The sequence below is a fragment of the Coffea eugenioides genome, chromosome 1 (assembly GCF_003713205.1).
Source record: "Coffea eugenioides isolate CCC68of chromosome 1, Ceug_1.0, whole genome shotgun sequence".
NCBI classification, from domain to species: domain Eukaryota; kingdom Viridiplantae; phylum Streptophyta; class Magnoliopsida; order Gentianales; family Rubiaceae; genus Coffea; species Coffea eugenioides.
Genome location: NC_040035.1, coordinates 42,078,532 through 42,212,550, shown reverse-complemented (window position 1 = coordinate 42,212,550; position 134,019 = coordinate 42,078,532). Strand labels below are relative to the sequence as shown.

General features: G+C 36.0%; 10 protein-coding genes, 1 non-coding gene and 2 pseudogenes across 13 annotated transcripts; 5 read left to right on the top strand and 8 right to left on the bottom strand.

Annotated features, from left to right (window-relative positions):
* The first annotated feature begins 1,453 nt into the window (after positions 1-1,453).
* Positions 1,454-4,620, top strand: LOC113773012 (annotated as a pseudogene).
* Positions 4,621-29,887: 25,267 nt separating this feature from the next.
* LOC113761458 (proteinaceous RNase P 2-like) lies at positions 29,888-34,502 on the top strand. 2 transcript variants are annotated; one of them, XM_027304574.1, is made up of 7 exons: positions 29,888-30,470; positions 31,288-31,680; positions 32,322-32,423; positions 32,529-32,701; positions 32,829-32,949; positions 33,523-33,591; positions 33,827-34,502. In XM_027304574.1, exons 1-7 carry the CDS (start codon positions 29,937-29,939, stop codon positions 34,082-34,084), a joined length of 1,650 nt encoding a protein of 549 aa, XP_027160375.1. In that variant the 5' UTR covers positions 29,888-29,936; the 3' UTR covers positions 34,085-34,502. The 2 variants fall into 2 exon arrangements, with proteins under 2 accessions (XP_027160375.1, XP_027160298.1); XM_027304497.1 differs by having other exon boundaries at positions 32,526-32,701.
* Positions 34,503-34,788: 286 nt separating this feature from the next.
* Positions 34,789-41,418, bottom strand: LOC113749417 (alcohol-forming fatty acyl-CoA reductase-like). The gene is made up of 10 exons (XM_027293153.1): positions 41,340-41,418; positions 41,100-41,203; positions 40,061-40,263; positions 39,883-39,983; positions 38,332-38,524; positions 37,012-37,173; positions 36,783-36,864; positions 35,364-35,633; positions 35,129-35,256; positions 34,789-35,026 (listed from the first exon to the last, which is right to left on the bottom strand). Exons 1-10 carry the CDS (start codon positions 41,416-41,418, stop codon positions 34,876-34,878), a joined length of 1,473 nt encoding a protein of 490 aa, XP_027148954.1. The 3' UTR covers positions 34,789-34,875.
* Positions 41,419-47,576: 6,158 nt separating this feature from the next.
* Positions 47,577-55,530, bottom strand: LOC113761169 (protein HIRA). 2 transcript variants are annotated; one of them, XM_027304039.1, is made up of 11 exons: positions 55,202-55,530; positions 54,867-55,107; positions 53,787-54,062; positions 53,272-53,523; positions 52,775-53,172; positions 51,628-52,633; positions 50,856-51,066; positions 50,462-50,702; positions 49,960-50,082; positions 49,178-49,292; positions 47,577-48,507 (listed from the first exon to the last, which is right to left on the bottom strand). In XM_027304039.1, exons 2-11 carry the CDS (start codon positions 54,972-54,974, stop codon positions 48,052-48,054), a joined length of 3,186 nt encoding a protein of 1,061 aa, XP_027159840.1. In that variant the 5' UTR covers positions 54,975-55,107; positions 55,202-55,530; the 3' UTR covers positions 47,577-48,051. The 2 variants fall into 2 exon arrangements, with proteins under 2 accessions (XP_027159840.1, XP_027159847.1); XM_027304046.1 differs by lacking the exons at positions 54,867-55,107; positions 55,202-55,530 and having other exon boundaries at positions 53,272-53,526; positions 53,787-53,871.
* Positions 55,531-59,080: 3,550 nt separating this feature from the next.
* On the top strand, positions 59,081-64,138 carry LOC113773000 (pentatricopeptide repeat-containing protein At2g27610). The gene is made up of 3 exons (XM_027317520.1): positions 59,081-62,161; positions 62,272-62,432; positions 63,704-64,138. Exon 1 carries the CDS (start codon positions 59,081-59,083, stop codon positions 61,694-61,696), a length of 2,616 nt encoding a protein of 871 aa, XP_027173321.1. The 3' UTR covers positions 61,697-62,161; positions 62,272-62,432; positions 63,704-64,138.
* LOC113772993 lies at positions 63,164-99,903 on the bottom strand (annotated as a pseudogene).
* Positions 70,005-70,077, bottom strand: TRNAK-CUU. Its single transcript has one exon. It is a non-coding gene; the product is annotated as a tRNA-Lys (tRNA).
* On the bottom strand, positions 70,830-73,636 carry LOC113755153 (methylsterol monooxygenase 1-1-like). Its single transcript, XM_027299245.1, has 5 exons — positions 73,203-73,636; positions 72,241-72,563; positions 71,975-72,122; positions 71,774-71,806; positions 70,830-71,181 (listed from the first exon to the last, which is right to left on the bottom strand). The coding sequence occupies exons 1-5, from the start codon at positions 73,530-73,532 to the stop codon at positions 71,137-71,139; spliced, it is 879 nt and encodes a 292-aa protein (XP_027155046.1). The 5' UTR covers positions 73,533-73,636; the 3' UTR covers positions 70,830-71,136.
* Positions 86,562-87,258, bottom strand: LOC113755244 (splicing factor U2af small subunit B-like). The gene has a single exon (XM_027299313.1). The coding sequence runs from the start codon at positions 87,213-87,215 to the stop codon at positions 86,562-86,564; it is 654 nt and encodes a 217-aa protein (XP_027155114.1). The 5' UTR covers positions 87,216-87,258.
* Positions 99,904-105,629: 5,726 nt separating the features above from the next.
* Positions 105,630-111,535, bottom strand: LOC113760876 (protein SUPPRESSOR OF K(+) TRANSPORT GROWTH DEFECT 1). Its single transcript, XM_027303619.1, has 8 exons — positions 110,720-111,535; positions 109,251-109,356; positions 108,115-108,313; positions 107,173-107,241; positions 106,888-106,962; positions 106,682-106,780; positions 106,374-106,529; positions 105,630-106,030 (listed from the first exon to the last, which is right to left on the bottom strand). Exons 1-8 carry the CDS (start codon positions 111,198-111,200, stop codon positions 105,905-105,907), a joined length of 1,311 nt encoding a protein of 436 aa, XP_027159420.1. The 5' UTR covers positions 111,201-111,535; the 3' UTR covers positions 105,630-105,904.
* A 4,581-nt stretch (positions 111,536-116,116) lies between these two features.
* On the top strand, positions 116,117-120,479 carry LOC113779759. The gene is made up of 5 exons (XM_027325474.1): positions 116,117-116,410; positions 116,566-116,672; positions 117,713-118,214; positions 119,189-119,307; positions 120,030-120,479. Exons 1-5 carry the CDS (start codon positions 116,159-116,161, stop codon positions 120,226-120,228), a joined length of 1,179 nt encoding a protein of 392 aa, XP_027181275.1. The 5' UTR covers positions 116,117-116,158; the 3' UTR covers positions 120,229-120,479.
* Positions 120,480-124,439: 3,960 nt separating this feature from the next.
* On the top strand, positions 124,440-126,310 carry LOC113749695 (beta-1,6-galactosyltransferase GALT29A-like). The gene has a single exon (XM_027293524.1). It carries the CDS (start codon positions 124,940-124,942, stop codon positions 126,101-126,103), a length of 1,164 nt encoding a protein of 387 aa, XP_027149325.1. The 5' UTR covers positions 124,440-124,939; the 3' UTR covers positions 126,104-126,310.
* Positions 126,311-128,272: 1,962 nt separating this feature from the next.
* Positions 128,273-130,981, bottom strand: LOC113772977 (putative poly [ADP-ribose] polymerase 3). The gene is made up of 12 exons (XM_027317489.1): positions 130,958-130,981; positions 130,625-130,755; positions 130,307-130,544; positions 130,073-130,200; positions 129,919-129,995; positions 129,653-129,813; positions 129,352-129,561; positions 129,135-129,237; positions 128,942-129,024; positions 128,723-128,866; positions 128,451-128,633; positions 128,273-128,341 (listed from the first exon to the last, which is right to left on the bottom strand). Exons 1-12 carry the CDS (start codon positions 130,979-130,981, stop codon positions 128,273-128,275), a joined length of 1,551 nt encoding a protein of 516 aa, XP_027173290.1.
* Positions 130,982-134,019: the final 3,038 nt, after the last annotated feature.

Here is a 134,019-nt window from a genome sequence, read left to right as displayed (position 1 = left end):
TGATTTTTATCCCATTCACTATTTTAGTATTGGATTGCGAGACATCTGCCATCATTGAGGTTTAAATAAGCAAAAGAGGTACAAAATTACATTTTTTTAATGAAACTAAATATTTATATATGTTATGGTTGTTTTCTTTTTAAAAACTAATCCTAGTTGTCATTGTAATTGGTACAATTTTTTCAAGAAATGGAGAAAAGGTAAAGGCAAATAAATGAAATATTGATGTGGATACAGTTGAATCTTTAAAAATATATAAAAGTAGTCAATAATAATTCTTTCTTTGAGTTCAAAATATTGCATTTAATTTGTTGAATGTTAATTTTATTATTTGAAAACAAAAATTGGATGATATTTCTATTATTTATGAACTCTATATATTTTTAATACATTTTTACTTTAGTATTTTCAAAAAATACCCATGGATGCTCATTGGATACCTAGATCCATAAAGATTTGAATATGGATTTACTTTTTCAAACCCAAAAGGGTTTGGATCTGGGTCTGGATCTAATTAAATTAAATGGGTCTGGATCTGGATCAAAGGGATCCAATCCAGACCCTACCATTGACATGCCTAATGGTGAACAATGAAGTTGGGTCAATATTTTTAAACTCAGCTTTTGATTCGATTCAACTATTCAAACATTCGAATGAAAGAATTGACTCTTCTATTTATTTTAGAATTAAAAAATGAAATTATAGAAAAATAATAATTTAATGGCAAACTCTGTCAATGACCCGAGTTTTCTAATTTTGACTTGTTTAACCGATTTTAATCTATTTTAGCCCCTTTCAACTAGACTGGTCCCACACTTGCTCATATTTCAATCGGTTGAACCAACCTGTGCAGTCCAATTTGTCAAAAACTAAGTACGGTCGAGATACTTAAGATTTGTGGGTCCAAAGTAGGAAATGGGGCAGGGACGGTCATCAGAAGAATCGTTCCTGAGCAGTTCACGGTCAAGATTTGGTCAAAAAAAATTTTACGGTCCAAATTTCATCTTGTAGTTAGATTTTAACAATATGTGTGGAATCCACAAAATTTTGTTTTAAAGTTACACGTTGTTCAAAGTAAGTTACATCATGTGCAAACAAAGTTACGCGCTGTGCAAAATACATATAACTTCTAGCAACCGTTCCTACTCGTCGTCCGTCCAAAGTACCGGTAAGGTAGATGAAATCGTACTCTTAATCTTAATCCTCTTCAATCATAGATAAAGTTGAAATCTACATGATAGTACATACAAAAAAAAATGTAAATCAATTCCATTTTACAGTATACAATAAAGATGAAGGTAAAACACAATTTAGTAATTTTGAGGGAAAAGTCTCATTGCCTCTTGAACTTTTAGTCGCGTAAAATTTTAGTCCTTCAACAATTATGAAGAAACTTTGATCCCTGATACCGAGAATGCAAATTATTGATCTTTTTCTCAATTTCAACTGAGTAATGGAGTACTGCATCACGTGCAATGCACGAGGGAATAACAAGATTTCCTATCTTCAATCCCAGTTGCAGAGGCAGAGGAGGAAGAAAGTTGTCTTGTAACATGGAACAATAACCTTTTCAAATCCAACACAAGATTGGGTGCCAAAGTCCCTGCCTTGGGCTCATAAAAAAAAAAAGTCAGTTCTCGTGGTTAGGCAATGAAGCTTCTATGTTTCATGGGGCCTGATGTGCTATAGGTGGATAGAGATTAACGGCAAGAAGCATCCTCATCAAAGTGGAGAAAAGCTCACAGATACAACATTGGCACAAATTCATAGGAATCTGCATAAGAAGTTTATCAAAAGTAGAGGATTTTCTTCTTCGGGCCACCAATCTTTTCTCCGATGTGCATCATTACAATTCCAACAAGTGTAAGATGAATGAAGCGCTTGCTCTAATGCCAGTAGAAAGTTCTTGGATCCTGATATAGAATTGTTGATTCTTTCGTTAGTCTTAAAAGAATTATGAACATTAACCCTAGTCCCTTCCAGTCGGCACCTTGAGTAGCTGCTCACTTGTGCAAGTACGCACTCATTTGCTGTGCTGATGGGATATCATGCGCCGCGTTTTAAATGTTGTTGGACCCCTTGGACCATTTCTGCATCCTTTTTCTTTCCACATTTCCCTCTTGTGGCCTATTACGTTGTACCCTTATCGTGCTGCTCTTGGCAACGTATGGTGGAGCTGGATTTTGTGTCTCCTGGCCTGCTATCAGTCCTTTTCCACCCCTCACTTCCTTCTTTCCTTCTCCGGTCCTCCTCTTCCCCTAAGCTAGATTTCTCTTCGCTCCTTCAATCAAAGTTACAATGATGGTTTAGATGTGGTTTGTACGGCGATAAAGCTCCATCGGCCTCTCACTGATCTAGTCCACAACTTCCTGAAAGCGGATTTTTTTTTTCCTTCCTGTATCACTCATTTTTCAAACTTGTGTCAATTTTTGACTGATTCAATTTTGTTTGAACTTTTTCTCTTTTTCTCATCACAATTATAAACAACCATTTCTGCGATTGATAAGAAAGATAGGATTGTCCGAATAAAGTTCTTGAATCCAATTTGTAAATTGGTATGTCCCTCCTTGACCAAGCCTATTTACCGTTTGACACGAAGTTGGTGGGAGACTAAATAAAGCTTATGCTTTGCAAGGCTAATTAATTGTGGATAAGTTTTCTGCCAATTTTTATCCTAGGAAATGCTGATTGGAAATACTTCCAATTTTCAGTGATGCAAAGTTGGTGGTTTTTTTTTTTTTAATAACGTAAGTGGAACGGCTTGAACCAAGAATCATGTACTTAAATTAAACATGACAATTTACCGTGTTTTTGTCTTGGGTGAAAAAATGTTGCCTGGTTCATCACTTGTGACTTTTAAGTGAATTGTAAACGAGCCACGTTGAGCACTCTAGGTCCCTACATTTGGCAAAACAGAAAGCTCTATATTAATTAGCAGAACGATGTTTACCACCCGATAATGTACTAACATCAATTAAAATCACCAAATAATTCGGTGAGCTACTCTAGTAAATAAGGAATGACCTACTGCTATTATCTATATTATCTATACGATAGATGTTGACTCTGTCTTTGTATTCCACATTGGGGAAAAGAGTCCCAATGACCCTTCAACTCTTTCCCACGTAAAGTTTTAGCCCTCCAATAATTAATAATAAAGGCTTGGCCCTCGATCTAATAAAATAGCATATTTATGACCCTTCTGTTAAATCCAGCAGTTAAAATTGACGGGAAGCATTATCTCATGCGACGCGCGACCAAATATCAAGGGCATTATGGTCTCTTTCCTAGGGAACAAGTTCAAGATGCCGCTGGGTCTTCCGGTGGCGGCAATGGTCAACTGCGCCGATAACAATGGGGCAAAGAACCTCTACATCATTTCGGTGAAGGAAAAGCAAGAGTACTGGGCTGCCTCGGAAACGATTTTATCGTGCTTTGGCACATCGCAATCCATTGAGTGATTCCTATTTCCCTGTTCCTGTTGCCCATCCTCAATTTGATTATTCTAGTCTTTATCCTCAGATATCTAATGATTCCAAAAAGATTGAGTTTGCGGACATAGATTGTGGTTTTGGAGGGCTTTTAATTAGCCTTTCGACGCTTTTTCCTGAAACCCTTATGATTGGAATGGAACTCAGGGATAAGGTGACAGAGTACGTAAAGGAAAGGATTTTAGCACTAAGGACTAGTAATCCTGGGTAGTATCAGAATATTTCAGTGGTTCGCACTAATTCGATGAAGTACATTCCCAATTACTTTGAGAAGGGGCAGCTTAAAAAGATGTTTTTTCTTTTCCCAGACCCTCACTTTAAAGAAAAAAATCATCGCCGTCGTGTTAGTAGTCCTTACTTGCTGGATGAGTATGCTTATGCTCTTGCAGTTGGTGGAATTATTTACACCATTGCTGATGTGGAAGAACTGGGGGAGTGGATGAAATCTTGTTTGGAGAGGCACCCATTGTTCGAACCCCTTACCGTGCAAGAGCAGGAAGATGATCCAGTTGTTAAGCTTTTGAGTACTGCTACTGAGGAAGGACAAAAGGTTGCACGAAATGGTGGACAAACATACCAAGCAGTATATAGATGCAGAACTGGTCCTATTGAATGATCAATCAGGCTTATCGTGAGGAGAAGCAAGAGCAACGGCAGCAGTGGTGGTGACACAGGTGTTGGGGTGGTGGAGGGGTCAGTGGGGCGGAGGTGCTTGGTAAATCATTTAGAGACTATAATACCCTTAATATTTCTTCACGCGTCTCACAAAATAATGCTTCCTGTTAATTTTAACTGCTGGATTTGACAGAAGGGTCACGAATATGCTATTTTATTAGATCGAGGACCAAACCTTTATTGTTAATTATTAGAGGGCTAAAACTTTACCTGGAAAAGAGTTGGAGGGGCATTGGGACTCTTTTCCCAAGTTGAGCACTCTAGGTCCCTACATTTGGCAAAACAGAAAGCTCTATATTAATTAGCAGAACGATGTTTACCACCCGATAATGTACTAACATCAATTAAAATCACCAAATAATTCGGTGAGCTACTCTAGTAAATAAGGAATGACCTACTGCTATTATCTATATTATCTATACGATAGATGTTGACTTTGTCTTTGTATTCCACATTGACACCTTATAATGAAACTAGTGAGACGGCCTGCGCGTTGCGCAGGTGAGCTAATATTTCCCGTGTTAACTGTTTTTTATTACGTGGGTTTATTAGTTTATATCTATGTTATTATCTAATTCATGCAGATCATTAGAGAATTATCGTTTTTATTAAAGGTTGACAATTATGAAATATATAGAATACATGAGAACAATAATATATAGAATGCATGAGGGCGCTTATATAGAATGCATGAGCGTAAATTAAAAAATTGTATAAGGTTATTTTGCATTTGAGTTAAGATAATTAGAAAATTATAAAGTGAATCATTCCCAAAAAGTATTAATCATTGTTGACATAAAAAAGAGGGAACTGGCAAGTCAATTAAGCACTTAAACCATAGAACTTGGCATTGTTAAAATTAATCACCACATGTCACAGTAATAAAACCCATTTTTTAAAGTTACTAAAGCCAACAATGGTTTATTAATTGTCTCCTCAATAATTGTGCATTTACAAAACACTTAACAATTTTATTTCATGTCAAGCCAACAATAATTTATTAATTGTTTCCTCAATAATTGTGCATTTACAGAACATTTAACAATTTTATTTCATGTTACAGTAATAAAGGCCATTTTTAAAGTCACTAAAGCTAGCAATAATTTATCAATTCTTTCCTAGGTAATTTTGCATTTACAAGACACTTTAAAAGCAAATAATTAACCACAACAAATCAACTTTCAAAAGTTTCACTTTTTACACCCCCAATTACCAATTTGATCAATATGTCCTGTAAATGCACCAAAACTATACCTGCTTTAAACAAACAGAATAGACAATTTGACGAAAACAGTTTCGACATCCAATAACAATTGCAGGATAACCACTTGACAAAAAAACATTACTCATAGGGTAACTCTTCCTTTTGTATTGTTAGATAATTGCAGGATAACCACTTGACCAAAAATACCATTCATATGGCAACTCTCCCTTTTGTATTATATATATAATTATATTATATATTTTTTGAAATTTAGAGTACTTTAGTTTTTTAATGTAAGAAACAATCTAATTAATGTTACATGTTTGACTAAAATAATAAAAAAAATAGCACACCATATTGCTTTTCAGTTTAGAGCCATTAGGAAAAATGAATGAGTTAAAAAAATTTATAATAATTATATATATTAAATACGAATATGTTAGTAAAATAAGAAATTAATTCTTTTAAAAAGGAAATAAGTTAACAATCTAACTCACATACAAGGCGGAAATAACTTTATGTTTATAGAATGGAAAAATAACACTAAAGATAAAGGTATCAAAAAATTTGTAATAATTATATACATTTAATATGGATATATAGACTAATATTTTTTTTAAAATTGTGCGTCTTAAATAGTAGAAGGATTATAAACCATTTTTAGTTCCAAATCTTGACACGTTAGCCAATTTTCGTTACCTGTGATGACAATGTTGGACTTCTATTTTTTTTTCGGTTCAATTTTTGGGAATCATGCAATTAGAAGCTTCTTGTCAACATGGTAGACAACTACTCCACCCAATGCAATGAGTAATAAATTGCATAGAAAGAGAGGCACACACAGAGCTTTTATTTACCGTCTCACAAAGTAAACCATCAACGGGAAATAACCAAAATAGTCAATTGATAAAAATAGCCTCCACATTCAACAATAATTACAGCATAATCGCTTGACCAAAAAGCACTATTCATAACCCAACTCTCCCCTTTTATATTGTTAGATATTATCTTTTATAAAGAGAAAATAAGCTCATAAATTAGCACACACATATAAATAGAATGAAAACTATAATAATAAAAATAAGAGCACTAAAAATGGCTTAGCACACACATATAAATAGAATGACAACTATAATAATAAAAATAAGGGCACTAAAAATTTTCTAATAAAGAAAAGATTAAAAGCAAGAATCCGTGTATGCTTAATCCAGTTAAAGAAGATAAAAGGCCGAAGCAACTCGATGCCTTGTTTGGATAGAGTATTATTTGAAATATTATTTGGAATAATTACTGTAGTACTTTTTGTGATGTGATGTATGTGAGATAAAAAGGTAATTGGAAATATAAAAAGGTGAGTTGGAAAATGTGTTTATGATGCAAGCGAAATATTATTTGAGATATTTGTGCTATTCTGTTTAGGAGTTTCAAGTAGGAACATATGTGACTTAGGAGGAAAAGTAGGAGATTTGTGCGGCTCACTTGGAGAAACCAAACACACGCCTGAAGCACAAATACAAAAGCCAACAAAGTTGTCCATAATTACCGAATAACCGCTTGAACAAAGGTCAATTTCCAACAGAGCCATTGCCATCCAATTCCAAAAGACCAAAACGCCTCTCGAAGTCACAAAAATAACGGCATAACTGCTTGACCAAAATAGCACTATTCATTTGCCAACTCTCTCTTTTATTAGATAAGATATCGCCTTTTGGTGATTATAAATATAATAGATTTAAATGAATTTAAATATGTTAAAAACACCAATCCAACTGTCGTTTGCACTAGTCCAAAAGAGTTTTAGGAGGCCTATGTTTTAGTCTAACAGATTTTAGTCAGACATCAAACCAATAGACCATTAAGTATTTTATACTATTTAAACTCTTTTGTGTTTTCAATCTTAGATGTGTTTTAGATCTTGAAATTATTTCATAAATTTTGTACTCTCTCTTTTGTACTCTACTTATGTTATAGTAAATTTGTTACCCTTTCGTTCATGAATGTAGGTCAATTGGACTGCATCATGTAAAATTTTTGTGTTTCTCTGTTTGATTTATTTTCTTTGTTATTGTTTTTATTGAATTGTCTAGAACCCTATTATTCTTGTTAGTCAATTTTCTAGGATCAGATCTAACAAATTGTATCAGAGTTTCATGTTTTGAACTTCAGGTTTTGGGTCAGGTTTTGATTTCTTAATGATAATAACAAACTATCACTATTAATTCTAGAACATTGATTTAGCGCTATAGAGAGTGAAGAAAAATTTTCTGTTGGAGTTCGGAGTTTAGTTGAGTTTTGAAGAAGAATTATTTGACTTGTTGGAACTTATTAAGGGTTTTGGGAAGAAGATGAAACATGATAACTATATCGTATTTTTTATCCCATTAGAATATGTTGAATCTTCTGTGAGTTTTGGCCTGTTAGTACCCATTGAACCTTTTGCATCTTGGTTGGTTGGTGGGTTGTTGGGGTCTGTTGGGACTTTTGTGATTCATTTGGATCCATTGAAATTTTTATGGAGAAAGTGAAACTTATTTGCTATTTGTTTGCTATTTATGGATACATGCCAAAGTGGAGATTTGTTGAATTTTGATAGGCTGCAATTTTATCATTAATTTTATGATTATTTTTCTCTTTTATTTTACCAAACATTGCGTTAATTGGTGAATTCTATTTATTTTTGATAATTATCATTGGTTACAGGGAATTGGATAAAAAGAAATTAAAAGGCATGATTTCTTCACTAAACTTGCTGTTCGGCGTGGTCGCGGCAAAGTTAGAACTCTACATGTCCTGGGAAGTTCGGAGTTGGCTCGTGAGTTCCAACCGAGAGTTGAAATCACAAGAGTTGCATTTTGCATCAGATGGATAATATCTCATTTCTACTGGGATGCCACTTTATTTTACAAAAGCCTTTCTTTTCTTGTTCGGATAGGATTTGGTTTGTTGAGATAATTTGACTTTAGTTAGTAATAGTAGTTTAGTAAAAAGCACTCTTATCATTTTCTTATCTCTTCATTTTTGGAGGGGGAATGTTACTAGTCAATTAGGTAGTTTTCTTTCTTTTCGACTGACGAGTCTAGCCAGTTGTAATTAGATTTTTTTTTATCTTTTCTTGTTCGGCTGTAGGAGAGAAGAAGACATCTTTTCTTTTCTTTTTTAACTTTTCATCAGATATTTCATCTCAATTTTAGAAGAATGTTTTCAGCAATTGATTCTACAATTTTGCGAGGGATTTCTTCAACGGAAATGAACTAAATTTCTATTTCTAGCCAAGAAATAACGGAGGACTCGGTTCATCTGAAATTGTGAGATCGAATTGATTTTATTTATTCCTTTAATTTTCTGGTATCCGTATATTCTCTATTTTACTTTTTTATAATTGTTGTGTTATTCGAATATCCAGGATCCGAAATTTAGATTAATTCAATAACCTAAAATCAATTAAGACAATTGAATACTTTATTGTTTGATTATTCTAAATTAGTGGTAACTAGTATAATTGGATTTATGTCAGACGAATATATGAACTAATTTAAAATAACTCTCGTAACATGTTATTTGATTAGAATAGAATTTCTCTAACTCTTAAGGCAATTAAAAAATTGAACTCTATGGTCGTACCTAAAATTATTTCTTAATTAGGGTAATGGTTAACGGTCGTATCTTGATCACCAATATAATAAGGAAAAGTTGATTGTCATTATGTGTTTGGCAGTTATAGCTTGTTTGTTAGTTAATAAGTGAAATTACTATTGCATCAATGATCAATTAAGTGAACCATTTTTGAAATTATTTCTTGGCTAGAGTTATTTATTATTGATTCCATTTTAATAACTTGTCATTTAGTTTTTATTCACTTATTTTAATTTATTCGATAGTTTAATTATTTTCATTTTTATAAAAATCCTCCAAATACTCTGAACTTTCGAAGAGACGGATTTTTTTCTGTCCCTGAAGATTCGACCCTACTCACTATATATAAAAAAACTATTTTTTTCGAGTAGGTATTTATTATTGTACAAATTCGATAGCTGTCAATTTGTTGTGCCGTTACCGAGGACTGGCATTAGTTAATTTGTCTCTTTTTGAATTCATTTTATTTTTAATTTTCTGGTACTTTTCTAGTTTATGCATCGTTCTTCTCGTATAGACGAATTAATTTTTGATCATAAAGTAGAGAAGACTGCATGTATAGTGAGGAAGGAGACCGAACAACATAGAGAAGAGTAGTCCATTACTACATCCCAGAGGCTCGATTCAGAGGCTAAATCGATAAATTCTTTTTGTGTCGCCTCAAGTGATTCTGAAAAAGAAGTAGCCATAGCTAATACTCGGATCCTAAGGGAGTTAGTTGCTCCTAATTTAAATCAGCAGCCATTATGCATTACCTTTCCAAATTTAGATGATAATATCCGTTTTCGAATTAAAATTTGGTCTAATTCACATTTTACCTTCTTTTCATGGTCTTCTAGGTGAATAACCCCACAAGTACTTGCAAGAATTCGATATCATATGCACAAGTATGAAACCTCCTGAGATTACTGGAGAGCAGATAAAAATGAAAGTACTTCCCTTTTTCCTCAAGAATTCAATAAAAAAAATTGGTTGTATTATCTGTTAACAGGTAGTATCACAACTTGGTCACAACTAAAGAAGAAGTTTTTGAAAAAATATTTTTCTGCATCCAGAGCTGCCATTCTGAGAAAGAAAATATATGGTATTAAACAGCATCCTGGGGAGTCTCTCTATGATTATTGGGAGAAAATCAAGAAACTATGTACTAGATGCCCTCAACACTAGATAAATGAATAATTACCGATTCAGCATTTCTATAAGGGTTTATTCTTTAGAGATATGAGTATAATTGATGCTACAAGTGGGAGAGCATTAGTAAACAAAACTCCGAGAGAGACATGGGAGTTGATTGAAGGGATGACCGAAAACTCATAACAATTTGGTACACGAAAAGATGTTTCAACACGTAGAGTGGATGAGATAGAAACTTCATCTATTCAACAGCAATTGTTTGAATTAATCTCTTTTGTTAGGCAATTGATTGTAGGAAAATCACCACAAATGAAGACGTGTGGGATTTATACCAGTGTAGGGCACTCCATAAATATGTGCACAATGCTTCAAGGGAAAAATGTTGAACAGGTAAATATGGTTAGTCATGTGCCCGCACCAAGAAAGTAATATGAACCATACTCTAACACCTATAACCCAAGTTGGAAGGATCATCTGAACCCTAACTATGGAGAAATCAGAAAAAAGAATTTCATACTGAGTAGACAGCAAGGGTATCAATAGCAATACCAATCCCGCCCACAACCCTCCTCTTCCAATTCAAGTCCGTCTTTAGAATACATGATGAAAACATTAACTGCTAACACTTTACAGTATTAGCAAAGATGGACTCTGACATGCAGGATATACGGAATCAAATTAGTCAGATGGCAATATCAATCAACCATTTGAAATCCTAAATTCAAGAAAAATTGTCATCTCAACCGGAAGTGAACCCTAAGAATATAAGTGTTATGACTTTAAGAAGTGGGAAGGAAGTTGAGGGACCCGAACTCGTGACTCCAATAGATAAGAATAAGGAGCGAATCGAAAAAGAGTTTTGAGAAGAAAAGCATATGGAGTGCGAAACCAGAGGTAATCCTTGATTTTATAATTAAAGTTAGAACTAACCCACCACCTTTTTCTAACAGGTTGGAGAAATTGAAGAAGCCAAATAAGGAAAAAAAGGATTCTAGAGATATTTCGTAAGATGGAGATCAATATTTTCTTGTTGGACACAATCAAACAAGTATCGAGGTATGCAAAGTTCTTGAAGGATTTATACATCTATAGAAGGAGATTGAAGGGTGATAAGAGAATTGTTGTGAGGGACAACGTGTTGGTAGTTCTATAAAGAAAGCTCCCATCTAAATGTTGGGATCCAGATATGTTTACTATCTCTTGCAAAATAGGAATCACCTTGATTTAAAATGTCATGCTAGATTTAAGAGCATTGATTAATATAATGCTAAAGTCGATTTGCACTTCTTTGAATCTAGAACCGTTAAAAGAAATTGAAATTATAATTCAATTAGCCAATAGAACTAATGCATATCCTGATGGGCTAATTAAACATATTTTAGTCAAGGTTACTGAATTAACATTTTCAACTGATTTTTATGTCATTGATATGAAAAATGACCATTTTCCAGACCCATGCCCTGTGCTATTAGGTAGATCCTTTTTTAATATGGTTCAAACAAAAATTGATGTCAATAAGGGTAGTTTATCTATGAAATTTGACGAAAAAATTCTTCGCTTTAATATATTTGAGGCCATGAAGTATCCTTCTAGTTTTAACTCTATTCATGCTATAAGTGTCATTAATACTATTGTACAGAATGTTTTCAAAATTGATGGCAGGGATAAATTAGAGGTTATTTTAAGCAAACATCTTGAGTTGGACACAACTCATGATATGGAGTTAAGTGATGATCTCAAGCTCATGGTTGGAGTACTATCATTTTTAGCAACTACGACAATAAGATATGAACTTGCACCCATTTTTATGCCAAAATCTCATCAAAAGTTATTACCATCTCTTGTGCAGGTACCTATTGTAGAGTTGAAATTCTTATCAGACCACTTGAATTATACGTATCTAGATAACAAAGAGACTCTTCCTGTGATCATCTCTTCAAAATTAGCACCAACCCAAGAAACCAAGTTAATTCGGATTCTTAGAGAGCGCAAATAGGTGATAGATTGTACCATAACTGATATCAAAGGGATCAGCCTTTCTGTGCATATGCATAAAATTAGATTCGAAAAATGTACCAAACCCATAAAACAAGTTTAAAGGAGGTTGAACTCCTTGATAATGGAGGTAGTACAAAAGAAGATACTCAAATTGTTAGATGTGTGGATTATATATGCAATATCAGATAACCCGTAGGTTAGTCCAGTGTCAATAATTTCAAAGAAAGCGAGAGTAACGGTAGAAACTAACCAAGAAGATGAGCTAGTTCCAGTCCAAAAATTTGTCGAATAGCACCAATACATTGACTATCGGAAACTAAATGCTGTCACAAAAAATTATCATTTCTCTCTCATTTTTATTGATCAAATGATTGAAAGGTTAACGTGTCTAGTTTACTATTATTTTTTGAATGATTTTTTAGGTTACTTTTAGATTGCAATTACACTAGAAGATCAGAAGAAAATCACCTTCACATGTCCGTTTAAAACTTTTACTTACAGAAGAATGTCTTTCGGATTATGTAATGCCCCTGTTATTTTTCAGAGGTGTATGGTAAGTATTTTTTCGAAATATGTGAAGAAAATTATAGAGGTATTCATGGATGATTTCAGCGTATATGGGGATAGTTTTGATGATTATTTTGATAATTTGAAATTAATTTTGACAAGATGTATAGAAAATAATTTAATGCTCAATTGAAAAAAATATCATTTTATAATTGATTACGAGATAGTTCTAGATCATGTAGTGTTATTCAAAAGTATCAAAATTGATAAATCCCAGATAGATATTGTGTATGCTTTACCTTACGCCATAAGTATGCGGGAAGTACACTCTTTTCTTAGACATACAAACCTCTATCACATGTTTATCAAAGATTTTTTTAAAGATTAGAACACCTTTATTTAAGTTTTTGTAAAAGGATGTGGCCTTTGAGTTTAATGCCAAGTGTAAAATGGCATTTGACAAGTTGAAAGAATTCCTGACTTCACCACCGATCATCCAACCCCCTAATTAGAGTCTCCCATTTGAAATCATATACGACGCCAACGACTATATAATGAGAGTAATGTTGGATCAGAGAGTGAAAAAAGCTACTCACATCATTTACTACATATCAAAGGCCTTGAATGGAGATCAGTTTAATTACTCTGCCACCGAAAAGGAGTTCCTAACTGTTATTTTTGTTTTAGAAAAATTTAGGTCAAATTTATTAGGTGTTAAAGTTATCGTATATTCTGATCATGCAACTCTGTGGTATTTAATGGCAAAAAAAGATGCAAAACCAAGGTTGGTTAGGTGGATACGGCTTTTACAAGAGGAATTTAGTAACTGATCATAACCGTCATGGAAGAGAAATTCCATTAAGAGAAAGTTTTCCTGACGAGCAATTATTCTTCATTAATTATTTGTTACCTTGGTATGCTGATATTATTAATTATTTAGTGGTTGAGAAATTACCTGCAGGGTGGCCCAAGACGAAAAAGGATAAATTGAAAAATAACGCTAAATATTTTATATGGGACGACCCTTACCTATGGAAGTGGTGTATGGATCAAGTCATGAGAAGATGTATAAGTGAAAATGAATTACAATCTATCCTGACATTTTGTCACACTTTTGCATGTAGAGGTCATTTTGGACCGAAAAAGACGGTTCACAAGATATTAGAAAATGAGCTTTACTGGTCTTTCCTGTTCAATAATGCATACTTATTTTATAAGTCTTGTAACAGATGTCAAAAGGTAGGCAATATCTCATGTAAGGATCAAATGCCGCAAACTCTCACTACAACAAAAATGGTCTTTTCTGACACATCTATAAGAACACTTGCTGGTTTATGTCATTATAGTACTTCTATCATGACACTTGTTATCAACTCAATAATATATACTTTAATTTTTTTATTTTATCTGATATAAAAATAATAATGTGTTTTTAGATTTCCTATCATGACACTTGAAAAAATGTAAGATACACCAAAAAAATTAAAACATAAAACGATGTCGTTTGATTTTGGCGGAAGATTTCTTTGCCAAAACACTTAGTGAAATCTCAAAACTTTCATTTTGCCGGCCAACGAAATTTTGGTTCTTCTCATCTCTTTCACAAAGCCTCTCTCTCGGCAAACTATCTCTCAAAACTCTGGGCCAAAATTGTCCTCTCCCCACAAAGTTTTTTCTGCTGAATCTCTCCACAATCAAACTACCCTTGCTTTCCTATTGAAGGTATGTAATTGCATGGTAACTTTTTGCCCTAAATTGATTCCTCTCGGTTGTCTATTTGAATCTGATATAATGTTTTTGCGAAATCTGATATAATATTTTTTGCTAAATCTTCATGTTCAGCTTTAAGGATTTGTTGTCCATAACCTGTTTGATAAAATGTCAACCTTCTTTCCTTTGGTACTGATATTAATTTACTCAATAATATATACACTAATAAAAATTTAGTGCAAAGAAACTCATTTTCTAATATTGATACTACACTAATTTGTAACTTTGACAATAATACAGGAAGGTAAATCCCTATTTAGAAGCTAATATTCTCATTCCACTGGCTACTTGATGACGATGCTATTTTTGGCATGGAGATCATTTTGATTTTGTGCAACAAAGAATGTTTACTGCTATGTTCTACTGCAGCTTGAAATAACTCATATAGTCGTCAATTGAATCAATCTAGGGTGGGTAAACGAATTGTGTCAATATAAATACTCACATAAGATTCTGTTGCTGATTAGTGTATGGTTCCTTGTTAACTCGAAGATGATAAGTTGATCTGAACTTGTAATTTTTTTTAATGTGCAAGTATTATGATCATTGCTTTATAAGTTGGTAGATACGCATGTTCCGTTGTTTTTTACTGTATTTCAAATTTTGTTATCTTCTAATTAATCTATGAAAAAATGCAATCTCCCTGTTGGAATATGATTCTGGTTATGTTGTTGGTTTAGTGACAGAACAAGTGGAAGACTCAGATTAAGTTGTTCTGTCCTAGAAATATCTCATCTTAGTTTCTTGAACATTTTGGGTTTAACTATTTTGTCTTTACATCAAAACAGAAAGCTGTAATTCTGTTTGGATACCTTAGTTAAAGAGACAGAAGAAGTGCACTCTCTCCAAAATGAAATATCTTTTCTGATATTTTATTAGTATGAATTCCTTGCAAGTAGTGCCTAATCAGTCTAACCTATATCCAATTTTTCTAAGTCAATCCTTGAAACCTGACTAGTTTGACTTTTACCAAATTAGCATTTTGAATTTTATGATATGACTACTGTGAATCTCATTCTGTCTTTTATTAATTCACTCCAATTTGTGTTGAAAGAGAAATTTTGTGTGTTTATACATGAGGTAGCAGGTCCATTGAATACAACTTGGGATTCCAGAACTTAAGAAGACATGGAAGATGTGTGGATTCATCCAAGTGTTAATAAGGAATGAATGAAGTCAGGAGAGAAAAAAGGAAAAGTTCGATTTTCTCATGACACAGAGAAGAGGCCTTATCTTTCCCGTGTGGAACTAAGGGTAAGATATTGTTTATACAATACGTATTTAATGACTGACTATTGAATGTTAGCCTTTTTCTTTAATTTGACCACTCATTGGTACGCATTGTGCAATTTTCTTTTTCATTGTGCTCTAAGTTTGTTATCTGCATACCTGTGTAGTTTTACTCCATGGTAATTCGTCTTTAATGCCAATTAATTGTTTGTGCTCACAAGTAGACACGTCATGGGCTTTTCTTAGACAAAAATGTTGCAGGCTTATGGGAGTTTTTAATTTCTTATAATAGTTGGGTTGATTAACGTAATGAGTTTTGTTTGAACCTATATTCTTTCAATTGCTATGATTTAATCATAGGATGCCTTAAAGGAGACAAAACAAATACTCAAGCAAATATCTTAATGTTATTAATTAGTTCTATAATTCGGAAATCACTCCCTTATCCTTGTTTATTAGTATTTGATATGTTTACTTACTATATAGTCTAGAAGTGCTAATTGTGACAATCCAGTGAACAAGTAATCATTCCAACTTCTTCATTGAGCACTTGGGTTCGTTCATTTGTGATGTTAGTGTTTCATGAAATTTTGTTCAAGATATCTCTGCTGTTTGACCTTTCCAGTGAGATAAGAGAAAGTATTTTCTCATCTTACAAGCCTCAAGAATTGTTCAGGTTTCTGTATAGCACTTACTGTACTATTCAAACTCAAAAACTGTGCCAGATTTATGTTGCTGCTACTTCTATAGGCTGTTTCGGAAATCATTCTTTCAAAGCATATCAGCATAAGACGAGTAGAACCTGTAAGTACTTGATTATTGTCCATTCAATTAGAAAAAAAAAAGAGAGGGTTTCTTAGAGAAAACCCATTCTGCAGCCCTTTTAAGATGCATTATTTTGCCTAACATGACTCTTCTTATTGGACTCTTTTAGTGTGGTACATCGTCCTCCTTGATGGGAATTGACTGTTTTGTGTATTTGAGGGAAGGAGATAATGTATTTTGTCATTTATAAGCTCATTCTTGTGCAGACTGTTTTGTGTGCTATTGCGGAGATTGTTAGCATGCGCTTTGTGAATGGAGTTGGACAACATACTGGTTTGATGGGAATTGACTAGCCGATAGCACGAAGGCTTTACAAGTATGTGATTTATTCGAAATCTACCATTTCTTATCTGAGGATGGGTGCTCATTTTATTGCTTCCTAGACTTTTGGCATGACTTTGATTCTTGTACTTGTTGGATCTTTACTAGATAGGGAATACAGATACAAGTTGCAATGAGTCCAAGTGAGCAATTGATTAAATCGTATGATTTACAATAAACAATTCAAGATGCACTGGGTGCACCAATTGCTTAGTCTTGTCATTTGGTAATATATGCACTTACTTATATTGTGGCTTTTCTGGAATTTTATTGCTAGTTATGATGATCTAATGATCCCAACAAACTTTGTGCACGGGTGGAACCAGATGAAGATTGATGGGGTATTCGGTGGTTATGACTGAAAGCTCTCATTTCATTGGAAAGTTTGGAAGCTATTGCAAGTTCTTTCTATTTGTTATGGATGAAAATCTTTTAGTTTGTGCATAAGAGAATCTTTCAAATTTGTGCACATGAGAATCTTTTAGTTTATGCACAAGAGAATCTTTTAAGTTTGTACTTGTTAGGGATTTGCTATGTTAGTACTTCTTACTGACTCTTAGTTCAATAAATTATATTTGAGCATTGACTTTTCTTTTTAGATTACTATATGCATTCTGTTCTTTGGAATAATTTTACAAGTCCTTTGGGTTTCTGATTGGCGGAATGTATAGCAGGGAGTACTACAGGTAGGTTGCTTCTATATCAAAGAAAAAAGAAAAAAAACTTTTGGTAATTAAAAGTGTTAGCATAACTGAGTTAAAAAAACTCCTACTTGTTACTGACTATAGCTATCCTGACACTTTCGATTATCAAGAAAAGGATTTTTTGTTGACAGATGGGATGTTATAACAACATAATTTTTCTGACACATTTGAATGCTACGAGCCTATCCCCACATTGGAAGGGATGACACTCGTCCGAGGTGTGAGAAAAGGTAAAGTGTCAAATTATATTATCTATATTGACACCTTTAAATACCGTTAAACGTTATTTTTGTTGTAGTATCTCATGTTTTTCGTTGAAATTTTTGACGTTTGGGGTATCAATTTTATGAGTCCTTTTCCTATATCATTTGATTTTCTCTATATTATTTTTGCAGTTGATTTTGTTTCTAAATGGGTGAAAATTAAAATCACCCGGACTAACGATTTGAAAGTGATTTCAGATTTTATTAAGTCAAACATTTTTGTACGTTTTAGAATACTAAGAACCATTGTCAATGACAGGGGGATGCATTTTTTTAATTAGATGATAGCTACACTTTTTAAGAAGTATCGTGTCCTTCATATGATGCTGACATCTTTTCACCTCGAGACAAATGGCTAGGTGGAGATCTCGAATAAGAAAATCAAGTCTGTTTTAGAGAAGATAGCGTGTCTTGATAGGAAAGATTGGAACTAAAGATTAGAAGACACATTTTGGGCATATCAGACCGCGTATAAGACACCTATAGGGATGTCTTCCTATAGCTTGGTATATGGAAAGTCATGCCATCTTTCAGTGAAATTCGATCACAGGGCATTTTGAGCAGTGAAGCATTGCAATATGAATTTAGAGGAGGTCGGGGTTCATCAGAAGTTAGAATTGTAAAAATTAGAGGAAATTCAGAACGAAACCTAGGAGAATGCCGTGATTTATAAAAAGAGGATTAGAGCTTTTCATGACCAAGAAATTTTAAGAAAAACCTTTCCAATTGACCAAAAAATTCTTCTCTATCAGTCGAAACTTAAATTATTTTCAGGTAAATTATGTTCTCGTTGGATTAGTCTTTTTGTAGTTACCCATGTTTTTCACTATGGTGCAGTGAAATTTCAAAATTTAAAAACGGATAAAAAGTTGTGGTGAATGGATAGCATCTCAAGTCTTATTATGAAGGTTTTCCAATTGAAGAGGTGGAGATATTGCAATTTAAAGATCCAACTTATACAAACTAAGGATATTTAGCCGTGTCTAACCAAAGACGTTAAGGAAAGACGCTTGTTGGGAGGTAACCCAACTCTGTTGATGTTATTTAATTATGTTTTCCTTGTTTTTATATTTGTGTTTCGTTTTGCTCATTTAATATTTGTGTTTGGTAGTTGAACGAAGGCACATCCGCGCTTAACTTACGGATCCGTCATTTTCACAAGTGCAGAATTTTAAGAATGACACATCTGCGTCTTCTAATCATGTGCTAGAAAGAAAATTTTCAAAATCATGCTCAAAAAACTCTTCAATTTATAACGTGTCGCGCCTTGTTCTAGTGAGTAGAAAAAAAAAGAGTGAAAACAAAAAATGCATTATCACATGTTTTTGGGCAAATTTTGGCATTTGGTGATCAATGACGGAGCCCGAGAGCATGCTTTCAAGTACTGAGTTATTGAAATTTGCAAGAAAAGATTTGATCATGTGGACTGCTGTGAAATTGATGTTTGATTTTATGCAGTAACTTTCTGACATCTTCTTTGATGTTTACAGCTCTTAATTCATTCTTTCTATCCTACCCTCGGCCCAGGCCCCATAACAACCCTAATTAAGTCCCTTGGATTCTGGTATTAGATTCACTGTTAGTGGTAGAGATGTGATACACGAGGAAACTTATGATAAAGTCATTCCATAGTGTTGATTTGAACGTATATTATGCCTATACACTTTTGTGAATGACAAGTGCTTTTGTTAAAAATTCTTGGGAGAATTGTTAAAATTCAATGTATTTTGACTTTGAAAAACTTGTTGGGATAATAAGGTGTCTGTGCTAATATGATTTGCTGCAGAATCTTGCTATCTTGACTATGCTTCTGAGCTCCGATATGCTTGAAGACAAGTATAATTTAAGTGTGGGAAAAGTTGATAGGTAGCAATTTTGTCATTAATTTTACGATTATTTTTCTCTTTTATTTTACCAAAATATTGCGTTAATTGGTAAATTCTACTTATTTTTAGTAATTATCATTGGTTATAGCAAATTGGATAAAAAGAAACTAAAAGGCGTGATTTCTTCATCAAACTTGATGTTCGGCGTGATTGCAGCAAAGTTAGAACTCTGCACGTCTTGGGAAGTTCGGAGTTGGCTCGTGAGTTCCAACTGAGAGTTGAAGTCACAAGAATTGGATTTTGCATCCGATGGATAATATCTCCTTTCTAGTAGGATGCCATTTTATTTTACAAAGACTTTTCGTTTCTTGTTCGGATAGGATTTGGTTTGTTGAGACATTTGACTTTAGTTAGTAATAGTAGTTTAGTAGTAGTATGAAACAAGAAGAACGAAAAAGCACTTCTAGCACTCTTATCGTTTCCTTATGTCTTCATTCTTGGAGGGGGACGTTACTAGTCAATTAGGTAGTTTTCTTTCTTTTCAACGGAAGAGACTAGTCAGTTGTAATTAGGTTTTTTTTAATCTTTTCTTGGTCGGCTGTAGGAGACAAGAAGACATCTTTTCTTTTCTTTTTTTTTCCATTTCAGCGGATATTTCATCTCAATTTTAGAAGAATGTTTTCAGCAATTGATTTTAAAATTTTGCGAGGGATTTCTTCAACGAAGGTGAACTAAATTTCTATTTCTAGTCAAGAAATAACGGAGGATTTGGTTCATTTGAAATTGTGAGATCAAATTGGTTTTATTTATGTCTTTAATTTTCTGGTATTCGTATATTCTTTGCTTTACTTTCTTATAGTTATTGTGTTATTTGAATATCCAGGGTCCGGAATTTAGATTAATTCATAACCTAAAATCAATTAGGACAAATGAATTCGTAATTATTTAATTGTTCTAAATTGGTGGTAACTAACATGATTGGGTTTGTGTCAAGAGAATATATATGGATTAATTTAAAATAACTCTTGTAGCGTGTTATTTGGTTAGAACATAACTTCTCTAACTTTTAAGGCAATTGAAAAATTGAACTTTATGATTATACTTAGGGTTATTTCTTAATTAGGGTACTGGTTAACGGTCGTATCTTAATCATCAATACAGTAAGTAGAAATTGACTGTCATCGCGTATTTGACGATTATAACTTGTTTGTTAGTTAACAAGTGGAATTACTATTGCATCAATGATCAATTAATGAATCATTTTTGAAGTTATTTCTTGGTTAGAGTTATTTATTTTTTATTCCATTTTAATAAATTGTTATTTAGTTTTTATTCGCTTATTTTAGTTTATTCGATTGTTTAATTGTTTCCATTTTTATAAAAATCCCCCAAATATTCTAAACTTTTGAAGAGACGAATTTCTTTCAATTCCTAAAGATTCGACCCTACTCATCTTATATACAAAAGGTATATTTTTTCTCAAGTAGGTATTTATTATTGTACGGCTCACACCTGTCAATTTTATCTTTGTATCCCACATCGGCACTTTTATAAAGAAATCTCTTCTTTTGATGGTAATAAATATGGTGGATTTAAGTGACTTTAAGTGTGCTAACAGTACTAACCTAAGTACCATTTTCACCAGTTCATCAAAGTTTTAGGGGCTCCATGTCCTAGTGTAAGAGAAATTTTGGTCAGGCATCAAACCAAAAGAGCAAGTTATGAGTCTTTGGGTCATTAAGTATTTTGTGCTATTTAGACTCTTTTGTGTTTTCAGTTTTAGGTAATTTTTGGGTCTTGAAATTATTTCCTAGGTTTTATAGTTTCTCTTTTATACTCTCTCTGTTTCTGTAATAGTAAATTTGTTACCCCTTCACTCGTGGACGTAAAATTTCTGTGTTTGTTATTGTCTTTATTGAGTTGCTTTGAACCCATTGTTCTTGTTGGTCAATTTTTTGGGACCAAACTTAACAATAGATAATAGGTATTAATACATCACGTGGTGCATCCAATATTTTTACACAAGAATCAGATCAAATTTGGTCTTGAGTTGGGGATCCAAAATAACGAAACTGAAAAAGCAATTGAAGCTTCAATCTCATAGCCTTCTTCAATAATTGACACACCTCATTGTGTGTTACAGGAACCAAGAAGCCAAAGCTTTAGGAACTGTGAGAAAAAATTGATAAAAGTGGAAGACAAAGAGGCCATGAAGATGAAGAAGATGGAAAGAGAGAGATAGGGATAAGTGGGAGAAATAGTCAAAGTGGTGGAAGAAAATTTTTGGGTATAAGTTACAGAGAAGAAGAGTGACAGCAACAAATGGGACGAAATGAGATATAAAAGGACAACCACGAGGAACTTTGAAAGCATTAAAAGCTGGTACTTTTTGTAAATGATTAAGGGCCCGAGACAGCACCTCTACCTCAATCAAAAAAAGCAGCAGTGGCTAGTCGTAGTAGCATAGCCATAGGTAGGCAATGCGATAGTCAAGGAGTTCAGGGTAAGCTCATCTTCGAAAAGTGAAACGAAGGAAAAGCCTTGCCTTATAGGTCATCTTATTTTTGTGTATGGTCAAGATCCTGCCTTTTGCAGCTACAAGTAACTCAAGGTAGATATGAAATATCGAACTTCTTAGAAGAAAAAAAAAGTATAGATTACAAAATAATAGATGTAATCTATTATGAGTAGTCTAATTCAAAATTGCGTGTACGCGCGATAGTACACGTACACATATACACGCAGCGGCAGATGGCAGAAAAATGGGCTTTTAGTTTTTCTAGAGTGGTGTACATATTAGGAGTATTTTTATAAAAATAATATATATATATTTGTGTGCATGCACCTTGGAATTTTTCCTAGCAAACACCTCAGGATAATGCATGTTTATTGCCTGAAGGGGTTGGACACATGCAGACCATGTCACTAGTAAACAATTACTAGGCTAGCTATGCAACTACAAATTGCTACCTTTATTTTAATTAGGTTAAAGCCGCAAGCTAGCTGCTCATTACTTTTCTTTTCTGTTATTGAAGAAAAAAATAGGTTTTTCCTGTGAACTTCTAAGCCAGCTAATAATTATTACCAAATAAGAAATTATATGACCGTTTCTCAGTCATGACTACTAAATAATAGAAATATAAGCTATTGTACTAAAAGGGCTTATCATCATGTTATGATGCCTTGATCACTTGAAGACACCAAAATATTGTCCATACTTCATAAGATATAGTTTTAGAATAATGCAAATGACATACATGGTGAAGGGTAATAGAAGTGCTAATTGATCAAATTAATCGGAAAACAAGCGCCAAAATATATTATTGACAAAATTCTAATAAGATTGCCAGCTTTGAAAAATTGCATTGCTTTTTTTTTTAATTTTTTTAAGTGTAAGTAGGAGGATTCAAATCCAAAACCTTTCACTTACATTCCCTTCCCCCAAATCAGTCAACTTATCCTTCCCTCTCTGCAAAATTGCATTGCAGGATTTGTGGTGTTTCCATCTAGTTTCCATTTTCATTCAAGAATACTTATGTTGCAGCATGTTTACGATAACCTATACCTTCTCTAGAAATTATCATGCATGGCTAAGAAATACACAAGACAGAGAATCTACTTAATCCACAAATTTATAGCATTAGCTAAAAATCTTTTTAATAATTGCACTACTAGTAGATAAGAAAATATCATGCATTTTCAATAATGTTGAGGTTTGGTAGTAGCATGCATCATGGTTTTCCTAACGTGTAGGCTATTTTTTATGCATGTTCCGCTCACATATTCTAATCTAAAATTGTTTTGTAGGTTTTATTCTTTTTGATGAATAACCTTTATTAAGATCATAAGTTTTAAAATTTTAAAAACTATAGATTCTAAATGTTTTAGGATACTTACATCTAAGGTGTAAAACTTTAGCCTTGATTTACTCAAAATTTACTCAAACCTGAGCATAATTGGGCATAACTGAATAGAATTGAGCATCATTCTAGTTATCAACATCGACCGAGGGTTGTGTAGTGAACCTCTCCTAGTTTTAGTAAGGGATAATTTTGAAAATTTCTTTTGAGGTTTCTAATGGTAGAAGCCTTCTTTTACATTTTAAATATTACACTTACATCCCTTCTGATGTAAATTTACATAAATAACCCTCACATACTAGTTAGACTCATTTGTAGAACAAAAAATTTCAAATTGAGATAGAACATCAACCTCAACCACTAGTCTTTCTTTCCTACTCCTTTTAACTCTCAATTTGAGAGTTTAGAATATAAAAGAAAAAAAGAGAAGGGATAAGTTAGAAAAGAAAAGAAAGGATCAAAATTTCTATCTAAATTGTTTGGGAGTTTTAAGAAAGAAAGAAAGTAAGTATTTTTCTTTTGTTTGAGAGTTGAATACAAATGAAAGGAAAAGATACTCAAACAAATTACTTTACAAATATGCCCTTTCTATAAGCAAATGTGAATTAAACAAATTAATGTAGATTTGGTCATTTGCTGCAATCTAATGAAAATTATAGAGTAAAAGATGTAAATTACTTATGTCAAGAACTTTAGATCACGTAGGTCCAATTGATACAAGTTAACAATTACTACAACCACACAACAAAATATTAACATTCATATGGTTCCATTTCATCATTACAATTGATAAGGCCAATAGAGTTATGTTTACAACTTCCATATCAATACATCCTAATACAAAAAGGCAGAATCCAAGTTCCATATCCCAAAGGCAAAAATAAAGGGATCTACATAATTACAAAAGATATTTTGCATACTTTTACATCTTAATACCAAAAACTAAAAAGGCTTTTCTGCATGCCTTAACATCCTGATGCAAAAAATATAGCTAAAGCATGTTCTATTTTCAAAAGACCAAAACAGAGAGGATGTACATGTATCAACACAGCTAATTTTATATGTTCAAATGTGTTCCTATTTTCATCCAAATGGATTGAATGATGAAGACCATCCATCATTTTCCCAATATGCTGTTGCATCATTTTTCCCAATATACTCTTGCGCCTTTCTGCTAGACAACCAAAAAATGCTATTGATTTAGCTTGGTTTTGAGTCAAAAAGAGATAGTAGTGACCAATAGAGTCTGCTTCAACTCCAATACTAGTTAGCTCCTTGTAAATCTCGTTTTCAGTATACAAGCATTTTCTAGAATATTGAAAAATAAAATTTCCCTCCCTTATTGCATTAGCCACATTATCAAGTGCACCTTTTATAATTTCAAGTTCTTCATCAACAACAGACAACTTTCTTTTTTTCCCTTGAGCAGATGACGTACCTTATACTGATTTTTTGTTGCAAGCTTTGGAAACTTTCATACCGGTATCTTTAGTTGTGTTGTCAAAACTCTCTATAGTAATCTTATTTAGAGAGAGAAGATGGTTGACGTCAATAAAATTTTCCAATTCAGTACCATTTGGTTTATTGGCCCATCTATTGCGTGTTTCTTTTGCTGTTTCAACATCTTGTCCCGTAGCTCAATCCTTAGCAAATAACTCTTCTAATTTGTCATAGTTATGGATTTGTTTTGTCCTCCATTTTTCAGCATCAGATTTTTCCTAAATAAATAGGAGTATTGTCACAATAGGAATTGAAAATGAGCAAAAAAAAAAAGTAACTAAATTTAACGACCGCATACCTTTAAAAGTTGCTCCCAAACTTCAGGTTTAGCATTCCAAGTTTTTGTCACAGGGCTCCAAGAAAAGCCACTAAATTTTCCATTTCTAAACAAGTCATAACACTCATTGAAATGCAATTTAAGTGTCTTCATTCGATTCATCAAATGACCTTTGGTGAAATCCTTGCCAAGTTTATCCTTCAATTCCTTGACAATGTTGTTATATGCCGTTGTTGTGAAAGTTCCATCAAGTCGATACCCTTCATAGTGCTGATTCAATAATGTTTGGATATAAGCATCATCCATAGTTTGTGTCCATTTCAAGTGCTCTTTCTTAGCTTCCTGATCTTTCTTCAAATTTTCACCCATTTCAAATGCTAAATGGTAATGATAAGATAGTAAGCACAATTAGCAACAAATAAATATTTTAAACAATTGCAACATCTTGATAACATTGTGCATGCACCAAACCAAGACCAAAACATACCATTTAGTTCATGTTAGGAAGTTTACAGCTAAAAAATATTCAAAAGTTTACAGCACCAAATTCAAGAATTTTAAACTACATAATCATTCCACATTAGCATGGCTATTTGGTTTCTCAAAGATTCGCCTTGTGATGAATCTTCTTCAGTACTAGTAGATGCAATACTTTCATCCTCGACAGGAGATTGGTGTGCCAATTATGCATCTACTTCATCAATATATTCCAAATCTGGATCTACTTCCATCAAAAAGTTGTGCAAAATATAACAAGCAAAAACAATTTTTGACTGCGTATTGACATCATATGTTGACTAGTTATCACCTATGATTGGGAAGTGTTTTTTCAAGATTCCAAATGCTCTCTCGATTGCATTACGCAATGATGCATGTCGAAAATTGAAAAGTTCTCGATAATCTCCTGGCCCTCGATTTGAGTACTCTTTTAAATGGTACGCAACCCCTCTATAAGGCATAAGTAGTCCACTTTTTAACATGAATCCACCATCAACAAGGCAAAATTTACCTATAAAGACTTTAGCAAGTTACTAATATATGCAATTATACATATAAAAAATTTAAAATTACCATTAGGAATAATTAATTTGTCTTCTCTGTTAAATGTATTTTTTATGATTCTCGAGTCTGATGCAGTCCCTTCCTATCCACATAGAACATATGTGAATTTTAAATCAAAAGAGCATGCAGCCAACACATTTTGTGTTAGATGCTCTGTCCTGCCACAATACCTTGCTGCCTCAGTATTAGACACTTTGACACGAATATGAGTTTCATCAATTGCACCCACGCAATCCTACATATATTTTAGTAAATTAATTTTTAATAAGAATTCATATGTGAAGTTAAAAATTCAACCTATATAGAAAATAAAATCATCTTGAAATATGGATAAAACCTCTCACTATTAAGGATTTCTGGTGGTATTTTTTCTCCCATAGGCTGTCGTAAAAATTGTTCTTCTAAAAATATAACTGCTTTAAGTACTTTATGAAAATGGCGGCTAATAGTTTCAGTCGAGCGACGATAAAAGAATGAAATTGTCCCATTCGCTGCTGGAAGTGATAAAATGTGAAGAAACTTAGCAATTTGCTCTTGTATGGTTGCTCTTTGGGTGGGTCATAAACCCCCATCTGTTTGTAACAACTCACACAAATGTGTAAAAGTCTTAGGCTCCATTCGGATAACTTTATTCACGTTACCATTTGTCCTAAGTTGCATCAATATTTCCTCTTGTACATTCTGGCTTTCTACAGACCGGTAGCCAATAGGCTGATCTACATAATTTCTACTACGAACCCTCCGAGACATAATCAATTTTGTCACTCGACAAATAACTTCAGCAACAGCTAATTGTCGACTTCTTTGTTGAATATGAAACTCGTTTAGAACATCAATTGCTTCCTTATCCATCTAAAAGTACTAATGTTAGTTGATTTATTCTATAATATTAAAAAAGTCACTGTCATCCATAATTCCACACTGAGACATACCTCATCATTTGCATATGACTTGTGCAAAAGCTTTACTCAAAAGTATGAAAGCAATGTAAAATATTTATATCCCCTAATAAGGACTCATGGTCAATTACAAAAATTAAAGATAACACTCCCCAACTATCTGTGTGTACTATTTCCGAATACATTATACTCTCACATTCACATTAAAATGTATTATTCCTCATTTTCTAATTATGTTTTCACTCAATTTATGTAATCAATATCCTATTTTGATAAAAAAAAATCAATATCCTATTGGATTTTTTGATTAGTTATTATTAACTTTCTATCAGATGATGTATATGGCCTTTCTTAAATAATATATTAATCAAAGTTTCTATTCTTTGATACATTACTTTTTTTCATTGATTTTAGGACACAAGAATACTTTGCAAAAATACCTATATTTTATCAAAGGTATATCAATTCACAATTTTGTGTGACCCTAAAATAAAAAAAGTAGAAGAACTCATGGAATTTCAATGCAGCCATAGAAACCCAGAAGATATAGCAAATTATTATATAAACAAAGTCACTTTCTAGATATATAATTAATTTGTCTTCCCCATCAATATGCAACATCTCAACAAAAAATAGCTAAAGAAAATAAAATGAAATAGAGATCTATCCGATTAGAAGCCCATCGAAGATGCAGAAGGATGCAAATGGCCACCTATTTCTCAGAGGAAGAAGACGATGGCTAGATAAAGTGAGAGGAGATATTTTGTCGTGGGTTTTGTAGTGGAGGAATTCATCAGGTATTAAAATGTTTTGTATCAAGATTTTAAGGGTAATTTTGTCATATTTAAAATTTTACTTAAACTTCCGCACGTTCCTTGCCTTTCCGCCTTATTTTGGGCGAAGAGTTTTCCAAAATATGGAGGGAGGTGAAATCTTTCCAATTCTTTTCTTTTCTTTCTCATTTTTGCTCCCAAACAATGGAAAAACTTTCTTATCCTTCCAAAACTTTTCTTTTCTTTTCTTTTCATTTCCATCCTCCCAAACTAGCTATTTTCATTTCCATCCTCCCAAACTATCTATAAAAGACTTCCTTTTTTTTGGATGCAAAATGGACTTCATTGATCATTCAAATTCTTTTTTTTCCATTCCCACTCCTATCCTAAAAGACTTCAATTTCATTCCAATTTATACAACTTTTACCGTCATTCACCAATTGCAACTTCATAATCTTTTTTTTCTTCTTGGATGAATTCTAAATCTCTACCTTGTTCTTATGTCTTAACAAAGTAGCTTCCTATACTATCTAATTCATATCCCAACTCCTCCTGTTCCCTTTTCATTGAAAGAGAAAAAAAAAATTCAAAGGCAAAAATTGCATTACAGCCGTGGAAAAAATAAGGAAAGAAATGATTATACATATCAAACACTTCACCCATATCAATTTAATAATAAGACCATTGATCACATAAATAAAGTTGCCTAGCATGAAACCTATATTTGGCAGCTTAAGAACTTTTAGAGCAACACACTTTTTTTTGTTTTTTAAGATTAAGAGAAGGGTATTATAAGATCTCCAAAGGCATCAATTGTTTGGTTCAGGATTTCTCTTGGCATCCCTTAGCCAACATTCTTGTCCAAGATTTCCTGAAAATTTCACTAATGGGTGCAAAGAGACTCATCTGATTTAGTAGCAGTTCAATTAGGGGTGGCAATGAGGTGGGAGTGGGGCGGGGGGCACCTCTCCCAATCCCCGTCCCCGTTGCATTTTAATTTCCCCCGCTCCTGCCCCACCTCGCTTCCCCCGCGGGGGCACCTGTGGGATTAAAAAAATTTTATTATATAATTTCATTATAATTAAATTTGAGCAAATAATCAAGTATTAAAATATCAACACATCAACAAATTATTATTCATTGTAACTTCACAATTGAAACTCATAAAAATAATTAAACAAAGGTTATTTGAATACAATCTAATATGATAAAACAAATATAATTAAAATAATCAAGTTTTCACTTTTGATACAAACACAATCACTAAATTATTATTGTATTTTTTTTAGAAAAAAGTGTTATTATATTAAGTGTAGTTAGGAATTTAACATAAATGTATTAATAAATTTAGTATAAATAATTAATAATTTTTATTAATAGACATGTATAATTAATAGTATAATTGATAATATCATTATATATATAATTATGTACATATATATATTTTCAAACGAGTGGCGGGGCGGGCTTCCCGCCCCGTTTCTAAACGGAGGGAAAAAATTCCCCCCCTCCCGCGCCAATGACCCCCCACGGGGTGGATGCCCGCCCCCGTTGCCATCCCTAAGTTCAATCCCCTTCAGGTTCCCTATTGACTCCCTTGGATCCACCCACCCCTTTTCCTTAGTTCAGTAGCGGTTCAGTCCCTTCCGGATTTTTCATTAACTCTCTTGGATCCACCCCTTCCCCTTAGTGTAGAGTAGGAGCAGATGTAGAATAGAATTTATCATATCCGAAAAAAAAAATTAACTGTTTGGCCTATTTTGTTACCTTAAATCATTTAAAGAGGGAAGGCTTGTGTAATTTTCAAAACCTTAGGAGAGATCCGGCGACTGTCACTGGAGGTTTCTGCAGTTATTCATTCATTAAAAATAGCCCGATAGAATGTTGGGAGTGTTTACAATTGACTGCAAGGTAATACTACTATTACTTTGACATTTAAGTCAACAAATTCATATTTCTGGGCAAAACCGCTACCGCAGTCGCCATGAACACCAGCAACACCGCCACCAACGTGAGGAACAAAAAGAGGAAAAACCTTACCCCAGAAATCCAATTCCGGCTAAACCTTGACCATTGTTCCAAAAGCAAGGACCTCTCCACCGCCATCTCCCTCTTCGACTCCGTCCCCACCACCGGTTCAGAAATCCACCTGACCCACCACCACTACAATTCACTTCTCTATATCTGCTCAAACTCAGTAAACTCCGACCATCCATCAACGAAATCCTCCGCAATCGAATTTGGGTTCCGGGTTTACCATCATATGATTGCCAATCACGTTAGCCCCAGTGAGGCCACCGTCACCGCCGTGGCCAGGCTGGCAGCTGCCAAAGCTGATGGTGATGCGGCTTTCGAGCTCGCCAGAAGTGTGGGAAATCAGGGGAAGTTGAGGACTTATGCGCCTGCTTTGTTGTGTTTTTGCAGAAATGGGATGGCTGATAAGGCTTCTGAAGTTGAGGAGCACATGGGCTCTCTGGGATTGCGCCTCGAAGAACCCGAGCTCTCTGCATTGTTAAAGGTAGTATCTTTTGGGGTGCTTGATACTTACATTGTCTTAATTGAGCTTATTCTTTGTGAGGGGGCATTTACATTATTGTTGGTATTGATCAGGTTAATGTTCTGTAGTTATTGGATCGACAACTTTTGAGGTAGTTCATGTTTTTAGTTCCAAAAATGGTCTGGTTTCAGAAGATAGTTGTACTGAAGTTTTCAGTTTTGGATAGTGTTTTCGTAGATATTAGTCATCATACATAAAATAAAGAATGTCGGCTTTATTTGATCAAAAAGCTCTTATTCTTCTTAATAACTTGGATGCGGTGGATTTTGCCATATTGTTGAACGTAATATATTATTGCTTGTACATTCATCTGCCACTAGAAACCATGAAGTATCCTAAGTATGATTCTAGCTAGTAATTTTGGATTGGAGGGACTGGAAAGGTCATTGATTTAAGTTATATATGGTGCCTTTCAACTTTGATATCATCACTCTGATTTTGTAACCATGAAGAAAGCTTTATAAGCAGTAACACTTCGAAAAAATTCTTGTACCATTTTGTTTGATCTGCAACTTGTTACTAATCAGAGCTTCTAGCATCTAAATTGTTGTAAAATTGAGGGACATCAAATTTTACACAATGTGATGGCATAGCACTGAACTTTGAATTATTTATCACCAGCTGAGATATAAAGATGTTTCTAGCATCCATTTTTTTTTAATCTTTTACATTGGCTTGCCTTATTTGTTCCACGGAAGTTGCTAGTAGAAGGCCATTGCTAGTATCTTTTGAACAAAGAGAATTACTCTTTCTTATATGTTACTGCTTTTGCCTGAAGGTAAATGTTGAGAAGGGGAAAGGAGATAAAGTTTACGAGTACTTGCATAAGCTAAGAGCATCAGTTAGAGAAGTCAATGAGTCAACTGCGAATATTTTAGAGAGTTGGTTTTGTGGGGAAGTTGCATCTGACGTGGGTTTGGAAATCCAGAATGTGGATCACGTGAATCAAGTGAAGTTGAGGAATGGAGATGGGTGGCATGGACTTGGATGGCTCGGGAAGGGAAAGTGGGTTGTGCATAGATCCAATGTTGCTTCAGATGGGAGGTGTTGCACTTGTGGGGAGCAGTTAACTTGTGTTGATATTGATACAACAGAGACTGAGCGTTTTGCACAGTCAGTGGCTTCGTTGGCAATGGAAAGGGAAGTTCAGTCCAATTTCAAGGAATTTCAGGTGAGCAAGGTGCAAGTAGTTGTTCTATCAATTAAGTATTTGCTTTGAACACTTGAAATTGATAATTGAGACTTGAGGTCTTATATCTTTTTTCCGAAAATTCTTCATATTGGAAATTTATACAAGAGGAGAAGTTGATATAGTGGCACACCACTCTGGTTTTTGTTTACTTGTTTATTTATATGATGATTTGAAAAGCAAATCACAGAGATAACAACAAAAGGAAATTTGGCTTTATTTATTCTTTCCTGTAGCTAAAAGTTTTGACTGTAAAATATTTATTTTGCTAGTGGGAAAATTTAAATCCTTCTCTTTGTGCTCTAAAATGGATAGGAATGACTTTAATCATTTGCACAATTCCTAAAATGATATATGTTCACTGGGTAACCAGCAAGAGAACATGGGTGAATGCCGTAGTGTTAAAATTGGTTTTGTTCTTCAGCTATCTGTAAATTTGTAATAAGATGTGTGTGTGTTTGTGTGTTTATATGTATCTATTTGCATATCTATATGTGTGTGTGTGTAGATATATATCAATATCTGTGTGCATATCTATATGTTTCTGTGTGTTTGTGTGCGGTTTCTGCATTTGATACTTCTCCAAGTCTTATTGACTCCTTTCTGCTTCTGAAATGATAAAGGACTGGATAGAAGAATGCTCTGATTATGAAGCTATAGTGGATGGAGCAAATGTGGGGCTTTATCAACAGAATTTTGCAGAGGGTGGATTCAGTATTCCCCAGGTTGTAAAACTTTGATAATTTTTGCCTTCTTAATCATCTTTGGTTTTGCGTGCCCGATATTCCATGTCTAATTTTTGTATTGTCTATGAAATTGCAATAGAGCAGCTTGATGCTGTTGTTAGGGAACTGTATAGCAGGAGCAAGAAATGGCCGCTCATTATCTTGCACAAGAAACGCATTAGGCAACTCTTGGAGAAAGCTTCCAATAGAGACTTGCTGCAGGATTGGATTGATCAGGGGCTGCTTTATGGAACGCCATATGGATCAAATGATGATTGGTTGGTGATATGTACTTAAAAATTTAATAATTCTGTTGTTAGTGGCACCATATTTAGATCATCTGAAGCAGGCAGGAATCTTCATGCATGACATTCATTTGGTAGTTCTTCTTTATTGGTATTATAGGTATTGGCTATATGCTGCTGTGAAGCTTAAGTGTCTGCTTGTTACAAATGATGAAATGAGAGATCACACATTTGAGCTTCTAGGCAACAGCTTTTTCCTTAGATGGAAAGAAAGACATCAGGTAGACATGTTTGGTTCCTCTATTTTATCCCTTCCTTGTATCTTCATATTTCATTTGAAAGTCCACGGCAAGCTTGGGTATGATCATTAAGGAGTAGCAAGTTTTTCGTGAAAGCCAAAACTTTTCTTGACAGTTAATTGCATTTGTTGAATCTCTAAAGTTGAGGAAGTTAGAATATCTCTTTCTACAATTATGTTCTACCACGAACCCCAACTCCCTGTGTTGCGTGCATGTGAAATCAAATGAAAAGTAAAAAAGAACAGTGGAAAAGGAAAAGGTCTTTGACTCGAAAAGCATGCATTTTGTGTTCAAGATTTTATGCAGGAGATTAAGAAGTTGAGACCGTATCTTTCCCCTACCTCGGGTAGTTCAAGCTGCTAAATTTTCCTTGAAGCAAAAAATGTTTTCCTTTAATGATGAAAGTGAATTAATGCAATTGTGCAACAAACTTATTAGCTTTAGTGCAGATTTCATAATCTTTGAGTTAAATAAAATCAGAGCTAGTCTGGTGCTTGTGATTATACCTTTCCTCTTGGTTTTCGCAATTGATCTGTTGCACTACCCATATTGCAGGTCAAGTATACATTTGTGAAAGGAAATCTAAAGCTTCTGATGCCGCCAACATATTCCCTTGTCATCCAGGTAGTTCTAGCTTTATAATTGGCTTTCGTTTCATATTTTCTCTTTCCAAGAAATGGATATTTTTATTTGCACTTTGTTCTGCAAGGAGCCGCCTCTCTCATCCTTTTGTTCTACTTCGCACTTTGTTTACTTTCTAACTTTGCCATGGGTAATTCATTGTTGCTTTACGTAAAAGTTTATGGTAGTCTTTGTGTGTTGTTGTTTGGGATATTCATCAGAAAAATATATGTTTCAGGAGTCAGAGAAAGGATCATGGCATGTGCCCGTGGCTGGTGAAACTATTGATGAATCTTTGAGAACTTGGCTTTGCATCACGAGATCAGGCTCCTGTGATGCCTTGGCCAGTAGTTTGAATGATGATAATCAACTGTCAAACTCAAACAAATTGGAAACACTGGCTAACAGAAATAACTCTGTTGGACATTCTGATGACAAATTGACATCTATAACTGGTAAAAGGAAAGAGAGGTCTTCATCCAGCCCTGAAGTTTGAATTGCGTTTGGTTCTACCAGATGATCCCTTCAGGCTCCTGAATATTACAAGGGCAGCAAGTCTCATGAAAATAACCATACTTTAAAGGAAGAGCCTTGCGCATTTCAATCTAATTATTTTATCGTAACCTTGGTCCATGGTTATAGCCGTTCATCAAGCAGAGCAAGATACAATTTAGCGCTCTTGTTTTATGAATTTTTCTACGAGTTTATATTAGAGAAATGGGAGATTCAGCTTCCATTTGCCCTTACATCTATAGCTTGAAACTGCATGGTTTTGGTAATAGGAAGTTTGCTGAACTGTCCAGCTTGCTTCCAATTTTGCCTCCCATTTGTTCAGTGGTTGGGCTGCTTTGTGCTTGTGATGGTCATCTTTCTGCCTCATTTCATAAAATGTTGCAGTAGCCGGGAAAGAATCATGATCACAGAGTTGGCTTACTGTTTGCTTATTGTGGAATTGGTTTAGAATGTCTAAATTCGTTGGCTTTTTTTGTTTTTTTCCCCGGAAAATCTGTTGGGACATGTTAAGTGTTAACAAGCATCTGTTGGGATTTTGACTCATAATCTCTGTAGTATGTATAAACTAAGTGTTCAGGTAAATCTAAAACTGATTGAGAACAAAGAAAACATATTACATACGTCTACATAAGTGGCCGGAATACATGGATTTCAACAAATATACCAATCTTAAACAATGCCTTTATGCGTTATCCAGAAGGATAAAAATATAAAACACTTTTGATTCTTGAATGTGAAGCTGCCTTCAACAAATAATAATCAAATGGAACTTGATCACTTGAATACGTATTTCACCACTCCAGGAATGTGGGTGTTCATGAAATAATCTTCCCAGTTAATACTTTTGGGATCAAAGTAGAACAAATTCTCAGGATCGCACTCTCTTGCAGCACGACGCAGTTTTTCTGTGTTCAAGTCATCATAACTGTGCACAAAGGAAGAACGCGTAAAGATGGATGCATGCATATTTTTTGATATATCCACTCTTGCAAAGGACCTCAAATTGATCAAATACTCTCATACTTACATTCCCTTAAAGAACAGGTAAGGTCCATAGAGTTCAATCATACGGTTTACGAACTTGATTTTTCGATGAAGATCATGGTACAAGCCTCCAAAATATTGGCAAAGTGCAACATTCACGATTTGTAATCCCTGAATTAATTGTATGGTTTATCATAATTCAAAAGTTTTCCCAAAACAAAAAAAAAACTATGATTTGAAATGGGGAAAAAGAAGACTTGGAGAAAGAATAGACCAACCTTTAGGGGAAGCAAATAACGAATTGCCAAGTATCTGCGGAAGCTTGACATGGTTCTGAGAACTGTGATTTTCCCAACTTTTACGGGGTTCCCGGCTTTGTCAATCCATGGATGCTTGGAGAAGTAATTGAGGCCATAGTTTTGAAGACTGGAGTAGTGAAGAGGGTTTGATAAAGAAGATCCTACTTGATAAATGGTCATTTCACTGGGTTGATTTGCATGAGCCATCATAGCCACCATCATAGCATTCACCACCATGTCAGCTGGGATCTGCACATTAATGCCATCTTTTCACATAGAAATTGTGTATTCGTGCTCAAGTACAAACGTAAATCTCATTTACTTGCCCACAAATGATGTATACAATTCTCATTTACTTGCCCACAAACGCAACTCCACTTTGCGATCATTAAAATTGTATTCCTCACTTTTTCACTTTTCACTGTATACTTCAATTTTGGACACTTTATACTCTAAACTCTTAATTTTGGATATTTTGTACCCTAAACTCTTAAATTTGTCCTACTTAAGTTCAATCAACGATTATATTAGTAAAAATAACGAGAAAAAGGGTGATAAAAATTAATGACAATATACTGTTTTCTTCTAACTAGCGAATGCTTAGATTTATTGACAATTTTTAGCACATTATCATTAATTTATATGGTCGCAATTACTAGTATTGGTAGGAAAATGTGAACGAGATAAAAGATGTTCCAAATTAATGATAATGCATTGTTCTATTTTTACTATGATGTATTGGTACCTTTTGATTACTTTTGGCACATTATCATTGAATTTTCGGGTTCTCTATCCCATTAATTTTGCAAAAGTTGTCATTCATTAGATTTAAATGGGACAAATTTGAAAGTTTAGGGTCTAAAATATTCAAAATTGAGAGTTTAGCATCTAAAGTGTCCAAAATTAAAATTTAGGAAGCTAAGCAAAAAAATTGATAGAAATTCGGGGGCACAAACTAGAGTTTGTCCTTTTAAAAAGGATAATAGGAATGGTACATAACTTGAAAGTCATTTTATTTCTTTATTCTTATATTTTAAATATTTTTACTCTGTAACTTGTAAACAATCTTAACCAATTTGTGAAAGACCAAAACGATTCAAAACAACCATTGCATGAATTTCGTATATGTCTATAACTTTTACAAAGTGAGTGTTTATCAAAGATCAGGTCAATTTCTAAGTTCCACCCCTAGTAGCACTGATGAATTGCAAAAATATTTGAGCTGTGATAAGAGACTCTTAACTCTTGCCCTTGTGCTTTCATGCAAGAGCTAAAGATATTTTTATTTTTGAACAACCAAGTGTTGATCACTTAGACAAAACTTTCAAGATTTCTGCCTGAATATCCAAAGGAAGCTGATAAGAGTCTCTAATCATGGAATCAGAAATGAGGACTTACCGCGTCTACTATGGTCCTGGGGTCGCCTAGGAAGCAAGTTATTCTCCCTTTAGCATATCCAACAGTGAGGCTATCAATTGTCCTGAAGTTGCAATAATTCGTTACACAAATATATTGATGAACTACCAAAGATTCAAAAAAAAAAAAAGTAAGAAATTGTTCTAGTCAAACTGTGGGAAATTTTTAAAAAAAAATTGAAGAAGAAACGGACGTAGTTAAAAAATATTACCTTACACCTTCAACCCAACCAGGGAAAGGCTCTTTGAAAGTACTGGTAATGATTGTAGGTCGAACAATGACAAGAGGGGTATTTCCTTTCAGATGGCCAAGTAGCATCTCTCCCATTGCCTTGGTAAATACGTAGGTGTTTGGCCATCCAAATTTTCTTGCTCTATAAAATTTTTTAGACAAGAAAATTATGAGAAATCAAGTTGAAATTAAAATGCATGCAGAATGATGATTCTTTTTTTTGGGGGGGGGGGGGTTCCAATAGATAATGGCAATTTTGCGGACAAAGGTAAAAAACTTGATTAGTAGTTTCCAAATGAGGCAAGTATAGCACATGAACTTTTCTTGGATTTGGAATATTTCTAAGAGATGAAAATCTTGAAAATGAAGTTTTGGTAATCATGTTTAACAATATTTTGGTGACATGAATTGCTATTTTGGAAGTTAGATTTGCTGTCTAAGTGTTCAAAATCAGTTGTTTGATATGACAAGGTGGTTTATGTATGTATGATTAGCAGATTATTGCACAGGATGGGATTTACCCAGTTCGCACCTCAAGTAACGATTGCGGGTTTTCTTGTCAAACCAAAAATAAAAAATAAAAAAGGAGTTGGTTGTGGCGGGTCAGTGGCTGCTAACTCTTGTGCCTATAACAAAGGTGCTCGTTGAACTAATATCTGCTGCTCCGCAAAGTCATGTTTCTAGTTGCGTTAGTATGAAAAGGATTATATGTTCTTAATTATCATATCAGGGATCTAAAAAAATAGTATTACCTTAGAACCTGCAATAAGGAAAACGAAAGAAAGAAAAAATAACAAATCGAAAATTAAGCACGAAATTCTCAGCTAGGTGATTTTCTTATACACAAACTTATCCACTAGAAAAAAAAAATAAAGTAAAATGTATACCAACAGTTAATATGATTCTCCAATGGTCAAATCCAATCATCTACATGGTGCATGAGGTAGATAAAAGAGAACTCAATATCAAGCTATCTTCAATAATGTGCCTAACTAACATAGATGTGAAACTACTCTAAATCAATTACACCAGAACATAATACCAGACAATTCTTGAGCATTGAATTACTAAACAGATAATGCTTAAGATATGTTGATGGTCATATAGATAATAATTAATATGCAATTATCAAAAAAAATAATTAATATACAGTAATTGCTAAACAGAAAGAAAATACATTTTCGTACAGATAATAATTACTGAACAGCAAGAAAATACAGTTTCGTTCATAAGATATGTCGATGGTCACTTAGAATTGTATCAGCTACTCAAAAGGGAAAAATGGAGAGAATAAACAAACCTTTGAATTCCAAGATCCTTCATGGCTAATGTAATAGATTGTTCAGAATTGTTCTCAGCTCGGAGCTCTTTCAACTTTTCTTCCAAAAATTTCTTCTCTACTTCAACGTCTAGCCCAGATGTCCCGTTCAGGGTCTCTCCCATGTTATAGGGGGTCTCCAACATCAGTCCCTCTTTTTCACCAGATACATAAGCTGAAAAGGGCAGTCATAATTTGACTTCATTACGAACATGTTACTTAAGAAACTAGTAACTAGATTCTTCATCCATGCAATTTGATTTTTGTTTGGTCCAATATATTTTTCTTCCTTCATAGTGAGGTAACAAAAATAAATACGAAGACAAAAATTGTCCCTGATTTTGATTTGGGTTGCTCTGATGATCTAAGATCGTTGATAATTGAAGTTGATGGAGAGAAGTCAATATAAAAGAAGAAGTCGATATATGAACTTCAAGAAGGGACATATAGTATTGGGTACTCGCACGATGAATACTATGCAGATTTTGGGAGATTCTCCTGAGTATTAAGTACATTTTAACGCATTTGAAATTATACGTGCTAATGTAGTAGAGTATGTGTTTATTTCCTTAGTACCTACTTTTGGGAGTTAGATTTTTTATTCACACCAAAACCAAGGGGTTGAGAGAGAGAGAGAGAGAGAGAGTTATGTAGGATGAAAAAAGGAGGCATCCATTTCCTATTGATTTGAAAGGGTTAATTTCACTTTGTATCTTTCAACAATGTTTGAATTTTTAATTTGGTTTCAAAACTTCAAGTTGAAACTCTTTAATTTCTAAAGTATAAAATTTATTTCATTTAAATAAAATCGTTGATAAAAGCGAGATAGATTTTATATTTAAGTTAGACCGATTTTATACCTAAGGATTACAGTGGAACAGATTTTATATCATAAGGACTAAAATGAAACAATTTATACTTAAGTGGGATAGTTTTTATACTATAAGGACTAAAGTGGGATATGTTTTTACTTAGATAGGACATATTCATATTTTAGGAATTCAGTGTCTCACTTTAAAATTTAGGGACCAAAATAAAATTTTCAAAGATATAATTGAAGGGTGCAAAGTGGAATCAACCCTCTATTATTTGTCCATTGCCTTTTCATAAAAGCTCCAATTAATAGTCCACTTTGTAAATAGAATTGTACCTTCTGGGCATGACACAAGTCTTGTTTGGTTTCTGATTTCAGTCAAAATTCCTTGGGAATCGAAGTACATTTATTTATTTATTTATTTTTTGGTCAAAAGTCAACTTCTATATATATGAAGTACATTTATTGATGGACTCTACTTTTAGGGATGGATAAAGACCTTTGCCACTTAGAATAGCTAAAAATAAATAAACAAAAATCCTGCCTCAGAAAAGGTTGTCTCATACTCAAATGTGATGATTAACTAAGGAAAGCTTTTATTTTATTTTATTTTATTTTTTATGGTACTAAAGATCGAATGTAATGTAGGTGAACGGTTAGCTATATATTAAAATTAATCTGGTCAATGCTATATAATTAACAAACTAATCACTTCTTACCAGTTGATACATGGAGAAGAACCTTCAATTTGGCACATTTCTTTGCAAAGTTCAATACATGCTTAGCTCCCATTGTATTAATTCCCAGGGATACATCATATCTACCAAAGAACTTAAAGAATTGATCAGTATACTTATTAAACTTATATTTATGGCAAGAATTACTGGTAGAATTTACCTTTCATCAAAGTTGGTTGTTGCAGCTAGGTTAACAACAACATCTACTTCTCTCCACATCTCTTCAACCAAATTCAAGTCCTTTACTCCCAAGTTATCACAGGTGATATCACCAGCCACAACTGTAATCTTTTGTGCAATAAGGGTATTCAGATCTGTACCACATTTCTCCTTCAGAACCCTGAACAAGTCCTTTGCTATTATCTAAACAAAAGCAGACAAAAGCCAGAAGTTTCTGAAATTAGCTAAAAAAAAATAGAGCAATACCCTAATTTAGACACAAATTTGAGATGGTCAAGAAGAAAAGTACTCTTTGCAGTTCATATATATAGTCGCTATATTCTCACTCTCATGCATCTTGGATGCCAATCATTATAGCATTACTTACGAGATATTTTGGAGCATTTCTTTCTACATTTGTACCACTTTATCTTACATGTTCATTATGATACATTTAAGTGTATAGTATAGCGATTAAAACTAGAGTAAAAATCCTAGGTTGTATTGATACTAGTGGTCTCAGCATAGTCGTCTCAGCAATAATATATACCATCTCACAGCTGGAAAAGAACATTTGCTGCATTTTAAACTAACTCCAATCAAGATTAACTCAAAAAAGAATGTAAATTTTCTGCTTAAGCTAATAGATAGAGTAAAACTGAAAATAATGTTATCACCTAATCTTTCAGCAAGAAAACAAAAAAAAAAATGCTGTATCAAACAGAAAAGTATGTTTTCTAGGTAAGATACTAACATCAATTAGCAAACATAGACTGGATACACGGATCAGTTGCTTTCCATAATAAATTTTTTTAGTAAAAGAAATAGTGCAATATGCAACTCGAAGAGAAGATATGAAATCCCTTTATCAGCATTTAGGAGCTCATCTATGGTTCAGTACCATAAAAAAGACAAGGCATTCAAATGCCTAATGCGGGTGTTCATCAGCTTTAAGAGCAATAAATTTTTTTGTTTTTTGCATCATTCAAGAAAAACAAAACCAAAGTGGGACACTGATTAGGAAGTTTTTTTTTGTGTACCTCACTGTTGAAACGCTGCAAGGCCGATTTGCTGTCTGCAGCTCTTAGAAGAAGATAGAGCTTCCTCACATTTGGTTGAACTCTGAGTATTTTCTCAGTGAAAACTGCGTCCAAAATGAAACAACATCAATCTCAATGTCCAAAAGATCGCCATTCCCCACCCCCTATCCCCTACACGCATACACACAGACACACGCTCTAAAGCATACACAAACCAGAGAGGATTAGAGAAACATTTACTTTTTGCAAGGAAACCGGTTGCACCAGTCACAAGAATGGCCCTGTTCTCAAGAAACTGCACAATGTTGCCCAACTCCATAGCAAATTCGTAAATGTAAGGAAGTCTAAGGAAGACTGAATAGACTTAAATAACAGAAGAGTTCAAGTGGAACTAGCTAGCTGGGGAAATTTTTTTTCCCTAAGACAATCAAAGGATTGAAAGCGTCTGATATAGCTGTGGAATGAGGACTAGGGTCCTCAAAATGGTACAATCGATTGAGTGCACGCAAACTGTCGGAGGATTTCTTTCGGTAGATTGCCACATGAAAGTACAGTTGATAATTTGGTCTGATAGTTTACAGTTTACTACCATTATAAAATGTATTAAAAAAAAACATATGGTAACCTAATTGTCTTGCGCTTTTGCTTGGTGTGAGGTCACCTAAAAATGCTACATTTTGTAGGTCATATTACATATGTGTCAAAATAGTATACTTTGGAGGTATGGTTAGCTAAAAAATGTTTGGTTGAGTGGGTGTAACCTAATTCCTACAAACATAGCAACATGAAATCGCAAATTAGTATAATATCAAATTCATGGCTTTCTATTTTAAGTCATCATTTTAGTGAAGCAGACTATTTCTTGGGGCAAGTGCTGTATGTATATTTGCATGCATTGACCTACATGAGTTGTAGGACATATCTAATATTGGCCCTAAAACTCATGTAGGATGTCAATGTACAATGGATGTCAGTGTACAATGGACTTGCCTTTGCATCACCAATTTAACCTTGTTCAATCCTATTATGACCATGTTCTCCTCACACATTTGTGGGATTTACTATTTATCATACAGTAATATAATTTTTGTAGGTCAATTTGGTTTATGTAGGTAAACGGTTCGAGGACATGGTTGGCAAGTAAAATTAAATAGGCGGTTAATTTTTCTTTTTGGTGAGCTTATAAGAATTAAACCCATAATAGTGGGAGTATTAAGATCAACAAATCACTGTTTCAAAAAAAAATCAAAAAATCACTAACCCACAAATAGTGAGAATTGTAATTGTCACAAACCTGCACTTCACATTAATCCGACCAATGTTCTGTGTCGCACAATTCATTGAATGGTCTCCTTTAACTTGGTTTTCCACTCCTCTTGCTATTTGAACATGTGCAATATGCATTATTTTTGAACAGTTATGTGGATGAAATAGCAGGGATCCTATTTTAGCACTAGTTCTTGGTCCAGTAACTAAATAGTGATGAGTGGCTTAATGTAACATTTTTATTTTCCATTAATTTTTCCTATTTGTCCCTTTTTTAAATGTTTACTAACAAAAAAAAAATAGTTGAAATTAATCATGCCTAATCAAACAAAAATTAGAAAGGATGCCATTAACCTGACCTTTTTCTTGACTAAAATCAAAATGCTCTATCAAACGCCAAGAATCTGACCCCAAGGCAAAAACAAGTTAGCAATTGAGAGAAAGAAAAGATCTGTAAGCTGGTTTTCTAACTATTTCTTTTTTCTTTCTATATATGTTTAGTGATTTACCCATTGCTTTCTTTTTTTTTTTTTCGCTCTTGGAGAAGCCAGCTACATTAATCGACTGGCCAAGACTGTAATGAATGGAATTACGAGACCCATACAATATCTTTCTTTGTAGCACCACATTACCAAAGAACATCAATTCTAAAATAGACAAGCTCTATTTCTTGCGTACAGGCAATGTCTAGAATAAATTTGCAAGATCAGTTTGATTCTAAATTCGACTACAATAAGGATTGCCATAATATTCGTCTGAACCCTGTTTTGTAGCTTTACGGATTAGCGACTACCAAACCGCGATAAATTCCTGGAGTTTTTGATTCCTCTGCTGCCACCACAGATGAATGCCTGAAGTTCTAATACGTAGGCATGTACGTGGTTGATCTTTAATGACAGCTCAAAGGAGGGAAAAAAAAGACAATATAAAGAAGCTCATACATTTCAACTTTCTCACCGCCAAAATTTTTTTTTTAAAAAAAGGCCTATAGGTGGTTGAATCTAAATGGTTTATTGCACTGCAAGTAGTGCAGATATGGCACCTAAACCAACTTTCCTCCATGAACTTTCAACCTACTTCGAAGACTATACAGTGAATTTGAAGCTAAATTAAAGTTTTGTTATGCCAAAAGAGGAAGCTTCGATCGACCATCATTTAATTTCTTACGTTCAATAATTACTTTACTCGTTCAGAGTAGTCATGATTAAGCTATATGCATGAACCATATCAACTAATATCTGAACCAATAGAATATGCAAATGATACATTGTGAAAAAAAAAAGCCAAGAAGATTTCATGGCTTCTCAAATCCTTTAAAAGAAACTCCTAAGAGTGTTACCTAAGGAATCAAATCCTGTTATCAGTATTAAATACAAGGATTTCCTCGCTTCTCATATTTAGAGGTACTTTAATCTCTTTTGAGTTCCCAATGATTTCATTGGATCTGCTCCTTAACCATGATATGCGAGTAGGTGTAGGTAGGATTTTCTTGCTTCTCCTTCCATCGTAATATAAGAGTAGGTGCAGATGTAAAATGTTGAATCTGTTCCTTTCCTCATAGTATAGGAGGAGTAAGTGTAGGCGTAGAATATTAAAATTTAACCCAAAACAAAGAATATGGAAAAGATACATCATGAACCTTCTACTTTGAAATTCCGGCGTTAAAGTAACATTTTTTCCTTATAAACTTTCTTAATTACCAAATTTGGTGCTGCTGGAGCTAGCATCAGGATTCATGAATGCTGTTGATCCAAAAGGTGCTTTTATTCCCACCATTTGTGGTATCCATTGGAGCTTTATGCATGTCCTTGATGCAGAAAGGCATCGTACATTTTTTCTAGTTCTGATTTGCCTCAATAGAGATACCATCCCACTTCACAACATCATAATTAAACGACAATTGATTGAGAAGTTACCATAATGGTGTATAACTTGTAGTTTTTTAATTTGACCTGCATGTGTCTAATTTAATATGATCTAATTAATACACTCGATCCATAGTTATGGTGTGAAAATTGAGAGTTCCACATTTGACTAAATTTGTGGGTTTTGTGTTATGTTTCTCAACAACTCAAACCAGTATTAATTCAACTCGTACACCCATCGGATAATGAACTATTATCAACTACTCAATCTACAAAGACATATACAACTATTACTAGTGGTAGCTCAACACTTTCTTTTCTTCTACAAACCTCTGCACTTTCAGGTCAGAGTTCTTTTCTTTTCTTTTCTTTTTTTTGGTCAAAAAATCTTTCTTGCATTGATGCTTAGATAATCTTGACAGTAAAGAAGCTTAATATTTTAATTGCAGTGGATTAAATGTTATATAGCTTACTACCTAGAGTGCATGCATAGGGTCATTACTCACATCATCATGACAATTAGAAGAAAATTTGAGTCAAAAAAAATTTTGTATAATCCCCTGAAGCCTGAACATAGGGTTGGCATTATTAAAGAAAAAACTAGTGTCATGACCAACCAGACAAAGACTATTAATATCTAAATTTTCATAGCTTTATTCAATCAAATTGAGCTGAGCATCAACCAGGCTCAATTATAACAGACCAAGCTTTCCAAAACTGGAAAATGATTCTTTGGCCATTCTTTTTTTTTTTTTTTTTTGGCTTTCTGAAGCTAACTGTCTGTCCCAAAAAGAAAAAAAAAAAAGAAAAACATTGTAGCATTGGGCAGATATAAACGTATAGTACAAACCTGATTTCTATCTTCTTACTTTTCTCACTTCCTCTTCCTAACCATGCTTCATTTTCACTTGCAAACCATGTTCTTAGAAGTGGGTTAATTATCAGTCATGTCCAACAGAAGTAAGTAGTAAAGTTTCATATCATTGCACTTACTTTAGTACAACTAAATTCCTCCACTTTCGAATCTATGTTATACTAGATTTTGGCAACAATTGTATAGGATACGTTGAAAGAGTAGATAAAATTTATGATCGAGCAATGAGATGTCCAAAACTTGCAATCAAATCAGCATCATCACCATAAGGTTTCACCAAATGGTTTACTCTTTTGCAAGTGAGTGCATGTGGAGTTTAGTACTGCTAACACCGACAAGCCCTAGTAATCACATTATTGTTTGGAAGACAAGTTTTTTACCAAGTTTATCTGCTACAAGTTTTTAAAAAACTTTAGCTACAGTAACCTCAAAAAACTTTTCAAAGTTTTTAAACTATACACTTCAAAATATTTAAAAAAAACACACTTCAAAATTTTTTAAAAAAAAACTTCTACAGTAAAGTTTTAGACAAACATCCAAAAAACTCACTTGCCAAACGGGCTAACCTCCAAAAGGGAGGCCAAAAAAAAAAAAGAAAGAAGTTTCAATTTCTTTTCCACAAGCCATGGCATTGATATGATTATCATCTAAACAATGTGGAGAAGATTTGTGGAGAAGATTTGCATTCTTAGAATTTGGAGTATAAGTTTTGATTTCAGTGATACAAATCTTTAATGCATCAAAGAGAGTGCAACTTTGAAGTGTATGATAATCGATTTAATCCTTCACAGCAGGAGCAAATAAGACAACCTCTAGATATATAAAACTTATCAGAGTGACTAAAAATGACTAGGACCACCTTTTCAAAGGGCACAGAATATAGGCAAAGGATTTGCTTTATAAAAGACAAGACAAGACAAAAGCAGAATCGACATCAATCCTCTTGCCTTGGATTTCAGTAACATTTCCTATAGCTTAGGCAATATGAAGTTTTGGGCAAAGTTAAAATACAATATCTTCAATGTCTAGAAGTGAAAGGAGATGATGCATTGTAATTATGCAATATTGTATAGCAGAAAGTTTTACACTAGGAGATATTGAAGTGTAACTTATAGCAGATGTTAACTTACAAAGTCTGCCAGATTGAGTTAGAAGTTAGACAGTTTCGTAAAAAAATCGAGTGTAAATATCATAAAGAAAACTCTGACAAGATTTCTAACAAACTAATAGATGAATATGTCAAATTACTAGTACAATAATATGGTATGGTTGTATCAAAGCAATGATATGGTATCCCAACGCTATGGTGTTCATGCAGATTATGTACATCAATAGATACAACTTTATACCTAATATATAGGTGGCAGGAAAACAGATCTTATGGAAAAAGACATATTCTTATGATTAAAGTCAAGTTAATCAATTGAAAAGAGCCAAAATCACGTTCAGTTGTAATCAAGAAGCATGACAGAATATTGTGAAAGGAACTTAGATACTTTTATTTTGTTTCGTGGCATTCAATAGGTGATTTGTCAATTCTTCTTGTGCTAAAAGCTGTACCTTTGGCCTCACAAATGGAGATCTTTCATATTCAAGAAGGCAAGCAACAGAGAAAATGAACAAAAGTCCAAATGGAGGATGAAAACGATACAAAGGCAAGTAAAAGAGTAAAGTTGAAAAGTTGGTTCCAAATGCTTCTTCACCTTCTCACCTTCATGAAGAAGCAAAAGAAGGGGGGAGGTAAAGTGGATGATAACAAATATCTGCAGGCCCTCGTGTTGGTCCCTCTCTGAAATTGCAGGTTAAGATGGTGAAAGCGACCAAAATTTAATTCATAAATCGCAGAGACAAAAAAAAAAAATGTAAGGTTTCAATATTAACCTGTAGCTTCAATATATAATTGGCATTCCTCAAAATAGCCTTCCACCTTTTAGCTCCTATGCCTTTGCTTTTTGTGGTTGGGCGGTGTACGGGGCGGGAGGTGGGAACTAGTTATTATTGTAGAGTTCTGAAACCTAATCTGAGGCAGCATTGGCCCCCTATTCACGAAACAGAATTTAGGGAGGTGATTGTTCTTTTCAAACATTTCGGCTGTGGCAAAAAAACTTCTAGGTGAAACCCAATGACCATTAATGAGAGTTGGGAGGTACGTAAAAGCTTTTTCCAAAAGCTTCTACCAGTCTGAACAAGATTTGTTACCAAGAAACCAACCACATGATGGAATGGGAATTCTCAAATTGAAAAGAAAACCAGCAAGATATAAATTACACATCAGAGATGGGGAAAAGGAGATTCTGATAGGAGGAAGGAAGCAAGGATCGACCATATCAAGTTCAAGTTAGACTTGAAAATGTCTACCATGCCAATTAATTAGCGTTGCTAAACTGAAAGCCACAAGTTCAGGTTTCTAACATTATCTCATTTTCTAACATTGATCAAAAAGGAAGAGAGAGAGAGAGAGAGAGAGAGAGAGGGAACAACCAAAACTAAGAAGCTATCTCCCATGCAAATGCCCACAAATACAAAAATTACAGGATTAATTATGTATCCTATAAGAGAACAAAAACTACAGCAAGCGTCACTATGGACTTTCTTCTTAGCAGGCATATCTACTATACATACATTACTAAGGCAGAAGAAATCAATCAAAAGAGATTTGGTACATGTGCTAGATTTCCTTCAAACACAGCTTTAAATGGAAAAGCTGGTGAGCAGAGATCCAATCACCACTTGGAGGTTGTTATGACTAAAAGCTGTAGCTACCTAACGCACATATTCTTTACAGGCAAGAAGAATGCCTGTTGGGGATCAGGCAAGATGCTGAGGGCATAATCATGTGTCAAGCAAGAAGCTGAGCAGGGCCTTTTGAGTGAGCAAAGGCAGATAACTTCTCTAACCAGCAAAACTAAAGTCAGCATTAGAAATAATTAGCATCATGAAGGCAGCTTCAAGAACCCTCTTCTTTTGCTGGCGAAGCTGGAGCAGGACTTTCTAACACAGCAGCATCAAGGTTCATTTGATCCGTCGCTGGCAGTAAAGGTTCAGCTATATCTGTTGATTGTGAGTCCACGTCCATAACATCTCTAACTTGGGATAAAGAATCAGTTTGTTCTGCTGTTTGCAAGGCAGAATCATTCTGAACAGAAACTGGGAAAGAAGAGGTAGTTGGAGTAGCTACAGGTTGAGCACAGTCATTTTGCTCAGTTATAGGCATGTCAGAGTTCACTTTATCTGTTGCTGGCTGGGACGTTGATGGTGCAGCGTTTTTCTCTTCCAAGTTTGTTTCACTTATCTCATACTCAGATAAAAGATCCATGAACTCATTGAGCAACCGCTGAACCTTTCTATTGGATGCCATGGCAGGAAGAATATCTTCTCTAAGGAGCTTGTGCTTTTTCATTCCCTGTAACAATCCAGGTAACTTTCAGATCAAAGCCTTAAAAGACAAATTCTTAGGAATATGATGAGAAAAATTACAATGCGGAGAAACAAAGATAGTGTTACTGTCAATAAAATTTGTCAAATTCACCTTTTACATTAATTTGTGTACACAAGGATAATAATATACTATCCATGAGTAAATGTATATTATAGCAAACCATAATTTCTGTGATGAATTTTACAAAAGCAAATTAACTTAAATATCCCTATTGATACAGGCAGAAACATCATGTCAAAGGGCATTACCTTTAATTTGAACATCTTACGCTCAATGTGAATGCAGTAAAATAATGTTTATTCAGTATGAATATCAATCTCGAAACAAGGGAAAATGTTCAGACCATGTTATATTCTTGAAATAATAGTGAACTGATACACCATTGACTTGAACAACACTAATGTCAAGAAAGTCAACATAACATGTATTCTGCAAGAAGTAAATGTTGCAGTACAACCTCCTTGTGGACAAAGGAAGTAGGAATACCATTCAAATGCTGACATGCATAGGAACGTTGAAATACCCATGCATATGTCCACATAGACACGCATACCACTCTCCTGCAATGCCCATGCTTGTTGTTGGGTAAGCAACACATACAGGTATTAGAAGATACATTTAAAGAGAAGCTTACAAGTATACAAGGGTCCCACAAAGGTTTCACGTCAGGGGATTTAGCTTCGTCCATTCCGATCGGTGGTCCAAGAAAGCTCTCACAAACCTCACGTAAACGGGATTCATCAGCTTCTCTGCATTTTAAACAACATAATGAGCGGATTCTCCCCCGAAAACATTGGAATAACCAACCCAAATAAAATCAATAACATAACAAAATTGAAGTTTAAACAAAAGAACTCGATCATAAAAAAGGATAAGAGAGATTTCAGTTTCCACCACCAAGGCAGCATCAAGCTTAGTAGCATATCTCATAGAGAAGCAACTTTACTGGGATTGAACATCCTCTTAAGCCATGCAGGAGACTCCCCTAAAGAGAATAGCTCAATCATTTAAATGCTACATTTCACTTCAATTTAAGTTGACCTGTGGATCAGTCTCTTCACAAAAACTACTGCCAACCCTATGTAACCAGTAACGCCTGAGCAGCAAAGAGGTTGTAGCTAAAAGAACTAGATAACATACCATGAGCAGAACTTATCTTACATCCAACTACCATAGTCAGATGCAACTGCATGAGAATAACTTTATCTAATTGACTAATCTTTGAAAATAATTTTTTCTCATGTCCAACTACCATATTCTACCTGATTTAAAATGCAAGATAAATCACTATCAAATTCATTTGACAAGGCACATAATCAGCTCAGTGCTGCAGTGAGAGGATCACCTAGCTTTACATAACAAGAAGTTGACTAATCTTTGACCCATAAAATATACAAGCAATTGACGACAACAGACCTTGCTAGGAACCGGATGTAGGACAAAAGACATTGGCGATACTCATTTGAGGACTTCAATGATAGTGCTGAAGCCAGTTGAGTTTCCAGATGAGCACGTGTCTGCACTCCGTCATCGGTCACTCTGTACCAGCATAGCAACAGCAAAAGTTAAACCAGATATGGAAATTTTGAAGAAAAAGCCATGGATCAGTTTACCTTGCATGACTGTGTCAGGCGCATCAGAGGCAACTGCTATAGATATAGTGGTATTTGAGTCATTCATTTTGTCTAGCTAGATATCAGAAGCTAGGTATAAATTAGTACTAAATGTAAAAAATCAGCAGACAATAAACCTTTTGTCCATGATTGGGAGCAGAAATGACACAACATACATGATTATTATGACAAATGGCCATTGACATAACTGGCCATGCCATGACAATCAATTTGAAGATAAGTAGAATTACACATACATCTAAGGCTCCTTTTGCAAAATTCGTAATCAAAGAAATGCATAATACCTGCTCCATCCTGGCTTTCTAGCCAGAAACTTCCTAACATCAACCTGCAAGGCAGCCAGCTCGCCACCATGAACAGAACCTAAATTCCAGGAGCTTGCAAAGTTTGATGCAGGAAAACAATCATCAGCAACTCTCAACCAACACATTAGACTAGTATCAAAAAGATAAGCATGGCGAGTAGCCAGAACAACGAGGGGAAAACCAGATTTTGACAATTTAGCAGATATCACTTTTATTGTTCCTGGAACCAAATTGAAAGGGAAAACTGCATTAGTCATACATACATATGTATCAAGATTAGACACCAAAGTAGTAGTATAATAGTATGAAACATTATTAAATACATCATCAAAATTTCAATAGGCAATCTAGTATGCAATAATTTGCCTCTCACCTGCATCTCTATTATTGGACTTCGGATCTGAAGCAATTAGTGAGGCCAAAGAATCGTTAAGGAGACATTTCCTATTGAACAGATCCCAAACATACAAGGATCCCTTCCTTGTGACGAGCAACAATTTCCAAGCCTCATCACAATCAATAAATATTGCAGCAGACCCCATCATCATTGTTGGCATGGCCCGTCTCCCACACTTTGTGTATATCTTCTCATGGGTGCAACGTTAAAGAATAAGAATTAAAAAGTTTAGGGCTTTCCCAAAAAGGAAAAAATATAAAAACATAAAGGAACCAGAAAAAAACCTTATATGCTTATGCCTGAGATAGCTTAAATTAAACGCAGGCTTTTATATGGTAAGCTTATTCCAAATTCTTGTAGTTGCGACCATTGACTTGTCCGAGACAAATATTGCTAAATATCAAAAAACACTGGCACAAAACATCACAACTAACAGGCATGGCTAGCCTCACCACGGAGTGAACTTTTTATCATTTAGAAGTGAAAATAAGGGGAACATGCAGCTAATCGGTTAAAAACCACAGAAAGAGTGGCCAAAATATTCCTTCAAGAACAAATCTGGAAGAAAGCAACTACTTTACATGAACACAACCAAAACTAAAACCAAAGAGCAGAGCAAAATAGCAAGAGAAAGAAAATAGTTTGCATAGAACCCTAAATATCAAATAACATTTTGCATTCTCAAAGACATTTTAGTTCATCAAAACTGAGACAAAAAACAAAAAATCGGATAAAGTTTTTAACTCACCTGCAGAGATCCATCTTCACAACCCACAGCCCAAAAATTGGCATTTCCAGCTAAAACAGTCACTTTTCCAGAAATCCTATCAGACCAGAGAGTTTGAGCTCCCCTTGTGCAAACAATTTCTGTGTCTTTCATAACTGTTGTAGTTCCTGTTCCTAGGATATCATTTATAGCATGTTCCCTTGGATGGGCCTCCAAGCAAACTGGTAGTGTATCTTCCCCTGCTTTCTTATCGAACACCCTGATTGATAGATTGTTTCCGGAAGTCGCTGAATCTTGATGCTTGACAAGTCCCGTCTGCTCGATACTAATGCTTCCATCTTTACCTGCAGACACTGGAAACTTTTCAATGACCAGGCTTTCACTAATAGCAGCTCTAGCATTGACACCGGATCGCTCCTTGATATCAGAGCTCCCACCCACTGTTTTCCTCACAGATGCTTCTCTGATGCCGGAATCTGCATGTAATATACCGTTTTCATCCTTCCTTGGACCTGATGATGTAGCGAGCTCAAGGGGTTGGGAGTGAGTGCTACCAGATATAGTCTCCTGCTGAACAGGAACTCCAACTGCTTCAGGAATTATCCTCTTTCGACCATCAGGGCGCCTGTACTCTCTTTGCTTTACAGGACTTGATATCCGGGAGGCAGACTTGTTTAATCCATCACCTGTAGCTCCCTCAATTTTCTGCCCATCTTCGTTTTGAGATTTAACAACTTTTGTTGCAATCCCTAAATCAGTAGAAGGTTTCATGGAAGTCTGCTTCTGTGACCCATCCAAGGTCACCTTTTTGCTTGAGTTTTGCTTTGCAGCAGCTGCTTCGAGCTGTAGCTGAGCAGGACTTTCTGCTAAGTTTGCCTGTCGACCTTGGACATCACCATAACGGTTCCTCTTTAACTCATCCAGTTCAGCATCACTAAGCCTGTGCCCAAGTTCATTCGGGTCAAAGTGAAAAGTAGCCACTGTTCCATCCAATGAACAAGCAAACAGAGAATATCCATCAGGACTCCTGCATCCAGAAGGAAAGTTAAAACCTGGAAAGCAACCAGTTGGCAGAACTAAGGAGGACAAAAAATTCAAGCAGTTGGAATCAACAAAACCAATGGTATTTATAGGACAAAGACTCATTGCCCGAAGAAACTTAACATACCATGACAAATCTACAACACTTTGAGAAAAGAAATGCTTTGCCACAAAGAGAGGACGAGGACTTGCTGTTGTCCACACAGTTATGGTGCGGTCTTGACTTCCTATTGCAATAACGTTGTAAGGCTGAGAATCTTTTCCTCCAGTCTTGGCAGAACCATTTGTCCAACCGAGAGATCCAGATTTCAAATCCTGACCATTTGATGAGTTCCTTTTGAACATTGAATGATTAAATTTTACCACAATGACTGGAGCATTGTGACCTAAGAAGTCAAAAGTAGCAGACCATTCCCCTCTCTCTAAAACGGGTGCAGAATGTCTTGGCTTTTGGAAACCGTGAGTGGTGGTAATAAAGTGGCCACACGGTGACCACCCAAGCCTCCTAAAAAAAGTGGATCCAAGCTGAAAGGAACAAGAAAGGAAAAGAATGCCATTTAAATATGCACAATCAAATACACACACACACAGAGTATAAATCAGTCATAGATCATTTAAACATACAGATTTGGCCCAATGACCATCAGTTCTATGAGCAAGGCTCCAGTCGCTTGTTCGCCATATAATGACCGTTTTATCATCAGATTGACTTGCTATAAAGGAACCAATGGGATCCCAAGCAACTCCTTTAACCAGACTAGAGTGACCCCTAAGAACAGCAGTACAGATGCCATTACTCATATCCCAAATATGAATAGTGTTATCCAGACTCCCACTAGCCAACGTCGAGTCATCTGGAGACCAATTAAGATCTACCTACTTCAAGCAGGGAACAAAAGCAAGTCATTGGTTAGAGAGTACGGGGGAACAATGGCAAGTACAGATGTCATGTTCAAAATCAGACATGATTGAAAATATTCATTAAGCTGAGGCATCTTATTAACCTCCAAAAATGTACTATTCTTTCGCTCATTCAACCAAAGCAGTTAAGGTAAGTCAATATGTCAGAACTGGTGCCTAGAATACATAAAAGTTGTCAATGCAAAAAAATAACTCTAATAAATCTATCTCCCTCTTACCACATCTGCTGTGTGTCCCCTCAAAGTGATGGCAACTTTCCAGTTCTCGATGTCTGGTGGTTCTCCACTACCAAATTCAGTAGTTCCTGAACCAGGTTTCCGCTCATGAATTAGTATCACCTGGTCATCAGAACCTGATGCAACATATCGACCATGCTTTGCCCACCTGACACAGTTAACTGACCCAAAATGATCACGAATAGTTGCAAGCAATTTTGGTATTGATGCATCAGTATCCAAGTCCCTTCCAACCGATTTCATGTTCCAAATACGAACCTGCAAGCATATTCCGGACTATTAGCTCCACAAAAGTAGATGAAGGAGTACAACAGCAATGGAATAACATAAATGTGTTAACACCTGGGCACACAGATGATGCCTCTTATTCCTATTTTATATTTTATTATCTTATATATATATATAATATACAATCTACTGAACCTATTTTAAATTTAGACATATTACGGTTCACGTAATTGCAAAGTGAACCTAAAGGAGAGATCCAAATTGGAAGAATATCATCTTACAACCTACAAAAGGGAAAAGAGGAGCATCTACCATGACACAGAAACAAGAAAGCAAACCACTTTCTCTGTAATGTTTGTTGTATCAGGAAATATATATTTTGGTAAACAGTGAAGCCAATTTGACAGCAAAACAATACAGTTATATATCAAAATTGAAGCCACTTGTATCACTTCTAAAACTTTTTGAAAAAAGAAGTTTTAATCAGCCAAGGAAGAAGCTACCAAATGCAGCATTATACTAGCTACATGACGCTAAAGACAACTGCTTTTAAGCATATGCAACTTCAAATCCCAAAGAACAGAGGAATCCTATCTCCAGAAGTGCAAGATAACAGAAATTCAACAAGGCTCTTACTCGCTATATACAAGAAGATAATTTCAACTGTGAGAAGAATTTTAGAGCGTGTTCCCTGTAAGTCACATTCTTCAAAGTTTTCAACTTTTCCTTTAGTTTCAAAAATACAAGGCTGTCAAAACAGAGCTTAAACTAAGAGAATGTAAAACAAGTTCATAAATATATTGGAAGGACCAGAAAAGGAAAGGAAAAGAAAACCTTGTGATCACCACCCCCAGTGGCGAACCTAAGCCCACCAGGCTGAACATCAATGGAGAAAATCTGCATTCCCTCATGTTTAACCCAATTGGGTTTTTCTGCAATCATCTTCTTTAGTTCTCCTTGCTTCTAAAACCCCACGAGCTGACACGCAAATCAGGTCTTTTTTCTTTGTTTTGCTGTAAAGCCTCAAAACCAATGCTCAGAAGTGTCAAAGTTCATGCCTTTCTTCCAAACTTACCTGCGGAAAAATTCACAGAAAATCAAAAGTGGGTAAAAAAAAAAAAAACCCTATTTCGGATTTGGGGGGTAAAAAAGGAAAGAAAATCACGAACCCAGAATTTTACCCAGCAAAAGAAACCCAGAAAGACCCAGAATTAAGGTAAATAGAAAAAGCCCAAATAATTCCCAAAGAGGAACATTCTAAATTTCTAATATGGACTGTTTTAGGAGAACCCTAGCGAATGTGGCGCGGTTTAGAAGGTTAGTGGAGCTGAAGTTTTTTCAGTTGAGAAGGTATAAGATTTCTTTTTTCGGGTTGTGTCAGAAAGAAGCCTTAATTTTGGAGGTTTTTTGATGGATGATTTCCTGATTTTTTAACGGCTAAATGTGATGGATGACTGGTGAGGTCCAGTTTAGATAAAATATTCTGCTTTCCAACACCACTAAATTTTGGTGCTTAAAGGATTGCAAAAGGCAGAAAATACAAAAAACTGGACATAGGAACCCAAGAAAGGAATCTGAAGTGGTTTATTAGGACCAGAATTTGTGTCACTTGGTTTTCGGGTGCTGGGCTGGTGGGATGTGCATCTTTTGCTAGGAATTCTGATATGGTCATTTTGGGACAATGGCTTTTTGTTATGTACGTTGATTAATGTCATGGTGCTTAACTGTGAGGTGGAGGGGTTAACAGGACTGTTTGGGGTTTTAATTGAATAATTGAACTGAAGATATTGGTGATTCAATATTCTTTGACTCAATAATGACTTATATCCCCCCTCATACCTTAGTTAAGAAACACACACACACCGGATATAAACTGAACCCACAACCCAACCCAAAAGGCATATGCTAATAATGACTTATATCAGTATTTTTTTTTTTAATCACATGAAGCTTTAAAGAGGGGAAAAAAGTGAGAGAGTTGGGTAACACTGCTCATTGTTAGTAGCGTACAATGTTGGTTGAGTTGGTACCGTACTTCACCAGAAGGCGAACCAGATAGTGAAGTCCGAAAGGTTCACACTGATAGTTGTTTCTAACGCTGGTCTCTAGTTGCACATATACAGGACTTCATATAAAAGTGAATCTCTTACTTTAAGCCAAAACATGTCTTGAGTTGTTTGCGGTATGTTACGGATTACTCGTCAACACAATACTCACATCAGTAGTAAAATTTGAATACGTAATTTTTTATTAAAAAATTTATCCCTTTTTTTGTAAGAAATATTTGGATGGGTTCGGCTTTTATTACCGCCACGGATCAAAGCATGATTCAGGGATTATAGGTCACTTACAGCGGATTTTGAAAATTGTCCACTAACATAGCCTCATATTGGCAGCAAAATTTGAATACATAATCTTCCGTGAGAAAGTGATCCGTTCTTACCAATTGAATCAACTTGTATTAGTTATTTTTATTAACTGAGCCAAGATATATTCTGCAACACTTTTGCAAATTCAAGTCATGAGGGAATTTATCATTGTGGTCCCGTAACCTTAAAGGAGTCGGAAAGAGCAAGTAACTGTCTTGGTAACACACCACTATTTTCTTAATTATTTTTAGATTTGTTTGCTTTCAACTTAAAGTTGTATGATGTTTTTCAAAAAAGAAAAAAACTTAAAGTTATATGATAAATTTTTTATTACTTATGGTCATTTTCATATGTTGATTGATTCAAATGGATGTGCATGTATGTTTTCCAGGACTCTAAATGTGAATAATAATTGTTATTAATTGTGATTTCTTCTTCCTTTTCTCTTCCACAATTCCCCTCACATAATTCTATAACTCATTGTGTGATATTTTGACCTTTGTCACTAGTGGCACCATTTGTGCATACTGTCCAAAAGGATATACAATCAAAAAATGGCAAAATATAAGAAAGGGATAATTTTAGAAATCTCCCCTGAAGTTTTTGACAATTTCACTTAGCTCCTCTAAGGTTTCAAAAATTACAAACACCTCCCTTATCCATTTAAAATGATAATACTACTAATTTCAATAATTTAATAAAACTCCCTTGTTGCCATGTTTGTACAAAGGATAAATTTTATAATTTTTTTTCTTTTTCCTTCTTATTCATTTCTCTCATATTTCATTAGAAATATGAAAAAACTATTAATGTTTCTCGAACCTCTATTCTGATCAGATGTTAAACTAGTAATATTTTTTTGATAACTTTCAATATCTTCCAATTTTTTGTATTAAAATAAGAATAAATCAATACTTAAAAATAAATGGTCTAAAATCACTGCTAAACTATGGTAGTTCTATCATTGTATTAGTCCACGACTTTCCTTCAAAAAAAAAAAAACTAATTCACAAACTTAAAAGAAAAGATAACTGTTTCTTCTCCATCTTAAAAAGAATTTATATCTCCAATAAAGCACTATGAAAAGTAACCTATTAAATCAAAAAATTTATTGTTACAAGTGTAAAAGGCACACCCAATGTGTGTGCAATTTACAAATAATTAAAATGAATTAATATTATATGAATTTTGATTTTCAAACAAATAAATTTGTATAAATGAATTAAAGAACTTTGACTTATAAATCTATAGTAATTTGGTAGTTACAATACTTAAAGTGGTTATGGGTAATTATGTTGGTAAAATGTGATTAGGTAACTAAGGTAAAAATTTAATTTCTGTAATGATAAAATTGGAAGTTTAAAAAATAACAAAGAAAAGTTTGCACCAACTGCCACCCTTCTACCTTTATATATTGTATAGATAATTGATTATTAAACAATAAATATTGGCATGAAAAACTTGAAATTCGTTTCTATTATAATTGTGCCAAATTACTTTATAATTATTTAGAAGAAAAAATTAAACTTTATAAGCTAAGGGCATTTTAGGGTATTCATTATGATTTTGGCCCTATTTTAAGATTTGGTTATCAAAGTGTCAAATTAAAGAAGGTAAATGGAAATTTTAAAACTTTGAAGGAACTAAATGAAATAGTTAGAAACCTTTAAAGAAATTTCTAAAATTATCCCTACTAGAAAATGCTCCTTTTATAATATCTTAACTTGTCTTCCCTCCTGCTCCTTTCAAACTACACCAAGCTTTGGGAGTCAAACCCAAAGATTCCAAAAGCAAAGTATTGGAGCACAAAGAAAATGGGTTTATTTGGACATCACGTTATTTGTAAAAAAAAAAAAAAACTATTTGCTTGTATGATAAATATTGTTTTTCAATTAATTTTTTTATTTTTTAATTATTTTTTTATCTTTCATACATCACATCATAAAAATATTACAGTCGATATTTCAAATGTTCTTCTATAAAAACACACTCAATCAGTGTAGAATTTTTTTTTTAATTAAAAAGACACACAATATCGATGCTTAAAAGTAACCAAGAAACATAACATTAAATGTTAGACATATCCATCAAATAATTTTGAGTGAACTTTAGATTTTAGCATAATTATTATTGTAGTCTTTAGATATCAAACGTTGAACTATGAGCATATTTTATTGTAGATTATATAAGATCTTGGGATTGAAGCATTCTCCTTGTCTTTTAATCATTTTCACTTTTTCTCATATTTTAAGATTCATAGGGAGTTAAGCAAGCGTATCTGGATATGAGAGTATTTGAAATATTATTTAAAATAATTATTATATTATTTTTTATAATGTGATGTATGTGAAATAAAATGCATTAGAAAGAGAAAAAATTGAATGGAATTATAATTGTAACATAAGCAAAATAATATTTAAAAAAAATATTATTGCTATCCAAACACACTCGAATACCTCTAAAAAAATCTAGTGAATTTCATTTCTAATTAAAATAGGGATTAATTAATTATCAAATAACGTATACGGAAGAATAGAGATTTTGCTAGAAAAAGAAAAACAGAAAACAGAAAATGCAAATACCATTAAAGCGAACTTTTATAAAGCGGATCTTTGGCGCAACTTTTCAAAGTACCAGAATTTTAACTGCTAACGGTAACCTACGACCAGAAAAAACACCATGATTCTACGACCCTCTCTGAGAAGACTAAAGATTCTTGGACATTCTCAAATTTTAGTTCGAACCCATTACTCGGTTCTGTCGCAAGCAATAGCCCTTGATTCTGATGTATCGGCGGAGGGAGCTGGACCTTGGAAATTTTATAATGCGTACGAACCGTTTGGTGAAAGTTCCAAGTGGGACATTTCTCATTACAACCATATGCTTTTCGAGTGCTCTCGCAATAATTCCTACATAGAAGCTTTGGATCTATTCAAGTGCATGCATCGTTTGGGCGTTTTAATTGAAAGGTCGAGTTTTTCTTGTGTCTTGAAGGTCTGTGGATGCCTGAACGACGTTGCAGTTGGAAGACAAGTGCATTGTCAGTGCATCAAAGCTGGGTTGCTCGATGATGTTAGTGTGGGCACTTCTCTTGTTGATATGTATATGAAGACGAAGAGTATTGCTGATGCAGAGTGTATGTTTGGCAAGATGGAGGAGAAGAATGTTGTCTCATGGACGTCATTACTTACAGGTTTTGCAAGTAATAAACTGAATGATAGAGCTATAGAAGTTTTCAGAATGATGCTACTGGACAGAATCAGACCTAACCCTTATACGTTTTCCACCATTCTTGGAGCGCTAGCTGATGATGGCGCGGTTGGGAAGGGAGCTCAGGTTCATGCGATGATTGTTAAGAATGGCTTTGAGTCAACTGTATATGTGGCAAACTCCTTGATTAACATGTACTCAAAATCAGGTATGGCTAGAGAGGCTAGTGCTGTTTTTTGTGGAATGGAGGACAGGAATGCTGTTTCATGGAATGGGATGATTGCTGGTCTTGTGACAAATGGGCATGATCTGGAAGCTCTTGATGTGTTTTACAGAATGAGGCTCTCTGGTCTGAACCTTACTCAAATGACATTTGCTCCAGCCATTAAGTTATGTGCAAGGCTTAGAGAATTGACTTTTGCCAGACAGCTTCATTCACGGGTTATTCGACATGGGTTTGAATTTGATCCTAACATTAGTACAGCTCTTATGGTGTCGTACACCAAGTGTGGTGAGATGGATGATGCCTTAAAGTTGTTCTCTGTTGTGCAGAGAGGTCAGAGTGTGGTCTCTTGGACAGCAATGATCAGCGGGTACTTGCAGAATGGTGGAAAAGAGCAAGCTGTCGAGCTTTTTGGCCAAATGAGAAGGGAAGGTGTGTCACCAAACCATTTCACTTACTCTGCTATCCTTACTGCACATCCTGTTATTTCTCTGTTTCAAATGCATGCAGTAGTCATCAAAACCAACTATGAGAACGTGCCTTCGGTAGGAACAGCATTACTAGATGCTTATGTTAAGATAGGAAATGCTAATGAGGCTGCAAAAGTTTTTGACATGATGGAAGATAAAGATATTGTTGCATGGTCTGCAATGTTGGCTGGTTATGCTCAAGCAGAAGACACTGAGAGCGCGGTAAGAGTTTTTTGCCAGATGGCAAAGGAAGGGGTTAGACCAAATGAATATACATTCTCTAGTGTCATTAATGCATGTAACACACCTACTGCAGCAGTGGAACAAGGGAAACAATTCCATGCCAGTTCCATAAAGTCAGGATATAATAATGCCTTGTGTGTTAGTAGTGCTCTTGTGACAATGTATGCAAAAAGAGGTAATATAGAGAGCGCAAATGAGGTCTTCAAGAGGCAGAAGGAGAGGGATTTGGTTTCGTGGAACTCGATGATCTCAGGATACGCACAACATGGTTATGGAAAGAAGGCTTTAATGGTTTTTGAGGATATGAGAAGAAAAAAATTAGCAATGGATAACATAACATTCATAGGTGTCATTTCTGCCTGTACTCATGCAGGACTGGTGAAAGAAGGTGAAAATTATTTTGACATGATGGTCAAAGATCTTCAGATTCCACCTACAATGGAGACCTACTCCTGCATGGTTGACTTATATAGTCGAGCTGGAATGCTGGAACAAGCTGTGGCTCTCATTAATGGGATGCCCTTTCCTGCTGGTGCAACAGTGTGGCGCACACTCTTGGCTGCTTGCCGAGTTCATCGAAATATAGAGCTAGGGAAACTTGCCGCAGAAAAACTCATTTCACTGCAGCCGCAAGACTCAGCGGCTTATGTACTCCTTTCTAACCTATATGCAGTGGCTGGAAATTGGAAAGCTCGAGCAAAAGTGAGAAAGCTCATGGATTTGAGGAAAATTAGAAAGGAAATTGGTTACAGCTGGATTGAGGTTAAGAACAAGACATACTCATTCGTGGCCGGAGATGTTTCACATCCATTATCAGACCGTATTTATATGAAACTTGAAGAGTTAGGTATTCGCTTAAAGGATGCAGGATACCAACCAGATACTAATTTTGTACTTCATGACGTTGAGGATGAACTTAAAGAAACCATTCTTTCTCAGCATAGTGAAAGGTTGGCAATTGCTTTTGGATTAATTATGACATCACCTGGAATTCAGATTCAGATTGTTAAGAATCTTAGAGTTTGTGGTGATTGCCATACTGTGATTAAGTTGATATCAAAGATTGAAAGCAGAGAAATTATTGTGAGGGACTCAAATAGATTTCACCACTTCAAAGGTGGATTATGCTCTTGTGGGGACTATTGGTAATTTTTACATTTGACTTGAGGTTCATATTCTATTAGAAAAATGTAGACATCTTAAGCATCAGGAATGAATGCTTTCTGCAGTTGCAGAAACTTTGCAGTGCTGTTGATGCATGGGACCACCATGCATGTGAAAAGTGGGTTGTGGCTGGTGCACGTCTATTGGGAAGCCTAAGAAATATACATAACAATCAGTGGTCAAGTTTTACTATAAATTTTCTGGGACACCAGGCAGCTTATAAGGAGAGCAAACAGACTTCAACTATCTGGGCCAAGCTGATGACTTCTTTTGAAGTACTTTTCTGGTGATTTCCCCAGAAGATGTATTAGTGCATTTCTTCATCGAAGGTTGTGTATATTCAAGTTAATAACAGAAGGGATAATGGGGAATGCAGATGCCCAAGCAGGTTGCCATCTGCCTTTAAGAGTTTCTCATATTTGACATCCATGTGCTGTAGACCTTGTTTTGGTAAGTGACTGCTTCCCTGCACACGTTCTTTTACATGTTAGAAATGTGTCATTTGTTAGTGTTTATCTATCTTCATTATTGGATTCTGATTGTTGTTTGTCTTGACAAAGGATAATGAAATTGATCCAGATAATGAGGGCTGCTTCTAAACTATGCGGGATTGAGCTATGCTCATTTCAATGCCAACCAAACCTTCTGATTTTGGAGATTTTGATATGATCACAGTGAAAAAATGGTGGATCAATGTATGCAAAATGCACTGAAATCATTGGTATCCTCTCATTTCTATCGCTTATAACATCTTATTAGTTGTGCTTGTTAAGTATATGAAATTAATCTATCTCCTAGTCATAAAGGGAATGTATGACTCTTTAAAAAATGTTTTGTTAGTAGGAAAAATGTTTAATCATATATGCTGTTTCTTTGATGTAATATTTCACTTGCATGCAGAATATTTGATAGGTGTGAGACCCCTCCACGCTGATTCAGATAGTTAGGTTGCTAAAGAGGTGTCACTAAATATTTGGATGGATATCACTCTTCAATTTCTTCATGCAAGTTTATAGTGCTCATATTGTAAGGAACATGATGAGAACATTTTACATAACTCACTATGCTTGAACTTTTCTTCTGTTTCCTACTATGGGAAGATGTCCTTTAGGATAGATTTTATACCTTCATAAAGCATTCCTGAATCTTAAATTTTGGCTCTCATTTGATTGTTATTTCTGAGTTAAACAGCATACAATCAGGGAAACTAATAATAGCAGCATTCAGCAGCCCCTGAGCTAGCTTCTTAATCAATTCAAAGATCGGAATACCTAATTACTTAGTAGATCAAAATGAAGTTGCCTTAGAATTGAGACATATATTAAGAGGTCCAGTTCTTGTATACATTTACTGCATAGTCTTTTGTAAAGTACTACATTGGATGCAAGAAGCTTGAAACTCCTCAATAGGATATACAAGTTTTGGAACAGATAGTACAATAGAATCTATGTTTTATAGAGATAGCACATTAACTGCAATGGGACTCCTGACTGTGTGTATTGCATTACTCCATGTCAAAGCCCCAAAAACAAAGCTTCCATTACTGGCCTTTGAGGGTGTAAAATTTGCCGTAAATGACATCTTGTCCCCTGCATTTGTGAACTTTAGTACACTAGGGGTGACTGTAACATGTACACCACTTGGTTGTTCTATTTTTGAGATGTATTGTGTTGGTCCTTTACCATAGTGGGTAACAGTTCTCTGCACTGATAAACTACCATTCATGTTGGAGACTCCAATTGAAGGATAGTTAAAATCATAGGAAGGTCTAGAAGGGCTTTTGCATCTAAAAATTTGACTGGTTAAGTTTTTCAACTGTGCTGCTGTTGCACCATAACTGCAGAGGAAATCAATTACATCATTGGAATCCAGGTCGTAGATTAGTCCAGGCTCAATTGCTGCGACTGGATTTACGTGCCCAGATCCATAGTCAAATGGAGTTGCACAAGTGTCATCTGGATGTCTTCTGATGCAATTTCCGGTGTTATCTAGGACTGTAGCTGTTCCAGACAAAGTGATATTTGGATTCAGCAATCATACATCATGATAAGGGTACAATTGAACTGGTTAGGAATGTTTCCAATTGATGTTACCTGTTGTCATCATCGCAGACTTTATTGCTGCTGGGCTCCAGGAAGGGTGGGAAGTCTTTATTATGGCAGCCACTGCAGCCACATGTGCTGCAGCCAGGGAGCTACCGGAGATTACGTCATAGTCAACAGGGTGTAAGCCAGAGAAAAAAAGAGCTACTGGAGACCATGCTGCAAGAATATTCACTCCTGGTGCTGCTATATCTGGCTGCAGTGGGCATGTGAAATCATCTCAATCTTTGTCTTCTTTGTTTTAAACAACGTTATTCTTAACGTAGATTTATTGCAGAAGTGGAACTTTTATAACTTGACCATTTGTAACCGTTCTAATATTGAACCAAGGATTAAAGATGATTCTGAGAAAAAAAATTTTCAGAAGCACAAGAACCTACTTTTATTATATCTGGAGTAATAATGTTTGGACCCTTCGAAGAAAATGCTGCAATCTCTGGTGCTGGTTTAGAGGCTAGAACAGTCTTGGTTTGGTATATGGCAGCCACTGGATTCCTATACTTAGCAAAGAATAATAAAATGCATGAGCTGCTGGGTTGATATTAATCCTTTTGGGAACTTTGAAACATACCTTTCAGTAGCTATATACTTCTGAATTTCTTCCAATTCATCTTGACCTATCAGAGTGGCTTGGGTTCCAAATTGAAAGACGAGATCTTGGGCAAGTGGTTCAACAAGTATCATTCCTACACCTCCAATGTTTCGTGTATAGACACCTAATTGTGTTGCATTCTCTGTAATCTTTTCAACTGTGCAGACTACTATTTTTCCCTTAACCAAGTTCGGATCTAGGCTGTTTATCTGGCAAAAGCTGAGAAAGACAGATATGAGAAAAAAAAGAGAGATTAAGACTTGTTCAGGAGATTTACATGAAATGTTTCAAACATAAAATAAAACTTGATTAAGATCTCCAGCAAGAATTTATGAACAGATTCTCTTCCCGTAAGCATATCATTTTGTTGAACTGTCAGTGAAGACCCGATGTAAGAAGAAATAATAGTTACTTCTATTTGCTATTTGTACAAGCTGGATAATCTCAGAGTGTATTAGCAATAAAATGGGATAGAGCCATGCCTTGCATTTCTAGGGGGAATTCCTGGAGCTGCTGCATCACTTCCAGCTATTAAACCAGAAGCACTCTCCAAGTTTGATGGATTTAGACCAAAACCCTGAAACAAGAAGGCGTTCTGGTAAATTTAACAGAGAAAATTATTTCAATAAAATAAGTTGGCTGCAAGAATTATGCTGCTAAAGAAATCTCCGCTCTGCAACTTTATACTAAAACAAGAATTTTGACAATGTAGATGGTGGAAATAACTATATGGTATTGAAACACTAAACCTTTATTATTTTTGAGTTCCCAAGGCCGATGTTGGACTGAAATTCACGGTCCATGGTGCTGGCAGCAACTGTAAGGATCTATGGAGCAACATTGGTTGCAGTTTGTGGGAAAAAACTATTCCCTACAGATGCAGAAACAAGAATTCCTTTCTGAAATGCATGAAAAGCCCCAATTGACACCGCATCATGGAAATAGCTAGGTTGGGGCGGTTGAGGACCGACAGCAGTAGACAAAACATCAACCCCATCATGAATTGCATCATCCAGGGCAGAGAGCATATCTGCATCAGTGCATATATCAAACCAACAAGCCCTGTAGATGGCTAGTCTAGCACTTGGTACACCTCCTCTTGCTGTGCCTTTTGCTGCCTCGATTAAGCTCACATCTGGGACCAAGGAGCCAGCTACAATGGAAGCAACATGTGTTCCATGTCCGTCGCTATCTCGAGCTGATCGGAAAAATGTCCCGTTGAATGATTCAAGAGGTCCAACCCCTGCTTCAAATCCTTTGAAATAGTATCTAGCTCCTATTATTTTCCTGTAAAAAGAGTTCAATGAAAAGTATTGACATCAGAGAATTCAATACTAATTAGTATATCCACTCTGATATGGCATATTTCTTCTTGCCTGTTGCAATTGGCCAAAGTGAACATTTCTCCAGGTACACATTTCCCCTTGAATTTCTTAGGAACAGGACCCATGCCATGATCACTGAAGCTTTTCGATTCTGGCCAAATTCCTGAGAACGCAGATATACTCAACATCTATTAGTTGTATCAATTGTAGTAATAAACATTGGATTATTTACCCAGCAACTAAGATTATTACCACTATCGATGACACCAACAATTACATCAGATTTAACTTTTATTGGCAGGTGATTGTATTGTTGAATTGAGTCTACTTTCAGAAACTTCCACGAGTGTGTTGTTTGAACCTTGTTTATCTTACTCTGGAACACAGATACAACCGATTCCTCTTCTACAGGATAGGTAAATAAGACAGTTAATAGACTTTGAGCACAAGCCTTGGAACCAATTTTCTGATTAAAGAAAGCAGGTTAGGGGAAACCTGCCAGCCTCAGGGCTTGATCAGCTGTTAACATAGCAGAAAATCCTCTAAAGCTTTTGGTGTAATGGTGATGGATCACGTCCTGTGCACCTTCATAACTGAAAATCACTAGCCATTTTTAATCAGAAATAATGAAATAGTATCTCATTATTTTTCGAACTCGTCGTCCAAATTAAGAAAGAGAGAGAAGTACATGCCTTCCAATTACTGAAGCAAGCATATGATGGTTATCCTTGATCACGGACTCTGAGCTTGGGTGAGCATGATTCCCCATGTAAACTATGTAATGCTGCATGGTTCAAGAATTTCTTGACATCAGTTCCTGAGTCTAAGCATGAAGAACTTCATAATCAATTATCCCTCTCTCTCTACCAGTAGCACCTTGAGGGTACAATCCTCCATTTGCTTATGAAGTCAAAGTCTGTGAATCAAGATTAGTCTTGATTCCCATACTTCCATTCTGCACCTTCATGACTCTTGTTATATCGAATTAATTTGAAGGTCGGATATGGTTTTTACAGGGATGTAGACTGGTTGGTCCATGAAGTGCAGATGTTACTAATTTAGTGCTAATATATTCCTGTTTGTTCTCATCTTTGCTATATTAATATTCAACATGACTTTTCATGCTCAAAATCATGGAATATTTGAACTTGTAAGCCTTCTGTTTTGGGACATAGGTGAACTTATAACTCAATGGATACTGCCACAAATCATGGCTTGGTAGGAAGTTCATATGAACTCGTGGTGTCAAGACAAAAGATGTGCAAAAATCCTACATCTCATTGTTATCTACTTGTCGAAATCAGCTTTTCAAGAGAACATACAACTATTCATAGACGTAAGAATGAAATGTCAAGAATATTTACCTTTGCATTTGTGCTGATTGCATGTATGTATCCGAATCTCAGGATTAGGAAAAGAGCGAAAAGTTTGTGTATCTTCATCTTGTCAGCTCAAAAACTCAATAAAAAGATTGAAAGCAAAAACTAGTTGTTCATGGACAAAAGCAAGTGTTCATATGTTGTGCAGAGGCTTTAATTTAGAGGCAAAAAGCAGATGGGGACTATGTTCAGTGTTTGTTATAGACACCTTAGGGTCTTTTCTCAACTGATTCTGATTTTGTAAAATCAAAATTGTCACAGTAACTCATGTGTTCTTGTTTATTGTTAAAAAAGTCATTTTAATAAATGCATAGGTGATCTTTGAAAAAGTTAAAAAGTTGATTTTTGACAAAAAGATGATGATATTACCCTTATTTGGTACATAAATGAATTTTTGTGCTAATTAAATAATTTTTTTAATGTAATTAATTACTTTACTTATGAAAATTAAATGGTGAGTGAGAAAAACAAGGATCACATAAATGAATCTGGGAGTGAGAACAAAAAGAAAACAGAAAGACCATAACAAGTTATCTGATTTTTAGATACTTTAGTAATTATGCTGAAATTTGAAGAGTAATTTTGGCCTATATGAAAAATAGGCTAAAATCAGAATTCAAAAACAACTCAACACCAGCTTCTTCTGATTTCCAGTTTTTTTTCGACCCACAAATCTAAAATTAATTTTTTAAAATCAGTTGAGAACACAATAAAATAATTTTTGAAAATCAAAAGCTAAAGTCAGATTTCCAAAATTAGTTGAGAACAAGGCCTTTATCTCATTCATCCAAAAAAAAAAAAAAAAAAAGAGCAAGAATTTTTCTTGAGTCAGTCAAGTTGACTAACTAACTATTTAGAATTTTGTAAAGCCAAGACTTCCCTACAATGAACTTGATTGTTTTTTTTCAAGGAAAGTTGAATAGAATTTAGAATGGATGGCTGCTAATCTAACCAATGATTGTAGCTAGCCCACGTCTTTTGGTGTATTTAATTAATTTCCAATGTACGACTGGAAAAATAATTCCAATTCAAGCTCATATCATATTCTTTTTAACGCGGGTCTGCCAGCCGCCCGTTTCGTCTGAAATGAATTAAATTAAGTAAATAAAAAATTGTAATTAAACACAATTAATTAATTCTTTGACGTAACACTTTTGTGACAAGCTAACGGTTTATATATGCTTGACTTTTTCAATCTTGCCTGTTGCTTGTAATAATTAGTATCAAAATTTAATGGTTGACTTGGGATTAGTTGCTTTTAATGTGCCTCGTTTGAATTGCCATTTTTCTCCAAAAAAAAATTTTTACGTTTTCGGTTGACCTGTTTTCCAGTTTTTTTTTCATCACACATACATCAAATCACAAATACATTTTTTTACAAAAATTTCGAAAAGTAACAATCTAAACCAGCTTAAGTTGTAACTTGGAAGCTATAACCATAACTGCTGGAATTTTGGTTCTAATATTAAATACCAATTATTGTGGGAGCTATGGTTGTGTTGTCTAATTCTACGACATTATTTAATATAGTACGAGCACCAGTGGGTCAAAAATAATGAATTAAAATTGTGATGTTTTAAAAAAGTATTAGAACTGAAAAATGAATCAAATTATTTGGTCCTCGAATCGAACTCGGCTTAGCAAGAGTTCGTTCGAGTTTGATTCGTCAACTAGTTAAATCAAGATTAAATCGCGTCTTTTGTTCGATAACATTCAAACTCGATAAAAAAAACTCGTTCAACTTCGATTCGGTAAATAAATAAGTCAAACTTAAACAAAACTTCGAATTCGTTAAAATAATCAAACAAGTTTCAACACTAGGGCGTTAGATTTGATTAAACTCGTTTACATGCACCCCTCGAAAATAACACAGTTATTATGTGCGTTTGAGGTCTAAAAAGGTGTGATTCGGAATATCTTACTATAGCAACATCGTTAATCCAAAACTGTGTTTCTGCTTCTTTTACTGTATCCATTCCATGACATCTTTCTGCTGTAGTTCCAAAATTCCCAACAATTCTTTGTAGAAGGGACATTTGGTCTTTGTTTTTTCCCCCCTTTTTGGAACCATGATATTTTGTAACGTACAAAAATAGAATCCATGACAAGTGACATAAGTTCTACCATGCATTTCAACATTAAGATAAGAGTTAAAAGTGCCACTCGAAAGTATATATGCATTACACGCTATAGGTGTTATTTTTTGTGATACTTAATCAAATAATCATTCTATCGTAATTAGTCAATAAGAAAAAATTAAAAACTGTTTAAAATGTTGTATGTTTGTTAGTATTTATTTTCGTTCAATGAAACAAATAAAATGCTTTTGGAAGATTTTTACAATCCTGATTGAAGGTATGTATCGTTGGAGCTCTTATAAAGGAGCCAAAAGACATTAAGGGACTATATTGAAAATGAAAAATTAGTTTCCTCAAAATCAAACTTAAAAAAACTCTTTCTTAAGGAATTCTTTTCCTTTTCCTTACAAGTTTCCTGGAACCAAATAGGACCTTCTTGTTTCTGGTATTATTCTGTTTGAATTAATCATGCTTAAAAAAATTGCAAATTTTCAACAGGATTTGGTCACAACCATGCAAATTAAACTATGAAGGACTAACTAAATAAACAAGTACAAGACATACTTCATGAGGGACTAGATTGTCAAAATTGAAACATGATTGACATTAATTAGAGTCATTTTTATAATTTGGTCACAAATGTAATTAAGCATGTTTCAATATTCAACTTTTGATGCATTTACATTTTTTTAAGTGTGAAAGTGTTTTGCAGTCTCAAAAATAGAGGTTACATTTCTGTTTGAAAACTCATCATGTAATATTAAAATAAAGCAATTAATTATGAAGGCATAAAATAGCAAAAACAAAAGTAAATACACGCCCACCGTGGGGTTCGAACCCACGACCACAAGGTTAAGAGCCTTGCGCTCTACCGACTGAGCTAGACGGGCTTTTGATAGCTAAGTAGCTTATATCTTATTAAATCTATAGAAGTAAGATTAGAATTTGACTCAAGAATATAAGTATAAAAATATACGTGTATAACTGGTTAACCGATACTCTGAATACAAATGAAAGTATAAAGCTAAAAATACTAATATACTACCTGATATACTTATCATTTTTAAGTATTATGCTACGTAGGCTAATGCCAATTTAATTATGAGACATCAATATTACATTAAAATCTCTTTTTTTTCAGAATTTTTTTTTTCTATCATGGAAGAGATGGGATTTAAGAAGTAATAAGGGGCAATGGGAAAAATGAATATAATTTAGGACCTCTAATTTTTGGAGTCTCAACGTTAACCACTGATTACATTACAATCTTTATATGAACATATATGAAATAAATCACCGGATATATTCCGCCTCTTATTATCTGCAATTAAGTATAAATTGCCTTTTGTATCATACAAAAAAAAAGGTTTAAAATTGTTCAAAATTCAATTACTATTTGTAGAGTGTAACAGCAGAAACGAGTACGTGTTGGATGGAAAATAATGCTAATTTGCACCAAGAATTAGTCCAGAGCCTAATGCTAACTGTCCAATAAAGATTAGCACAATACAACACACTGTTTCCTATCCACGCAACTCCTACATTTCTAGTAAACATAGTGTAACAAAATACTGCACTGAAGAATGGTAGAAGAAGAAACCAAAAAAGGGTTTTTTCTTTTTAGAAAAAAAAGAGTCGATATCCTCAATAAGGTAATAACACAAACTTAATTCTTGAGGTCGTAATTTGTAGCATTTCCATGTGGGGTGAAATGCTCAAAAGCGCAGCACCACATCATGATGCTGCTGAGACGTGTCCATAATTTTGTACAACAATTAATTATTTACTATTTTTTCAATGCTAATCATACTTCTATAGTAGATAAAAATCTCTCAATATTGCTCCCAAAAAAAAAAAAAGCTTCTATGGTAGACAGAACCACAACACGCATCAAGAATGTTTTGCTCAGAGCTGATGAAGAGTTCGTGCATGCAGAGCTTAGCTTTCTCCTATTCAGATTTGATATCACTTTGGCTTCTGAGGCTATCTCGCGTCTGAAAAAGATTCAACAGGGTACAATTGGAGACGGGATCAAATATATAATCAGCATATTGGGATAAACTAAGAAGGAAAATATAGTTAGTGTCGAAAAGAAATTAACGTTTACAAGGTACAACTTTCTATTTCTTTTGGATTCTGATTTTTACCACTTGAAATTTTACAGTGTTTGGTAAAAAAATGTTTACAGATATTATGTTTTGATGGATATCAAGATGCATTGCACGTTCAGATTTTAAAGCTGAACAAGGACGAAACTGGTGATCCTACGGTATTGTACTGGAAAATCAAGAAGCAAGGAAAACAAAAGAGTAGTCCTTATTGGTATATGGGATTACTGAGCTTCAGACAATATATACTGGATTAGAATTCTCAATATTTGACACCTTAATCATATCAAACACTGTCGATTGAAGATGTTTAATTTCTCGTTGTTGCTAAATTAATTTTTGCCATGTAGATTAATTGATTGAACAAACAATTTGTTCATCGTGTGGAGATGAACACATGCTCATGTTGCTTTGAATATAGCCATGCAGTCATCTGCAAAACTGTTTACTCCAAAAGTAAAAGATAATGTAAGTTTACCTTTTCAAAGACATTTTTCTGGTATCGATATCCCTGAAAAAAAAACACATGAATATGAAAGTTCTGTCAATGACGAAAGTTCGATGAGGAAGTATTTACTAAATTCACGTTTAATTATTTGAAAACATAAAAGTCACAAAAATGATAAGAACAAGAAGTTCATTGGTTGAACATATAGTAATTAGAGCATGCATTGCTGACCTTGTCGGTTCCATATATGTAGTCACAGTAAGTGAAAACAGATGCAAAGTTGCTCTGACTTTTGCCCCCAACGTAGTGATGGTAATCATGGTAAACTGCACCTCCATAAAATGGAATAAGCTTGGAGGGGCTCCAAGGAAATTCGTACCTGCACATATGGATAATTGTGCAAAGAAAGCAAAACATGTTAGTCGTTGAGTTTAGGTTGTTTAACTATTCCAGTATTTTGATGAATTGGCAACAGAAAAAGGAGAATGAGAAATCACCCGCTATGAGTCTCAATGGCTTCGAGCTGCCTTAGTATAAACCAAAGCCAAAAGGTGAGCATGTGACCGGGGACCATGAGAGGACCAAGAAATGAAGCAAGTCCAAGGATAATAATCTCTGCCCAATGAGCATAAGGTGCTGCAAAACCAATAGGAGCCGTATACTCATGGTGCACCCTGTGGATTTTGTTATAGCCCCATGGGGAATGCATTAGTCTATGGAGCCAATAATTTGCATAGTCCTCGACTACTACATACACCACCAGTTGCCAGAATACTTCTGTCCTAGATGGCAACGGCAAGCTTGTTCGGATCCCAATCCACTGCAAAGATTAGGGTGAAAAGTTCCTCAGTTCTTGTAGGGAATAACTAATTTTAGGGAGTAGAGTAACTTCAGTAAGTTAGGAAAACGTCTCTCTTACTCTTCTGATCACAAAAATGAAAGGAAGTTTGGTGGGATTTCGGTAAGCTATGAAAATCATCAATAAAGGTAAGCAGACAAAATGATAATAAGCATACCGTACTAATGCATTTGGCTGCCTTTGGATTCAAGCATATGATTTTTTGCCTTTTGTAGTTATTTTTTTTGGATGAATATCATAATTTCATTGCATAAGGTCTGCATTAATGACATAAAAATATAATAAAACATGCAGCATTCACGTTAAGAAGCAGCTCATCAACATACATTAAGTTAATTTTCAAGAATCTCATTTGGCAATCATTTGCACCAAATTGGATTTAAATCCGATACTTCGTTTCTTGAAACATTTTCCCACCAGAATGAGATAATATGTTAACTCTCTAACTAGTTAATTGATTCTATAAAATACTCGGAAACTTACTCAAAGACACGTCCATTTCCAAATAAAGGACCAGCTATGCAAACTCAAGAATTGAGAACGGAAAAGACAAACAACAAATCCTATTAAAGTAACTAGGGGAACTAGTTAAGCTTGTACCTTAATGACGGGGTAAGAAAGGACTTGCAGGGGGCCAACAGCATAGACAAAAGTCCACATAACTTTTTTGTAGCATTCCATCATGTCAGAGAATGAGTTTTTGAATTTTGGCTGAAGCTTGTACTTGTCAATCTTTTTGGACCCCAGGAGCTCAAGAATGACGAAGGGGATCGGAAACAAGGTGTAAAAGATAAACAAGAAAAGGGTGTTGTGACAATAGAGGATATAATCTGATTTTTGAGCCGAGTATTTGAACCATAATGTTTCTGCAAATGTTAGATTTCTTCCAAGAGAAATTTCAGCTTCTTGAAGCGTATGGTATGGCAACATTTTGCTTAATTCGTGGCTTCGATATTATGGTTTCTTTTTCTCTCCCTCTCCCTGTACAAATTTAGATAGAGAGAGAAGGGAAAAAGCAAGGAAGAAGGAAGAAGGAAAATGCAGGTAGAGTTTGAATAAAAATGGCCGAAAAGGAAGAGAGGCGGGGGTGGATAGAGTTATCAATGCTGAGAATGATGTTTGCTTTAGGAGGGAATGGTCTAGCGAAATAGAAGGAGCCTCCTAGTGTTGACTATCGTGAATTTTTCTGCACGAACGAGAACGGATAGAGGCCGGAAATTGCACAGATGCGGAAGGGAATTATAATAATTAATATTCAGATTCTTCTATTCCAATTTTCTAATTTTTTTTTTCTTGCAAATTGCACTACTATCGTTACAATTGAGAACTAAAGTTTCATTCTGTACGTACGTGCTAGATTTTGAATTACTAATAACTGATGTGTGAAGCAAAGGAATTGACAGGTTGTCGAAGCCTGTGCAATAATAAAACCTGCTCAAACTAAAAGTAATTTCTGTAGATAACGGTGAGCAGGGTCGAATCCACAGGGACTGGGAGTAATTGTTCCTTTTCAAATTCACAGTGACAAGGGGGGTGTTTTTATCTCAGGGGTGACAATTTAAGCAATTCAACTAAAATCTAAGAAACTACTAAAAATTAAATAACCAATTACTAAAATCAAATGAGTGATAATTAAGGATCTAGCCAAGAAATAACTTCAGCAATGGTTTACCTAATTGATCATCGATGCAAAGCCAATTCCAATTATTTATCAATAAATAAGTTATAACTACCAAACAAGCGATGTCAATCAACCCCTCCTTACTGTGTCGGTGATCAAGGTACGCCCGTTAATCACTGCTCTAATTGAAAAATAATCTTAGATACGCCCATAAGATTTAATTCCCCAATTGCCTTACGTATTAGAGGAGCCCTATTCTAACCAAATAACGCACTACCAGGGTTATTTCAGATTAGTCCGCGTATCCCCCTGACACAAACCTAATCGTGCCAGTTCTCACTATTTTAGGATAATTAAACAATTACGGATTTAATGCCCTAATTGACAATAGATTACCCAATCAACTAATTATCTGGATCCAAGACAATCAATTAATTAAATAACCATAAGCATAGCAATCAAGAAATATGCGGATACCAATAAATAAAAGAAAAAGATTAAATTAAAACGATCTCACAATTTTTAGGCGAACCAGAGCCTTCGTTGCTCCTTGACTAGAATGAAGAAATTAGTTCATATTCGATGAACAAAATCCACAGGAAATTGAAGAGAAAGTCGCAGCCATCAATTTGAAACTGGGTAAACTTAATTCGATTGACCACTGACTAGAAAGAAAAGCTACAAAATACTTGATTGTTTGTTTGCTTCTGCTCCATACGAATGAAGAGAAAACTACCACTAAAAGCTAAAAAGGAGACAAGTCAAAAGCCAAGCTAAAGGACAAAAAAACTAAGAAGAGAGTCAGTGCTCTTCCTCTGCGCAATTCCTATTCTAATTGCCTACTGCTACCGTGCGGTGTCCGCCGCACGAGAGGAAGAAAAAACTTCCGAGATTTGCTTTCTTTTCCCTTTTTCTAGTTGTTGTCTTCGATCAAAATTACCAAAAAGGTCATGCAGCTCCTAGTTCCAGGAATGCCCTTGATTGCCTGCTATTTGAACTCTTTCTTGATAACTGTCAAATTGGCCTTGATTGTGATATTTTTGTTCTACTCCCTGAAATAAATGTAAATTACGAAAAGTGAGTAGAATCTAATAATTAATTCATATCAGGTCAGGTAATAGGGAAAATTAATAATAAAATAAATGATAAAATTGCAATCTATCAATTCCCCCACACCTAAACCATGCTTGTCCTCAAGCATGAGAACATCAAATAAACACCAATATTTGACAATGGTCATTACTCCATCTACCATATTGCCAAGATACCAAGAAAAATAATAGTCAAGCATCAATGGTCAAGTCCAAGAAGTATCACTCCGATTAGCTTCTAAACCACAAGATCCTCTAATTTCATGTTAACTAATCTAAAAAGAAGGAATAACGCATAACATTTATCAGCAAATGGTCCAACTATTAACCAAAATCTCAACATTAAATCCATAAATTGGCGAGCTGACTTTTATTATACACTAACACAACATTCATTCATTTTTTTTTCATGTTTTTCTATTTTTCTATTTTTTTTTCTTTTTTTCAATAGTAACAAGACTTAGTCGCTAGCCATTAGAGCCTTTTGACGCGAACTCCAACATTGGCCAGATGAAGGAGCCCGGTTACTCAGCTTCTATCGCCACGTGACCACGTACTCATAGGAACTACTACCTTTTGACGCGAGAATCAACACTTTTAGGTGCAGATCCCCGATTACTCAGTAGTAACTAATAGCGGAGTGCAGTCAAGTTTATTCATAGCTAAAAATCACAAAAACTCAATATAACACAAGAACCAAAAGAAAACTTGCATCAGCTAGCCTCATTTTCAAACATGGAGAACTAAAGTTAATAACCGGACCAATTCACATGAAAATGTCAATAATCATTCCCTATGCCTAGAAAAGTTAACCAAAAATTATAAGAGTAAAACAATCATCGATATTCACCAAAGAGATATTTTTGGACTCAACCACATTAACTTAATACCCTTTTATTATTAAAATTTGGCAATAGCAGAAATAGAGGCAACAATCCAACATCAAACTTGGCATCACATACGAGCTAATCACTAAAAAGAAGAAAAAGAAAATGAATGAAAGACACTAGCACCATAACTGCTCCCCCCACACCTAAATCATACATTATCCTCAATGGAGGTAATAAATTAATTTAAGCGAAGAGAACAATGAAACTTCCCTGTTGAACAGCTAAGGAATATGAGGGAACAGTGGAGGGAAGCCGAGATCTGAGACATCCTTGCCACTTGGCGGGTGATTGACAGGTTGACGAAGCCTGTGCAATAATAAAACCTGCTCAAACTAAAAGTAATTTCTGTAGATAACGGTGAGTAGGATCGAATCCACAGGAATTGGGAGTAATTGTTCCTTTTCAAATTCACAGTGACAAGGGGGGTGTTTTTATCTCAGGGGTGACAATTTAAGCAATTCAACTAAAATCTAAGAAACTACTAAAAATTAAATAACCAATTACTAAAATCAAATGAGTGATAATTAAGAATCTAGCCAAGAAATAACTTCAGCAATAGTTTACCTAATTGATCATCGATGCAAAGCCAATTCCAATTATTTATCAATAAATAAGTTATAACTACCAAACAAGCGATGACAATCAACCCCTCCTTACTGTGTCGGTGATCAAGGTACGCCCGTTAATTACTGCTCTAATTGAGAAATAATTCTAGGTACGCCCATAAGATTTAATTCCCCAATTACCTTACGTATTAGAGGAGCCCTATTCTAACAAAATAACGCACTACCAGGGTTATTTCAGATTAGCCCGCGTATCCCCCTAACACAAATCTAATCGTGCCAGTTGTCACTATTTTAGGACAATTAAACAATTACGGATTTAGCCCTAATTGACAATAGATTACCCAATCAACTAATTATCTGGATCCAAGACAATCAATTAATTAAATAACCATAAGCATAGCAATCAAGAAATATGCGGATACCAATAAATAAAAGAAAAAGATTAAATTAAAACGATCTCACAATTTTTAGGCGAACCAGAGCCTTCGTTGCTCCTTGACTAGAATGAAGAAATTAGTTCATATTCGATGAACAAAATCCATAGGAAATTGAAGAGAAAGTCGCAGCCATCAATTTGAAACTGGGTAAACTTAATTCGATTGACCACTGACTAGAAAGAAAAGCTACAAAATACTTGATTGTTTGTTTGCTTCTGCTCCATACGAATGAAGAGAAAACTACCACTAAAAGCTAAAAAGGAGACAAGTCAAAAGCCAAGCTAAAGGACAAAAAAACTAAGATGAGAGTCAGTGCTCTTCCTCTGCGCAATTCCTATTCTAATTGCCTACTGCTACCGTGCGGTGTCCACCGCACGAGAGGAAGAAAAAAATTCCGAGATTTGCTTTCTTTTCCCTTTTTCTAGTTGTTGTCTTCGATCAAAATTACCAAAAAGGTCATGCAGCTTCTAGTTCCAGGAATGCCCTTGATTGCCTGCTATTTGAACTCTTTCTTGATAACTGTCAAATTGGCCTTGATTGTGATATTTTTGTTCTACTCCCTGAAATAAATGTAAATTACGAAAAGTGAGTAGAATCTAATAATTAATTCATATCAGGTCAGGTAATAGGGAAAATTAATAATAAAATAAATGATAAAATTACAATCTATCAATTCCCCTCACACCTAAACCATGCTTGTTCTCAAGCATGAGAACATCAAATAAACACCAATATTTGACAATGGTCATTACTCCATCTACCATATTGCCAAGATGCCAAGATACCAAGAAAAATAATAGTCAAGCATCAATGGTCAAGTCCAAGAAATATCACTCCGGTTAGCTTCTAAACCACAAGATCCTCTAATTTCATGTTAACTAATCTAAGAAGAAGGAATGACGCATAACATTTATCAGCAAATGGTCCAACTATTAACCAAAATCTCAACATTAAATCCATAAATTGGCGAGCTGACTTTTATTATACACTAACACAACATTCATTCATTTTTTTTCATGTTTTTCTATTTTTCTTTTTTTTTCTTTTTTTTTTTTTCAATAGTAACAAGACTTAGTCGCTAGCCATTAGAGCCTTTTGACGCGAACTCCAACATTGGCCAGATGAAGGAGCCCGGTTACTCAGCTTCTATCGCCACGTGACCACGTACTCATAGGAACTACTACCTTTTGACGCGAGAATCAACACTTTTAGGTGCAGATCCCCGATTATTCAGTAGTAACTAATAGCGGAGTACAGTCAAGTTTATTCATAGCGGAGTACGTGATGAATCTGAGCCCGCAAGTGGTGCGACTTAATATCAGAGGCCATCGGTGGGGGAGGCGCAGAAGAAGAGGGCTCGGGTCTTACCATTTTCTCCAAATGTCATTTCAATCAACAAGAGACAAAAATTGCCCACAGATAATGTAAACAGCAAATTCAAAGTAATAACAATTTAATAGCCACCGGTGCCTCCCAAATATCAATAGAGAGTGACACAACTTGCCCACCCAAAATCTCTCTAAATATCTCCAATTGCACAAGAACAACTCAGTCACAAATGCCCAGCAGTCAATCAAGTATCCAACCAAGTAGAACTGACACATGCAAGGGGAAATATTCTAACCAGTATCATTAGTGCAAAACATAGTCTAAAATCAATAAAATTGCTATAGCAGAGTAGAGTAGTAGTAAAGCAATAGTCCCAAGTGTTAATCCAATCACAAGAAGGAGGACGTGCCACCAACAGAGCAATATCAGAGCAGATCAATTGCTAGTAATGTCCCCCAATTCATCAGACAATTTCAAAAATAACTCAACCAGAATCCCAAAAGGAACCTCAACGAACTTAGTAGTTGAAAGCAATGGTCAGAATATTTCCCAGCAATTCAATTAGATGCACCCAACTGAAGGAAACAATGTAAATAGCATAGAAACTTCCCAATTTAACAAACAAGTGCAATATTTCAACTTACCCAAAATTTCAACAAATGGCTCCAGTCGGCCAATTAATTGCATAATTTCACCCAACCCAAAAGAAGCAGCAATTCGAAACGAAAATAGTCCAACCAGTACCACTGGTGGAATTCACCAATTGAGAAAATAAACTCTAACCGTCAACAATTGCAACGATTGAGCAACCCAAGCAACACCAGACTTGGCCATCCATAATCTCAAAAGATGCACCCCAAACTTGCAACAATTGCCCCAATAATATGCTAAATCAAGCACTAGCAGTTCATAAATGTAACAAGAACACAAAATCACAAGCTCTAGGCAGACAATTAGGCATCCAACCAAATAGAGTGACCAAAGTCAAGTGAAAATACTCCCACCAGTACCACTGGGGGCAGACTCCAGTAAACGAATAGTCTCAAATAGCCAACCCAACCAGCAAAATTTCCAATGGAAATGCCAATGCCCAGTAGGATTAGCAGAGGCCCAAAACGTGACTAAATATGTAAAGAAGGGGGCCCAGGAAAAGCAATTAAATGCACAATCCAGTTAGGAAAGTTTCAACAAAAATCCAAGCAAGACAGCACTCAGTGGGTTCCATGGTAGTCCAACGATTCACTTCAATTTACGCAATAAGTAAAGCGGCAAAATAAATCCCAATCAAATCCAAGATAGCCCGATGCACGTAAAATTGCAAAATTTACCAACACCGATTGCTGGACACAAAACAGAGCCGGAGTTAGACGAATACCTCCACCTTGAGGACCACCGGGAGTAAAGATGCGGCGAGGGAAAAGCGGCGTGGTGGTGAGAGGCGGCGCGAGGACTGGTGGTGAATCGAAGAGAGGAGAGCTCGCGCGAGGGCTTCGGGTTGCGGCCAAGGAGGAACGGTGGCACGCGGGCTGGCGACAGCTCCTGCGGCGGCGACGTGGGCAGAGCTAGACAGGGCAGAGAGAGAGGTGAGAGAGCGCAGGGGGCTGGTGGAGGTCCCCTGTTTGGGCGCACGATGCAGCGCAGCGGACGTGTAGAGCGGCGGCGGCGCGCCTGGGCTGGATCTGCGGAAGGTAGGCTGCGGCGACGGCGACGTGTCTTCGAGCGAGGAGCTGCTGCGCGACGGCCGAGGACGCTTCAGCAGCGGCGGCGGACAGAGGGCTTCGATCAACAGAGAGGAAGAAGAAACAGGGGAGAAGAAAGAAAGAAAAGAGAAAGAAGAAGAAAGAAAGAAAGAAAGAAAAAGAAAGAAAAGAAAAGAAAGAGAAATTGTTTTTTATTTTTTAATTTTTATACTTTGAAAATCTAAGCTACGGTGAAACAAAAATTTAAATTTTTTTTTTCATTGGCAAATTTCATTTTCGAGATTCAAAAACAGAGATAACTAACAATCAACAACCGTTCTTGAATTTTTTTAAATACTTATTTCTCCCGCGAACGTGACGTGGGCACGCCATGAAGGCACGGAATCTGGAGCTCTCCAGGTGACTTGACGCGGGCACGTCATGAGGGTGAGAGAGCTCTCTAACCATGAGCTTTCCATACGACTTGACGCGGACGCGTCAAGTCGGAGAGATACCTATGAGTCATCAAAAACGAAAATTGAAACCATAAATCAGTCAAATCCATGGAAAAACATATTTAAACTAATAAATAAAATCAAACAAACAATTAAAAGAAATTGGGTTGCCTCCCAATGAGCGCCTTTCTTTAATGTCTTTGGCTAGACATTATCACGTTTTGTTCATGGAGGATAAAATCTTGTAGCTCGTCTTAATGCTTCATCCTCTATATAGTCCTGATAACCCTCGTAAATAGAATAATCCTTGAGCACACGAGTTACGGGCTTCCATGGACTAGTGAATGGCGTCAAACGAGTCGATGATAATTTGCATTCTTCAATCACTCCTCCCCCACTTGCATTTATTGGTTCAAGATATCTCGCCATCGCCACTCTTAATTTATTCCTGTCATGAAATTCAAAATTGTCTGGTATAATAAAGTCAATTTCGTTAACAGGAATTAAAGAGTAAGAGTCAGGAGAATATTGATGAAGGAGTGGAGGAGATGTCACCGCATTTGGAGATTGTTCACTGGATTCTTTCACTTGAATGGGTTGCGGTTGGGGTTCCATTTCTTCCTTTTTGGCTTCTTTTTCAACTGCATCTGTAGATTTCTCATTTTGACACTCTTGCATCTCCTCATCACTAGTCAAGCAAATTGCATTCTCATTTTCTTCTAGATCAACAATGATTTTCGAGGGCAATTCTTCCATTTGAGAAGCCAATCGATTTATTCTGGATGTCAATAGACATAGTTGATCTGCCAGTTAACTCATTGCATCCTTCATCATCTCATTCATTTTGTGTCTCCTGTTGGAATTGGTATGTGTTAGTAGCTTTGGTTCAATATTTCTTCAAGAGACATACCTGACATAGATGACGATTCTTGAAACTCATACTGCTGAAAATTCATTAGCCCCGTTGTATAATTATAATTGGAGTTATCCCCACCATCCTTGATCATACCCGTTTGGATTAGGGTTATACCACGTTTGAGACCAGGGTGAAAAATCTCCATAATTGTTAAGTGGGACACTCAGATTATCTTGATATTCGGGGCACATACCGGTTGAATGATCCCTGGCATAACAAATTTTACAGGTTGCAGCAGTCATTCTTTTTCTAATAGAGTTTAGTGCCTCTGAGTATGCAGACTTAGCGAAAAAACTAGTCGCATCGCCTTTCTCGGAAACAAAATCCAGTATAATCACCAAAATACGGAGTGTTAGAAGCTATAAACTATATCAAAAAAAAAATAAGAGAAAAATAAATAAAAAATGAAAACAAGATGAACTCAAAAGGAAACAAATTAATCTGGCACCAATCCCCGGCAACAGCGCCAAAAATTGACAGGTTGTCGAAACCTGTGCAATAATAAAACCTGCTCAAACTAAAAGTAATTTCTGTAGATAACGGTGAGCAGGGTCGAATCTACAGGGACTGGGAGTAATTGTTCCTTTTCAAATTCACAGTGACAAGGGGGGTATTTTTATCTCAGGGGTGACAATTTAAGCAATTCAACTAAAATCTAAGAAACTACTAAAAATTAAATAACCAATTACTAAAATCAAATGAGTGATAATTAAGGATCTAGCCAAGAAATAACTTCAGCAATGGTTTACCTAATTGATCATCGATGCAAAGCCAATTCCAATTATTTATCAATAAATAAGTTATAACTACCAAACAAGTGATGGCAGTCAACCCCTCCTTACTGTGTCGGTGATCAAGATACGCCCGTTAATCACTGCTCTAATTGAGAAATAATCCTAGGTACGCCCATAAGATTTAATTCCCCAATTGCCTTACGTATTAGAGGAGCCCTATTCTAACCAAATAACGTACTACCAGGGTTATTTCAGATTAGTCCGCGTATCCCCCTGACACAAACCTAATCGTGCCAGTTGTCACTATTTTAGGACAATTAAACAATTACGGATTTAATGCCCTAATTGACAATAGATTACCCAATCAACTAATTATCCGGATCCAAGACAATCAATTAATTAAATAACCATAAGCATAGCAATCAAGAAATATGCGGATACCAATAAATAAAAGAAAAAGATTAAATTAAAACGATTTCACAATTTTTAGGCGAACCAGAGCCTTCGTTGCTCCTTGACTAGAATGAAGAAATTAGTTCATATTCGATGAACAAAATCCACAGGAAATTGAAGAGAAAGTCGCAGCCATCAATTTGAAACTGGGTAAACTTAGGGCCTGTTTGGCACCCTAGTTTTTTACCAAGTTTTTTAGCTACTAGTTTTTTAACAACTTTTGCTACAGGAACCTCAAAAAACTTTTCAAAATTTTTTACCTACACACTTCAGAAATCTATACACAAAAAATTTCTCAAAAACTTTTCTTCTTCCCTCACCCAACCCACCACACCAGACACCGCCTCCACCACCTCTCCTGGCGCCGGTAACCCCAAAAAAAAATTTTGAATTTTTGAGTCCCTCACCCTCAAAAATTTATTATATATATTATATATTTATTTAAACAAATTATAAATATTTTATTTTATTTAAAATATATTTTTATATTTTTATATGAATATTATATACCATATAAATTAATATTAATATAAATATGTAATTATACATTAATATAAATATTATATATTATATATTTAATATATATAATACATATTATATATATTACACATTTATGTATATATATTTATGTATATTTATATACAATTATATTATGTATTATGTATAATATAATACATTTATACATAATATTAACACACAATATTAATTATACATTTATACATAATACTAATACATTTATACATTTTTATTAATTATATTAATACATTAATACATAATATTATACATTTATATATTTATAATATATTAATTTATATATTTATATAATATTCATTTACAATAATATACAATTATTACATTTGTAAATATATTTATATTATGTATTATATATAATATAATACATTTATATATTTATATATACCTATATAAATATATTTATTTATAAATGTATTATAAATGCATAAATATATATAAATATTTAAACAATAAAAATTATAAATTATAAACAATATTAATTATACATTTATACATAATATTAATACATTTATACATTTATATTAATTATATTAATACAGTTATACATAATTATCATATATATTTATGAATTATAATTTATACATTAATATAATATTCATTTATAATATATACATTTATATTAATTATACATTTATACATTTATAAATATATGTATATTATGTATTATATATAATATAATACATTTATATATTTTTCTATAAATATATAAATATATTTATTTATAAATATTTATAAATGTATTATAAATGCATAAAAGCATATAAATATTTAAACAATAAAAATTATAAATTATAACAATATTAATTATACATTTATACATTTATATTAATTATATTAATACATTTATACATAATCATCATATACATTTATAAATTATAATTTATACATTTATATAATATTCATTTATAATTTATACATTTATATTAATTATACATTTATACATTTATAAATATATGTATCTTACGTATTATATATAATATAATACATTTATATAATTTTTATATAAATATATAAATATATTTATTTCTAAATATTTATAAATGTATTATAAATGCATAAATGTTTAAAAATATAAAAATATAAAAATTATAAATTATAAAATACTCAAAAATATGTTTTAAAAATACCTCTAAAAATAATCCAAAAAACGTCTACAGTAACATTTCAAAAACTTCTACAAAAAAGATTTTCACCTTACAAAAACTTCTACAAAATTTTTTCAAAAACTTCTACAGTGCACTACAGTAAAATTTTAGACAAACTTCCAAAAAACTCAGGTTCCAAACAGGCCCTTAATTCGATTGACCACTGACTAGAAAGAAAAGCTACAAAATACTTGATTGTTTGTTTGCTTCTGCTCCATACGAATGAAGAGAAAACAACCACTAAAAGCTAAAAAGGAGGCAAGTCAAAAGCCAAGCTAAAGGACAAAAAAACTAAGATGAGAGTCAGTGCTCTTCCTCTGCGCAATTCCTATTCTAATTGCCTACTGCTACCGTGCGGCGTCCGCCGCACGAGAGGAAGAAAAAACTTCCGAGATTTGCTTTCTTTTCCCTTTTTCTAGTTGTTGTCTTCGATCAAAATTACCAAAAAGGTCATGCAGCTCCTAGTTCCAGGAATGCCCTTGATTGCCTGCTATTTGAACTCTTTCTTGATAACTGTCAAATTGGCCTTGATTGTGATATTTTTGTTCTACTCCCTGAAATAAATGTAAATTACGAAAAGTGAGTAGAATCTAATAATTAATTCACATCAGGTCAGGTAATAGGAAAAATTAATAATAAAATAAATGATAAAATTGCAACCTATCAGGAATAAATAGTAATATAGAGATTAAAATAAGAAGTAAAATAGAGGATCTTAAACACTTTTTCTATAGGGAAAACACCAAAAAAACAAAAAAAAAAAAGGGCACAATCCCACTTTCTGGTGCAAATAAACACTCACTACTAATTTTCAGTTCATCAATTTTCATCTCATGTATTTGGAAGTTAGAAAAATGTTATGAACTTATGTTTAGTTGTTTGACCCATTCATAACTTGGTTGAACTTGGAGAAGCAATACCAAACACAAGTATATCTTGCTTTATGTGGTTTTTACCATGCAAAAAATCTAGATTCATACAATGAAATAGAAAGGAAGATGCTTAAAATATATTTTTTCCAAATTTCTATAGTGAAAATTTTGATAGAAACTCAAAAAATATCAACGGCCAACCACAATATGTTTTTGTATCGTAATTAGCTTATAAAAAGTAATTTGCGTTCACTTTCTGTGCAATTGTGACAAAGAATTTTTTAAAGTATATCTAACCATCACTCATATATATGTATGTTAGAGGGAAATTCTACAGCGTAGTTTCCTACATTGTGGTCAGTGGTGGAGCCAGGACTCCGAGTCAATGGGGACAAAGGATGAAATAGTAAAGGAAAAAATTATGTTGCTAATGCGCTAAAATTGCAGTTATGTATAGTTGTTATTTTTAATTACAAATTGTATAATGAAAAAAAAAATGATAATGAAGCGATACCAAAACATTGATTATGTGAATAATTTGGTTTTTCCTCACAATCTTTGTAACATGAGTTTGAATTGTAAAATACAAGATAATAGACATTTGAACTTGTTTTTACATTTTTTAGGTGGGCAATTTGACAAAAGAGAGCAATATTGAAAAATATTGTGGGAGCTATTCTTAAGAAGCTTTCAAAGATTTGGTAGTTTTCTTTACAATTTTGTACTTTTTCAAGAGTGGATAGGGGGCAAATGGTCACACTCAACTCAATGTGGCTCCACCACTGTTGGACTGTAAATTCTAATCTGATGAAAAGAATAGTCCCACAAATTGAGGGTGATTGAGTCTTATCCACATTATTCTGGGAAGGATGGAGAAAATTCTAAAACTATTATGGAAAAAAAATGTTTTCCATTTGAGGGGTTGTTTGTGTTGGATTTTCTAAGAATAGGTACTTCGCATTTGCAAAATGCGAGCTCACTGAGCTCGCATTCAGCGAATGCGATTTATTATTAAATTTTTGATTTTGCAAAAAATCTGAAAAATTTTTTTTTTTGCTTTGAACCTCGCATCTCACAAATGCGAGGTCAGCACCTCGCATTTAACATATGCGAGATTTGAAACCTTTTAGTTTTTTAATATTAATAAATTCTAGCAAACCGTGTAGCACTTAGCATTGTCTCCTAATTCTCCTTCCTCTGTCGATTCCACTGCTCAATCCTAGCTCTTCGCTCCTCGCTACTCGCTACCTTCCCTCACAGGACTTTTGCTCCGCCTGGGACTCGCTGCATGTCTTCTCCTCCCTCCGCTGCTGTCGCTCTCATGCCTGGCGTGCCGGTCTCCTCCGCTCCTCCTACCACTTGCACGATAATCCCTTTCACTGTCACGGCTCCTATCGTAGTCCCTTTCCCTTTCTCTTTCCCTCCGGTGATGGTGGTGTGGATGGGGATTGGCACTTCTACTGCGACTCCTGCTCCTTCGGTACTTAAGAATATGACTCCCAAAGAGCTTCCTCCTGAGGTCCCTCCCAATCATCTTGATGTGCATAAAATTGCAATATCCACCACGACTGCTCCTTCGGTAGGTGGCCTCGCGGAAGTCGGTGACAGGGGAGAAGTCGGCAATGATGGTGCAGCCGGAGTAGAAGTGGCCCTGCAAAGCCTGGAGGGCGGCGGCAGCCTGGTCCTCCTCCTTGAACTGGATGTAGACGTTGCTGATCATGTGGTCGGCGAGGTTGTCGCAGATGTTGAGGCTCTCGATCTCGTCGAACTTGCCGAGTTCCTCGAAAATGTCCTCGTAGAAGTCCTTGAAATGCTCCTGAATCTTGCGGGGTTCGATGGGTTGGCCCTGGGGGTCGACTCCAGGGGTGATCATGTCAGGGCGCTGGTACATGTTGGACAGCAAAAGGGTGGGGGAGATGGTAGGACGGTTATGGAGGCGGGAGCAACGGTCGCCGTAGCGCCAAGCGCCAATCTTGAAGTAGAAAGGGCAGTTGACACGGTCCTTCTCGGTGCCGAAGATCGAAGCTAATTGCTTGACCTCGCATATGACTAAAAACTAAAAGGTTTCAAATCTCGCATATGTTAAATGCGAGGTGCTGACCTCGCATTTATCAAATGCGAGGTATGAAGCAATTTTTTTTTTTTTTAGATTTTTTGCAAAATCAAAAATTCAATAATAAATCGCATTTGCTGAATGCGAGCTCACTGAGCTCGCATTCAGCAAATGCGAACATCACTTAGACGGAATACTACACTCAAAAAGCCTTATTTGTAGAAAAATTTTAAATTTCATCATAAGTTTAGAAATTTCTCGGGAAGGATGTACATTTCCTATTGCAGATTCAAGAAGTCGCCTCAAAGTTTCTAACATATATAGGATTCATTTCACTTGTCTTTCTGGCAGAGGGTCTAGAAATTCTGGTAGAGCCTTGCATGAATTGAATTTCCTGCTCAACTAAGGGAACTTGGACTGCGCGGAAAAAAAAAATCACCAGTCTGATACTTACATTACAACCATATTGCACCAAAGAAGGAAACTGAAGATAAAGCACATTGCAGGGAACATAAATAAACTCTGAATTAATTGCCAATTTTCCAGGAGATGAATAGTATTCCTTCTTGTGGGCATCCAGAAACCACTTTCACAACACGAGCAAATGTATTCTTTCAGAGGTTTCCAATGGGTTGCAGCTACGAGTTAAGAAACAAATAGATAGAATTTTTCCATGAATTTTTGAAGCGGATGCATGTTCATCTGCATGACTAAAAAGTTGCGACTTTTGCCGAATTCCATGTATACACAAATTCATGGCATGAACAAATACATAGTACGTATAAGTTCATGGTTTGTACGAGTTCGTCATTTCTTCCAAAGGGATTCAACAATTAAAGTTACAACTCTTCATGAATATTTCTCCAACTCTATATAAAAGGTCAAATGAAACTTGATTTTCTGCTGAAAACTATTATCCCATTTCACCTGATTTGTTTTGTAAACGTGTATCATTCTTATTCTAGTAGCTAAAAGAAACAACTGCAAGTTATCTTGACTATTATTACATCATTTCATCTCAAAAGGTATTTGTTTTCACTTAATTAAGGGATAGATATAGCGTTAAGGAAAATGTATCTAATACACCACTTGATTGATTGCAGAATTGCCAAAGTTCTTACATGAGTTTCCCTTTATTCCTTTCGTAAGGTTTCTAACAAAAAATTTAAGTAATTCAATAGAGGACAATGACATTTGAAAATGGGATGGTTATAGAATTGCTCATTTCTGTAAAGAAAGCACGCTAAGTGCAATGGGACTCCTTACTCTATGGATCCCATTGCTCCATGTCAATGCTCCAAAAGTAAAGCTCCCATTGCTGGTCTTTGAAGGTGTAAAATCAATCCTGAAAGTCAACTTCTCCCCTGTATTTGTAAACCTTAATGTTGGTGGTATGACTGAAACATTTACACCTGTGGGTTGTTCTAATTTTGAGACATAAACTGTTGGTCCATTACCAACATAGGTAACTTTTCTATACACTGATATGTTGCCCTTCATGTTGGAGACTCCAATTGAAGGATAATTGAAGTTGGAGGAAGGCTTTGGAGGGTTATTGCAGTATATGGTCTCGCTGGTTAAGTTCTTCAGCTGTGCAGAGGTTGCGCCATTGCTGCAGAGGAAATCAATGACGTCTTTGAGATCGAAATCATAAACCAGCCCTGGGTCAATTGCTGCAACTGGATTTATGTGCCCAGAACCGTAATCAAAAGGCGTAGCCCGACTACCATCAGGATGTCTTCTGATGTAATTCCCGGAGTCATCTAGTATTGTTGCTGTTTTAGAGGAAAGGAAAAGCATTAGACTGTGTGAACTACAATAGAACCAGTAAGGGATTTTTTCGGTTTGAAATTTTGTAGACCTGTTGTCATTATTGGAGATTTTATAGCTGCAGGGCTCCAAGAAGGGTGGCTAGCCTTTACAATTGCTGCCACTGCAGACACATGTGGACAAGACATGGAAGTCCCGGAGACTATGTTGTAGTCAAGTGATCGTCCACCAGCATCACCAAGAGCTACTGGAGACCATGCTGCCAAAATGTTTACTCCAGGAGCTGTTACATCGGGCTACAATTGACATGTTGGATTAGTATTTATACAGCAATTTTTTTCTTAACATGTTTTTCTCAAATTATAATGAAGTGTTTGATTTCTTGAGGGCTAATGGCAGATTGGTGTTGTACATAAGTATATGATAGGAAATACATATATTGCTTGTGGAACTTCCAGGGTTTATAATTGAACCAGAACAGTGCATAAAAATTCTAGCCAAACATACTTTGATTATATCTGGCGTGACAGTATTTGGACCCTTTGAAGAGAAAGCTGCCATTGCTGGTGCTGGTTCAATAGACATTTGTGTAGATGTTTGAGATAGTCTAGCCACTGGATTCCTGTAATAGGAAAAGCAAGCACGTCAAAAGACATGAGCACTGTAATGGTTGCTTTACACAAGCAAGTTCAAATGTATATATGTCACATGTGCAATAAGATATCTAATCATAAGAATTACAATTCTGTTCCAAAGATCTACAAACACGTCAGTTATGAGCAAACTTACATTGATTAAATATCTATTTGAAAGATCAAAGATAAATCCTGATATTTCAACGAAATTTAGAGCTTACTTTTTTGTAGACATGTAAGTTTGAAGTTCTGTTGCTTCTTCTTGACCTATCACAGTGGCTTGGATACCAAAATTGACTAATACGTCTTGGGCAACTGGATCAGCAAGTATCATGGCTACCCCTCCGATGCTTCTTATGTAAACACGCATTTGAATTCGGTCAACATGCTCATTCTCGAGTTGGCAGACCACAATCTTTCCCTTAATCAAGTTAGGATTAAGTGTGTTTGTCTGGCAAAAGCTGGAAAATCAAAAGAAATCAAGTCAAAATTTAGAGTTTAATGTCCAATTACAATCCCAAAGAAATATGATCATCTGCAGCTACTAAGATGTAATAGCCAATGTTTCTGATTTAATCACCATCCAGAGTTTCTAAAATATGAAATCATGGAGAAAATGAATATCCTGATTCTTTGACAGTAAGCACCGTCCTAGCCTTTGGGCATTCAAAGACAATAAGAGGAAAATTTTTCCCTTTTCAGAAGAAGTACCTTGCATTTTTCTGGGGAATTCCAGAAGCTGCTGCATCGCTTCCTGCTATTAAACCGGAAGCACTATCCAGTTTTGATGGATTTAGACCAAAACTCTGAAACAAGAAATCCCTTTTTCAACTCCTGATCGGTAAAAAGGAAGTTTATGGTAAAATACTCTCATATTGACTTACGAGTATAATTGGTTGGCGTAAAGGTACCTTTAAAACTTTTGAATTTCCAAGATAAATCTTGGATTGCAACTCTCGATTCAAAGTACTTGCAGCAACAGTCATGATCCAGGGAGCAACATTAGTTGCAGTTCTTGATAAACCAGCATTCCCAGCTGCTGCCGAAACCAGAATTCCTTTAGAAAATGCATGGAAAGATCCAATTGACACTGGATCCTCGAAGTAGCTGGTTTGGGGCGGTTCAGGGCCTAAAGAAAGAGAAACAATATCGATGCCATCACTAATGGCATCATCTAAAGCAGAGAGTATATCTGCATTATTGCAGATTTTAAACCAACAAGCTTTGTAGATGGCTAGTCTGACACTTGGTGCACCTCCTCTTGCAGTGCCGTTTGCCAACCCAAATAAGTTCGCATTTGAAACCAGCGAGCCAGCAATAGTGGAAGCTGTGTGAGTTCCATGGCCGTCGCCATCTCGGGGTGATCGGAAGAAAGTTTGGTTGAATGATTCAAGAGGCTTGTCTGCTTCAAATCCTTTCAAATAGAATCTAGCTCCTACTATCTTTCTATTGCAGTTGGCCAAGGTGAACATTTCCCCAGTTTGACATTGTCCCTTGAATTTTGTGGGAACAGGGCCCAAGCCTTGGTCATTGAAGCTCCGGGATTCAGGCCAAATTCCTGAATGTAAACAAATTAATGCCCAGTCTTGTGAATTTAATGTTGATAGCCATCTTTAGAGACGCATGACTTTTAGGTAAATGTTTTAGGGGATTGAGGCCTCTTCAGTTTCAATTCTGTCTAGTTTTGTAATCTAAAAAACATTCGTTGTAATAGGTACAATTTTAATATAAACTGAATTTTGTCACTCAAACTACAAAATTCACGGTTACACCAAAATTATACTTTTTTTTTTTTTTTCAGCAACGGTAATTTTTGTATTGATAGACAAAAGGATACACACTTATATGAGCAAAGGCTCAAGAAACAACTATACACAAGTGTTAGACACACTGAGGATTGATCCATTCCTCATCCTGAAATATGCCTAAGGCATAACCACTAATCAGTTCACATCTGGAGTCTAATCTCCTATCTAAACAAAAGGAGCATTTCAGAAATAAAGCTCTTAAATTGTTAATATCATCAGCCAAAGTAGCCAGTTTGATATCCTTGGCTATTCCTTCCGTTAGCCCTTTCAACAGCTGAGAGCTGGGTATGTAGACTGTAATTTTCTGCCATTGCTGTTGTCTGGCCTTTATAATGGCCATCTTCACAGCTTCAGCAACATTCTGCAGCTGATTCCTTGCTTTCCTGTCAGTAAGTGCCCAGGCTGCCACCAGCTGCTGGTTGAAGTTAGTTGCTATAATCCCTGTGCCAATTCTATTAGTTGATTCATGCACTTGAGTTGAGATTCTAATCTGCATTTCATCACTTCCTCCCTCCTCTGGTTCTTCCTCCTCTTTATCTCTTTCAGCACCCTCAGGGGTCGTATTCTCTAAGCTCCAAACTGTTGCTTGCTCATGCCATTCTTGTTGAGCCTTTTTGACTGTTTTCCATGGATGTTTACGTTTTGCATTAAACTTCCATTCATTTCTCCTCTTCCATATTTGCCACAGGATGTTCACAGTTAGCTCTATATGTTCCCTGCCCTCTATCCTACATAAAGCATCCAGCATAGCTGTCCACCAAGTTGAGAAATTTCCAGTCTTATCAGACAAGCCCTCCCACTGTACTGGTGCCATCTTCCAAACCTCTTGAGCTCTGGTACAATGGAAGAACATATGCTCAGTTGACTCTTCCTTTTCTCCACAACCATCACAGATTGGATCACCTTGGTGTGTTCTTTTAAAGACCAGGTCGTTAACTGGTAACATACCATTTAGACACCTCCAAATGAAATGTTTTAACTTACTTTTTATCTTCAGTTTCCACAGTCACTTCCATTGTCTCCCTTTAGAATTTGCTGAGCTTGTTTCTGCTTCGTTATCTCCTTTTCCCCTAGGTTGATTTCTCTCTCTACACAGTACCTGGTATCCTGAGTTGACCGTGTAGCTACCATGACCACTATAAACCCAATAGTTACTGTCTTCCCTACCAGAGATACTGATAGGGACATCCAAGATTTCCACCGCATCTTTCTGGTTGAAAGTTCTAATCACTAATGGTTTATTCCACCTGAATCCACTGATCAACTCATCCACTCTTCTGATAGTGCAGTTCTGAGGCATTGCAGAAGTGACTTTTCCATCCTCATTACCAGGGATCCAAATGTCCTCCCAAATGTTTGTTGTCTTGCCATTGCCTATCCTCTTTCTAGTTCCCTTTTGCACCAAATCTCTTACATTCATTAGACTTTGCCAGATCCAAGAAGCACAGTTAGGAACTTTGCACTTGAAGATAGAGTCCCTATGGAAATACTTTGCCCTCAATACCTTGCTGACTAAGAGGTTTGGTTTGGTAATCAGCCTCCAAACCTGTTTAGCCAGCAATGCTTTATTAAACTTCTGTAAGTCCTTGAAGTCTAATCCTCCCTCTTTTTTCTCCATAGCCATTCTTCCCCACGAGCACCAGTGCATCTTATCTCTCCCATCAGCTTCTCCCCACCAATATTTCGCAAAAATGGAGGTCACTTCTTTGCACAGAGTTTTTGGAAGTTTAAAGCAGGACATGGTATACACTGGCATTGCCATGGAAACTGCCTTCAATAACACTTCCTTACCTCCTTGGCTGAGCAGCTTGTTTTTCCAGCTTGTCATCCTCTTGCTGATACTATCCTTAATAAAACCAAACACTTGCTGCTTTGATCTTGTTATCACCATAGGGAGCCCCAGATACTTTCCTTGTGTAGCCACCTGGATTGGACCAAGGCTTTGTCTCACTTCCCATTTCCTCTGATGACTGACATTGCGGCTGAAGAAAACTGAGGACTTTTCCAGATTTATGGATTGACCCGACCCCTTCTCATACTTCCTCAGAATTTGTACAAGTTCCCTTGCTTCCTCTTTTTCAGCATTACAGAAAATCAAGGAATCGTCAGCAAAGAATAAATGAGTCAGTCTTGGCCCATTTCTACAAATCTTTATCCCTGTGATCCTTTTATCTCCTTCAGCCTGCTTCAGTAAATTGGAGAAACCTTCTGAACACAAGAGGAAAAGATAAGGTGACAGAGGGTCACCTTGTCTTATTCCTCTTTCTGGAATTACAAAATCTTGTGGTACCCCATTGATATTGAAAGAGTAGGTGACTGAGGAAAGACAGCTCCAAATCCACTTCCTCCAGACTATGCAGTAGCCCATTTTTTCCATCATGGCATCAAGGAATTTCCACTCCACTCTATCGTAGGCCTTTGACATATCTAACTTCACAGCCATAAGTCCATTCTGTCCTTGTCTCTTGTTGTTCATGTAATGCAAATATTCATGAGATAGAATGACATTGTCAAGAATTTGTCTGCCTGGGATGAAAGCTGCCTGAGTTTTACTAATGCAGTGATTTAAGACATTCTTGAGTCTATTGGCCAGAATTTTAGAAATCACTTTGTACACAACATTACAGAGACTAATAGGCCTATAACTCTTCAGGTTGGTAGGATTCTGGATTTTAGGGATGAGGGAGATGACTGTGTGATTCCAAGACTTAGGCATTTTGCTAGAAAGAAAAAAATTCCTAATGGCAGCAACTAAATCTGATTTCACAACGTACCAGAATTTTTGGAAAAACAAAGGATTCATGCCATCTTGGCCTGGTGCCTTATTTGGATTCATGGAGAAAAGAGCAGTTTTAATTTCCTTCTCCTCAACATCCTGAGTAAGACTTGCATTCATCTCAGTAGTGATAGTGGTAGGTATACCATCTAGAATCTCACTCAGACCCTCACAACCAGAACTAGCAAAAAGGACTCTATAGTATTCAGCTACTTCTTTTCCCAGCTCCTCCTCACTCTTTGTCCAAGAACCATCCTCCCTTTGTATGTTGAGCATCCTATTTCGCCTTCTTCTCCCCTTCACACACGCATGAAAAAATTTTGTGTTCTTATCCCCTTCTCTTAGCCAGTCAATCCTTGCTTTTTGAGCCCAAAACTGCTCTTCTTCTGTATAGGCCTCTTTCAACTGATTCTTTAACTCTGAGATTTTATCCTTAGCTCCTGATTCCTTAGATTCCTTAATCTCCTTAATCTGTTGCTTCACTTGATTGATTCTTTGCAAAGAGTTTCCGCTGAAATTGTTTTTCCATTTGAGTAAAGCCACTCTGCAGTTCGCTATCTGCCTTGTAATCCTATACATCCTATTACCTTCCACTGTCTGTTTCCAAGCTTGCTCAACCACTTGACTGATCCCTTCCCTCTTAAGCCATCTCTTATAAAAAAAAAACGTGATCTTTTTTTATCCATTCTGGGCCAATTATCTATGAGCAGCATGCTGTGGTCTGAACCAACAGTTTCCACATGTTCACATTTAGCCTTGTCAAAAACTTGGTTCCAGTTAATGGAACTTAATCCTCTGTCCAGTCTTTGCCTTATCTCCCTTTCACCATCCCAGTTGTTGCTCCATGTCCAAGGATTACCAGTAAAGCCTATATCCACTAGATTGTTATACTTAATAAAGTTGTTAAAATCCTTGAAACTCCTCTCTGCTCTTGCATTGCCTCCCCACTTCTCTTCATTAGTTAGTATGTCATTGAAGTCCCCTGCCAGAAGCCATTTATCTCCCCATAACTGATGTCTCGCAGTCAAAACTTTCCACTGCTGCTTCCTAATAGTAGCATCACAGCTCATGTACACTCCAATAAACCACCATTCAAATTGCAGTTCCTGATCATAAACCAAAGCCTCTATAGTAAGTGCAGTTGTTACTACTTCCCTGACCTCAATGTCATTATTCCAAAACAAAGCCATACCTTCTTTCCTATCCATAGCTTCCACAATCACACTTTCCTCAAAGCTCAGGATTTTTTGGACCCTTCTCATATAATTATACCTATTTTTGGTTTCACTCAAGAAAACAATATTTGGGGAGAGGAGGTTATTAGCCTCCCTCAACTGGGGAACTGTCAAGGGGCTCCTTGCTCCTTGGCAGTTCCACACCAGAACCTTCATTGAAACTTGAGAGGCCAGTTAAGGTTGGCCCCTTCCCCCTCTAGTTTCTCTCTAGGATTCACTTCCCCCTCTCCCAATTTGTTTCTCTTGGGAGCAAACTCAGTTACCTGCACTTCCACCATTTCCTCATCTACGAAATTCAGTTTCCTTTTTCCTTGTTGATTAGCCAAAATCCTATTCCCACTCAGATCCCTCAAAGGCTGACGAGAGATTTTGGGGGATCTCAACTGCTTCTTCATTTTCCTATTATGTTTCTGGGCAGCCTTCGTGCCCAGCTCAGAACTTCCTGGATCAATTAGCATTAAAGCTGTTTCCGGACTACCAGAATCATCCTCCATTACTGTGACTTGCATAAGCTCCTGTGCTATTTGTTCAAGACCGTTTCTTTCCCTTAAACCTGTGTTCTTACCATTCATCTCTTCCTCCGCTGGGATACTCAACCTTGCTTCCTCTACTATACAGTTACTGTCTCCCCCTGGGAGAGTATTTGTAGCTTCTTTAGTAGAGCTTTCCTTCTGATTGTTCCAGCTATATTGGGTTAAACTTTGTCTTTCCATTTCTTTGCTGCTATCCTCACCTCCTTGTTGCTGCACCTCCCTACATTCATCCTTTTTGGGCTTCTCCTTGCCTGTCATGTTACCATCATTACTCTTCCTAGTTTCATCCTTCCTTCCACACATAGGTTCCTTATGACCATGTTCCATATTTTCCTTAGCCTTAGGATTTAACCATACCATCTCTCCATCTCTAAAGCCCCAATAATTCATCTCAGAGTTATACTTATTCTGCTGTTCTTTTTGAGGTGAAACTTTCCCTGTGTTGGCTCTCATCCATGGACCATACTGGTGTTCCTGTTTCCCTTTGCTTACCTGTATTACTTCCTTGCATTTCTTTTCACCATGTCCAATCACTCCACACTTGTAACAGAAATCTGGGCACCTCTCAAATCTGAAGTTCAACCATTTCAGGATTCCATTTACTTTGACTGTCGTTCCCCTTAAGAGAGGAAGGGAAGTATTCATGACCACTAACAACTTTAGGTGCCTACCTTCCTTTCCTCCTACTTGAGGCACCACAACATCCTTAACTTCATGAAAAACCCCTCCAATTTTCCATCCTGCTTCTTTTGTTATCCAGTGCACAGGTAGGTTCCAGACTTGAACCCAGAGGGGTGCAAGATCAAAAGCAGAAATGTCATCCTCTATACCCTCGCACCAATGCTTCATCACCAGAATTTGGTTGTCCATGACCCAGGGACCTCCCCCTACTATCCAGTCTCTATCCTCCTTGCTTGGAACATAAAACTGAAACAAATTTGGGCCCAGCTCTATAATCCTAAGGTTCCTTGGATACCCCCAAGCAGAGTTCACAAAATTCTTAACTCCAACAAAATTAACCACTTTCTCACCTTTTATCCTCCCCACTAAGCTTAACTGACACTCTTGAATACCTCTATCTATCTCTTCTCCTCCCAGGTCAGTTTCCTCCAGCTCTTTGTCAGAGAGAGCAAATCTCCTTATCGCATCTGTTAGTTCTTCCGCCATGGGGTATAAGCGGATTCCAAACAACCTCTACTTTCACTACTGAGAAGAACAAAGCAGGACAGCCAAAAACAAAAAAACAAAGAACAGAGACAACTCCTACCTCGGCAGACAAGGACGTACTAGAAAAAAAAAAGAAAGACTCACTACAAAAAACAAACCAGACTACTCAAAAAAGGAAGAAAAGCCAAGAAAATAAGCCTTAAAAACCCAAACAACCTTAAAGAAAAGACTGATCGGGGAAAACCCCGAGACCTTGACAAAAAAACTACAGCAAGAGTGAACCATGGAAAAATGGCTGTGAGGATACCTGTCAGCACCCTACTTCTTCCCTGGAGTCTGTTTCCTTGGACCAGATAAACCGAGCTATAATCTGCTTGCAGTCACTTTCCGTCATAGAGCTGAAAACTTAAAAATGAGAAACTGCTCCCCTAATGGGGAACAAGAAGCTTTACAAGATGATCGGCTTAAGCAATTTCACAACTTATCAACCGATCTTCTTAACATCATCAAAGCAAAAAGTTTTATGTTCTTTTGTCCGATTCATTGGGAATGAGTGTAAAAGTTTGCGGAAAGTTTTGAGAAATTTTGAAAAGTTTTGAACTCTCAAAAAAGAGAGACTCGCGCTCTTACCCAGAGAGAGGAGCTCTCACTTTTTGGAGAGATCCATTCAATAAAGTCCACACCAAAATTATACTAATTTACATCAAAGTTGTATCAATTTATACAAATTGACAGAACTGGACAGAAATTGTGAGAGAGACCCCGGATCTTGTTCTAGGTGCTTCACTCAATCGACTACTTACCGGTGTCAATGACGCCAACTATTACATCTGATTTTACGTTCATTGGCAGTTGATTGTATTGTTGAGCAGAATCCAGTCTCAGAAAGTCCCATGATTGGGTTGTATGGATCTTGTATTCCCTACTCTCGAATACCGAAGTAACCGAATCACTTTCTGCACAAAAGTTTTAAGAGTAAATCTTATATACACCGACAATATATATATTATCACCATTTCATAATTGTAAGCGACGTAAATGCAACTATAGTATATTATACTCTGCAGTAGATGATCAAGAAGATCATATTAGTTATTAGGAAAAATTGTTCGAAATGTCCCTTACAATTTATCAAATAAATTTTTTGTAGCTCACTTCTAAAATGTTAATTTTACGTTCCTTATAAATTTAAGTTAGCAAAATTTGATACAAAAATATGAAATTCTACTTTTTAATGACTAAAATGAATATAAATTGGGTCAAATCTTACTTTTATAGGAAAAAATAAATATGATTCAGGTTAGATCCTATATTTTTAGAGACAAAAATGAATATGAATTAGGTTATTTATTTAACTATAAATAGGATTTAACTTTTTTGCTCCTAAAAAAATGATCACATGATGGATTCAGGATAAACGTTGAAAACATAGGTTGGAACCAAATTTAACTGATTTAATTTTTTAGGGGATGTAAAGTTACTACTTTAAAAATAAAGGATGAAAAAAATTTATATGGTGAAATGTGAGTGACCTTTTGAACTATTTTCCCTAATTATTATATGCTGCCCCTTTTTTTTTGGTTGTTGTAGATTTTGCAAAAATTTAGTTAATCACAACTAAAGCAAAAGTTACTTTTGGGTACACTATAAATTTTATCTTTATTGCCTATTAAAAAAAATGTAATAACTAGGCACAAAAGTAAAGAAGAACATAAACAAAATATTGATGTTCGAAAAATCATATTCTAGAATCAGGAGAAATAATCAAATGACAATACCTCTATGCTTAAAACTGTCAATTTAAAAAAAAAAAAAAAAAAAATCTGACCTGCCAGTTTTCGAGCTTGTTCTGGCGTTAGCCTGGCGGAGAATCCTCTAAAGCTTTTGGTGTAATGGTGAATCGTCGCCTCCTTCGCTTCTTGGGAACTGAAAATGGAATTACAATCATTTCACTTCCACTATTTTCACCAAAGGAAGTAGAAATTTTGTGGAAGCTCCTGGTTTAGCTGTTTCTTTCAACATTTTGTCATTCACTACCAACAACTTAAAAAAACGAGACATCTGGGGAACCTCAAATATATGTATATGTACATGCCTTCCAGTCACAGAAGTGAGCATCTCATGGTTAGCTTTGATGACAGATTCCGAGTTGGGGTGTTTGTGAAATCCCATGTATACAATATAGTGCTGCAACATCACATAATTTTGTCAAGATTAGTCCTTTGTGCTTACAAGAAATGGAGGTTTATTAGTCGATCGATCGAACATTGTCAGAATTAAACCAAAAGAAAAGTAAAAAAACAAATCCCCCCCTTAAAAAGAGAGAAAGAAATCCACACTGAAGTTGAAATGGCTTCCTTGATGCAGCAAACTATTGAGTATCAGTTTTTGCATGCTTCCTTTTTCTCCAGTTTCTACTTTCTACATTTGAGCTTCCCCCAAATGGAGCCACACTCACAGAGAAGGGGGGAAAAAGTAAGAAAGGCAAAAGGGCAATGACTTTGTTTAATTTATCCATTACCTTTGTATTTTTGGTGGCTGCATGGGAGAATATTGCAAGCCTAAAGAGGAGGAGAAGAATGAAAATTGCAGTTGCTTTCATGGTTTTCCAATCAGAGAATTCCACAAATGGTTCCTTAGAACAGGTTAATTGCAGGGATTATAATTCATGCAAGTTAAAGTGTTCGATTCTTCCATTTCCATACTTTTAGAGCCCAGACAAATTATTTCATTGGATCGAGTAGTCGGCATTAATTTGGAGTTTCCTCCAACAAAACATTTAAGAGCCGGCTAACAATTTGAGAAGCATCAACTTGACACTAGAATAAACTTATTCTGGAAAAGAATCACAACATTGTTTTCAAAGTTGGAATATCTTATAGAACTCAATAAATGCGGTTTATTTAACCATCAAATAATCAAACTTATTTAAAAGTTCATTTGCAAAAAAAGTTTCTAGAATAGTAGGGTTAATGTTCGAAATCTTCTTTTGGAGGTCATTCCCAACTAGTTTTCTCTAATTTGTGAAATGCATGAGAAACAAATTCGTTTCGAACTGGATTAGCTTATCTCAATAAGATTATTAGTTCATATTTTAGAAATATTTTACGGGTTCTTTTTCTTTTTCTTTTTTTTTTCTTTTTCATGGATTACAAACCCATTTTTTATAAGATCTTACTAGAATTTCAAAGGTGTATTAAAAGGATAATAGTAGGAAATCGAAAATAAAATGGAATTTGTGTCGACCTTAAAACTCGTAAATCTGCCCTTCAAGTAAACAAAATCTTCTTAGGATTGGAATGTAGCATACTAAATTCTCGAAAGTTTCGTAACTAATGTATACAATTAACAACTAATATTATTAATTAGGGAAGTCATCTATATAATAAATAAAGGGGATTATTTCAGCCCAAGACAACTGCTTTGCGTAAAGCATATGGCTTTGATACCAAATAATTTGGTTAGAAAGAAACACAAGTCAATTGGAATTTACAAAAGTTATGCAATGCTAGAATTCATTTCAAACATTAAACAATTATGAGTCATTATTTTCTTAAAAGTCCACTCTCTATTTTATCACCCCGAAAGAAAATAAGAAAAATTTGAAGCAATTGTTTGCAATGGCCAACTCGTGCATTCTCAAAATTGGATGTCTACCTTTTGATAAACTTATTTTATGCTTACATACTCCAAGTAAGTAGTTCCATTTGGAAAGAAAGGAACAAAGTTTTTGAATAAGTTACATCTATAGACAAAAATATAGGCCGAAATCACGGACCCAAAAATTAGAAACAAGTTATGTGTGTGATGTATCCATAGCATAACCCTTCATCTCCTTGTTTGTATCATACTATAAAACAACAAACATCTGGTGGTTCCATTGTGGCTTTCTAGCGGGTTATTTACACCAACATTCTAACTTGTATTTGAAATTACAAAAAAATATTGACATTTTTTCCCTATTTCTATAGGAACAGAAATGACTCTTGACTTATTATTAAGAAAAATCGTTCAAAACGTCCTTCATATTTCACAAAATGAATTCTTTCATCCCTTATTGATCATGTGTACGAATAGTTTTTTCTTGTTTTTGAAACCCCATTTATATGTCTATTTAATTTTACTTGAACAATACGAATAGCATGTAATATATCTCTATTTGGTTTCACCTGAACAAACTAATTGTAGTTGTACGTAAAATCAAATAGAGATATATTACATGCTATTTGTACTATTCAGGTGAAATCAAATAGACATATACATGGATTTGAAAAAAAAAGAAGCTATTCATACATATAAATCGGATTGTGTGAAATGTAATTTGACATTTTTGCCTTTAAAACATGATCATGTGCAAGGCACGTGTTGGATTCTGATAAAAAACTAGTCAAAAACCTAGATATAAATTAAATTTAACCAATGTGAATTTGTAACGAACGTAAAATTTAACTTTTAAAAGTGAGGGATGAAAAAAGTTATTTTACAAAATATAAGAAACGTTTTGAATGATTTTTTCTAATAATAATTCAAACGAGGATAGTTCGATCCCATTGCCGACTTAATCAGAAATTAGCCCAAATCTTAGATAATAGTAGTGTAGCTGATGCCTCCAACCCGGGGAGGCCTCCACGTGACAGTTTTCTGATTTCTTACAAAATTAATTGTAACCCCCGTTGAAATTATATAATAAGTTGTATATGCTATTGCAATTATCGTAACTTGACAAGAGTGGATCCCGTGCCGAATCCCCGTCGAACACGAATTGGGGACAAGTACAATTGGCCTTAGTTGCAATTTTCTATAATTACTGTACAATTGATCCTGAACCTTTTGTTTACAATTACATCAATGTACATGATTTACACATCCCACTAAATTATGGAGTAAATCTTTAACATAAGTTCTCCCACAAAAAATTCCTACCGTACCAAAGGAGTATGTAACTCCATAAAGAGAAATCAGACAAGGTGACCCCCTATCACCATATCTATTCCTTTTGTGCTCAGAGGGGTTCTCTAACTTACTAAAGCAAGCAGAAATGGACAAAAGGATCTCAGGGATGAAAATAAGCAGGAATGGACCGAGTATGAGTCACCTATTTTTTGTAGATAACTCCCTAATTTTTTGTAAACAGAAAGAGAGGAAGTCAAGAAACTCACACAAATTCTGAGGAAGTACGAGAGAGGCTAAGGTCAATCCATAAACTTGGAAAAGTCGTCAATGTTCTTCAGTAAAAATGTGAGTCAACAGAAGAAAGAGGAAGTGAGTCAGAGTCTTGGCACAATTCAGGTTGCAACTCAAGTAAAATATCTGGGGCTCCCTATGGTTATAACAAGATCTAAAGAGCAAGTCTTTGGCTATATGAATGACAGCATCAGGAATAGAATGAACAGCTCGAAGAACAAATTGCTCAGTCAAGGTGGGAAGGAAGTCTTATTGAAGGCAATATCCATGGTTATGCCTGTCTATACAATGTCAGGCAATAAGCTGTCAAACAAGCTTTGTAAAGAAGTGACCTCCATGTTTGCCAACTACTGGTGGGGAGAAGCTGAAGGAAAAAATAAAATGCACTGGTGTTCATGGTGGAAACTGGCAAAGGAGAAAAGAGTGGGAGGATTGGGTTTCAAGGATCTACAGAACTTTAACAAAGTTTTGCTGGCAAAACAGGTATGGAGGCTGATCTCAAAACCAAATCTTTTAGTCAGTAAAGTTTTGAAGGCAAAGCATTTCTATAGGGACTCAATTTTTAAGTGCAAAATAACTAAGAATGTTTCTTGGATTTGGCAAAGTTTGATAGATGTCAGGGAGTTTGTGACAAATGGAACTAGGAAGAAGATTGGTAATGGAAAGGCTACCAACATATGGGAAAATAACTGGATCCCTGGGAACAAGGATGGCAAAGTCACCTCTGGGAAACCGCAGCATAGCAACATGATGAAAGTGGATGAGCTTATTAGTGGCTACAGATGGCAAAGACCATTAATTCTAAGGACTTTCAACCAGAAGGATGCAAAGAAAATCCTGGACATTCCTATCAGTATCTCAGGGAGAGAAGATAGCAATTACTGGTTACACAGCGGAAATGGTAACTACACTGTCAAATCAGGATACAAGGAATTGTGTAGAGGGACAACTGAGAAAGAGGGGAGAAGAGGAAATGAGGAAGAAACGAGTTTAACTAAATCCAACAGGAGAATCTGGAAGAATTTGTGGAAACTAAATATTAAGAGTAAGCTAAAGCACTTCATCTGGAGGTGTATAAATGGAGTATTACCAGTCAATGGGCTAAATATATAGAAGAACACATAAAGGTGACCCAATCTGTGAAGGATGTGGAGAGCAAGAAGAATCTATTAAACATGTGTTCTTTCACTGTAGAAGAGCTCAAGAGGTGTGGAAAATGGCACTAATACAATGGGATAGAATAACAGAACAGACAGGGAACTTTTTGGCTTGGTGGAATGCTATTATGGAAGCCACAAGTGGGAGAAATGGCATGGACCATGTAGAGCTAACAGTAAGCATTCTTTGGCAAATGTGAAAAACTAGAAATGATTGGAAGTTCAATGCCAAACAAAGACACCCATAGAAAGCTGTTCAAAAGGCTCAACAAGAATGGTAGGAGCAGGGAGCAGCTCAGAGAAAGGAGAGAACCAACATTGATGATTCTGGGAGACATAAAGAGGAAGTAGTTGCAAAGGAAGAAGGAAGTGACGAAATCCAAATCAGAGTGACAACTCAAGTGCGAAAAGAGTCTAACAGAGTTGGGATGGGGATCATTGCAACTAACAGCAATAATCTGGTGGTGACAGCATGGGCACTTAATGACAAAAGCTCAGGAAGTCAATTGCAGATTATTGCGGATGCTATTAAACTGGCTATCATCAAGGCCAGACTACAGCATTGGCAGAAGATTAAAGTGTACATCCCCAACAGTCAGTTGTTGAAGGAGATAACATTAAGGAAGACCAAGGACATCAAAATGGCAACGATAATTGATGACATTAACAATCTGAAGTCCTTATTCCAGAAATGCTCTTTTTGTTTGGATAGGAGCTTAGATTCTAGATGTCAATTGATTAGTGATTATGCCTTAGGCATCTGTCAAGATGAGGAATGGATCAATCCTCAGTGTGTCTAGCACTGTTGTATAGAATCACTTGAGTCTTTGCTCATATAAGTGTACATCTTTTGTTTATCAATACAAATTCTACCGTTGCTGAAAAAAAAGGAAAATATCAGAAAGACATTAATACTAGAGTGACCCCAAGAGTGTACGCACAAAGAATCTAGTTTTCACATGTGCCCCTTTTACCTTACGACTAAAAATGATAACCATGTTAGTAATAGAATTAGGGACTATGTTTTAGACATTTTACATGATGAGAAATGGATAAATCCTATGTACTACTAAGCACTTTTTGTATAAAAATAAAGGCCTTTACTCCAAACTGTAAAGCTTATTTTATGATCAATATAAGATTAATATCATTTCCGGAAAAAAAAAAAAAGAAAACCCAGAAGAATAAACAGGCACCATGTACAAAAGGGAAAGAGTCTGGCTATCGATAATTCAATACCCTTTTATCACCATTTTTGTTTTTGTTAACCACTTTTGTCTGGGCTGCATCATACGGCATTCGCCCTTTTGACAGCCTTGTTTTGTTCAAATACCTGTCCCCCCCCCCCCCCCCCCCAAACATCATGTAGAACTTTTGCTTCAACTTGCGGCAATGGGGACTCGTATGAAGTGCTAGTAGAACTCGTCCAGAATTTGTACTCAAATATGTAAATTACTCTTGAATGCCCTACAAGTGAACACTAATTAATTCTTCTACATAGAATTGGCACGAATAGGGAAGGACTAAAAACTTGAAAAATTCAAATAAAAGCATTTTATGTTATCGTACATTGTCCTGCAGAGGCCTAAAAAAGAAAATTTCTTGCAGAGAGCTCTAAAAAACAAATGATAGCTACGGCCCCACCATGTTAAAATCTCAAGGACAAAAGCACAAAAAGCTGGTCTTGGTCATCGGCAATTGAGATTCAATCTGGAGAATCATCTCCAGACCCAGTGAAGATGCAGATCCTGCGTAATCAAAGCTGCATAGTCTATTTCTTCTCATTTTCGAAAGTAAAAACCTAGGCAGCTACAATAATGAACCCTTCCAGGTCACAATGACAGCAACAAAACCAGGCACTTTCTTTTTCATCACTTTCCTAGATTCATATGCATCAAGAAAGTAAAAAAAAATATATCAAGAGATGAATGTATTTACACTGAATTAGAAGTTCTTTCAGCAGGCGACTAAAAGGTCCAACAGCACGTAACTAAAGAACTATGTCAGATATTTACCAGAAAGGAGATACAAAAATATCCAGACGCAAACCGCAATTATTGAGGCAACATTCAGACTCATCTTTTTGACATTTAACAAAAAAAATACATTGATATTGGAAGTATCAGAGTTCACTTCTTGCGAATAGAAAGGCAAAGCCATGTATCTTTCCTCCGAAAGAGGCTCGTACAATCAGCACAAAGTTCATATAGAATACAAATGAGAGGAAGTTGCATAAATAGCACGTCCAATGCAACCTTTCTCTCAACCTTCCTCTCCAAACTCATTGGTGAATCTCTCATGCACCTCAAGGTCAGCTTTGCTGACTGTTGGCCTCTGTCTTGCCAACACTTTGTCAAAGTCTATTTTAGATATCGGAGGTGGGACTATCTGCATGGACATTAATCAGAAATACTCTCAGTTAACATTCTGCCGAGAACAAAAATGAACATACTCGATCATTATATTATCATCCAGAATCATTATATTATACTCCATCATTATACTTCAAAGCATCACCTCAGTGATGTCAAGAGGTAATCATGATTACAGTAGATTGACAAGTTCATGCTCAGTTAAGTATTTTTCATGCTCAGTTAAGTATTTGTAATGACCATCATGGCAATGACGTATGCCACAAAGCAAGCACTTACAGACATTAAAAATCCAGCTAATATCGTAAACCAAGTAGAATTGACCCTAACATAGAATCCAATGTAAGCATCTATCTCACCTTAGCACCAAGTCCTTTACCGGCTAGATCCTGCATAGTTATCTGGACAGCACCTGATTGCTTTGGTCCACATGGCATCCACATACCATTAGGAGTCTTTATAAAGAACATGGCATCTTGAGTTTTGCGAACAGGTTCAAAAAGGACATCCTTGACCTATAGAACCAGGAAAAATAAATGTAAACATACACACACACAGTCTCCAGAAATCACAAATCTTAACAGAGAAGCCAGTGAGGAATTAATTGATTTTTGTTCTTTAGGAGAATACTATATACTTGTCGAATCTTACTAAATCCCACACTTACACAAACAGAAATATCTGATCCAGAAAATCCTTCTGTCCTACGAGCCAAGTCTTCGAAGTCACTCTCAGTCAAGTTGTGAGGTGTATCTCCTAAATGAACCTGCAAGCAACAGAAAAGTTAACATTTCACATTCAACTACGAAAAAGAATTGGATGTCCTAATCTTCAATCTACCATCTTTCACAAAATAGATAAGGAGATCATTACTTTAAACATGTGCTGCCGGGCCTTGAGATCCGGTAGAGGAATATAAATACGCTTATCAAATCGTCGCCTAATAGCCTGGAGAAACAATTCCACATTAGTCAAGAATCAATATCTTATGAAGATTATCAAGAAAAGTACTTTAAAGTGCCATTATTCAATGCTCTTATCTGCATAGACACATACTGCAGCATTTACTCTGCAGAATGATGGAAACTTTTACCACACCACTACACCTTCAAGAGCATGTAGGTCATTTAACAAGCAACATATGACACTACGCCTTACCTGATCAAGGGCATATGGAGTATTTGTGGCTGCCAGAACTAGAACTTTCTCATCATTATTTCCAACCCCCTGAAAGTAAGATAAGGTCAACATTCTGGATCAGATACATTGTTGATGCAGATAATTTCCAAGCAATATCTTGGATTCAAATACCAAGAGTTCAAGATAAAACATGTAGGATATTGAAAACTGTTTACAGAAACATGAAATTGAGGTATCCAACTGATTCAAAATTGAAAGGATCAATAACTGATAAAATGATGTCAGAGATCTGGCAAACAGTTCACCAGGCAATAACTACAGTTAATATGGTCCATGACTTCAGTTCTACACCCACAACCAAGAATCTTTCCTCCCTTTCCCCCAACACAAAAAAATAAAACAAGGAACTACTGCAGATACAAAATAACAAAAAGGCCAGGGATCATTAAATGGTTCAGGCACTTTGACATGGATTAACTCTTTCTATTAGAAATGACACAGTTGACAAGCTCAAGCTTCACCTATTGCCTTCCCCATAACTTAAACTTAAAGCCTCACACTGCAGGCTATTCAGCAACAGTCCAAATCCAAATAGTATGTATGTCAGAGCCAGTAAAAAAACCTTAAAAGTTTTTCAACACTAGCGGAAAATTTCAGGAAGGATGCAAATGTTACAAGTACAACCTCCAAGCTTAAATGACTTGCAAACATCTTTCATCTCAGAGGATGCAAAAGCCACCACTCCCCCTACTGCACACTACACTCCCACTTCCCCTTTCATATCACGAAATCATCCCTGCGCTTCATCATTGATACCATAAAGCACACTCAGAGAAAGTAAATGGCTTCCCCCTATGCCTTTCTCCCACCTTTATCCTATGCATGATACAATGAATGTGATAAAGCTACATGTAGAAGGAGAAATTACATGACTAATAGATGCAACAATGCAACAATTACCTGCATTTGTACAAGCAATTCCGTTTTTATACGTCTTGAGGCTTCACTCTCATTTCCTTCACCTCGCTGACCACACAAGGAATCAATTTCATCAACAAATATGATTGAAGGAGCACTTTCCCGAGCCATCTGGAAAAGGTTTGAAACTAGCTTTTCACTCTCACCCATCCACTTTGAGACCAGGTCTGAGGATGAAACACTGCATAAAAGAAGCAGTTGGCACTTGCCAACTTTATGCTCTAAGTTCTTGAAAGCAGATTCTCAAAAACAAAAAATAAAAAATAAAACAAAACATCAGAACAAATAGTTTGAAAGACAGAAACTTGTGTCTCGAACCAAACAATAAACAAAATGCACTGTCAGAATAACATGTCTAATTAAAGACAGAAACTTGCATGCTGAACCAAACATTAAGGAACATGCATGCTTTTACACAATGAAACGTGCTATCAACGTAGTACTTAGTCTTGTAGTTGGCAAACTTACACACCACATAAAGATCTTGTCAGATAAGACTTATGAGAACTCCATCACATGAAGAATAATTAACAAACAAAAGAACAATCTACATTCTAAGCAATCAAGTTCAAGGAAAGTACAAAAATCATCAAGATACACCTCAATCCAGCAAAGTATTAAAGCTGCTATGGAGGAATCTATCCACATGCAACTCAATCCAGTGAAACAGAGAGCCACCAATATTGAAGAACCTAACACTCTTCATTCTTTATGTCATGCATCAAAAGCAGTGCAAAGTAAGAATGCATTACATGCTAGCCAACAAATTAATGAAATAGTCTAATTCCCCAAAAAAGGAGGTTAACTGGACACACTTGCACACACAAACATACAAAACAGAAAAACATGCAAAACCAAAAACCATGCATAGATATAATTCCTGTTTTTAAGACAACTGGATGCAAAATGTGGAAAATAAGCATCAATAGCAACACATTTTAAAAATAAATAAATAAAAGGCTCTGCAGTTCAGGTAAGAAATACTAAGAAGTTAGTCAAAAACTTTTCACTTCTAGGTCTTGAAGAAAATATCCAACATATGACTATATAACTAGCTTGTAAGCCCACATCAACTTAAATATTATGAGATTAATTTAGATAGTTTCCATATACTGTACCTGAAAAAAGTGGAGTCTGCTTCAGTAGCAACAGCCTTTGCCAAATATGACTTCCCTGTCCCTGGTGGACCATATAAAAGAAAAGCCCTCCATGGCCGTCTCTTGCCTAAGAACACGAGATTGCTAAGCAGATTCAGTTTAAATGAAATACAGATTGTTTACAACAAACGGATGAACATCTGATGATAGTACCTATTAGATGACTAGATATTATCAACTGCATGAACTAAAATACGTTCCAATTATTAGGACATATAAATCTTTTCAAAAAACTCCAACTAACCTATACTTATCATGGTGCCTGGTAAGTAATGTCTATGGAAGGTGCATAGTGTCAGGATATTCAGATCTATGGACTCACGAATAAAACACGCAAGTTGGCATTAAAGGAGACAAATACCAAAATTAAGGCAGTTCATGTTATTTGAAATTTTTGTAAGAGATACCAATCACATGAGAAGAAGATATATTTTTCTCTGTGAACCCATACTTGATAGTAGTACTGAATGAGAGTTGGCAAGCTATAAAATACACAAAATAGTTCGAAAGAAAACATGCAAAAAGATTTATGCATCTAGGGACCTCTGGAAACTGACACAACCATTTCATTTTGGGTTTGAACCAATTATTTAACTGGGATTATAACTTAAGACGTTTTATAAGCACTAATTCTAGAAAAACTAAGTTTCACTAAATAAATAAACATTTCATATAAAAACGAGTGACAGCCTAAGTAAAATGAGTGACAGCCTCAGTAAGATTGAAGTCTTAGAGATGAAATAAATTCTTTCAAACCTTAGTCTAGAGTCTGCTTTCAAAGGCAGTAGAACTTGAACCTAGTTTAACTCATGCAAGAATTGATGGCATTTCTGACATCATCTAATCAAAATTTTGTCCTGCCAAACTAGGTTCTGTTATATGAACCACACTTGTCTCCTTAAACCATCTAGCTTATTTCCCCAAAATAAAACCTAAAGTTAAACAAACTCCTTAGGATGTAGTAAAATTTAGCTCAACATAAAACTTGAAACCTGATTCCCTATCAAATAAGCAACGAGCTACTAAATTAATCTAATGCCGACAAAGCTGACATTCAACCCTGACAGCTAGGAGAAAGCTCCAGACTATCACCAACATATTGGATCCTACTACTTATCAAGACAAAACAACCTCAAGAATTTCAACTAATTTGAGTAAATTAACTTGCCCATCCAAATAATGACGAATTATAGGTAGAAAATTTTGCAACTTTACCACTAAGTTCACCAATCCCCACAAAATCCAGCTAAAAAGCGACAAATTTTTACCTATAAATTCCCATATGCCCAACAATAACAGACAGTAAGGCATGGAACTTTACCCCTGGAATTCAACACTCCCAAATACTAACACAACATATTTGATTACCAACGACTACATAATATTCATCAATCCAACAAAAATCAGATCAAAATCAGGCAGACACTAACCAGTGAAAAACTGGGGGAACTTAACGGGCAAAATCACAGCTTCCTGCAAAGCCTGCTTAGCACTTTCCAATCCAGCAACATCGTTCCACTTTACATTCGGTTTCTCCCTAATAATCGCCGAATTCAACCCAGCCCTAAGCTTAGCCTGCTCAGGATCCTCCCCATCTCCCTCACCACCACCACCATCCTTGGGTTTCCCCTTCGGCCGCGTGGCCACCGCAGCATCGCCGTTCGCCGCCGGTCCCGAACCACCACCCTCGTCTAAAACAGCGCGAATCTCCTCGGCACGGCGCAAATACTCGGTAAACTTCTGGGTAATCGCTTCCCGAATCTTAGGGTTTTTCTCGTACTTCAAATGAGTCTTGAAATACTCCAGCGCGTTCATGTACAACGGGAACGCCTTCGCATAATTCCCGGCGTTATCTTCCTGAACTGCTTGCCGGACATACTCGATGGCTTGCTCCTTGAAATTACTGTACATATTCTCCAATCATAAATCAACAAGTTTTTCCCTCTAGCTAGAAATATGTATATATATAGGTTGATCGAGGGGAAGATTTGGGGGAAACTAAGAAAAAATCGAAGAACCCTAGAAATTGTGAGTAATGGTGAAATTGAAAGGAGTTTTGATGAAGAATACAGGAACACGAGTAGAGGAATTTTGCGTTAGTTGACTCGAATCTTAGACGCGTGAGCAGAAGACGCGGCCAGCCACGGCTGACAAATTTACAACCCGAATAAATGATGCGGGAAGTGCAAGAATCCGAATACTATCAGCACTTCACAAGGCGCTAGACCAAGCAAAGCGGCAAATCACAAAGTAGCAAGTAAATGGAAAATTCTTTTCTTTTTCCGGATTTTGGTGGCAACCCCACTAGAGATTTAATCTAGACGGGGTACGGTTCCTGCATGGCGTTAGCATGATAGTAGTAGTATTAGGTACTGGTTAAAAAATTGACGATATAAGTACTTTTTTTATTTGGGAGAAAATTAGTAGAAAAAAATTGCGCAAATCGTCTCACACATATTATTATTGATGTGAAATTTTAGTTTCCTCGTACTATATAAGAATGAGTTTAGGGTAAAGATTTCAACCCCAAAGATGGGGCTATTTTGGGAATATGAGAATATTTAAAGTGCAATTGGAGTATTGAATATGAATCATTATAGCTAATTTGGTTCTTTAATAATTATTTAAATGTCCTCTTAGATATTTAAAGCTAGGGGTAAGTTTAACATGTGACCGATATTTGATTGAACATTGGGTACAATTGAATTCAACTTGTGTTTTAGTCAAATTACATAAAAACCCTTTTAATCATTTAATTGTATTGATATTCAAGTCTCTTAATTTCTTAAAGCCTTTCTCATCAGTTATTTGCAAACTTATGATATATAGATATTAAGACACAATTAATGCTGATTAGTAGAGAAGTTTGGTTTCTTGGCCATTGCCATAGTAACCCCCATCTATTCAAATTCATTTGATTTACTTATAACTTTGTTCCATTACAATCATATAATCTATTGAATTCGGATGTTGCTATATTAGCTACCCCTCTTTCCCATTTTGCAGTATCTTTCTCAATAGGTATGTTTTCTTTAGCTAATCTACTTTTTTGGTTGTAAGAAACATGTGATCTTGCAAGATGTATGTGCAATACTTCTTTTAGTGTTTTAATTCAATTGTCCATGTTAGATAGACTTGATAAGGAGGAGATCACATTTATTAATTGTTATTTTTGGTTTAAAATAATTTTATCATCATAAATTTTTTTATTTATAGATTGCATCTACTTCTTTGTTGTTTTAACTATTAGTTACTATAATTTTCAAATTGTTTGCTACTTTATTGATGATTCCATTTAGGCATTTTTTACTTCATTTGATTTCCCAATATGTTTAACTATCTACTTAAAAGTATGTACTTCATTACTTTTAATTCTTGAATTGAGTGGATTAAGATGTTTTTTGAGGTAATTATTTGTCTAGATTAGTGTGTTAGTTATTGTATATTTTCGCAACTAGGTCAAAAATTGATGTTTTGTGATTGTAACCCCTATCGAGAAGGAGATACTTTGCTATATGTCCTAAATCATACAATAAATCATAATTGATTGATTCGTCAATGTGGAGGTTTCATGATGATATGTCATTGGAATCAATATAAATTCAAGAATTTGGCTTGCAAGAACTGAAATTCCACTGGCAATGATCCCTTCAAGTATGCTAATTGTTCAAATCTCATTTATATGACAAGATAATGTGGTGGATTGCCCTCATATCAAGATCAAATTCAAACTAAATAACAAATTTTAATATCCCTAAAGTGCATGAGCAGATATAAGTAGATCTTTTATTTTATCAGATTAAACGCAAAATGGTTGATCATATCTTATAATTATATTTCATTGCATATTATATTTTTTGACTCAATATGTAATTTATGATTTTTCGCACATAATAAAAATGTCATACTTCAATTCTTATACTACAAAATACCAAATAATAGTTATTAACTATCTTTAATTACAGGTACTAAACTCCCGCGCGTGGCGCGGGCTTTTTCCCCTAGTTTTAGAATCAAAATGAGTGTTTGTGGTCCCTAATAAATAAAAAAAAAGGTTCGCTTTTTATCCTTAGTCAACTTTTTGATGGAACTTTGGTCCCTTATTTGATGGAACTTTGTTAGAGTCTTATGGAGAAAATAGAGTAGAAATTTTAGGCGTGATGTTTGTGGAGTGGCAATCCCTCGTCTAGTTAAATTATAACGGGCTAGCTTAAATTATAACGCCCTCCTTTGTACCCAAAAAAAAAAAAAAGAGTAGAAATTTTAGAGTTTTAAATGTCTCGTTTGATCGTTTGATTTGTTTTCACGTGATATTTTTATTCGATTTGAAATTTGGGACATGTTTGAAATGATTGAGGAACTTAATTGATGCCAAAATCAAGTTGTAAAATTTGTCTAAATAAGTTGCCAACAAGTTAAGTAGGAAAATCTACAAAATCCAGCAGGGAAGACAATAGGATCCAACGGAATCCAGCCAAAATTCAACCAAAAAGTTGGACCAGATCAAAAGCGAGCATCTTATATTTGTTAAGGGCTAAAATCGTTCATTTTAAGTCCAAAGGGCTACAAATTTACATCAATAATACGTGAAGGACGATTGGTACAATTTTTCCAAATTACAAAAGGAAACCCAATGGAGTTATGTCCCTATTTAAATTGTTTTAGACCAAGTGACTGTTTGTTTGGTTACCGTGATTAATTAAAATGCTCTTCAATTAATAGAGGCATATTTGCATAGAGTGCTTTTCAAATTGATAATGTATAATTTTGAATTTATGATGCATATTTATCTCTTCATTTAGTTCAAAATTTCTAATAAATGATTAAAGTTAATTTTTTTGGAAAATACAACAGTTGTTCTAAAAGCACCAATTTTGAGTTCGTGCTAAAAGTCCTTCAAGGGCAAAAAACCCTGCTCAAAATGATGCTCACTACACATTATAAAAGTGTTTTTATCCTCCAAAAATACTTTTTTTTTTTTTTTACCAAAAGTATCATAACCCAAATAGGTTCTATAGGAGTTGCTGCAATAGATACTTTGTATATGCTTTTTAGTTTCAAAATGCATCATTTGGACCCCTATCTATCTATGTTACATATCTATATTATCCTACTCTAGTATGAAAAGGAAATTCAACAGAATTTTGCCTAATGAAACTTTTAGTGCGGTATTTGAACCACCGACCTACAGACTCAAAGAAGGACTTTAGGGATTTTATGTCCCTCCTAATATCTAACTTGTAAATTTGTACCTATTAGTCTCTTTTCAACTCTTTTATTTAAGCTTTCATGTTGTTGAAATAAAAAGAGAAAAGACAATTTGTTTTAGAATAGCGAAGTGCACTTCCACAATCGGTTTGATAATGCATGTGTAGTACTTTATGTTATGTAATACGTCCTTAATTTGGGTTGATCTATATTTTTTTAAGTTATACAAAAGTATCAACACATAATCTAGAATATATGTCCCTACCTTAGTTCTTTTCAGGAATAGTGATCAACCTTTTCCTACTGAAGGCCTACCATCAATTTTTAGTTCACAATTTTGTTGGTCTTATTCGTTGGGAAAATATTGTGACCTTATAATTGCAATCAGTAATCAAACAGAAGGACATTATTGGCTTATAGGAATTTACTATATACAAAATTAATCACTTCTAAAATTACAATATCCAAAAAGTTAGAATTTTAAAGGGTGAAAGGGACAAAATATCTTTACAAAAAGAAGTGGTGGGGGTACTTGTTTTAGATAAGAGTAAAAAACAAAAAAACTCCCAATGATAAATCTATTATATAGAAAAGCCCTCCGTGGTTTCAAAACATACAACATGACACTCCATACTTTGAACTAAATTGTAAAGGTGACGGAATCCGTTAAACTTAACGGAAATGGATGAAATGACCAAAATGCCCTGATATAATTAAACAAAAGACAACTCAAAAAAATCATTTGTTTTATTTTCTAGATAGAGAGAATTGAGGGTTGAGGGATCGAACAGGTATATTTGTTAAAAATTAGGTATAAATTTTTTTTTTATGTTCCATTAAGTTTAACGGATTCCATCACCTTTACAGTTTAGTTCAAAGCATAAAATGTCATGTTGTACGTTTTGAAACTGCCGGAGGATTTTCTGTATATTAGATTTACCACATGGGACTTTTTGTTTTTTACACTTCAGATATAGCAAAATTCCCATAATAAAAGATGAATAACAAAATGGACTAACTTTACTTTACACTCTTTAGTTGTACCTCATATCTCACTTTGATCTTAAATTATAAATTGGAATACTTTAGTTTTGAAATTATAAAAACTGTCTCATTTTAGTACATTCATAAATGGGATCTAAAAACTAACAAAATACTAGTCATTTTTTTGAGCAGTAGAGTTGCACGTTGCAAGAGCAGAGAAGGAATATTAATAACCAAAAAATTTCTAAAAATTGAGGGAAGAAAGGATTTTGGAGGATCTAAAGCGGAAATTTGGGAAAAATTTAAAAATTAAAGTGTTATAATTTAAAATTTAGGAACTAAAGTAGGAATCATGGTATAATTTGGGAGTTAAGGTGGTTTAATTTAAAGATTAGACAAAGATTAGACACTAAAGTGAGAATAGGACTACGGGAGTATGGTTGAGGGTGCAAAATGGAATTAAACGTATTAAAATAGGACTTCATAACTTTTGCAAAAGTACCCTTCTAAGTTCTAATAAGCCTTGAAAGGAAAGCGTTCTTTGCAGCACGCTACTAGGTTTCACTGCCACATAAAAGCGTGAGATACAGTAGTGTTCGTGGTACCTCTTTTGTGGGTTTTACTGAAGCCCCGCGGTCTTGCTTGTGCCTTGTTGCGCTTGCTGCCCTTAACCAAAAATGGGGAAACACGGGAAAAGGCTAAGTCAGCAGCAGCAGCAGAAGCAGCAGCGCAGAGGTAGAAGAGCCTTTTCATACCACAATGAAGAAGAAGAGGAACAACAGTATATAGAGCAAAGGGATTCTGAAGAAAATGACGATGAATCCCAAGAAGAGGAGGAGGAAGAAGTAGAAGAAGACAATGAAATTAGTCAAAGCCCATCAAACAATGATGTTCCTTCAAAGTTCTTACTTTATCAACAATCTGTTCAGGTGAATAGTAATCAAAATAAGAACTTTTAAACCCCATAGCTGTTATCAGTGGATTCTTGAAGCCACAGTTCTTTTAAATGGTTGAAAGTTGTGATTTTTTTGGCTCAATAATCAGGCATTTTAGTTGATTTTGATGTTTGTTGAATGAATTGCAGTCACCAAAAGGGGACATAAGTTACCTGCAAAAGTTCTTTTTGATGTATGTGGGTGGAAGGATGCCACTCCATCTGCAGGAAGATTTCTGTGGCACTGCTCTTTTAAGGTATAGTACACTTATCTAACTGTTGCAATTGTTTTTCATTTTTGCACCGATCCTTTTCTTTTGCGAACTTGTATTGTACTTTTTATCTCATATAATAAGTGTGTTTATCCCCTTTTTCGTTCAATAATTGTTTCCTCTTCATATTAATCCATCATTTACTGAAAATGCATTTACTAAATTTCTGTCCCCATGGAGCATATTGAATGAGGATAATGGTTGTTAGTCCATATTTTGTTCAAAGAACAGAGAAGCATTAATTTTTGTAATAATATATAGAACTGCCTTATTTGACAATGTCTATACTAGGACCTGTCTAGACTTAGCTTCTTTTATACTATATGCATCAGGTGATTTTGGTACCTTGACGTGTTGTTTAGGTTACAACTCCGTACAAAAGTTGATTTTCCAACTTAATTGTTTTGTCAAGCCTACTGGTCTCTTGGTTATGAACTATGGATTTGCAGCTCTTTAGAAAATGGCACAACCAGGATATCTTGTTATTTCTTCATTGGATATGAGTTCCACTCCTGATGAAGTTTTCCAGGGCATGGAGTGGAGGAAAAATAAACAAGTCTCCATGAAGAATGAAAGAATGGCTTTACTTAAATCAATTTATTGCCTTTTTTCCCTTTCTTTTCTCCTAATGTTTGAACAAGAGGATTTGGTGCTGTCGGACTGTGTACTTGCTCCTAGCAAACAAAGTTGACGTGTTTGTATTACTATAAACTCTTGCACTCAGTAAGGTCGCCCTTAATTGAAGTTCAAGAGCACCGCATTAGAGCTCCTTGTGATTTGCACTATTGTTTATTTGGATTTATTGTACTTTTGAAGTTGTAAATTTTAAATATGACTCTGAGCCATAGCTAGCTCCTGGTTTAAAAAACTGTAGTCAGGGTCTAGGCATGCCAAATAAGTCTTCAGCATAAAAATAAGAAATTAGATTTTTGTTTTTCTTATCCTCAAAATTAGTTAATTGGTTCAAGTAATTTGGTCATTAATCCATATAGTTGCAAATTAACACTACTCTATGATTTTGGCAGTACAGAATGGCTTCGTACTGATGCAAGAAGAACGGCTATAGGCCTGGATTTGGACATTGAGGCACTTAAATGGTGCATGGAAAGCAATCTAAGCAAGGTTGGTGCCGATGTCTACTCCAGAATATTTTTGTTTCATGGCAATGTCTTGGAACCTCTTCAGGCTACGTTGGTGAACTTTGATCCTCAAGACCTTGGGCAAAGGATTACATTAGAAGATTGCAAGGATGGCCCGGATGCAGTTTTGGTGATCTCTAGTACACAGGGTAGTCTTCTTGGTGTTAGCCATAAGTTGATGAAGGATACTCGACTCCCAGAAAGAGATATAGTGTGTGCTTTTAACTATAGCTGTTGCTGTCTGCATAAGCGTCAGGAATTGGTTTTATATTTCAAATATGCACTGAGTATCTTGAATAAAAGAGGAGGCATTTTTGTTATGGATCTATATGGAGGTACATCATCTGAATGTCAACTGAGGATGCAGAGGAGATTTCCCACTTTCACAGTAGGTCTACTGAACAGATTCATATTATCTTATTGCCATTTTATTAGTTTTGAGTATATTTATCCATTGCCAAGTTTATGCTTACAGATGACAAATACTTCATTTTCTGTCCTTGTCCTTTTAAGCTGGTAGCTTTAGGTCATGATACGATACTACTGTTCATCATTCATAGTTTGTGCATGCAGATAGGGGCAGTTTCTGTTGAAAGCTTGGTCAAGCATGATAGAAAGCTTGATGTTATTGGTGATATTTTCGGCATTATACCATTTCCCAAAATCTCGTGGTGGGAGTCATGGTAGCCTTTTGAGAGCACCATTGAATGTTGTCTGCTATTTTTGTTGCTTTGCCTCAGTCATGCATCTTATCTATCTGAAGCTAGTTACTTGTCAATAGAAACAAAAACCTAACTGAAGCCTCTTCTGTGGAATCATCTAATTCCACAGGCTGGGCAAATATGCAGCCACAGGAAGTACCAATAGTACTATATACTGTACCATTGATATTGTAGTTTTACTCTTAGCTATCTCATTATTTACTTCCATGGGGGAGTCAAAGATAGCTGAGTTGCCAATTATTGACTGCACCATATTGGATGTGACAAATGAAACGAAATATCATTGTGCTTGTTGTGATGTGGTCAATCTCCTTTGATTTTGATGCCTCCTCTTCTAGTAATAATATTCCTGATATAATTATATGGTTATTTCATTTTTGTATGAATGATCAGACATCCAAATATGTGTCGCAAGCCGAAGCTCCATGCTCAAATTTACACTAGTTGTATTGCACACACCAAGCATTTTGTTTATATTAATTTCTGCGAATCAATTAGTTTTACAGGACTGAGGAAACAAGGTCTCAGCATTTGGCAGTTCTACTCTGCACTATTTATTTTGCTTCCTTTCCAAAGATTATGTTGTGAACTTGGTTTTTATTCTTGATTTGACGAAGATTATGCTATGAACTTCTTGCAGTATATCTGGGAGCAAGCTGAATTTGATGTCCTGCAGGGGAAGACCAGAATCAGCCTCCATTTTAATCTCCAAAATCAAAAGAAAAAGCTTCGCCATGCCTTTTCCTACAGCTGGAGACTGTAAGTTGAGCAGCTTTATCATGGCTTCTGAAAAATCTCTGAGATTGTTTAAAATATAGTAAGCTGGCACTTTGAGAAATTATGCTCAGCACCACAATACCTTATAAAAATTTGAGAGGAGAAATACATAATGAGGTAGCTAATTAAAGGTTGAAGATTTTCTAGATGAATAAAAAAATCACCTTTTCTTGTCCACTTATTGGTGTATGGGTGTCAAAATTCGATCCCCATAAAATTTTGTATTTCTGGTTAAGATTTCTTTCTAATTAAAAATAAACTAATACTCTTCATTCAGTAATAGACGTTTGTGGGGTAAAAGTTTCAGCATAAAGAATATTGGGCTTGGGAAAACTCTAGATTATGGTGTCATCTTCACATCACGTAATTATCAAGGTGCATATGAAACATATCCTGAATTCCTTGAAGGTTTATCGAGAAACTCAAGCCACAAATATGCATCCCGTGCTTATGATATTACATAATCTTTCTGATAAAATGGATTCAGTATTGATGTGTATCTGAAGAACCTTAGGCTCCAGCTTATTCTTGTCCTGTCAATGTATCAAATTTTGTTATGGTTCCTAATCTAGGGACCACTGTGGTATACCAGATACTATATGTTTGTAAAATGTAAGACTGGTGCTGAGTGCATTTAGGCTTTCTACATTATTTACACATAGCATAATGTGCACAACGACTTTAAAACGTTCCTTTCTCCTCAGGTGGTCATTGCCAGAAATCAAAGACTGTCTGGAAGAGGCTGGATTTCGGTCTGTCCACTTCTGGATGCGAAGTATGCCTAACAGTAAAGAAATTAGAAATATAGATGGGTTTGGCGTTGGACGAGACATAAAATATGAAGAAGTAACCAGTTTTCAACAACAGGATTCATGGAATGCATATATTGTAGGTGTTGTCTAATTATCAAGTAGTGGCATTTTTTAAAGCAGTGGTAATCATATGAATTTTTGAGCTGATGAAGAAACATGTATCGTGAAAAGATAGGTAATCAAACAGCTTTACTTGATTATTTGAGCGAATATGTTTCACATCCCTTTCTGGCAGCACTTTTCCACCCTCCCCAGATGTGCCCCAGAACTGTACCAGTTGTCACCAGCTAAATTTACCTTTTAACTCATTTCTCTATTTCTAATCTCATAGTTGATTCTTTATTTGTGGAGATCCCACAGAAACTTACAGTACAAAAAACTCTTATGTAATCTTTGAGACGCCAAACAATGTTATGCTGACTTTTAATCCTTGCCAATGATAAATGCCATGAGAGAGTTCAATCCATGTTAATTACAGGTGCAGGAAGTACTACTCCCCCCACCCCCCTCCGTTCCCCTTTTTGATCTTGTAAGAATGCCACTGGATTGTAATCATTAAGAATGGCTGAACCCAGTTGATGATGTACAGAGTTAGTTGAAACTGGTAATAACAAAGAGTGACAACTAATGCCCTCTTTTAATGCTGTGGGCTAGGGGGGGTGCAGGAGCAGGCAGACAAGAGGCAGAGGGGGTGTTCATACTTTGTTGGCTGCAATTTTAATAAGAGTGCTGCCTTTTCTCCCTGCAAAATACAATCTGATGAAACACATCAAAATTCTTTTTTCTTTGATCAAGTATAAGGACAAAAAGAAAATCGATTTGAAGTTGGAACCGCTTTGAGAAGCCCTGAATGGAGTGCTACTTTTCTTTAGTTTTAAGAGTAGATTGTTTTCCATGTCCAAAAGCGCGTGTGTTGGAAAGTGCTCTTTGACCGCCACCAGCTATGCTTCTCTTTGTTTACCTCTTACTTGGGGAGGCTGTTGGTGCCAAGGTTTGGGGAAGGTATTTCTGGTTCAGGAATGAATGGCACTGGAAAGTGAAAGGGTTTTTGGTACCATGGTTTGCAACAAATGAAAGAAATGAAAAAGAAAGAGTAGAGTTGCAGACTTGAGGATTGTGATCTTGTGCATTACAATCTTTTGACTTTTCCAACCAGATAATTTTGGGAAGATGGTGGTTTTGCCATTTAAGCGTGTGAGGAATCCGTGGTGTTACTTTTTTTTTTGTTGATAAAATATCATAATTTCATTAAAATCTGCGCTAATGACCGATATTACATCATCAAACATACACAGATGCAAGCAATTTAGATCTATGGTTTTTCTTTTAATGGTCTTCCTTTTTTACAGTACCAATACAAGCAATTTGGGCTTGAGTGTCGGCAACCTTGGCCATTCAAGTAAGGTTGTGGTCTGTACTTTCATCAAGTATTTAATAACAGGGACCCTTTTCAATACACTGGTAATTGCTTTTCCTGCAGTAGCTCAAGCCTCAAAGGCCCTTTTCCCTTATGGCAATCTTTACCTTTAAAATTCTGTTCTTGTTTGATTATTGCGAGGCTAAAGTTTTAACCAGTATATTGACTTTTGTCATATCGGAAAAGGCGAAGAGTAATAAAAGAAGGGGAACAAATTAGTGGCTGATCCTACTTTTGCAATAAGAAGCTTCTTTTTGGGTATCTTGCAGCAACTAAAGAAGTGGATCCTATGTGGATCTTTTAGCACCAGTGCTGATCTTGTCAATTAATCAAAGCTTTAGTAAAACCTTCACCATCAAGTGTTTCTAATTGGTTCCAAGAAACTAATGAACATTCTTGTTTTAGTAGTCAACAAACATTAATTACACGAGGTTTCTGCTCACCTTTATCCCCTTTCGATTAACCAATACTACTCCCCCCTCTGTTCCAAAATTTCAGTCACACGTTGAAAATCCAATTTCTTATCAATAGTGCTGTGATTGTGACGGTTAAACTTTAATTTTCGATCTTACCACTCAAAAAAAAAAAGTTTTAACTTTGTAGACATGATAAATATGTATTTTGAAATATTTTAAAATAGAAAGTAGGACAGAAATTTTAGGACGGAGGGAGTAATAATTAATAGTACTATGCTTATTCTGTTACTTGTGGCTGCAATCAATACCATGTGAATATAATCACGTACGCTTACATGAACCTGCACAATTTCCTGCTAATCCAATCTAATTACATCATTCGTTACGTCAATTTCTTTTTATAGTATTCTGCTTCCGATCTAGAAAGATGCAGTTATGTCCATTCTGCAAATTTGGTGTCTATTTTTACCATTCTGCTCGTGGAATCAATGTTGGAATCCCAACTAAATACACTATTACTATTCTTGCGCGCACGCAGGGAGCTTTGTGACTAGAGTAGGTCAAGGGTTGATGTATTTGTCTGTGATCGAAGGGGATGATTTTCCTACTGATTGATTTGGTCAACTTTTATTTAATGTGGTTTTTTACTAGAAAAATTTGTACATGGAATATTCAAATGGATTTTCAACGTTGCATGGAGAGCCAGTGAAGAGATTCACACACACTGGTTTGTTTGGATTGTAGTTTATTTACCAAAATATATTTGCTTACATCATCATTACAATTTCCAACGCACCTTTTTATCTTCCCAACTACCTTTTTATCTCACATACATCACATCACAAAAAGTGCTACAGTAAAAATATCTCTAATAATTCACAATCCAAACAAACTTATCCGGGACAAGAATATCTGTTGTTGGATTCAAATAGTCAGTTGATCATGGAATGGTGCATGTAACACCTATAAGACTTTGTATTGAAGTAATGCATGCCACATACATAAGATAACTACTTAGGGTAGTAAATTACAGAGTGTTTTATTCTTTGAACTTATGCATTTTTTTCCCTCTGACTTGTAGTCGCTTCCTTCTTACCATCCAATCCAATCATTTTCCGAACTTATGCTTCATTTCGAGAACGAGGGATTGTATGATATTCTGATATCAAGATCTCTCAATAGACCAAATGGGCTGTTGTTTTCAAAGGTAGAACTAGACGAATAGTTCAAGGAAAACAAAAAATGTTGGTTGGACCTGAGACGGACATTCAATTAGTTCAAAAAAACATCGTTTTATAATCATATCTAGTTAATTTTAGCTTTTATATTAATTTAAAAGTTTAAGTGGATATGTACTGTAGTGTCAGGACTCATGAGTCATAATTTTGCAAATATTTCTTTTACTTTCCACAAACAACTACTACACCCCAATACCCACCTTCCCCAAAAAGAGGGAGAACAAAAAATAATTAAAAAGTTGATGGCAATCGGCATCCAAGATTTCTATAATAAGACTAGGACATTTGTTTTATTAGTATCTTGTGCAGGTGCTCCACTGTGAATCAGCCAAGCAAATGCTTAGCAATGAAGATGGCCTCAACCAAATCTGGGGACTAACAAACATTTAATTAAAACATGGCCACTGTCTAGTCATTTGCTAGTTGCTACCCAAACTAATATGATTCCATGCACAGAGGTTGCTTTCGGTGAACATAAAATGGTATTGTGGACAGGCAATTCTATTATAGTAAGTATCATTCATGAGCAAGAAATGGTCAAATGGGATTTGAATTGGGATAAACAATCCAAAGAGTTTAAAGTAGAAGATGTACAGGCAAAAGATGAGAAAGGGAGATGTAACAACGGAGAGTAATTCAGATTCAAAGAGAGATGAGTAGTCAACGGCATATAATAGCACATTATTTACACGTTATTTACACACTGATTATGATTTATAACCGTTACTTTACAAATTTAGATGGACAATTTTTTACGAACTTTTTTTATTAATTTGATGATTCTTGTTATATGGTGCTCCACTATTTATCAGTTAGATAAATTTTGATATTGTCAAATTATCATCAAGTTTTGTTGTATTGATTTCAACATTGCAAGTATCATTCTCCTTTTAGCAAAGCCAATAATATATTTCTTGAATCTATACATATTGTTGATCAAAAAAAAGAAAAGAAAATCTATAGGATAGACATTTCAAAACTCATCAGTTAGCGATGATAATGACAACCCAAATTCCAATTTTCACTTTAAAGATCAAACATCATTTCAACAACTATTTCAAATACTGCCTTTCCCAGAAAAGGCCAACCCAACACTACCAACAAGTTTTTTGGGATAAAACAGCATTAGGATTTCAGGAAGTCATAATCAAACCACAAAAGCACACACACTGCACACACAGAGACACACGCAATCACCGAATTTGAGCCATCCAACGCCCTCATTTCACACATTCCAAGCCAAATGGAATCACCAACAAACAAATCAATCATCAGAACTACCAACTCAACCCACCTTCCCTTTGTGACCGTCTCCCCTAAACCTGCCGTCCCCGCTTCTAGTCTTCATCACTTCCATCTCGACTCTCCTCCCATGTCCATATAATCCCGCGACTCCCCTGATCCGTATCAAACCCACCTCAATCTTCACCCAGATATTGCATACGAATCTACTCCAAAGCTCAGCTCCTGCTTCTTCTTGGCTCTCAAGACTTGCGAAAGATCCCACATTTTATCAGTTCTTGATGTTTAAGGGACGCTTGTTTTGACGAGTCCATAGTACAGTATATTGTTTCCTTCTTCTTGCAATATGAATCAGATTCGGAATATCCTTATTTTCTCCAAATTCTTGCATATTATTGGCCATTCTCTTTAGCAATTCAAGGCTGTCATAGTCAGATTAGATCTCTTGCTTTCCAAGTTTTGAGCTGAGCTGCGAAGGTAGACAGCCCGATGAAGCGAACTGTCCACCATTTATTCAGTGTACTCTTCTTGTTGGGGGTCGTAGGACTGCTTTCCTTCAGGGTTATCCTTCGCCAGAGCTCTATTCAGCTGAGAAATGAGAGCCCTTTCGCGGAAGTTGCGAATTTTCGAGTAGATAATGAGACCCTTTTGAAGTATGCTGCGATTGATGTTGGTGAGCCTAAGTTGAAGCAGGAGATTGAGGAGTTGTTAGAGGGGAATTTTCGGAACCAGGGTCGTCATAGATCATTTCTGTCATCAGGGAAATATCGGATTGATGTTAGAGCTAGGTCAGCTAGGGGTCTACCGGTGCAGGTCCGTTCACCTGAGTTTAATCAATTGTGGTTGAGCTTTCGGAGACACTTGCATGATTGGTCTAGAAATAGGAGGTTTCAGTCAGATATTATGTTGGATTTGGTTAATGAGCTCAAGGATTTGATGGATAAAAATGGTGGTAAAACAGAAGGGTTGGGAAGAAAGTACAAGTCTTGTGCTGTTGTTGGAAATAGTGGGATTTTGCTGAAGACGGCGTATGGGAAGTTGATTGATAGTCATGAGGTTGTTATAAGGTTGAATAACGCAAGGATAGGGAGTTTTGAAAACAAAGTAGGAAAGAAAACTAATATTTCCTTTGTGAATAGCAACATACTACGCCTGTGTGCGCGGAGGGAAGGCTGTTATTGCCATCCTTATGGGGCTGATGTGCCAATAGTTATGTATATGTGCCAGCCTGCGCATTTCTTGGATTTCTTGGTTTGTAATTCTTCGCACAAAGCGCCGTTGATTGTTACTGATGCACGGTTTGATGTGTTGTGTGCCAGGATTGTGAAGTACTACTCGCTGAAACGGTTTCTTGAGATAACAGGGAAGGATGTTGAGGCCTGGAGCGCTGTTCATGATGGGGCTAATTTCCATTACTCTTCAGGCATGCAAGCTGTAATGCTTGCTGCGGGGGTTTGTGACAAGGTCAGCATCTTTGGCTTTGGAAAATCAGCCGCTACTAAGCACCATTACCATACTAATCAGAAAGCTGAGTTGGGTTTACACGATTATGAGGCAGAGTATGACTTCTACGGAGATTTGGTGGCGAGACCAAAGGTAATACCATTCATCTCAGACAAGTTTCGGTTCCCTTCTGTTACTATATATCAATGACATTGTCTTGATACATCTAGCTCTGTAAACTGGCAGACGTTTTGTTGAGATTACGTTTACCTGTTCTTTGGCAGCCTTCCACATGATAGGAGAGTAGAATAGCACAATTGTATTTTGAAAATCAGGCAAAGCATCAGCCCAAGAAATTTTGGGTGAATTGTAACAGTAAAATTGAATGAAATGCAAATTCTTATACTTTTGACTTTACTCAGCATTTGTTGCACTCTAAGTTTTTGGCTTATCCAGTTATTGTCTTGAGGTAGAACTAATGGTACCTAGAAAGAATGATACCATCTTCCCAATCAAACATTATGTAGATTATGACACCACCAATATATTTATAGATGGCCTTTGGACTGAATTATCTGCATCAGTTGGGAGTTGATTTCTTTTTTCCTGGATGATGATGATAGATCTGAGACGATCTATTGGCTTTCTGTTCGCACATATCAGTTCCTTCTATATTCTTTTGTAAATCAATTGTAAAAGATCTTTTAATTACAAAACAAAAGCTGTACAGCTGATCAAAATATTTTCCAACTATCCAGCTTCTGGAGATGTTGACAAATATTTTCTATCTATCTGGCTTCTATAGCTGTATGGTTGACAATGAAAAATATTTTCCAACTATCCGGCCTCTGGAGATGTTCCCATATTTAATGTCATCGTCCAAAGTTCAGTTTGTAGGATTTCTTAGCGCTTTCCTTGGAGATACTCTTTTGTTGAATTTTGGTGTCTGACTTGTGAATATCAGCTTGATAATGCTATCTTAGCAGGATTTTCATGTAATCAGAACACATATATATACCAGTAAAAAATGACTTCACTGTCTACTTTGCCAATCATGCTGCATGTTGGCAAAGATTAAAAGTTTCAGGAAGTGTCTATATTATCATACCCCAAGAGACAGAGCCTTTACCATTTTTCCTTTTTGGTTATTTCTCCAGTAGCTTAGATCATTAGAATTTTGTCTTCCAACAGCTCAATCATATCACAACAAGCTAGATGCAACAATTTATATTTGGCATACCATCTTGGAACTATTTTCTTAACATGATTCGTCTCTTTAGAGTCAACTGCTTTTGCATTACGCTTTCTTAGTTGAAGTGTGCCTAGGACAGTGGAAAACACAGTCGCAGGTACTTGCTTAAGCAATCCCTGTAAAATGTGCAAAACATTGCTAAAAAACATATAGTTTCATATTTGGGATCCTAGATTATAGAGTGAAATGAGAAGTAGGATTTTACAGAGAATGATACATCAGTTGTTTCTCCTGCTTAAGCATGCATAGTGGCATGAGCAGGCAAGTTGCTTTAATGTCTTGAATGTACTCATTAGTTTCCATCCCTCCAACAAGAGATTATGTTTGTGGCAATATTTTCTGCTAAAGCAAGCACACACTCATTGTTGTGATGAACTAAGTGCCTCCACAGGCTCAGTTGTTCTTATATATTTCCTCTAGAGGCGCTTCTATTTCAGCTTACAGCCTGATTTGAGACGAAGTTATCTGTGCGACTTGAATGAGTATTTATTATTTAGATTCCGGTGGCTCTTTAAAGTCCCACATAAACATCACAGAAAGAACAGATTAGGCACCATTAGGTAGTACAGAAGAAACAATCCAAATGGTATTGTGCAATATGGCTGTGAACCCTGTAATCAGCAATATCTTTCCATTCCAGACCAGGACAACAAAGTTGTTTATCGTGTGTTCAAAACAAGCCCCAAGACAAACGTCCCTAGTCCATATTGTCTTGTGCGGTGTCCTACTCCGGATACAACACTGGATACAAAGACAATTTTAGTTCATTTTCATTAAAAAAGCTCCAGTAATTCGTAAACTGATCGTGGATCTTAGTGTTCCTTTCAGACCAGTTCATTGAAAAAACACATAAACAAGCCACCGGTTTAACATTACGAAATAGAGAGATTGTATCACCTACAACTACACTTTTAGATGTTTGAGATAATTACAGCAAGCAAAATAAATCATCAGCAACATTTCTTGTTTAAGTTTTAGAACTCCAACCACCCATGTAAGTACCAACCTTTCCAGCACTCCCTTTCTAGTTTCTAAAACGAGAAAGGTGAAGCGATTTATCTACATACCTTCCCTGCCCTGTTATTTTCAAAAGTCTCTCCCAAAAAAAGTTGCTCTGCTTCATCTCTCTACTCCTGTACGTCGTACTCCACATCCTGTTCTTCATACTTAACTCCCACCAAGAACCTTATGCTTACCTGACAAAAGGAAAAAGAAAGCCCAGAAAACAGAATTCAGCTACATATTCTTCTCCTACCTATCCAACTCCATAGAAAGTTTTAGCCAGGCCATATGAAAATTTTTTACCTGCTGTGGATCATAGACAGCATACTCATTGTACTCAAGAAGACTGTCTTTGTGCTCCGAGGGAATTAGGCGGCCACAGGGCACCTTGATGTCATCCTTCCACACAAAGTGTTCTGATTCATCGGTTTTCTTTCGACCCAGACCTTTCACCCCCTTCTTCTTCTCTTCCAGGGACTCTGTATCCTGCTCATGGACAGGAGAGACTAGTTGAAAATCACCTACAGGTAAGCATGTACTTCTATGAAACGGGTTTAAGAAACAATTTCATGTACCTCAGGTGGGCTACTAGTTTCAAGAATCTGCTCCCCTAAGGATGCTACAGCCAGTACTAGGAAACCATCTGGTCTATCAACAGCTGTAAAACCATATCTAGCTGCTTCTGCTGCAGCATCAGAGCAGACAATGGCCCTGCCAAACTGCATAGAAATAAAATCATGAGCTTCTAAAAGAATAGACCTCTATGGATGCAACATCAGAACGGACTTCATTACCATATAACCGGGAGCAGGCAGTGAACAAACAGCAGGCAGAAAACCTTTGTGCAAGTGCCTCAGTAGATTTGAACTTCGAGAACCTTTACATAGAATATCAAAATTGTGTGAGAGCTGTAGGTGAAGTTCGAACTTTGAAGAGGTGAAACCAAAGAGAGAAGAAAATAAAGGAAAGCATGAAATCAAGCCTTACCACACCACAGGAGCATTTTGTTTGGTAACTTCTTTATTTCTTCAAGAGAGGGGCATGCACTTGGTTCAACCTCATAGATGTTCTCAACAGAGACGCCGTAATTCTGAAAAAAAATGAAATTTTTAGCGAGATGAAAACTCAAATTTCATAGCAGGTTCTGTGATTTGACGTCCCTAGACGGTCAAGATTACAAGAAGTGATGTGTAAATGATCTTACAATTTCTCCAACTTTATAAGGTTCATAGGTCCTCTCAAGATAATTTACTACCATTTTGTAGTCACTTGAATCTCTGTCAAGAGTAGAAATAGAACATCCCAGCTTCTTATACCGATCAAAGAGAGGATCATCAACAATACCATCAGACATGTCTCCTATAACATAGGAAGCTGCTGTAATGTCTCTGACAGTTTCAAACGCAGCTGCACCCTGCGCAGTCATACCAAGGATTCAGCTAACATAAATATATTGCAAGGTGCCAATATCTCGGAGAAAGTTCCCTGGGAAGAAATTGACTCACATGCTCTGCTAGATCACCCAAGTCACGGAATGTAAAAGGCCTTGTAGAGGGAAAAACTATAAACCATCTTTGGCTGAAATCAGTCCAAAATGCCTCAGCCTTTGGTCCGGACTCCTCCATAAATTTCAAATTTTCAACAAATTCCAGGAGATAACTCTTACCTGCAATTAGAGAACCGCGCCCGGGGGGGGGGGAAGAAACTCAGTCCTCCTTAGCGTAAGTACAGCCAATGCTCTTAAATGATAAATTACAGAAATGAGCCTTACATCTATTCAAATGCACATCTGAGAGCATTCCGATGGGAAATTCTGGGTAATCTAGTCCCATCTCCGTCAAAGCATATCTGAGATCATGTAATTAAACTTTAAATTGGTCTCAAAGTTAAAAAAAATTCAGCAACTTATGCACAAAGGACTCTACCTATAAATCTCTTGACTGCACAAGATTTTCATGAAATTTGCCACCATCGGATCAAGCTTACTATGCACAACTGCTAATCCAAGTTGCCTAAAGCCAATTCCCCCATGCCTAACTTCCACACCATCGGCCTATTCCCGTGGTGGCACAACAGAAACATTAGCAAACATGAGTGTCACCGCATATGTTCCGTATAAGAAATGTCTTAGCCTGATTATGATGAGCATTGATGTATACCATGTCAAGGGGATAGTACTTGCCGGGCTTCTTCTCAAATTTCTTCTCTCTTTCCCACGGCTCAAACTCATTCCCAGTCACCTCCTCGAAAATCTTAACAAACTCCATAATTGCATTATCAATGTTTTCCCTTTCGTCTAGCTGATCATCTGCCCTCTCAATGTCACCAATTCTTCCCCTTTTTTGATACATATGTAATCGATTTTCAGGTACAATGATTAATTGCATAATGTGGAAGCTGCATTAATTAGATTGATCAGTTTAAACCTGGAGACGGGTTAATAAATCCATAAACATTGGGAAAGGTTAGAGCAATACTTGTTTCCTCGTTTTTGATTGCAAAGAGTAAAAGCGCAATTGTACAGTATACCATCTTTCTCGAATATCTTCCCACCCTCATCTTGCAACTTTGTATCCTTATGGACACCCCTTTTTCCATAAACATTTAGCTGCAAAGGATGTATTGAATATTGAAGAGGTGAATTCTGTACTGCTGGAGTAAACCTTCTGAGTACTCTGGGTGGTCCACTGGGACGAGGTCACCTGCTTAAGTTGCTAGAGGGGCTGAATCCCCCGGTAGAACTCCGAATCTTAAGTCAGTTCAGGAATGAGAGAATATGTGAATTGAAGAGAGTATCAGTATGTCTTTACCAGATAATTGGTCATCCTCCTCATCTTAATGGATACACTGGGTATTTATAGGGGATTTGTTGGGAAGAGGGACTGACAGCACAGGTCCCTAAAGATCTGAGATGGTCAGTGCATCTGGTGGATTTGACTGCTCTTTACGAAAAAGGTTTGATGGGACATTTGCCAGTCTCAGACGGCGTGTGTCAGAGTAGCTGTCCATCAGATGTCAGGCGTATCAAGTGTCAGTTCTCATCTGTCGTAAGCGTCCATCAATCAGGTGTCACCTCGGCTAATGACCTGAAGACTCAATCCGAGGTGATACACAGGCTTTGACGTCCTCGATGAGCAAGGTGCCGAGGTGGGACCTCGGGAGGAATCAGAGTACGAGGCTCGGGTTATCCGAGCCGAAATGACCATCCTCACTAAGCCCCCCAAGCTTCGAGAAGGGCGAGGTCGTGGTTTCCCGAGGTTGTTCCTTCCCGAGGCTGATGAGCGTGTAAACACGCAACAGTAAGGGCACGTCATCTATATGGATGGGACTAATAGAAAGGTGAAACGATGGCTGTCAGTTTTGACGTCGGATCCGTAAAATCAGCCGTCAGATGAACAGCATCTTCATTAATGAGGAGAGAGAGTGGGCGCTCTAGGGAATCCCAAAGGTGCCGTCTCTTCGGTTTCCCCCAATTGCCTATAAATAGGGGCCCTTTTTACCGTTTCATTTTTCAGCAAAAATTGTAAATCACCTCAGAGCTCTGTTCCTGCGCTTCTTCACTTCGGCAATTTTCCAAACAGCTTCTTCAAAGTAAGTCCACTTCATTCTTCTTCGTAGTAATGGCCAGAACGGCCCGCACACACAAGGAAACGGTGAGGCCTGACTTTACCGAGGCAGAGAGGCCTGACCCCACCGAGGAGAGAACTGCTGACGTCGGGGATGGGGGTGCCGAGGCGTCTCACCAAGCCGGGGCAGTTCAAGGGCAACAGGATGCCGAGGCGGAGCAGCAAGAGGAAATCGAGGTCGAACCCGAGATCCTGTATAATGATGACCTCGGTAATGAGGTCCCTAAGGACGCAGGCGTACAAGAACCATCCACTCCTCCAAACGTGTCGACGCTCAACTACGGACAGATGCCTGCCTTCCGCAGTATCATGGGGCGAGACTCTGTCGCCGAGGTGGTCCGCAGGTATCCCTGGAGGAAGGACTACAACATTTATATACCTGAGCCACACCAGTCCGCCGCGTTGCCTCCGAAAGGGAGAGTGGCAATCTACGTAGAACAACTGGAGGCCGGGCTCAGGGTGCCCACGACAAGATTCCTCCGAGACTGCCTGAGGTACTGGGGAGTGAGAATCACTCAGCTCACCCCAAATGCCATTCGCGTCCTCGTCGGCTTCCAGCTGCTTTGCCGACATCAAGAGATAGAGCCCACTGTCAACCTCTTCCGCCGTTGCTACTCGCTCAAAAACAGCGGGAATGAAAAGGGCTGGTTCTACTTCGGGAACAAAGTTCCCAAACTAGTAGTGGACGCTCCGAGCTCAATAAAGGAGTGGAAAAGAAATTTCTTTTTTGTCCCGGCCGAGGACTTCCCCAGGGGGTTCTGGTGGAGGCCTCCCACCCCGATTAAAGAGACGTCTCCAGGCAAATTGGAAGAGCGCAACCTCCAAAAGTTAACGGGGTCGGGCCTCAGAATTAACTGCTGGGATTTTCCCGAAGTGGTACTCGTGAAAGGCGGCCTCAGCCGAGCCTTGATCAGCTCGAATCACCCCGTCCTCCTTTCGACTAGGCTGAAAAGACCTTGTACTTTTCCATTTCCCTTCTTTATGTATTCATGTTGAGTTCTAACTAACTCTCTCTCACTTGCTGCAGTGACAAAGATTTCCGACCTGATAACCTCGGGAGATGTCGAGGTAGCAAAGAGGGCACCCAAGAAGCGTAAGGATGCGGTTGAGCCCTCTACCAGGCCAAGTAAGAAGACCACCACGGCGACGCAGAAGTCCACCGCGGCAATGAGCAGCCGCGAGCCTGCCGTGATGATTGTAGGTTAAGGCTCACACACCTCGGCCACGCCTGGGAAGTCCAAGGCCTCTGCCATCCCGGTAGGGATTCCTATCCGAGGTGTGACGATAGCCAATCCACCTCGAGGTCAAGGCGTGACCGTGATCCCGGAGAAACCTGTCACGGGGTCATCACTGTTCAACCTCCATCACGTACCCTCGAAGGAGGCCGGGGATGACAAGAGGCACCCCGGGGCGCACTGGTGCCGGAGTGGGACATCAATGTCAACGACCGCTGTAAAAATCCCTTGGTCGCGCACGAGCTTCTGGTGCACTCCGTGCTGCCTAGGGATAATACCTATGCGAGGAAACTCACTCCTGCCGAGCTGATGCAGAGCGCCTCGGTCTCCTGGGCCTCTACCTCGGCTTTCTTTGCCGAGATGCTCCAGCGTTATGGGCATTTCATGCAGACTTACAAGCCACCCGCCGAGCTTCAGAAAAGGATCACCGATCTGGAAAAGAAGCTGAGGGCCACTGAGCTGGAGCGAGACAAGGCCGAGAAGGGAAGGAAGAAGGCCGAAGTCGCCAACAACTCCCTGATCACTGCCCTTGATGAAGAGAAAGGGAGAAGGGCCCAGGAAGAGCAGTCGAACAAAGAGGCCATGGACAAAGCCGAGGTCACTGCTGTGGAGGCCTTCCGGAAGTCGGAGTCCTTCACTCGCGACCTCGGCGAACTCACACGCCCATCCTTTATGCTTGGCTACACTTCGGCTGTCAATGATGCAATGCCTTTCATTTCTTCTGAGCAGCTGGAGTCCCTTCAAAGCGCTTCTCACTACAATGAAGATGTCAAGGAGCTGTGCGACCGTATGGCCGAGGGCATCCAGGCCAGGAGAGACCTAGCCGAGGTTCGAGCTGAATTCAACAAGTGGCTCCAGGAGTTTGAACTAGATGGTGAGGGCAGTGAAGGGAGTCAATCCGGCAGCGGGGCTGAAGGGCAACAGGATGCCGAGGCAGGTGGAGAAACCATAGGGGAGCAAGGCTCCGGGGCAGGGAATGCTTAGAGGCATCCCTTTTTTGTTTTTGTAGGC

Excerpts from the sequence above, each read along its gene's own strand:
- LOC113761458 (XM_027304497.1), top strand. The coding sequence starts at position 29,937 with ATGAACACCAGCAACACCGCCACCAACGTGAGGAACAAAAAGAGGAAA. Across the intron at positions 32,424-32,525 it reads GTGGATTCAGTATTCCCCAG|CAGCTTGATGCTGTTGTTAG; the intron begins GTTGTAAAACTT and ends ATTGCAATAGAG. Across the intron at positions 32,950-33,522 it reads GATGGAAAGAAAGACATCAG|GTCAAGTATACATTTGTGAA; the intron begins GTAGACATGTTT and ends CCCATATTGCAG.
- LOC113749417 (XM_027293153.1), bottom strand. The coding sequence starts at position 41,418 with ATGGAGTTGGGCAACATTGTGCAGTTTCTTGAGAACAGGGCCATTCTT. Across the intron at positions 40,264-41,099 it reads TGCAGCGTTTCAACAGTGAG|ATAATAGCAAAGGACTTGTT; the intron begins GTACACAAAAAA and ends GCTTTTGTTTAG. Across the intron at positions 35,257-35,363 it reads GTTATTTGCTTCCCCTAAAG|GGATTACAAATCGTGAATGT; the intron begins GTTGGTCTATTC and ends CAATTAATTCAG.
- LOC113761169 (XM_027304039.1), bottom strand. The coding sequence starts at position 54,974 with ATGATTGCAGAAAAACCCAATTGGGTTAAACATGAGGGAATGCAGATT. Across the intron at positions 54,063-54,866 it reads CTGGGGGTGGTGATCACAAG|GTTCGTATTTGGAACATGAA; the intron begins GTTTTCTTTTCC and ends ATATGCTTGCAG. Across the intron at positions 51,067-51,627 it reads GTGAAGATGGATCTCTGCAG|ATATACACAAAGTGTGGGAG; the intron begins GTGAGTTAAAAA and ends ACCCATGAGAAG.
- LOC113773000 (XM_027317520.1), top strand. The coding sequence starts at position 59,081 with ATGATTCTACGACCCTCTCTGAGAAGACTAAAGATTCTTGGACATTCT.
- LOC113755153 (XM_027299245.1), bottom strand. The coding sequence starts at position 73,532 with ATGTTGCCATACCATACGCTTCAAGAAGCTGAAATTTCTCTTGGAAGA. Across the intron at positions 71,807-71,974 it reads ACATATATGGAACCGACAAG|GGATATCGATACCAGAAAAA; the intron begins GTCAGCAATGCA and ends TTTTTTTTTCAG. Across the intron at positions 71,182-71,773 it reads AGAAAAATGTCTTTGAAAAG|ACGCGAGATAGCCTCAGAAG; the intron begins GTAAACTTACAT and ends AATCTTTTTCAG.
- LOC113755244 (XM_027299313.1), bottom strand. The coding sequence starts at position 87,215 with ATGTACCAGCGCCCTGACATGATCACCCCTGGAGTCGACCCCCAGGGC.
- LOC113760876 (XM_027303619.1), bottom strand. The coding sequence starts at position 111,200 with ATGTACAGTAATTTCAAGGAGCAAGCCATCGAGTATGTCCGGCAAGCA. Across the intron at positions 109,357-110,719 it reads GTTCCCCCAGTTTTTCACTG|GCAAGAGACGGCCATGGAGG; the intron begins GTTAGTGTCTGC and ends TCGTGTTCTTAG. Across the intron at positions 107,242-108,114 it reads AATTGCTTGTACAAATGCAG|GGGGTTGGAAATAATGATGA; the intron begins GTAATTGTTGCA and ends TCTTACTTTCAG.
- LOC113779759 (XM_027325474.1), top strand. The coding sequence starts at position 116,159 with ATGGGGAAACACGGGAAAAGGCTAAGTCAGCAGCAGCAGCAGAAGCAG. Across the intron at positions 116,411-116,565 it reads TTTATCAACAATCTGTTCAG|TCACCAAAAGGGGACATAAG; the intron begins GTGAATAGTAAT and ends AATGAATTGCAG. Across the intron at positions 118,215-119,188 it reads GGAGATTTCCCACTTTCACA|TATATCTGGGAGCAAGCTGA; the intron begins GTAGGTCTACTG and ends AACTTCTTGCAG.
- LOC113749695 (XM_027293524.1), top strand. The coding sequence starts at position 124,940 with ATGAAGCGAACTGTCCACCATTTATTCAGTGTACTCTTCTTGTTGGGG.
- LOC113772977 (XM_027317489.1), bottom strand. The coding sequence starts at position 130,981 with ATGAGGAGGATGACCAATTATCTG. Across the intron at positions 130,545-130,624 it reads AATCAAAAACGAGGAAACAA|CTTCCACATTATGCAATTAA; the intron begins GTATTGCTCTAA and ends TAATTAATGCAG. Across the intron at positions 128,867-128,941 it reads TGCCTGCTCCCGGTTATATG|TTTGGCAGGGCCATTGTCTG; the intron begins GTAATGAAGTCC and ends ATTTCTATGCAG.